The sequence below is a fragment of the Mytilus edulis genome, chromosome 11 (assembly GCF_963676685.1).
Source record: "Mytilus edulis chromosome 11, xbMytEdul2.2, whole genome shotgun sequence".
Classification (NCBI taxonomy): domain Eukaryota; kingdom Metazoa; phylum Mollusca; class Bivalvia; order Mytilida; family Mytilidae; genus Mytilus; species Mytilus edulis.
Genome location: NC_092354.1, coordinates 63,505,940 through 63,641,008, shown reverse-complemented (window position 1 = coordinate 63,641,008; position 135,069 = coordinate 63,505,940). Strand labels below are relative to the sequence as shown.

The window sequence follows — 135,069 nt, the reverse complement described above, 5'->3', positions numbered from 1 at the left end:
CACCATCCCAAGTACAAGGCCAATCTGCATTTAGGCAAGAAGCATGGCACCAGGGGCAAAGTCCCGGGCCCTTCAAAGGGCCCAGCCAGATGGACTCTGCCTTCCTTGAATATAGTCCATATCTCTGGGATGCTAATGCTAGACCTGAACCCACAGGGAATTGGGATGGGGCTACAGAGAACAGTTTATACAAAAAAAAGAGTGGGGTCACCATGATATTGGATACCCAAACCAAGATAGTCCACCTCACCACATGTACAGGGATAGTATTGAGAACAAGCCATATTGGCCAGGTAAAGACAGTGTGTGGGACAAACTTACCCCAAACTATTGGGGCACACCTTCACATCCCATGGGCCATGCATGCAACTATGCAGGTCAGGGGTCAGCACCCTGTACCAAACCAGCTTACACTGGTGGGGGACAGTATGAGATGGCCCGCAGTGAGTATGGCAAGAGACAAGATAATAGGGGTGCAGACACTAGGCAAACCCCATCTCATGACTATGGGGATAGGCAACCCAAGAACCAGTATAATCAAGGGTATACAGCGGTGCCCCCACAAGGGGTCACCGCAGGGGTGAGCTATCGACAACAGGCCTACCCAGTACCATATAATGAGGATAGGCCTATGGAAAACCCAAGGGGACCTAACAACAGAGATGGGGCACGAGGAATTTTAGGTGGCGTCTCTAAAGTTACCAATGCCCCAACAAATATTAAGTATGACGGGAAGGGCAACTGGCAGGCCTTTTTCACAAAATTTGCAAGGTACACAGAGGTTTGTGAATGGGGTCCCCAGGAATGCAAGGACCAACTTTGCTGGTGCCTTGAGGGAAAGGCCAGCGAATATTATGCCCTCGTAACATAAGGAGACAGGGAGGTGAGTTATAGGGAGCTTGTGGAGAAGCTTTACAAGCGCTTTGGTTTCAAGGCACTCCCTGAGACCGCCCGGGTCCAGTTTAACAATGCCCGGCAAGCCCCTGAGGAGTCTCTCGAGGACTGGGCTGATCGAGTGTTGTCCTTGGCCACCAGGGCATTTAGAACCCTCCCTGACGACTATATGTATGAGCAAGCCGTAATGCAGCTGTGCCAGGGTATTGAAAACAAGGAGTTGGGGGTGCAAGTCTCTAACCTTCAGCCCCAAAGTATTGAGGAGGCCATAGATAAAATACGGCTATTCCAACACAACACACAGGCAATATATGGTAAGCCAAATAGGCGTGAGGTTAGGCAAGTAACTAATGGGCAGTATGAAGCCCACCATGAGGCCTTCCGTGAGTATCATTGGCCCCATGAAAGGGATACAATGACCCTCGAGGGGGCCCCAGTCAGTACATGGAAAGTGGAGTTAGAAAAGTCTAATAAGAAGTTTGAAAACAAACTTGGTCAAGTCCATGAAAAATAAGACAACATGATGGACCAATTCAAGCAACTCCTCACAAGCCCCATTTCAGGAAGTTGCTCACCTGGCAGAAAGACAGGGATAGAAAGTTGCTGTGGGGAGAGGGGCCATTCCAAAATGGAATGCCCAAACTTAAGAGGTAAGTCCGTCTCAGGGAGTCTCTCCACTGATAGAGGGCCTCCATGGGAGGGAGTGTGCTACCACTGTTTAAAGCCTGGACATGTTAGGAAGGACTGTCTTGATTTACAGGGGAGGGATAAAACTGTTCCCTTCATAAATCTGTCAAGCAGAACTGCAACAGGGCCATTAAACTTAAACGGGAGTACTCAGGAGGCCGGAGTGAGTCCCCGCAAATGAAGTTAGGCCTCTCAGTAGTTGAGTCTGTACCCCAAGGCAGAGTAGCCGAGGTAGCTATAATTGGCCCAGGGGTATGTGCAAGGGACAGAGAGGGGAACAGAGAACCCAGTGTGTCGGTACAGGTTAAAGCAGAGATCGAGTCAGAGCAATGCTCTGATTCTGACAAACAGGCAACTCCTTCGGGCGGATTGGACTGCTACTTATTAAGATGTCTCACGAACATATTGAGGCATGGTACACTGGAGTTGGACCACAGCGTTCTCCCAGGTGGGTAAGCACATAACCCTGCTCGCAGCGTCAATGTTGTGATCCCGAGCATAACTAAAAACCGATATATACCTTAGATGGTCGTTCCTGCAGTCAGGAACGGCCGATTGCTCTTCTAGTGAATTCGTCTGCTGTATAGCCACTAATAGTTTTAACCTGAAGAAGATGCTTTCTAGGTAGTTCTTCGGACATCTCTTGATGGTCTGTCTGATGACCTAAAATTAACCCTTCGAATACTACAATATATATTCGATTCTGTATTTTTTGGTTGTTTGATTAATTGATGGATATATGTCATGTTTGTTATGTCAGGTGTCATGTTTCTTTGTTTTCAATTTTGTTTTTTGGGTTTTTGTTAACATTGCGAACAGACCAGTGTGGATAATATTTGATGCAATAGTGTTAATATGTATGACCGTGTATTGAGGCATTATGATACTCCTACTTGATGCTTTCTGAGCTTTGCAATGTCTTTCGAAAATGATATGGTGTTAACATTTGGCAACCATCTTGCATTTGAGATTATTAAAGTTGGGCAAAAGATACAAGAGGGACAGTTAAACTCATAGATCGAATATAAACTGACAAATCCATGGCTAAAAAGGAAAATCCAGGTCGAACAGACTCAATAAAAATGAACGAACGCGGGGTGAACGGACCCCGGGCAATCATGCGATTAGGGAGATTTATGACTTTCGAACGGCGGTATACTAGTGTTATCTTTATTTACTTCTTCATAAAGGACAAGCAAAGATTAACAGTTCTGTGTCATGAAAAAAGCAAGACATATTTGAATTTAATTCAATTAAACATGTTAAATGCAACGTTATTGTAATAATGTACACTCGTATGCTCTTTAAATTGAAAAAAATATGAATTGTCAATTAAATATGGATACATTACAATGTTTAGGAATAAAAATGCATGATTAGTCTCTTGAGTAGAACCCTATTGTTCAAAACATTCTTTCTATTCCTTTTATTTTCAAAGTTTTGTCTTACGTTGTCCAATTTGACAGTTTTGCACACATAAACAAGCAGACATATCAATGTTTTTGTTGTTATTTTGTATTATATTTTTAATACAAAAGCGAGTACAGAATGAACTGTAGACTTTTCATCCGACAGATTTAAATATATAGTTAACTTGTACTTATATATTTGTAGAGATGTCATGTCTATAAAATAGTTCATCAAATATGTGTTAGGACAAATGCACTGTGAAAAAAAGATTGTGATATATGCAAAGGGCGATATTTCAGGACCATAAGATGTAGGGAGGGGTCGATCAAATAATTAGGAAGCGCATTATATAAAAAAAAACAGTGCTTGTGTTTTGAGTAATGGTTTATGTTATAGTCAGAGATAGGAAGATGGTATTAACCTATTTGCTTTTTGACTATACTTTGATTTTTGCAATTTTTATTATTTAGCTGTCTGGTATTTTCTGTAGTAGAGATTTGATAAGAAGTAGAAACGTCGTAAACGATAATCAACGAACGACTTTAGTTCGAACATTTCATTAGTCACTCGTTTTGAGAGGATAACATATCGTAAGTTAAAAGTTAAAAGTTATGATACAAGTTATCTTAAGTTAACATGATGGTCAGTGGATTCTTGAAAAATAATCCACTGTTAGAACAATAGACGTGACAATATTATTACAACCATGCAACTAAGGCAACTATTTCTATGAGTAGAATTATATTTACTTACTTTTTCATTTATTTCATATCATCAAACAAAAGCATATTGTTAAGACAAAATTATGGACTCTCTTGATATCCTTCCTGATAAGTTTACCAAAATCACTTTCTTCTATATATATTATGTTCGTTTGTGTTTTTTAGGTATGGCATGAGATGAGTAACACCTAACCTACACTTGTTTAACTTTACACGATAAGTTGCTACTAGTGTCATGTTCCAGAGAAAAGATGTTATTTCTAACATACATATAATAGTCATAACACAATTTTTAACAAACAAAAACAAAACTACCAAAAAAACAAACAAAGAATTTCCTTTTCAAAATAACCTTTAATGTATCCATGGTGTAGGCTTTTTATCACAAGTATGTATAAAGTGTGCATGTGTTGATATTTCATCTGTTTACATGTATATAAGCCTTGCAAACTACTAGCCTAGAGGGTATACAATATGCTGTATTGAAAGTTAACCATTAGATAACATACGTCAATCAGTGATATACAGGATATAATTTACTGAATGTCATCAATTTGGATGTGAGCAAAACATAAGAAGTGGGGATAATACAAACACCTAAAAAAAAATTCCACCAACTCGATAGCAAAGATAAAGAAAAGATATAAAAAAATGCATCAAAAGAGCATCAAAGATATGGTATGTTTTTTTCATATATCGAGCTGTAAATCGTCCACGTCTTCCCTACCACGATTTGCGAAAATCTGTTTTCACTTATGATAAAATCGGACAACAAAAACACTGCTCATGATAAATTCATTTCAAGCAACATCAAGGTTCATAACATACGATTTTATGTATGACCCGATTAAATTATTCTTTGGTACTGAACTATTCATTTCCTATCCACTATATATATATATATATGTGCACAATAAGTGTTGTTCAGACGCACTTGAACTTGATTGATAAGATGTTTCATGAATACATACGTTCTGTCGTTCTACTACAATTATTATTTGATTTTGATACATTCATGAATTTATTTAGACATTAGTTCTGCATTTTCTGTTTTGCGTTTGACTTACTTATAATTTTGTGTTAATGACAATTGTGTACAGTTCGTTCTTCGTCCTTAATATGCTTGAAATATTTCCCACCATGAATTTTGTAAACAACAATCATAAATAATTGCAGACTATATCACACATTTCCTCCAAAAATGTTACCTGGTTGTTTGTACGTAGTTTGGTGAAAACATTATAAACATATAATACTTTTATCAAAATGTGTTTAGTTTATGTATACGAAATGAGATAAGATATCAAACTGATTAGAGAACGTATGTGTTAATGTGTATCATACACTACATACGCCCCTTCAACATTATGAAGACTTTTGTGTTTCTTTTTTGTTTTTTATTGTTTACCTTGAATGTGAACGCATTTCTACTCGAAGATAAAACTACATCACCAAATAGTGCTGTAGGAGGCCATCAATATATTGCACTAATGGAATTACTTACAGATGAAATGAAAGCTCGGAAACGTTTAGAAGAGGCAGTGACACAATTACACATAGAACTCGTTTCAAAGACTTTAAACATTACCGACCTTCGTGATCAAACCCAAACAATAGCTGAATTAAGAAATAGTCTGCAAAATAATGAAAATAAAACAAACAAGCTGGAACTGAGTGTTCAACAACTTAAAATGGAAAACCTTGATATCCATCAAAGTTATTCAAATCTTCTGCAGAATTATTCTACGTTACAGGTAGACCATATGGCAGTAAAAGTTAAACTAACAGCATATGAAAGGAAGTCAGCAGAAATAGCAACAGAAATTGCAGCTTTGAACCAATTAAAAGCCATTAATCAGCTGCAGGATATCAACACATTACAAACGGACACACAAACGTTAAAACGTCAGGTTCACACACTTACTACAAACCAAGCTGCACGAGGACAGGACTTTCTTGCCCTTTACAATCAGACTTTAGCATTCCGGTCCGACATGGCACGTGATCTTAAAAAATTATCCAGTCACCACAATGACTCAATTGACATGCTGTTTAGATACCTTCAAAACGGTAAGAAATTTATTCTCAAATTGACAAAACAAAACTCTTGATATCTAGATTACATGTGTATCGTATGAAAATGTTGTTCTAGTTCATCAAAATTAGGTCAATAGGTATAATAAATATTTGACAAATTCAAACAAATGACATGTACATTTGAATAGAAGTCACATAAAACATTATAACCATGAAATATCCAATAACCAATGAGTAGAATTCGGTTTAAAACTGGCCTGTTGAAGAAATATAAATTGTCTCATTAAGGATGTGAAATAATAAAAGGGGTCGAAGATTTATTTTTTGTTTTTGTTTGTATCAGGCAGAGTGATGTTATTGGCGATAAATACCACAAAAATCAAAATCATTTAGCTTAACGTCATCGCATTGTGAGACACCAAAGCTCGATTTGCTTTTAAACAGTAACCCAACAATACAAACAAGAGGCGCTCATGATCAAGAGCCTCAATCGATCACCTTGATATTTTGGCATTTATCTTTCGTTTAAGAGTTTAAGTGGTTTAATGTTTCAAAAATAAGTGATGGAAAATGCGTTTTTTTGGAATTAGTTCAGTAGTTTTAGAGGAAAAGATTTTCTAAAGTTAGAAATCAGGATAAACAGATGGTGTGGAATTGTCCTTAAATGCAATAACTCTTTCAGGGGTCAATTAATAATTTTGGTCATGTGAACTTTTTTTTAGATCATACTTTGTAGAACATATTGACTGTTTACAGGTTATCTTAATTATTAATACTATTCAAGATATCAACCAAAAACAGCAAAATTTCCTTAAAATTTACAAATTTAGTGGCAGCAACCCAAAAATGGTAATTAGATTCATCTGAAAATGTAAGGGCTGATAGAACATCACCTTATGAACATTTTAACCCCTTGTCATATTGGGCCTTACTGCTTTGGTTTTTATGGTATAAGCCAAAAACTGCATTGTACCCCTTTGTTCTATTTTTAGCCATGGCAGCCCATGTTTTTCTGACGAAATAGAAAATAAAACACAAACTTTAATCTAGATACACTAAGATCCAATCAGCTTAAGTTTAATTGGAATTGGTTCAGAGGAGAAGAAGGTTCCTTAGGAACCGTGAGATAAAAAAGAATATGTGCTTGTAAGAAACAAATGCACAGCTTGTAGTCTATTTATACATTCATTTCTGGAATTTTATAGGAAAAAGGAGTTGCAGGTCAGACAAATTAAAATCATTGTAAACTAAGCCAAATAGTATAACTTGGCGAAAAGTTATTCAATTAGATGTAATACAAGTCGTGATATTTGTAATACTTGTACTGGTTGAATTCTAAAACTTAACATTAATAGATATAATCTCTTACTTCCGCAAGATGTTATTTACTAAACCACTTGTTTTGTCTTGCAGAAAATCAAACTTCACACCAGTTGATTAGCAACCTTAATCAGACGATACACGTTTTTAATAAGCAATTATCAAACAACGGTGAGATATTGATGATAGTTGCATTAATTATTAATACGATATGTACAAAAACCAATACCAGAATGCTAGCTTAAATGTATACTTACAGTTCATATTATCTTGCACACGGACATGTTTAATTTCCGGACATCGTTTACGTTAACAGATGTTTCATAAGCCACCATCTTCAAAAATAGAATACATTGATCAATCAATGATTTCTCTAAATTTGCTATTATTTAACAGTTGATATAAAAAAAGGACTTGGTTTTATTTCGTTTGAAGTTCATGCTTTTACAACTAAGCAGTTTACCTCTTCTGAGTAACAGTTACAGTCGTATGAAACAAGGATGCAAATGTTTTAATACCTCAAACCTCATTGAAAACATGATTTTTTTTTGCGTCACTGAATATGTTTTGCTATCAAAATAAATGACTTGTATATCAACATTTGAACCTGACTCGTATGGCATAGAGCTGTCATTGTAAAACCTTAAGTTTCACATCGGGCCTCAATTGTTTGAAAATTCAATCCATGGTAATCTTTATTAGATTACACTTACATAATAACATGTTTAGTTATATTTTGACCTAAATTGTCTCCAAATTGAGTGAGAAAGAAACGTATTTATCAACCGAGTAATTTTTTGTTTAACTTAACAGTGAATCAAAGCAACATCCAGATAAAGAAGATGCTACATGACGAAATAAACGTGATCAGTCGACGAGTCGAAGATGAAAGTAACGGTTCGTATATATAAATATTGTAATATAAAAAGAAGATGTGGTATGATTGCCAATGAGACAACTATCCACAAAAGACCAAAATGACACAAACATTAACAACTATAGGTCATCGTACGGCCTTCAACAATGAGCCCAAACCGCATAGTCAGATATAATAGGCCCTGATAAGACAATGTTAAACCATTAGATCAAACATATTTATTTATAGTTGATTGGGAAACAAGTTATAACGATTTATATTACTCCCTTTTGCTTTGTTGGTGTGATTGAAGACCATACTTGCAAATGGTGCCAATTGAAAGCCGAAATTCAGTCCCTAAAATTTTCTTTCCAACACGCGGATCAAACCGTGTCAAAGACATTGAAGATAGATCTTCGTTATCAAACAAATAAGCTGGAACTGAGAGTTCATCAGCTGAACCTTTGTGTTTGTAGTCTGGTGCACCCTTACTCACTACACCATGGCTCTCCTCTGCTCTTTTACAAATGATGAAACATGTTAATACGAATAAAGAAAAGCCTCATAAGAACATTGTATGTTTGCCATTGCTCAGGAATCCATTTTAAGATTGGGGACTGTATTTTACAAAAAAATGATTAAATTCTCGGCCATCACGTCTTATTAATAACACACTTATTATATCGTGTATAAAATAATTAACTGTGACATGTGTGAAGCTCATATAAATTAAATAAATATAAATTATAGTCGTTTTAAAGAACAAAATATGCCTACCGTTCTTAAGTATTATTAACATGAGATCTGATATCACTTGTTTACTCGTTTATTATGTAATCTGATTCATAGACTTTAACATGTTAAATCAAGTCCCAAACACAATTGAAAAAAGTTATGAAGCAGGATAACACTATGTTAACTTTTGTCATAAAATAAAAGTGTGCATTCATACATTTAAGGAGTGTGTTTTATTATTTAGGTGCATGATTTCATAAAAATTGATCCAATATCCACCCATGTATGTGTGAATCACATCTCTGGCCTGACATTTATACTATGCTACGTACTCAATGTTTTGGGTTATTTCGGAAATGTTTTTATTCCAGGGAAACCTTCATCAGAGACCAAACCCTATTGTTTTTGTTTTGTTTTTTAATTTATTTGTTTTTAATTACTATTTTACTTTAATTTGTTTATTTTCTTTTCAATATTTTAAATAGTTTTAACGTATTGGTATAAGTCTAGGGATGTTATATTGAGGAGTCATTTATTTTCCCCAGTACACCCGAGGAATTTCAAATTTGGCCAGTATGAGTGAGGGGGGAAAATCTATTGTTATCATTGTTTCTAGCATACAATACATATTTCTAATGCATTCAGTGATTATTGTTTTTTTCAGCACGTGGAACTACATACGTACGATGGTCGCGAAAGCAGTGTCCAACCAAAAACGATACAGAGCTTGTATATTCAGGTAGTTATATATAATACATACATATTCATGAAATAAATTGTAAAATAAGTACCAAGTTTATAGTTTCAGTTCAATCGGTTTCGTCCATCCATTGAAACTCTTCGGGATAACTGATTTAGCGTCGTTAAGGGCGACGTCGTTAAGGAGGTTTGTGACGTTCCGGTATTGTTCAATTCATAATTAAAAGTTCAAGGGATTAAATCTTGATCTGAACGATGTTATGAAATAACGTCCCATCTCCTTTCGATAAGCTTTATCACGTATAGATTTAAAAGTAGGCATTATTTGAAAATGTTTTTTACCACAAGTGTCAAGATGGGTACTAATTGACGAGTTTCTGTATTGTGGGTGTTTTATTTGTTCTTTATGAACTTGCACCCGTTCACAGAGATTATTCCCGGTCTGTCCAATATAATTTTGGTGACAACCAGGACACGTGACGCAGTAGATGAGGTTTGTCGGGTTATTTGTAGCGTTTTTGTAGTATTGCTGTCATCATTTACATGTTCCAATACTTTTTTAAAGTCGGTATCCATAACGATGATGGCTCTTCCTTTATCAGCGTCTGTAATGATTATGAAGTCGTCATCTTTAAGACTGTTTTGCGCATCTTGTTCATTTCGGGTTAAATTCTGTTCACATTTACGTGTACGGACGGGACATTTTGTTATTGTTCCAAAGTAAATAATCATCTTTGCCCGGTCTTGGGATGTAAGTTTATTTGTTTCTAACGAAAGATCTATCGTCGTCATTTTTATTCCCAAATTATTCTTTTAAACGGAAACTTTTAGAAAAATTGTTGATATCAACTTTTAATTCCGGCACGTTTGAATATGGAATGGGAGCAAATTGATAACAAATAAATTTCATTTTGGTTCAATGTTCTTAATAAAAGGTTTACTATATAGGGGTATATTGCCTTTTCAAAAGTAAGTTTGTAGTTGGAATGGTCGGTAAGTTTTGGCTTCTCTTTAAAAAAAAAAAAAAAGAAAAGCTGTCGCGCACCTCTTACTCGACCTTTGCTGTCCCTACCTTGTTTGGTGATGCCCCCACCTCTACCCCCGCGATCAGAGTTATCTATAATTCTTCGATTACATAGTCAACGTCTTCCTCCGCGTCCGTCCTCTACCTCTATTTATACAACTTTCCATTCATCATTATTTTGTTGTAAATTTCCTTGAGCCGGATTGTGGCTTTGAGTGTTCGATATCTTTAACGATTTATTCCTAAATACGGTGTTGTCAATTTTTTTAAGAGTTGGTTTGGAAGCAACAGCGGTATATGTTCCAGTATTGGTATTCTGGAAAATATTTGGTTGATTAGGGTAGGTATGACCGTTACGGTTTCAGTTTCATTATGGACTCATCGCCATAATTCTTTTCGTAATTATCGAATTTCCTTGATGTTTCTTCAAAAGAGGGACGAAAGATATCAGAGGGAGAGTCAAACTCATAGATGGAAAATAAACTGACAACGCCATAGCTTAACATAAAAAGACAGACAGACAAATTATAGTACAGAAGATACAACATAGAAAACTAAGGACTAAGCAACACGAACCCAATAAAAACGTGGGTGATCTCAGGCGTGTTGCTTATGTTATTACAAATCCGGCAAATAGTCTAATTCGGTAGGCCATATTCGTGAAAAGTGAAAGGGTATTGTAGTTACGACATAAGGAACATATCCGATATCATCTGTGAAACGCTTATTCAATAACGGTCAATCAACTCGTGATAACGTCCGTAAAATTTACGAAGGGATGATTTCAACTTTACCATTTGGAACTCTTTGTTTAATAGCTTCCTTGTGAGTACCAATCCTTTATTAAGGAAATCATGATAGGAAATACAAGCCTTGGAATATCGTATTAATTTGGAGATATATACTACGTATGCAGGCGCTGCTGGAATGTTGCTACATAGAAATGGAAAGTTCACAATTAGGAAACTAAAATCACCTCTTCTGTCGTAAAGTTTGGTTTTCAACCAACCCTTATTGTCAATATATAGATGTAGTTCAAGATATGAGGCAGACTTAGCTGTATTTATAGTATCATTTATCTCCAATTCGTTGTGATAGTATCGTTCAACATAGTCACCAAATTTTGTATTATTTAGTGAGAGAAAATCATCTATATAGCGGAATGTAAAGTTAAAGGATATTGCTAACTTCTTACCTTTCTTCCTAATAAGTTCCTGTATGAAGTCAGCCTCATAATAATAAAGAAACAAGTCGACAAGAAGAGGGGCAGAATTGGTTCCCATCTGAATTCCGACAGTCCTCCAAACGTAACAAATATGTTGTCAATCAAGCAATCAAGCATCCTGCTTGATAATTTTGTTGTGAATCAGAGTGATTCTTTTTTTTTTAAACATGTTTAAGTAAATCATGTTTTATTGATAGTTTTTAACATTTTTCACAGAGTGATTCTTTACAAAGTAGGATTTATCTGTCTTTAAGACAAGATACTTGTATCTACGTTCGCCATTCATTTTAATGAAACAAAGTTATACCAACTCTTTCATTTTGTCTTTTAGTTTGGAATGTGTAAAGAGTAGAAAAGTCAAATGTCTGAATACTATTGTAAGATGAGAGAGTCTTAGATTGTATATACTCTAAAAGATCTTTGGAATTTAAGTATCCACATCTGATTCAACCCACCTCAAGAAAAGGCAATTTCACAATAACTTTGTGGCCCGGCTTTGATTGCTGATAAAATGGATGTTAATAATTTAGAAAGAGGATTCGTGGAGCACTTGGAAGACCCAGCAATATACCGTTGTTTGTAATGACACTTATATATATGTAGCTTAGGTATCCGATACAGTGATGGAAGATCTAGTTCTTCAACTTTGTTTGAAATTCCGAAGGAACATATAACAGACCTCTAATTACCCAGTATTTCCTCTTTCGTAAGTGTCGTGAGGGTGTATATTGAGTGTCCAATTGAATTGTCAATAACTAGATATAGGAAGATGTGGTGTAAGTGCCAATGAGACAACTCTCCATCCAAATAACAATTTAAAAAGTAACACGAGCATTTATCAAGCAGTTTACGTAATGATATTTACACACAAAACCGACATTGTTTGGGGCTTTATCTAAAGGGACAACAACATAATTGTCATGGAGGTAGGACAAGTGTTTTGTATCATTTGGGTCTTTAAAAATTGACGTAGCGTGGTTATAGATAGACCCGTTATGTTTCTTAATTCGTATTTTTATTAACGACCTCACAGCCTTAATCCATTCGGAAAGAGTATCGAAGTCTTCTTTCTCACGTTTAGCCTATTGCCTGGCATAATCCTCGACTGAATCCATCAGTATTTTGAAATTGTATTTCCAATTGATGGTATTGGCTCACTATATTTCGAACCTTTGGATAACAATTTCGTATTATTGACAATGTTGATGTCTCCGGTATTAACGTGCAACACAGCTTTGAATTTCTTTTCTTCACAATTGGTGTCCTGTGTTCCACATCTTGTGAAGTCTTGCTTCAATATTGCCTTTACATTTTTCGGATAACTCGGCTAATACTGTTGCGTCTATTGGCAGAATTTTTTTTTCAAATGGGCGTTTTCTGGTTTGAAGCAGCGATATCTCCGTGGCTAGACGTTGATCGCCTAGGTGTCCACGGATTTTCGTTTCTTCACAGTGTTCGCCTTAAATTTCTCGTATAATATTATTAAAATATTATTTGTACATGACCCACAACAATTTAAGCATTTTATACGTCTCATATTAAACAATTTGTCGAAAGTATAAGATAAACAGATTTCGGGCTTATAGGGGTCTTGGGATGATACTAGGATCGATATGGAACTACTATATCACCCTGTTTAGTCGCTCCGTATTTCTCGTATCACGGATTTGAGACGAGAGCAGGCATTATCGCTTATGTCATAATGTGTGAGGAAACGTTGTGTCTTGTGAACAAACAAATTTGAAAATTAAAAAAATATATTCGCATTTTCATGTGGTCTTGTCGTCGCCGATGTTAGTCAGGGCATTATCAACATTGGTCAGGGGATATTTTAACATTAAATGTGTCATTATTTTTCTTTTTTTTTTCTATCTCATATGTATACATGAAATGATGAAATATGATTATATTTCAAATTTGAGATAAATCACATGAGAAATAAAAAAGTTATAAGCATTTCCATTCATTCATGTCATTGTCGATGTTGGTCCTGTCATTGTCAGCTAGGTCACAATTTCGCCGCTTTAAAAAAAATCTAGATTATTTTTTATTTATGTATTAAATGATAAAAAGTAGAATCACAAAAATATTGAACTTTGAGAAAAAAACAATTCGGAAAGTCCATAATCACATGGCAAAATCAAATAACAAAACACATAAAAAACGAATGAACAAGAACTGTCATAGTCCTGACTTGGAACAGGCATTTTCAAATGTAGAAAATGGTGGATCAAACCTGGTTTTATAGCGCTAACCCTCTCACTTTGATGAGATTCTCATCAAATTCCGTTATATTTAAAATAAATTAAATGCGTTAACTAAACAGACACAATAAATAGAATAGTCAAAATATGGGTACAGCAGTCATTATCATGTAACAATTCCAAAAGGAACTATTGAACAGAACACAAAAACATCTATCCACACACACATTCATTGATTTGCGTGTCTGACGTCAGAAAATTTTATACGTCACATATATTTGTCGTTCAATGTACATACAAACAATTTTAAAAATTTCACATAGTCAATGTTAGCATACAGGGTTAAAAAATCAGAAGTATGTAAGAATAAATTTCAGAAATAGACCGAGATTCAAAATAGTCTAAACATTATATAGAATTTATAAGAATTCACAACTAGTTAATTCTACTACGCGATTGAATGATTTTGACGTTTGTGGTTCAACGTATTTTGTAATTCATAATAGAAATATATCATAATGACATACAATAGAACAGTATCATACTAACGGGATCTTTTAAAGTACAGAGTATAAATATATATATTATTTTATTTCAAATTTGAGATAACTCGTTTGAGAGATAGAAAAGTAAAAAGCATTTTGAAAGGGTTTCACGGAATAAAAAAAAACTATTCAAAACAAAGCCAATCAGAAAAGACCTAATACCAAGAAAAAAAATCAATAGGTCTTTCAACAGAAAAGTGGAAAGACCTCAATAAACATACGAATTCAAAAAAGGTCTTTCCATTAAGAAAGAGAAAGACTTAAATAATAAAAATGAACACACAAACACACTAAGGTCTTTTCATTTAGAAAAGTTAGACAGTAATGATTATAAATCTAAAAAATGCTGAACTCCGATAAAAATTCAAAAGGACAAGTCCTTAACAAATGGCAAAATCAAAAGCCCAAACACACAGAACAGTGAGGATTATAATGCAATATGAAATAACGTTATTTTCCTGCATTATTTAAGCAATTTAACTGTATTTTCTATTTTAATCTAATTGTAGGTTATACCGGTGGTGGATATCATAGTGATCCAGGGGCCTCTCCAGAACCAGTTTGTCTTCCATTAGATCCTGACTTTAACAAGACCAGTGGTAGTGACAACGCCCGTATGCATGGAGCTGAATTTGCTGGTAGCTTCTTTGCCTCAAATAGTGATTCTCAGGATGTACCATGTGCTGTCTGTATAGTGAAACAGGCATCCAGTGTTATAATGATACCAGGGAAGAACAGGTGCTATACAGGATGGAACGTGGAATATTATGGTTATCTGTCAACAAATGATTATAGGCATCAAGGTGCCAGCTCATATACCTGTATAGATATACAACCAGAATATGTCACTGGAGGATCCTCATGGATGGCCGATGGCAAATTATTTTACGAAGTGTTAGCTAAATGTGGATCACTTCACTGTCCACCATACCACAATAACTATCCAATGACATGTGTTGTTTGCTCAAAATGATTGAACAGAATGTTAATTTGAAATTATTTGTAGTGTGTCAGTTAATCGTATTTATCACTTTTGAATATAATCTATATATCAAAATTTTAGCAATTCATATAATTAAGGAATAACCTTTAAACGAAAAACTATTGATATTGGTATACATTGAAAGCAAACTATTTCATATGTATGACTAAATCTAGCATATGACTATCAATCATTTAAATGCCTCAATTATGATAGATAGACATTCAAAGTTATCTGATTTTTTTGTTCATACATCAGGCCGGTTTTTTTTATTATTTTTTTTACATTTTCAATGTCGTTGCCTTTTATAGCTGACTATGAATTATGGAATTTGTTCATTGTTGAAGGCCGTACAGTTATCCTTAGGTGTTCACTATATGTCATTTGATACAGTTTTTTCATTGTCATTCACGCCACATCTACTTATTTTTATAGTATAAAACAAAACACATTAAATAATGATAATAATTTTATGGACCGTTTAATGATAAATACTCAACTGCGATAGTGTGGAAGCCTTGTCTTATATAAGCAATTGTAAATGATAGAAGAAGCTCAACTATCAAGATCCTTAAAAAAGAGAAACAAAATGACATGTATCAAAGGATAAATAAAAATCGTCCAAAAACCATATCATTATGGTTCCAATTATTTACAGTAACAGTCAAAACTTTAAGTCGTTAATATGTATTCGATTCTAAAAACTTTGATTAATTGATCGATACATAATGTAAGGGTTCATGCTATTTTATTTTTGTTTTTGTTTTTTTAGGGGTTTGCGTAAGTGAATCAAATATGAACAACCTGTATGGATAGTAATGGATTTTATAGTGTTACTAGTAGTATGTATGACCATATATTTATGCATTATGGTACTCCTACGTGATGTTGTTTGAGCTTTCAAATGTATTTCAAATAGGATATTGAGTTGATCTGTGTTAATCGGTGACATCCATCTTGAACTTTAGATGTCATAGTTTTAAAAGTAATAAAGTGGCATGTGTCTATTCAATCTTCTGAATACTTGGTTTTTCAGTTTTGGAAATGAACTTAAAGCTTTTCGTGTGGATTTTTAAAATTGTTGTGTTTTTTATGAAGGGCGCCAGAAACTAAATGAATGATTAGTTTTAATATGTGAGTAAGGTTTTGAGAAGCTGTATTTATTGTATAAATGCATAGTTATGTCTTAACAAGATAGTCAAAAAAGGGAGCAAAAAAAAACCCGCAAATTTATCGAAGTTTCATCAATGATAGGTGTTGCTTAAATGTGCAAGACAGCTGCTTCAATTCCAAGCTGACTAGTTTATCAAAATATTCACAAACAATTAACATGATTAAATACAATTATTATAATTATTACAACAATCAGTGAGAATTATTATTATAAAGAATGAATGTTTCAAATACTTTCAATGTATTTTCATTAATGTCAAGAATTTAAACCGTATAAATATCTGAAAAAGTTTATTTAACTTGAATAACAGTAATATATTTTTTTTTGAAGTAGAACAACCTGGTCGAACAGACTCTATGGGCGAACGAGCTCAGGGTGACCGGCCCCAGGGCGAAAATGTAATCAGGGCGAACGAACTTGATATCCTTTGACAAAAGCTCACAGTAGAGCCCATTAAAAAAAGTTTTAACAATAGTTTACTTTAACTAAGTTTGATAAACAATAAATGACTATATAAGAGGGACGAAGGATACCAGAGGGACAATCAAACTCATCAATCGAAAATATACTGACAACGACATGGCAAAAAATTAAAAAGACAAACAGACAAATAATAGTACACACGACGCAAAATAGAAAACTAAAGAATAAGCAACACAAACCCCATCTAAAAACTAGGGGTAATCTAAGGTTCTCCGAAAGGGTAAGCAGATCTTGCTCCACATGTGGCACCCGTCGTGTTGCTTATGTAATAACAAATCTGGTAAATAGTCTAGTTCGGTAGGTCACATTCAAGAAGGGGAGGTATTGTAGTTACGACACAAGGAACATATCCGATATCATTTGTGAAACGGTTATTCCATAACGGTTAACCAAATCGTGATGGCGTCCGTAAAATTTACGAATTTTCCTCCAATTATTGCAGGATATGATAGAAGGCTATTTGATATCAAACGATACAACACATCAAACGAATGGACAACAACTGTCATAATCCTTGACTTGGTACTGGCATTTACAAATGTAGAAAATGGTGGATGAACCTGGTTTTGTAGCGCTAAACCTTTCACTTGTATGTTAGTCGGATCAAATTTCATAATTTTTACAACGATGTGCGAACAAAACAGACATAATAAACAAAATAGTCATGATATGGGTATATCCGCCATTATTGTGTCACAATCTCAAAACAAATAAATATTTAACAAGAAAACACAAAGAACATCTATCAACAATCTCGAAACTAACAAATAAAATAGAATTAAAGTCTTAACATTAGTTTGCTTGCTTTGACCTATATCTTATGTACTTAGAGCACTATCCCTTTCATGAATGTGACCTACCGAATTAGACTATTTACCGGATTTGCTATATCATGAGCTATAAACTATAAACTATAAAATCAAATGTTATGTCAAAATTTCAATTGTTCAAAGCTGAGTTCACGCCTTTAGTTTTTATGACTCGCTCTTTTATTCATTTTTTTTTCATAAATGTATTCGTGTTATCGTTCTCGCACGGAATGTCATAATCACGTTGCAAAGTTATTAATAGTGATCGAAAGCATTGTATGGAAATGTGTTTTGCTTTTGTAACGTCTGTGTATTATTTTTACCACGTGTTAGATTGTGGTTTGTCATTACGTCGTCTGATCTTTTTATTACCGAACGTGACTCATTCCGGAATGTGACTGTTTTGCTGAGTGTGAATTCGTATTGCTCTAAGACGTGGCACGGTACTTTTCCATCCCAAATTAATTTGTTGGGTTTTGATGTTGTGTTTGTTGTTTTCATCGGATTTTATCAAATGTCTTAACGTTTGTACTTGTAAATCGTATTTTTTTCTCTTGTATTCGTGTGTTGTGTTGGGGATAACTACTCATCCAGTTCATTTGGTAGATTTTATTTTGGATCAACGAAATTTACACGATATATTTGGTTTGTAGTTTGATCAGAAGAAACACCGACAAATCTAGATAATACAATTATATAATTACTCCAACAATTAGATATTAATTAGTATTATAAGTTTCACTGTTAATATAAGTTAGATAAGTCGTACAAATCTAATCTTGAATTTCATCCAAATTCTTTCTTAATGTTCGGAGCACGTTTTAGAAATTCAAATGTGACGTCACTTTGGGAACTGCAATGACTGGCTAACACGGCTGTGATTTTGTAATGTATTCGTTTTTATTCTAATGCTAGTCACCACTTCAGTTTATTCATTTATATCTATTATATAGTCATTTTATAAAATTTACTGTTTGCAAAACTATGTATTATTCTTGATAATAATGATGTTTTGTCCCAGGCGGATAACCCTGGCCTCACAACTTGTTGGAACTTTTGGTCCTAGTCGATCTTGAACTTTGTAATTGTTAAGGCTTTCAAACTTTTCTCATCTGAGCATAGTTTTGTGTGGACGTAGCGCGCGTCTGGCGCATCATTTTTTTTAAACCTGTTACCTTTTGATGGCTATTATTCGTTGTTTATATGTCCTATATTTTCTCCCATTTATTTATTGTAGCCCTGTTGTGTAATGTTGTCATTTTAATGATATAATTAACATAGCCATTATAGTGGGAGGTTTGGCATGCCACAAAACCAGGTTCAACCCACCATATTTTCATAAAATGTCATGTAACAAGTCAGGAAAATGGCCATTGTTACATTATAATTCGTTTCTATGTGTGTTACATTTCGGTGTTGTGTTTCTGTTTTTGTAATCCTCTTATATTTGATACGTTTCCCTCAGTTTTTGTTTGTCATTTGGATTTGTTTTTTCTCTATCGATTTATGAATTTCGAACAGCGGTATACTACTGTTGGCTTTAATAATATAATTTTGGAAGATACTTTGTGATAGTTTCATCCAAGAGTAATAATATTAAAATCCTTAGTAATAGTTGAAATATTCGATTATAATGCGTTCGTGTACTCAATGGATTCACACAAATGTACGGTGTGATATTTGGTATAATATACATAATATCATTATACGAAAATTGCTACTGTGAAAACTGCCACTTTTGAGGCGAAAACAACTTTGATACCAGAGGTTTACACATGATATTCATACCAAGACTTAATAGCTGTTATAAACATTTCTTGACTATGCCAGATGATATACATCTGGCAATAAATTATTGTCTTGTCTATTGACACGTATGGGACAAATATACATGGTATGTGTTAAAAACATCAACAAATAAGGAGTTATTCACAAAGTACGATTCTTTATAACAGAATTCATAAAAAAGCGATTTTCAACATCCAGATGTTTATAATATTGTAGTTTATGTACCAATTATGTTTAGAAATATATCAATGGTTTCTAATTGGCTCAGAGTAACGGAGTAGTTGTGGTTTTCAATGTTTTCTTAATTTTTTTGTAATAAAAAAACAACTATCATACGTTAAGCTTACCATACAGGTATATCGTTCTTCGTTCAATTCATTTTGTCACACCTTAGTTTGGCTTTGCACAGGATTTTGAATGCATGTTGATGATTTAAATCTAAAATATAGTTTCAACATTTGTATGAAACACTTGCTCACAAATATAAATGTCAATGCCCTTCTTAAATCTATTCTTATATTTTTTTATAGATTTTTTTATTTTGAACATATTTTTGTATTTTTTGTTTTGTTTCTGAAGTTCAATAGCTGTCTAATCAACAATTAACCCACTAAGTATGTAAACATTAATATTACTAAAGTTATTGGGATAACATAGTATTTAAAGCTGTAAATCGTCGATTCCTATCACGTGTTTCAATTATCAAAACACTTATTGAACTTGTAAAGCTTCCAAACCATATAATTGGTGTCATACTTTTCATTTATAAAACATAACATGGCTCAAATCGGAGGTTCGGCACAAAAATACTTAGAATCGAACTTAAATTTAATTTTTTTATGGAAGTGGGTTTTTTACCATTAAATTTGAATTAAGGAGATAAGTCGACTTTATAGTTTTATCGCGATGTTCCCTCTGTGTTGAAGACCTTTTGGTGGCTTTCTGTTGTTTTCTGCTTTGGTCGGGTTGTTGTCTCTTTGACACATTCACGATGTCCAGTCTCAATTTCATTACAGTAGACCTCAGTTTAAAAAGTTAGGACACTAGTCTACGTTTAGCTTGATGAACAATAATTAGCTGTAAATCAAGCTTCTTTCGTCAGATTTTTGCAAGATGTCAGAAAAAGAACACGTGATGTTACATCAGTTTGATAAATTATAACAACAAAATAGAATTAACGTCTAAATGCTAATCTGTCTGCTATGATCTATGTATTGTTATCCTGTGATCCGTGAGAATATATAAATACTTTTATGTAAATTCTTTGGATGAATTGCATACCTGTTTAATCATAGAAAATCAAGATTTAAAACATATTTGACCTTAAGATACTAGGTGTTGTTTGGTTGTTGGGTTTTTTTTAGTAGACAAATCGCAGAATGATGTGAACTTATTTATTATGTCTTTTGTTTTTTCATAAATCGTTGTCAAAAATGGAATTTGATGCTACTGTCATACACGTGAGAAGTTAAGCTAGATACAGATCTGTATAAGACCGGGTTCATTACACTATTTTCTACGTGAAAGAGTACATGTGCCAAGTCAGGATTGTGACAGGAATTGTCAATGCAATTGATGTGATTGAGCTTTTGATTAGAGACTTTTCGTTTTGAATTTTCCTCGAAGTTAAGTATTTTTGTGTTTTACTTTTGATAGACTCGAACTCCCATAACATATCTAGGACGATGATGTTGGTTACTCTTTATAGTTGATCTTGTTTTCTTTTTTTTTTTTCTTATCTTTATAGTATAATGGTGCTTCTAGCCAGGGGGCTACTTCGATATTTTTGGTAAGGCCATAGTTGTTTTTTTATTTGTTTTGCGTCCGCGTGCGGGTAGGTTTTCGGCCAATTTGTGTCAAAAACAAACACAAACTTTTTTTTGTTCGTCAGTAGAAAATCCGTATTTTCCGGGTTTTCCAGCCGTGTTTTTGTGTATTCTTATACTGAAATCTATTTTGCGCTTTAAATAACAAGTACGCTCCTTATTTAAAGCGTTTAAGCGATCTTGACTTCGATACATGTGACAGCAGAAATGGCCAGTATAAATGAGCCGGCGAGCGAGATCGTTTGTGTTTCACTTTTCAAAGATAAAAGGATCGTTCTGGCTCCATATGCCTTTCCGCTCGCCGGCACAGAAACTTTTTCTCAGATCCTAGAGAGCCTTTACGTAGCCAGCATAAGAGACACGTTAAATACACGATTCAATGAACCTATCACCATAGGGGATAAAACTCTGATAAAATGTTATGTTTCATCTAGCTCTAACGGGGAAAAAATTGAAATGAATACATCTCTCAAGGCTATAGATGCTGTTAAAATGTTTGGTGCATATGTAAGCTTTGAGCTGACTGACAAATTTTGTGAAAAAACTAATTCAAATCAACAAAAGAGTGCCTTTGATGTGCTTATGTCTTCAAAAACACCTATTAGATACCCGCTAAAATTTGGATCAAACCCCGAAGAATGCAAACGAGGCGACTTCAGGCTTCGGAATGACTTCATCGACAAAATTTTGAAGGACAACGATATAGGATTTCCAGATGGTTTGGAAAACACAGTGGGTAAAACAATTGTAGATAGAACTTGTAATTTGTTATATTATGTTTTACCACATTTACAGAAATGTGCGCCAGGTGTTCTGATTTTCCAGCACTTTTCACTCCTTTGTTAAAAAATGAAAACACTTTTGAACAGGACTATAATATCCCTGAAAAACATAAGAATATTGCCAGGATTGATAGCAAAACTTTGGATCTTAAGCTGCAGGCAATGTATAGCATAAAATTGAACTATTCAACAACATTGAACCACCCTCGAATGGAAAAATTTCACGCTGCAATGACTTCATTTATAAACATATGCCAAACTTATCTTGACAATCTACTAAAAACTAACGAACGACAAAAAATGATCCATCAAAGTCTGCAACCGGTACGGTCCGTCACTAACGGAAAGTCTTCCGAAGTTATGCCAATTAAGGGAGCTATTAGAAGTGTAGATGTTGTTGAACGATACAAACACATTGAAATAAAATTAACTGAAACATGTGAAAGCTATGAACCAATTTTCTTAAATGACTTTTTTACAAATATGGATAGAAAGCAACGGTACTATTTTATAAATGATATTCAGTTTCCGTTTGACATTGAAGTTTTCGCCTATCATCCTGGAAGTAGACAATGTAGTTTGTGGTTTTGCTGGAAATCTGATGGAACTGATCCACATAAGACAAATTGCGTCATTCATAAAATTGAGAATGATGATAATATTCCGGTTTATCACACAAGGGCAATGCGAAAAGAGTTTTTTGACAAGTTTTCATTAATTACAAAACTTAGCCCATCAGTTATGACTGCATTGTACCAGTTTTTGACAAATGACCAAAGTGAAATGCCAAACAAAATAAGTAAAGAAGTTCAAGCTAGGTTGAAGCTCTTAGTTCAAACTCAAGATCCAGATATTGTGTATGATTTGCGTGAGAACAATAAAGGTAGACCTGAAAAGTTTAATGAATTTTGGAATGAAGTTGACAGTTACCTCAACGAGCAAGAAGCAAAAGCTGTAGATGATAGAAGACATGGGACAATATGTCATTTAAGTGGTGCAATGTCAGTGCCTGACTTAAGGGAGATAATAAAGTCTCGACTTGCAGTTGATAATGCAATACCATCAGTAAAATGGTTATATTTACAGTTCATGCCAAGAAACCCATATTTAAAAACAGCATTTCATTATACTGGCAGGTTTAATCTGAAGTTAAAAGTACAAACAAGACAGTACAGCTTGTTTCATGTAGATGCACATTATGCTGCAGCTGTTTTCAGATATATGAAGGAGTTCTGCATCATGTTTCGAGAAAACACATGCTTAATGTGTGTTGATGATAAGGCCAACATTCCTGTTGGGGAGCCAGGCATCCCGCTCGCATCAGTTGCTAGAGGCAAAAGAACTGTGGTACAGGAAAACATTCCATTAATGGTTGCAGATCATGACACTAACACGAAATGTAAAATAACACCATCGACCATTCTAATCCCAGAAATTCCAGAGTCGATTGAAAAAGGTTCATTTTAGAGGGGAACAGTTTGTACAATTTTGAAAGACTGCATTTTTCAACCTTCAACACCACTGACACACTCTGCTGAAATGAGAAAAAATTGTAGCCACTACAGGTAATTTCACAAAACCAATCCGTGTCATCTACTCAGATGGTGGACCAGATCATCGGGTCACCTACCCATCTGTACAGTTAGCTCTCATTGCTCAATTTCTGATAGATGACCTTGATGTATTACTTGCCGGACGTTGCTGCCCATCGAAGTCTTATACAAATCCAGCTGAAAGATGGCACTCTGTAATGAATCTGGCTTTACAAAGTGTTGCACTAGAACGCAGTGAGATGAATCCAGAATTTGAGATAATTATGAGCCGATGCGATAGTATGAAAGCTATAAGAGAAAACGCTGAAAAGGTACTTGGTTTTTCAGATACTGTGATGGAAAGCATGAGTCAAGTAAAACAAACTTTGCAGGATTTATTTGGAAGGCTTTCTCGAAAAGGAAAGCAATGCATTGTCCAGGAAGCAGCTGATGGGGATCTTATTGATGAGATCTGGGATGCACTTTTGACTGTTGATGATTCTATAGCTAGAGAGAATACAACAGCTAAGTCACTAACAGGTAAATTTATAGTCGGATACCTCTAGTAACAGCACCCAAAATAGAAAAAAATATATATATTCAATATATTAAAGTATAAAAACATATTTTTTTTTTCATTCTTGTAGATATTGATATGAATTTTATTATTTTAGTACTTCAAATAGTGATATTTCATTTGCAAAATAAAAAAATGCCAAAACTAACATTTTAAAATAAAAAAAAATAATTTGAAAATAAAGATTTATATGTATTTTTTTGCTGGTATGATTATTCAGCTGATCCAAAATTGTTTTACTGCAATTTGATAAAAGGTTTGTAGTACCCTGCGGTTGTTATTCATATATTAATCACTCAGATATTGCATATATTAACTTAAATACATACATGTATGTATTGGTTAAAATGAAGCTTAGGTTTTATTTTTTAGAAAAAGCCAAGAGACCAAAGGGTAGGACTTGATAGCCTGAGTCTATTTATATTCCCTATTAAAAAGATGTGATCAAATTGTTTTTAAAAAAGAGCATAAGATATCCATCAGCTACATGTATATATAAACAATAATATTTTTAATTTTGTTCCATATTTTGTTAAAAAATACACTGAAATGTCAAGAAACTCTTAAGAAGTTATAGCTTTTAATATATCATGTATATATTTTCAAGATCCTCTATTTCAGGGAAAAACCAGTTACAAAGATTTTTGCAGCACTGCACAAGGAGACGCCATTACTTTTTCATGATCAAGAAATGTGGCAGGTTTGATTGCGACATTTACAGACCCATCCGACTACCTGCAGACATCTTTGAGGGCATCCATTTCTTACCAGGTATAAAATCAAAAGGCATATATATATATATGCTTATTTTGCTTGAATGGGCTTTTCCTAAATTTATTGCATATATTTAGAATCATTGTTATTAATAGACTGTGATAAAATGTCAACTGAGTGGTCAACCTAAGAGAAACAAAATTACTGTCTTTAATAGTTGGTCATTTTATTAGGTAAAAGCTGCCTTATTTCAGACAAACAGATTGTCACACTCAAAATATTCTTATTCAAATGTGAAAATAAGTCCCCTTTTTTATTCCCTAGGTTTTTAATATCATTATGATATTTATATTACTTTTGTCAACATTTTTTAAAGATGATTTTGATTGTATTTCAGATCCAGTACCTTCTGATGCTGATGCGGACCACTATAAGTCTTTTGCAGACTGCTATGGACAGGAGACTGATGAGAAATTTAGACCTAGTTTACAAACCAAGAAAGTGTCAATTGCGTCCACAGCTAAAGATCTTGGTATACGAATTTGTGGTGAAACAGTTCGGGCAGTCATACACTGTGAAGAATGTAACAAGCCAAGGTATTTGATAATTGTTGTGTCTTTACACACACAGTTCAGTACAAAATTAGATTGTAAAGGTATCAATTTCTTCTTTCCATGTCACAGTTTCAAAGAAAAAAAAGGAGATATGCCAAAAACAGCACAAACCCATATAAATTCAACTTTCGTGAGATACGTTTATATTCAAATTGCAAAAGAAGTACTTTAACACATGACAATATGCACTGCAGCACATTTATAGTCACTATTTTTTTGAAATTTTATAAATGTTGCATATATTAAATAGAGTACTTTGCAAGATATTATTTCATAAACACATGCCATTTTTGGAAATATGTTTTGAGGATTTGTTTTATATTTTAACATAAAACTCACTTCACAAGCTTAAGGAAGGGAGATAATTCAAATTACAGTATATCTGGATGGAGTGCGGTCTCTTTGACACTTACCCCATATCTTTTGATTTTCATACCTACAATGGTGAAGGATTTAGATCCTCAACTTCTTTAATACATGTCTAGTATATATCAATTTATTTGAAGGTGCATCTATTCGAATAAAAAGTTGACAGATGACCAACTGGAAAGCATAAAAATTATAGATGAGGAATGTGAATTTGTTTGTGGCGAGAAGTTCCCAGAGATGAATGATTTGGACAAGGTTAGTTGATGTTAAGTGTACCCCCTTGATAACAGTCTCATGAGAACATTATGATTGACAGATATTATAACTTTTTGCTGATGAGCATTTTGTTCTCGCTTAAATTGTATTCAACAATTTCTTAAATCAAATTTAAAGTACTTAATAAGTACTAAAGTTATGTTTGTTTCAATTAGAGGGGGGGAGATTAGGATCCCACTATTAAAGCTAGTTAATCCCACCATATCTCTCATGTGCGCCTGTCCCAAGTAGTAGTTGTGTACAAAGGTTTGCCTTTGTGTTAAATGTTATGTTACATGTACATGTTTGATAATATTCAGGCAGTAGCAGTATAGTTTTACGATATGTTCGTTTTATTTGGGGCGTATTAGAGCTTTTCACAATCAATGAGTGTAATTCAACCATTGTTGGAGGCCTTGTGGCAACCTCTAGATTTATAGTAAATTCCTTCTGTTTCCTCATGGATATGAGTGCAGTCTCTCTGACACTGTATACCTCATATCTTTTCAATTTTATATATTGAAATATTAGTTCAGTATCAAGACGTTGATACACAGAGAAATTAGTACCAATTCATGTTTGGTTTTGTTTCAAACAAACTGTACAGCTTAAAAGCATAAATTCTTTGGGTTTTTTTTCAGATGTGCTTTATCCTCCCAGACATAACATGTTCCACTGAAATCTCAGCTCATTATTACAGTTCCAGGGTTAAGTTTAGAACTATTTGCTATGTTTGAGGATCAGAAGAAGTTTGTCCGATAGACGAGGAAGATACAGCTAATTTCCAATCTGTGCATCCTATCTGTAATGTTTGTAAAACAGCTGGACATCAAGAGAGAAAGCGCGGAGAGGTCAAAAGGAGGGGAGAGAAGAGAAAGAAAAAGAGTTCATAGACAAAACAATTTTGATTTCATTTGACATTTTGATTGCATTTTTAGTCTACTTACAAATTAATGTGACACTGTGACAGATAATCTATTAAGTGTTGGCCGTTCCCCACATTTGCATATTGAAAAGCATATAAATGATATGGGAGATGGAGATATGCTTCTTTTTGCTTAAATCTGTGATTAGATATAATAAAACATGGAGCCTGGATGTAACAAGACTGTCACTTTCAACTATATATGTAAACAGTATGGTCTGATGCAAAGTTTATTAACTTTACTGTTTAAAACTTGAATGAAATTTCAGCCTCAAAAGGCCAATATTTTAACCACTAGCTATCCAACAGAAGAAAGTAAAGGTAATCTGTGAAACAGAAATGGTTAAGCAACCAGTTATAAGTGTTCAGTGCAATCTGTTTAGGAATACAACTTTTAAGTGCATAGAACTTCACATTTCACCTGCTGCGTATACTGACCGTTAGACTTAGACTATTAAAACAGCCCATTTTGCACTCTTTTTATGCTTTTATCTACTCTTTTTTTTCAGAGTTCACAAATAAGTTTAACAACTGACATAAATACCACAAACACAAATAGATATCAGAAAAAAACCTGTCAGAGAGAAATTAAGCATGCTGTTTTTGAAAAAATATTGAAAAAAGTGAAAAAGCTACATTTTTGGCATTTAACCTGAAAAGTGATTTTTTCACAAAATTTCTATCAAATGAAAGTGAAATCATTTCTTCTTATGTAGTTTGACAAATTAATACCAATAGATCATTCAGAGAAGATGACAAAGTAAAAATTCTAAATTTGCTGAAATGCACCTCTTAGGCCACAAACCACAATTAATTCCTCTATCAGTTCTTTATAACCTTTTGCATCATTAAAAAAATTGCACCATGCACTTTTGTCAAATTTGTTGTGTGTGTAATGTATAGTCCTAGTCCAAATATATATCCAAAATTCAGAAAGATTGAACCAATCACTTTTACAAATTTAGCCAATACACATCAATACCCCTATTGACAAGTCAAGAGATGTTCCGAAAACTGTAAATGTTACCTTTTTGCACTTGGCCTAATCACTCATTCCAAATCAAAATCAGTTAAAATACAACATCCAAAAATTTATTTCACCTCTCTTCTTTCATTTCCACCTAAAAAATCTAAGAAATGAGTGAGGAAGGGAAAGAACAAAAATTAAGGAAAAATACACTCTTATTAAGGACGAGCAGGACATTACGTCACGTGATGTTTTTACTTGTCACGTGATTGTCATGGTAAATATAGAGCCGGAACCGCGCCAGTCAAATTCTGGCGGTAACCAACCAACATGTCAGACGACAAGTATTCCCAACGTGTTCGTGGAAAGATGGCTAGTACAGGTAGAAGTAAAAAGGCGGACCGTATGTGACAAATGAATACAAAGGAAACATAACGAGGTGAAGACCATGATTACGGTGCTATTTTGGGGGAAGGACCTATAAGTGTAAATGCAACTGATTTGCAAGTTGGGGAAAATATAGAACTTGAACCCTCCAAACCTTGGTTCAAAGGAAGACGTGTTGTTGAGCTAGATGTGCTGGCCAGGTCCAAAAACTGTGAGAAATGCAGTTCATTGCTCCGATTATCTGATATTAAAGATGAGGTGATTTATGGGATGGCTAGTTTTTTTATATATCTCGTGTCCAAGCAGTGCTTGTCAACACATCAATCTGGTACCAACGGGGAAGAAGAGCAACGGCAAAGGCTTTGATATCAATTACAAAGTTTGTTTAGGTAATATACATAGAACAGGAATGCAAATGGTGATTGTTTCCAAGAGACAACTACATAACTATGAGCATGGAAAAATATAAAGATGATCAATATAAACACTTTTCATACAAATTTTTCAGGGGCCCACTTGCAACTATACAGCAACTCATGAACTACATTTATCAACACCATTTTTTGCTTTATTTGTACATGTTTCCAAGTTGAGCAATTAGTAACTGAAATATGGATACATGAATTTTTTTCTGTTCATTTTCAATTTTTGGGGTCCCCTCTGACTCTTAGATCTGTAGTTCATGTTTCAATTATCTTGATTTCTTTTAAATAATCAGAGGCAATCAGTTGGTAATAAACAAGTAATGCTGAACTCATATATGTATACCCAGTGTAAATTGCAAGACAAAAAATACATGTACATGTACATTGTCAGAAATATAAAATGTACTCACTGCGATTTATTATTTACTTAAAATGTAAAAGGTTTTATCAGTTGAATGAAGTGAAGGCATAAGTCTTAGGTGAGAGGATACACTGGACTGCACCGTATTTCTTATATTGTCCTTAAATTAAGGAAGGGTAAAAACTTACAATTTAAATAGTGGACATAGCCAAATATTGTAAATGTTTTTTTTGGAAACAAAATATTATTTAAATCTTTCATTTTTCAGCCATGATTAATGCAGGTATGGGACCCAGCCACGTGAACAACTTCCTTACAGGATGCAACATTCCTCCAGTAGATGCCGCTTCATTACGTAAAAAACAGAAGGAACTAGCCCCAGTTATTATTGAAGCAGCTGAAGCATCATGTGAAGAAGCACAGCGAGAGGAGCTATAATGTTCAGAGTCCAGTGAATTAGAGGGAAGCTTTGATGCTGGATGGCAGAAGAGAGGTTCTGGTTGGTCTTACAATAGTCACACAGGTAAATTATATTATCAGTTATTGTGATATGGAATGAAGATGGGCTTCTATTTTATTGATCTCGTATACATTATGATTTTAGCCTTTTGGGTACAGGATCCATGTGAACACGGATATTACTTTAAAATTATAATGAATAGTATTCATTAATTTGTTTTCTTTTTATATTCCCGTTAATACAGTTGTCTGTCTGTCCGTTCTTCGTCGCCATATCGGACAATAACTTAAAAACACTTGAACAAATTCGCATGAAAATTTTGTGAATTGTTTATATCTATTGACTTGACATGCTTGAGCTGCATTTCATTTTTATATTTTTTTTTAAATTGCGGTAACGTTGTATATTGGTATCACCTTAACCCTAGTTTTTGGTGTGGTTCTTGTTGCTTATTCTTTAGTTTTCTATGTTGTGTCATGTGTACTACTGTTTGTCTGTGTGTCTTTTTTATTTTTAGCCATGGCGTTGTCAGTTTATTTTCGATTTATGATGTTGACTGTCCCTTTGTTTATCTTTCGTTTATTTCATTTTTTATTCAGTTTCTTTTGTACATGTTTATTGATTTAAAATACCAACGTGACACTCTTTACTCTTTGTTCATGCCGCAAATGCCTCAGATATAACGTTTTTAAGATAAGTTTTCAATGAATGTGAAACTATCTATCAGTGAAAACCTAACTACACATAATCTGGCACTCATGATTTAGTCCCGCGATGAGTTACCACATAGTTGATTCATGTTTCAAAGAAAAAAATCGAAAATATATCACACTAGTCAGAAAAAAATAGACAAACAAAACAGTAACAAAAAAATGACTTCAAACAAAAGTATCCTTTATTGAAAATGTGTTTCATGTAACAATGTTGTAGATTTAACCTCTAATATTTGTATGTAATGTAGATATGTTATCTCTCTTTTCTTTAGAACACTTATAATAAGATAAATAACTTAGTACTACTATCATTGTAATGTCTTGAAATATCGAAGTCATTTAATGACAGATTAAATACAACAGTTTACCATCTTCGAAATAATAATACCACAAATGATATAAAGAGAATACAGGTAAAAAATTAAAATGTTTTCATATATTACGGAAATCGGCCACACAAATCTACCAATGATAAAATCAAAACGAGATAAGATTACTGTTCGAATTTTAGTAGTTACACTCCAACGAGTAAAATTTGTATGCAACAATTTATCAAAATCTGTGATAAAGCACCTTAACCATTACTTGACCTTAACCATACATTTCTAATTAGTTACACTCATGTGCAAAAACAATTTTTGTTCGGAAGCCATTGAGTAAGATCGGTCTATTGATAAGATGTTTAATGCATAATACATTGAAGATGTTATTTTTCTTTCTGCATAAATTCTGCCAATTATGATTTGATTTAACACATGAATTTGTCACGATCTTTATAATAACATGCTTTATGCATCAGAAAACAATGATAATTGCAGCTTTAACACCGCTTTACCACAAACAATTTTACCTGTGAGATAATTTAAAATTTGTTGAAAACAATCACAAATATTTCATACTTTTATCAAAATGTACCTAGTTAAAGTTAAAATGCGACTATCAATATAAAACTGATTACAGGACGTATGTATTTATAAGTATCACTTTCGACATACGACCCTTCAGTATCATGAAGAAGTTTATATTTTTTTTCTGTATAACATTGTTTGCTACAAATTTGAAAGCATTTTTACTTGATGATAAGACTACTTCAACAAATACTGGTATATCGGGCCACCAATATATTGGAATAATGGAATTACTTACAGAAGAAATCAAAGCTCGAAAACATCTAGAGGAGGCGGTGACCCTATTGCACACAGAAGTCGTTTCAAAGACTTTAAACATGACCGACCACCGTGGCCAAACGAATGTGATAATTGCCGAATTACAAATCAAGCTACGAAATATGGAAAATAAGACAAACAAGCTAGAACAGAGTGTTCAAAAACTAACAATGGAAAATGCAGTTCTCCATCAAAGGTATTCCGGCCTCCAGAATGAAAACTCAATCATTAGGCGCAATTTCTCAATTCTTCAACATCACTATTCCATGATACAGCTAAATTATTCCACGTTACAGGTAGACCATGATGACCTAAAAAATAAAGTTACAGTCAACGACAAGAAATCAACAGAAATGGCAACTGAAATTGCGGCTTTGAAGCAGTTAAAAGCTATTAATCAGCTGCAGGATATCAACACGTTACAAACGGACACACACACGTTAAAACATCAGGTTCATACACTTACTACAAACCAAGCTGCACGAGGACAAGACTTTCTCGCCCTTTACAATCAGACACTAGCATTCCGGTCCGACATGGCACGTGATCTTACAAAATTATCCAGTCATCACAATGACTCAATGAACAGGGTTTTTAGAAACCTTCAAAACGGTAAGATATTTATTCTCAAATTGACAAAATATAACTCTTGATATCTAGATTCTATGTGTATCGTATGCAAATTTTGTTCTAGTTTCTCAAAATTAAAAGTACAATAAATGGATTATTTCACAAATTCTAACAAATTACATGTACATTTGAATAGAAGCCACATAAAACATGCGAAACAAAAAATCAAAAAGTTATCTTATAATCACGAAATATTCAATAACAAATGAATAGATTTCGGTTTAAAACTGGTCTGTTAAAGAAACATGAACTGTTCTATTATGGATGAGAAATAATAAAAGGGGTCACAGATTTTTTTTTTTTTTTTTTTTTGTGTTTGTATTTATCAAGCAGAGTGATGTTATTAGTGATAAATACGACAAAACGTCAAATCTTTCAGGTAACGTCATCACACTGTAAGCCGTAAAACTTCGATTTACTATGATACAACTACTCAACAATACACAAAACTATATGTGTTTGTAAGACACGAATATACAGCTTGTAGCTTATTCATACATTTCTGAGTAATCATAAGTAAGATGAGTTGCATGTCAGACAAATAAAAACGGTTCATTTTTTATATAAATTAGGCCATTAGTTTCTCGTTTGAATTATTTTACATTGTCATTCAGAGGCCTTTTATAGCTGACTATACAGTATGGGCTTTGCTTATTGTTGAAGGTCGTACGGTAACCTATAGTTGTTTTAATTTCTGTGTCATGTTGGTCTCTTGTTGAAAATTTTCTCGTTGGCAATAATGCCACATCTTCTTTTTTTTATAAGTCAAATAGTCGTATTTTGTGAAAGGTTAGTCAATTAGGTTTACTAGTCGTGATCTTCCTGTTTGAAATTCTAAAACTGTACATGGATAGATACATTCTCTGACTTCCAAAATATGTTATACTTAAAAAACTTTTTTTGTTCTTACAGAAAATCAAACTTCCCACCAGTTGATTACCGACATGAATCAGACCATGCACGTTTTTAATCAGCAAATATCAAACAACAGTAAGATATTTATAACAAGTGCACTAATTATTCATCAGATATGTACCTAAGCCAATAGCAAAATGCTAGCCTTAATGTCTCCATACACTTCATACTGTCTAATGCTCGACAAATTCTAATCACCGGACATTATTTATGTTAACAGTTATTTCACAAGCCACCGTTGTCAAAAATAGAACACAATTATAAAACATTGATTTCTCTGCATTTGCTGTTATTTAACAGTTGATATCAAACAAGCGTTAGCCTTTCAAAAGGGGCTATTCGACTCTTAGCTGATGAAAATGGAAAGTGCTCTCGCTTTGTAGATTAATTCATTTACTAGAATAGCCACGTGCATCAATGAACAAATTTTACCACACACGCGAGAGCCTGTCTCCACTTATGAAAATTTCTGGATCTGCCACTCACTTTCCGATTATGACAATAAACATTAACAAGTAAAACTAACTAATAATCCTGACGATATGTATTACATGAAATGTTTGCCATTAGAAATGAAAATATAAATATTCAATGTCACAAAAGCTTGATAACACGTGCAACCAAGTATAAAGCACTATAAAAGGCTAATACTAATATGAAGCTCTCATTTTCAGGTCTCGGGGCAGATTCAGCCATTTTAAAAAAGGGGAGGTTCCAACCCAGGACAAAACGGGGAGGGCTTCCAACTATATGCCCCATTTCAAATTCATTGATCGGCCGAAAAAAGGGGAACTTCCAACCCGGACCCTTCCCCCTGAATCCGCCACTGGAACTTCAAAGAATAATTGTCAAGAGTCAGATTACAAATCACAAAGTGATATATTAAAACATATATGAAGGCAGGTGACAACATGTTGAAGAAAATTATTTGCAATAAATATTTCATTCCAATCCCATTGCCATAAAAACATCTTTTTCAAGTATTATTACATCTGAAAATTAGTAATAACAACACTTAACTTGTACAGTCAAAACTAATTGCATTTTCTAAGACAAAAGTCAGATAAGATATCAATCACTTCTATACATGAAGATATAAGATGTAACATTCTCAAATTTGAAAGACCTTCTGTAGAAGTCCATTTTGGCAAGTTGTAATCCTCAAAAGTACATGTATTTTATAATGCTTTTTTTTTTATCAAGTTGATTATAGACACAGTATGCATTTTATTATAACGTCATTCCCAATTCCCATTCTTAACTATTATTAAGTCTCCTTCCATTATAACTCTGGTCCACCAATAATACAACTAAAATCACAAATTAGTAGAAAAAAGCGCTATGCATTCATATTGCTTGGAGTGCAATATTCCAAAAAAAAATTTAACCTATAATACTTCTAAACCCTCAATATAATCAGCTAAAATACGGCAAGCTTTTTAGAAAAGCTATTACTTGTTGTTTACTCCAGAAGATTCGACTATTTATAGATAAAGGTTACCTGTGTAAAATCTAATTGCTAAAATAGAGAGGACAAATTCGATACTCTACGGGATTGAAGGACATTAACTTGGTTTTGATTGTCCTAACAAATCAATAAATTTTGATTATTCACGTCTCGTAATATCTTCCAATCAGGTAGCAAGAAAAATTCACGCCCTAACTGTCCATCGTTCAATTCTTAATCTCGACTCTGAGTCGAGAACTAGGAGTCGAGAATCACAAAGGACTTGGTCTTATTTCGTATGAAATTCATGCTCTCATGAAATAAGGATGTAATTGTTTTCATCTTTTTAATTCCTGAATTTATTTTGTAATTTTTTTTTTCTGTTATATATATATAAATAATTGACTTGCATATCAACAACATCTGAACCTGACTAGTATTGAGTAGAGCTGTCACGGCAAACCTAAGGTTTATATTGGGCCTCAATTTACGTCTGTTAAAATTACACTAGATTACACTTAATGATATCAAGAAAGATTTAGTTTCACTTATATCTAAACATAAATTCTTCTCAAATGGAGTGAAACATATGCATATATACCAAACGAGTAATGCAAGCTATTTTATTCATTTTTGCACACATTGATTTCGTTATTTAACTTATTAGAAACCATAGTTTTTAATTTCTGTGTCATTTGGTCTCTAATGGAGAGTTGTCTCATTGGGAATCATACCACATCTTCTTTTTTTATATTAACAGTGACTCAAAGCAACAGCCAGATAAGGAAGATGCTATATGACGAAATACATGTGATCAGACAACAAGTCGATGATGAAAGTAACGGTTCGTATATATATGGATATTATAACCTCAGACAATGAAACTTGTTTATAGGAAACTAAGCCTCGTAGAGGCAATTTAATATGTTCGCAATTTCTTAGCACTCCCTTTTAACAATGTTTAAGAAGGCACTGGCTACGGTTACATGGAAATGTAACAGTACTTAAAATATTATTGTTACATTGGAGACTAATTGCCGGAATGCAAAGTTGGGTAAGGAACCGATTAATTACGAATGTAACAATAATTATTGAGGCTACGGTTACATTGCGTTATTGTTACATGAAAAACAGCAATGTACGCTAGATTTATTAAACTTAAATCTTCTATATAGTTGTGTTGCTTAATTCATTCATGTCTACTAAATAATACGTGTTATAATAATAAATAATAAATAGTATTATTCAACAAATGGTGTTTAAATAGATTTAGGTATGAATGGTTTTGATGTTCTTAAAGATACAGTTTTTACTACTCCAAATTAGTAGTGCCAAAGGTGAAAAATATAGTTCAATGGTTTGTTGTTGTAAACTCGGACTGAGAAAACTGTTCACTTTTGAGTATTTAACTGCACACCTACTCGTATTACTGTCATTATACTTTGAACAATGGATGAAGAGATTCCTATTACCAATTTTGTTTGGGTGAAAAATTTAAAACTTGCATGGGATGCGTTTGAAACGAAACTAAAACAATATCAAGACACAAATTTCATAAAGCTATTCATAACGCACTTACCAAAAATTGATACATCAAAAGCAAAGTTTGCTAACTGTGAACTAACACTGTGAACTTCCGTCTGTATACATGTATAAAATTGAGTATGGAAATGGGGAATGTGTCAAAGCGACAACAACCCGAACATAGAGCAGACAACAGCCGAAGGTCACCAATGGGTCTTCAATGTAGCGAAAAACTCCCGCACCCGGAGGTGTCCTTCAGCTGGCCCCTAAACAAATATGTATACTAGTTCAGTGATAATGGACGTCATACTAAACTCCGAATAATACACAAGAAACTAACATTAAAAAATCATACAAGACTAACAAAGGCCATGCAAAGGCTCCTGACTTGAGACAGGCGCAAAATTGCGGCGGGGTTAGACATGTTCATGAGATCTCAACCCTCCCTTATACCTCTAGCCAATGTAGAAAAAACAAACGCACAACACTACGCATAGTAAAACTCAGTTTTAGAGATGTCCGAGTCCGATTTCAGGATCCACGTAGGACGTACTATAAAAAAATCAAAAAATTGTATCTGATACTTGTATTTATTGCAAATAAAAAATAATGTCTTCAACTTTTATTATTTAGTACATGTTACTAGTCCCATTGAACATTGCTGTTTTTCATGTAACAATAACGCAATGTAACCGTAGCCTCAATAATTATTGTTACATTCGTAATTAATCGGTTCCTTATCCAACCATGCATTCCGGCATTTAGTCCCCAATGTAACAATAATATTTTTTATTATTGTTACATTTCCATGTAACCGTAGCCAGTGCCTTTTAAGAATGGGACAGTATTTTACAAAAATGATTAACATTCTCTGTCGACAAGTCTTACTACAAACACAACTATTATATTGTGTTTAAACTGATAAACTCTGAAGCCTAGAAAAATTAAGTAAATATATAATATTATCGCTATTTTGTTCATTTTTTCTTTGATTTTTTTTTTGTGATATCTTTTCATATCATCCTACTCGCTTGAGATGGAAAATTATCGCTAGAAACTAAAGAGGCACGTTGCGTTGCTAATGAAATTGACATGAAATTGACAACGTCGTTATAGGTAAAATAGCGATAAACATATTATCATTGGTCATCTCAACTCGATTGCTTTTCTCGCTTTCACTGGGCCGGATCAAGCGAGAAAATAAATCTCATTGAGATGATCAACGATAATCTATAATTCTAAGATATCTCTAATTGCAACGAATAAAATATCCCTATATATATTAGTTTCTCATACAACAAGCACCATACGGACCACTAGCGCACCGAGTACCCAAACGAAGCACCGGCTTTAACGTATTTGTAATAATCTAGGAATGTTGTATTCAGGAGTCATTAAATAAGTCCGGTAAAATCCAAAAAAAATTCTATTTGAATTATGAGTAAAACAAAAACAATCCTTTGTTTCCAATATATCTAGGATACATATTTTTAATTTATTCAGTGATTTTCTATATTTCCAGCACGTGGAACTACATACGCAAGATGGTCAAGAAAACAGTGTCCAACCAAAAACGATACAGAGCTTGTATATTCAGGTAGTTAATATATATATTATTATACACCTAGCATTTATATATGTACTGAGCGGAAGAAAACTAGTCATAAATCCACACCCATGCTAACCCATAAAAGAGCCTCTAGTGCAATTAATTCGTTGTAGTAGCTCTTGCGTAAAATACTTACGATATTTCCAGTGGCATCTTTTTACAAAAAATATGTGACAAACATAGACATGTTAGAAGGTTATCGGTTTATTAATGTTGCAACTGTGCTGTTTGAACAGTAACACTACCTTGACCGTATATCAATATGTGAATAAACACATCATAGATACCAGGCTTAAAATTTTATATTTGCGCCAAACGCGCGTTTCGTCTACAAAGTTGAAGAGCATTGAGTACCAAAAATACTTAAAGTTTTGCCAAAGACAGCTTTATAGACACTGACCGTATTTCGCCTTATTTTAATGTTGAAAACTCGTTTCCTTAGGGCTATATTCATGACTTCAAAATAGAACACAGGCACGTGGAATTTTCCAGTCGTTTGCATCAATATAAAAAAAAACATAATGTTTTTTCGGCACTAAATATTTTACTGATACACTTGAAAGTGCTGCATTATATGGAGAAAATCCATATATTGTCTCGAAATGTAAATTATTTGTAGTCGAATGATTGATACATGCTATTGGCTTCATAAAAACTAAATACTTTGTGAAAATTCTACAAATTTGGTAATTGTTTTCAAATTTATTAAGTAATGTTTCACAACTGTCACAGGTAAGGGGAGGGTTGAGATCCCGCTAACATGATTAACCCCGCCATAGTATGTATGTACGTGCCTTTTCCATGCAAGTCAGAACTCTGTAATTCGGCAGTTGTCGTTTGTCGATGTGTTACATATTGTTTTTCGTTCATTTTTTGTACATAACCTAGGCCGTTAGTTTTCTGGTTTCAATTGTTTTACAATTTTCATATCGGGGCCTTTATAGCTACTTATTGGGTATGGGCTTTGCTTATTGCTAAAGGCCGTGCTGTGATCCATAGTTAATAATTCCTGTGTCATTTGGTCTCTTGTGGAGAATTGTCTCATTGGATATCATACCACATCTTTTTTTTATATATTGTACGATATTGTTAGTAATGTTCCAATATACATGATATATATGAGCTATATGTACTGTGCAATTATTCTTTACCATGTAATGCCTCCGTAAGAACAATCGTATGCTCTAGACTATTAATATTAATTTACTAATCTGTGATTGAACTTAATAGGATGAAAACAAAAATAGAACATGTAATATATACTATAATTTAAAGATAAATTCATTATGATAATTACGTTGTTTTTAGCCATAAAATGACATTTAACCCGGTAACCTTTGTCCACTTTTTTTTTTGTATATCAGGGTATACCGGTGGTGGACGGTATAGTGATGCCGGGGCTCCTCCGGAACCAGTTTGCCTTCCTTTAGATCCTGACTTTAACAAAACTAACGGTGGAGACTACGGGCGTATGTACGGAGCAGAATTTGCTACTAACTTCTTTGCTTCAAATAGTATGAATCAGGACATACCATGTGCTGTATGTAGAGTGAAACAGGCCTCGAGTGTTATAATGATACCCGGGAAAAGCAGGTGCTATATAGGATGGAACATGGAGTACAATGGATATCTGTCATCGAGTCATTATTCTCACAACGTTGCAACCTCATATACCTGTATAGATATAAAACCAGAATATGTCACTGGGGGATCCACAGGGATTGGAGATGGCAAATATTTTTACGAAGTGTTAGCTAAATGTGGATCACTACACTGTCCGCCTTACCACAATAACTATCCAATGACATGTGTTGTTTGTTCAAAATAATTGAAATGAATATTCATTAAAATATTTTTTTGAATCATTTAATTTAATTATTTACTTTGAGTATAATTGATAACTCCAAAATTGAATAATTTGTACAACTAATTATTAACGTTCAAATGTTTTCTCAGTATTGAGAAAATATTTCATGAATTGGTTAAATTTTGTTTTCAATATACATTATCATTTTTTTTTCTCCTTCAATAAAAAATTGAACCACTTGTATCTTATATTTGTGCAAACAGTATCTGCTATAGTTTCCTTTCCACGTGTCATGTTAAGAGTTAATCGTCATTTATAGAAACAGCATGGCTAAATTAATTGAAAATGAGTTTAAATAATGGCAATAATTTCTGTATCTTATTTACTATTAAATGATAAACACAAAATTATTGAGTGCTGATATGTAAATTAGAACTAATCGGCTTATTTTGAATGCATCGGTATACAGAAAATTATATATGTAACATGACATACGAACCTTCCCGTATCAAGATCATTCAAAGGAGAGAGAAAATACAAGCTTCAAGGTGAGGAGATACACAAACAGACAACACCATGCTTACAATTATTTGTAATCACTGCCACTTGGAATTTCATTTGAAATCGAACCAGTAATTTTTATGCTTTTAATGGGCGGCTATTTATACCAGTATGTCTTGGTTTTTCATACCATTATGTTTAAGTTCGGTAAGAACTATAATATCAAATTTTATTACCATACTCCAATTGGTTTTAAAGTTAGAAAGCGGAACTTATTTTTGTACGTATGCACAGGGTGGAACAGTTAGCATACTGTTTGACCGTGTTTTTTCAGTGGATTTATCATAAAGAATATTATGGAAATCAGCCACGTGTAATTTATATCTACAGCGTTGGACTTATATCTACAGCGCTGAGTCCAAATCTTAATTGCTAGTTTTCCATCTCCAGTGCTATATTTTTAATAGGTTTCAGCGCTGTAATTCATATTTTTATGTGAATATAACACAACAAACACAAATTACAATAATTTGTTTCATTTTTCTTGATTACAAAAATAATTTTAATGTTCTAATGACGCCGAACCCTAGGCTCCGTGTTTAAGACCGTACATCTTCTTATATCTATGTTTTCTCCTCCTGTTTCTCTACAGCAGGTGGTAGAAGATCAATATGCAACAGTAGCATTCCTACAAAAAGCATAGTATAAACCTGGTTTACTGTTGTCGACTTAGACTTCATTTTTTTAAAGGGTTGGAAAAAATCAGAACTAAAATGTATACCATAAAAGCGCACTTGTATGATATAAAATCATGTTTTTATTCTTTAATTATTGACAGGAAACCATATACATAGCTCATCTTTTAGTATGCTTTCAAATTTTTATATAATTTTATTTCGAATACTCTTTTAGAGTGGTTTAATATTAATAAAATGGAAGCAAATCAAGAACATTTAAGATGTTTGATTATGGTAAAATACAAAAAGCCATTGGAGTCAAGACCAACTAGTTTATATGTATTCAAAATTCATATCCTGGGTATATGTATTCAAAATTCATATCCTGGGTGTGGTACTGCTTTTTAATCCTCAAAAAATTACATCGACTATCTGCTGAGTTTTTGATTTGCATAGTACGATCTCAGACTGAAAGAAAGCATCACAGCAACTAAATATATTACACGTTTGGTATCTTATAGACCCAGTTAATCAATTGCTCTACATGATTAGTGTATACTACTGAATAATTTTTATTTTTACGTTTGTCATGGCATTTTTATACAGTGAATAATTTCATCAAAATTTGAAAATAGTGCAGGAAAGATCTCGAGCCCTTGGTTTTTTTTACGGTGATAAAATTCTTTCTTTGCGTATCACAAGAAAAATAGCTATGACACTAGATAGCAAATGGAATTCTAAGATTATTTTTTAAATTGCTCCTGTATGTATGTGTATATAACTTGATATATATATTTACCTCATGTATATCAGCATTAACAGCATACCAATTGTATTACACCAGATGGTCATTGCGAAAATTAATATCTCTTCAGTGATGCTCGTGGGTAAAAATATTAGAAATTTCAAACTTATTACAAATGTTGTTTAGCTGATAAAACAAATAAAACAGAAAAAAAACTAAACGTCAATCCCGAATAAGGATTGTAAGCTATAGTATGCACGAAAGAGATACATTCCTTAATTAATATGCACGAAAGAGATACATTCCTTAATTAATAAAATTATTTCGGAATTGTATAACACTACAACAATTTCAAATAGAGCAGTATCAACCTCAACTTCGAGCACGATCGTTTGATAGTCTGGGTAAGGGAAAGACAACGCATATGTTTGCGGATGGCATGCATATGCTATATAAAATATGAAATGATTGACAAGAAAACAACGCTAAGCCAGTGACGTAGAAGTTAGTACTGTACATGTTTATTTATTCCTGGGGAAAATTCAATTCATTTTTGTAAACAACAGTTTCTACTTTCTGCTTTAAATTTTACAAAATTTTTAAATTAAATAGGAAAAAAATCAAATTGACGCTCCTCACAGTAAAATGAAAATTTTCAAAAATGACGCCGCTACTGTAACATGTGTAACAGCTTTCTGAAGTGATTAAATCTCTACACAATTTAAGAGGGAGATAGTATAACTAGGTCTGATTTTAACATGCTTGATGTTTGAATGATGCTGTATACATGTAGGTATACTTTCATGCTTTGATTTTATACTGCTTTTCATTTTTCTTCTGCTAAATGTTAACTGCATTGTTATGTTTTTTTAATTATGTCCACTTTATTTTATTTATTTTTATATTATAAACACTTATTTTTTTTTTTTTTTTGTCCTACCTCAACTATATTTGTTTATGATAGATATAGGAAGATCTGGTATGAGTGTCAACTTCATCCAAGTAACACTTGATAAAGTAAACCATTTTAGGTCAAGGTTCGCTCTTCAACACGGAGCATTGGCTCACAACGAAAATCAAGCTATAAAGGCCCCCCAAATATACTAATGTAAAACTATTCAAACGGGAAAACCAACGGTTTATTTGTATTAAAAAAAAACGAGAAACGATAAACACGTATGGACCACAACAATAAAAGACAACCATTGAACATCAGATTCCTGACTTAGGACAGGTGCAAACAATTATAAAGATGTGGTATGATTTTCAATGAGACAGCTATCCACAATCGTTACAAAGAAATAGTAGCAATAATAGCTAGGCCACTGTACGGTATTCACTGAACAACGAAAACATGTGTCAAGATGGATATAAAAGACCGTCCCGAAAAATGTAAAACAACTCAAACGAGAAAACTGACTTTATCTATAACAAAACAAATTACAAAACACATTTAAGAAAGACACGAACCGGCTGGCAATGACAACCACTGTACATACTCCAGGCTCCTGACCGTTGGGAAAGGCACATATATACATAATGTGGCGGGATTATACATGTTTGTGGTCGCTTAACATGCCGGACAGTGGTTATATTGCACAACATACAGACAAATGGTAAAAATCAGTTGAAATTGGGTCCTGTGACATTAAAAGATCGGTACGACTTAAGGCAAAACGCGGTAGTCCAAAAGCGTCGAAATAAGAGTACTGATTAAGGTTAGTTGAAAGCAAATTACAAATCAGTAATTCATACATCATGTTCTCCCTTTAGTGACTTTGTTTTTTGTGTTTCGTTTTATTGGCCTGGAAGAATTGCAGTTACTTTGCTATAGATTAAATACAAAATTGTAATCAACTAAGCTGATTTTTATATATTTGGACATCATCCAAAAAGTTCTGATTATCATGTTCTCGAATCTTAAAACATGTGCAATAACATATAAATCAAAGCATGCAGCATGAATATAAATAGTAGTACGACCGCACCAATGTCATATACTCAGTTTACTCTAGCATATTAATTTATCATATATATCTCATCTTATCTTGGGGACCGGTCAATATTTATTAGGGGGTTGGGACCGGTGCAAAACGTAGTAGGACACACATTTATTTTTACTTAATTTTTGATTTTTTTAAAATAAAATTAGACATACACTGAAAGAAAATAAAAGCGAAAGTAAAATTGAAACGGAATCTTTTTTGCCTTCTTTAAGGAAGAGATCAGTTAAAATTTCTAGACAAATTCAAAGACTACAATATTTGATCTATGTTAATCTGATAAAAATGAAGTTAAAGTCTGTTTGATTTATTCATATATTAAATAGGAGGGTCTGGATGGGGGGGGGGGGGGGGGGGGGTCTGTTATTCTGTAAACATTTAATTTTCCCCCTTTTTTCTCTAATCTTGAAAACATTACCCCTTTTTTCTCTTATCTTCAAAAAAATAACCCCTTTTTTTCTCTAATCTTCATTTTTTTTGCCCGTTATTCTCTAATCTTCGTTTTTTTAGGGCATATTCTTTAATCATTTAACCCCATCCAAACCCTCAGATAGGACATATACTTATTTAGTAGATATTTCATATAGGACATAACGTTTTGGGGTATATTCAGAGGGTAGGATATACTTTTTTTAAGATAGAAATATGAATTGCACCGGTCCCAACCCCCCAATAAATATTGACCGATCCCTTAATTATCATGGCTAAAACTGTAATATGAAGCACAAACTGACAAAGAGATCAAAGACATACTATAAAATAAAATTGAGAATGGAAATGGGAAAATCATCATAAATAAGAATATTTATACATTTCAAATCATTATAAAGTGTTTTTTTTTTTTTTTTTATCTTATGAGATCATTATTGATTTTTAAATTATAACACCAATTTTACTGGATCGAGTACCGAGGCAGCGAGAAGAGTGGAAGTTGTTATTGCACTGAAAGAAAAATTTAATTTTTTTATTGTTCTGACACCAATCAATATTATCACGTTTGTAAACATTGTACAGCACATATATAGTCCATCCAAATTATTCCCTTTTTGTAGTATATTGCCCCTGTATTTTTATTATTTCTTGTGTACAAGTTTGTCTTGACATTTTTCATTTTTCAGATTACCCGCCATTTATTGTCACCCATTGTTGATTTTGTTGATCATTTAAAATAAATATATTTTCTTCTTTTAAACTATAAAGTATATAAAGAAAATTAAATAAATAAAGCTATCTAAATTAAAAGCTAGTATAATCCTGAACTTCCATTTATATGATTTATACTTAAAATAAAAAAGAGACTTAATTTAAAATAATACTTAACTCTCAAGGTAAGTGTGGGTTGTGCGCGCTATACCACTGAATAAAAACATAGCACTGATACAACAGTAAAGAATTTAAAAAAAATAAGCTCATAGATAGTATCTAAACCTTCCGTTTTTGCTTTTGTTTATGGTAATAAACTTCTAAGCAGCTTTTTTGTCATACAGTCTTTTTGGTCTTCTCTTTTGTCAGACTTTAGTGTTGGTTATATATTACTATTGTTTGATATAGTTCATATCTACATACCGTTTTCAGCATTAAAAAGTATTAAATCACAGACTGAAAATATTTATGTCGTTGGCTAAGTTGAAGAAGATTATTCAAAAACCATTTCATGCACCGACTACCCCGAAAATCTATACCCCAGCAATATTAGGAGACAGCATTATAGGTAGACTAAAACAACAATCAACTCTACCTATACATCAAGAAATATACTGGTGGTGTCAGGGAGGTAGGACAGCAACTAAAGCCTTGGATTGGGTTAAACAAAATCTTGACACAGAAGTACAGCTGATTCCAGAAAAAAGCTGGCTATATATTCTTATAGGAACCTGTGATTTTACATCCTTCAACAGAACAACAACAAAAAAAATCACTGAAATTTCAAAACAATGCCGAACTAGTTGAACATCTTATTAACAGGTACAAAGAAATTATCAAAACACTCAAGGATCTCTCACCAGACAGAAAAATTACAATATTAGAAATACCCTTTTTTTCAATACAAGCTTGGAATAAATCACACAGCCATAAAGACCCGGAAGTATTTATGATCAAGACATCCAACTAGAGCAACAAATAATCGAAATTAACAAAACCATAAGAACCTTGAACCATCAAAACTTTTCTCCAAATTTCAACATAGACTTGTATAGGACATCAACCAGGCAACAAAGAACATATCAAGCAGGTACTTCACACAGCTGTAGGCAAGGAAATACCAAGAGTAGGAGATTGTATAATTTCAGCCTCTTGGACGACGGAATTCACCCAAACATCCACCTATCCAAAGCTTGGTTGAGGAAACTTACAAACCAAATCTCGAGAGACTGTTGGACAAAAAACAAAGCACCAGAAGAAACTGATGTAAATAACAACATCTAGGGAGTAAAACATCAGATAAACATTTAGAGAATATAATAACAAAAAGATATCTATAATAAATAGGCTAAATTTAGAGGGTTAGTGTGGGTTGTCCGCGCTATACCAAAAACTATACACTCGGAAAGATAGGTCAGTGTGGGTTATCCGCGCTATACCAAACATCAATCTAGTGTATATTAATATTTTTATTCTATTTTTGAAATTAATAGGTTAGTGGGGGTTGTCCGCGCTATACCGAATACCATACACTCAGAAAGATAGGTCATTGTGGGTTGTCTGCGCTATACCAAACATCAATCTAGTGTATATTAAAAATTCTATTTTTGAAATTAATAGGTTAGTGTGGGTTGTCCGCGCTATACCAAATACCATACACTCAGAAAGATAGGTCAGCGTGGGTTGTCCGCGCTATACCAAACATCAATCTAGTGTTTATTAAAAATTATATTTAAACCTGAATCTAGTAGGTTAGTGTGGATTGTCTGAGCTATACATTTTAAATCTTAAGAAAAAGGAAGGGAAAAAAAAACAAAAAACCTCAATACTTAATATTTAGAGATTATAAATATTCCCTAGTTGTTTCCAAATAAAAGCATCAAAATGCAGGTGCAACGAATGAAGAAAAATTGTTCAACTGGAGACCTTCGAACCAGCACTATAACAACAAGATCATATACACTGGATAGAAATACTGCGCTAGAAAAAAAAATGGAGGCATGCAAGAAAGAACATATAAAATTTGAATTAAAGTCAGGAAAAAACTTTGTAATAGAATTAAGCACTGGAGCATACGAAACCATCAAAAGTGAAATACTTAACATCCTTCAAAGTGAGATAATGAAAGATCAATTTGTAACTCTACCTGTCCAAAATGGTGTAGAAAATTCAGGACTTACAGTAGACTCGTGTTACAAAGTATTTAACAAAAAACTTAATGGAGAAACAGGAAATATGCTAAAATTTACTATAAACATGTATCACACAACTTGCAAAATCAATGTGAATGGTAGCAGAGTGGACTTATTTATCAACAACATATTTGATAAGCTATGTGAAAAGCTAACCGAAGACCACGGAGAGATCAACATCCTCAACAAAAATATTCAAACATACTTATCTCAGTTGAGAAATTGTTCCTCAGAAACTATACAAAAATCAATAGCACAGGAAAAGAGTAAGAAAGAACAATTGAATAACCCAAATGAGGAGTTGTTATGTATTGAACAAACCGTCAATACAGAGGATGAAATAAGCAGTTTAGAAACATGCATGAGAGGAAGAAAGGAACATTCCCAAGATGAACAGGCAAATACAGACGGTAATACTAATATTGCAAGCCCAGACAACTGTATTTGTCCGTATTGCAATAAATATGTAGAAGAAGGGATTGGATGTGACAGATGTGATTACTGGTACCATTACCAATGTGAAAATTTGTCTAACAAAGTTGGAGAAAATGAGCTGAAACAGTTAGATTACATCTGCACATTATGTAATGATGACATAATGTATGAAAGAAGAAACATAACAGAGTGCGATCCATCTTCAGAAGATAACAACATAAACATAAATATAAACACAGGAAGCACACAAGATGAGCAAGATGAAACAGGACACAATGATCAGATTAGAACACGGATAGAACCTGATCCCATAACCATTAGTATAGACAAAGATTTACCATCCAGGTCTAATAATATACAAAACCAGATGAGAGAAAAGACAGATATGGAAGAAACTGACTTGAAATTGTTTTTTACACCTAACATCAATGAAAGGACAGAAGGATCGGCAAAATCAAAACAAAGACCAGTCATTGGTAATGAAACAGGACCAACAATAACCATTACAGAAAATGTGAAGGAGAAAAAACAAATTAGAGTCTGGTGAAAAAGAATCAAAAGGGCACCAAAAACAAAAACGACAAAGAGGAAACTATCATTGCCCCAAAAACAAGGATACTTAATATAGAGAATGAAATCAAACACATGAAGTCAGTCCTAGACACAGTTAATAGAAGAGAAGAAACACAACAAAATGCCCAAGCGCAACAATGTACAACTAACAACATACATGGAGGACCAAATAGTGATACACACAATTCATACATGTATCAACAGTTACAAAACCAAATGAAGGAAATGCATCTGGAGAATAGACTGAAAATAATGGAAAACCAAATGATACAGAACATGTGTATACAAACTGCGCTTACCACCCAAATGGCAATACAAAATAAACATAGCATACCACATCATTATGGCTTATACCAAGGACTACCAGGAAATGGTCACTATATACAACCAAATGTGATGCAAACCTATATGCATGCACCACCTTACGCATTCCATAATTCTCATATACCAACACAGCCAGTCCTAAATCCAATGGGTATGCCACAAATGTCAATGCATATACCACCAATTCCAATGCATATGCCACCAAATCCAATGCATATGCCACCGAATCTTATGCATATGGCAACAAATCTAATGCAAATGACGCCAAATCCAATGCATATACCGCCAAATCCAATGCATATACCGCCAAATCCAATGCAAATACCGCCAAATCCAATGCATATACCGTCAAATCCAAGGCATATACCGCCAAATCCAATGCACAACTTTATGCAAATACCAACGAATCGAATGAACAACTTCAGCCAGGCACCACCATACTCTATGCATAATATACAAAGGCCTCCAAATACAATACATAGTTACAGACAAATGCCTAGGCCTCCAACATATAAGAATGGAACTCAACTACAGCAAAATATGCCTACACATGATACTGAGAACAGAACAACATCACATCACATGCGATGCCCAACCGAAGCAGTGATGTCTAGAATTATAGATGAACAGCAGCCACCTATAGAAATACATACAGTTGATATAGAACCTCACTGTACAAACACGATCATCAAAGAGAATAATAATGAAACACTACCTCTGAACAACTGTGAAAAAAATGCTGAAAATGAAGTTATTCAAAATGTCGGTAAAGAAATCAACAGCAAATCCAATGCAAGGGTACAAGAGGAATATCAAACACTAGATGAATCCAATCTACTGGATCCAAAGCAATCTTCAAACAATGGTCACCATTTTCGGATCACAAGCCAAAAAGGACTACCACCAGAATTAACAAAAAGAAGAACAAACCATCAGGAAATTTAAGTAAGAGTATAAACATCATTACATGCAATATTAAAGGATTAAAAACCAATATTGCATATCTTCACTCTTTAGATCACTCAAATACAATACTATGTCAACAAGAGCATCTCTTATGGGACTTTCAAAAAAAAGAAATAAAAAAACTCCTTCCAACAATGGAAGACCACACAAGATGTTCTGATACAAATGACCCTCTGGATAGCTTCAAGTTACCGAAAGGAAAGGGAGGAGTATCCATACTCTGGCCATTAAAATGGTCCTGCAAAATTAAAAAACTAAAAGATGGAAATGAAAGGGTTATTGCAGTTAATATTACAGCAACCAATGACATATGCCTTATCAATGCTTATATGCCAACTCATACGACGAATTCACAACATAAATATATGGAGTGTCTGGACATTATTTCTGACATAATACAAAAGTATGAAAATACACACAAAATAGTGATAGCAGGAGACCTGAACGGTACATTACAAACTTCCAGAGCAAACAAGCATGATAAAATACTAAGACAATTTACTGGAGATGTAAACTTAACTACTGGTGTTGAAATAGAAAATACCCATACCTTTTTTCATCATGCTGGAAATTCATCCTCACAAATAGATTATATACTTGTACAAGACAAAAACTTAGTTGCAGAGTATACAATTGAGGACAAATCAAGTGCAAATACATCCGCACATACAATTGTAAAGATGGAAATAACCTGCCAGATGACAAATACCAGATATTCTAGTAAGAAAAAAAATAAAGCAAAATTCAAAATGCTTTGGGAGCAAATAGACAAAGAAAGCTATAACAACGCTATACAGCAGGATGTCAATTTAATTGAACAGGAAAAAGATGTCAATATTCAATTAAAAGTATTAATGGAAACACTAAATAAGGCAGGAAAAAGATCAGTTCCAACTAAGCTATTACAAACCAAGGGACCAAAATGGAAAGCCTCGCCAGAAGTACTTATAATTCTGAAATCATGTAGGGAAATATATAAGAAATGGCAAGACATAGGGAAACCAAAAGAACACCACTGATACGGTGCTTTTTGTCCGCAATTTGCTTTTTGTCCGCTTTTGCTTTTTGTCCGATAATTTTGCTTTTTGTCCGACACTTTTGCTTTTTGTCCGTTGCTTTTTGTCCGTTTCGCTTTTTGTCCGATATTTTCGCTTTTTGTCCGATACTTTTGCTTTTTGTCCGTTTCGCTTTTTGTCCGATAATTTTGCTTTTTGTCCGACACTTTTGCTTTTTGTCCGTTGTTTTTTGTCCGTTTTGCCTTTTTAGCTCACCTGGACCAGAGGGTTAAGTGAGCTTTTTTCATCACTTGGCATCCGTCGTCGTCGATAACTTTCAGAAAATCTAAAAATAATGGCAACATTAAAGCAAATATGGCCACAATCATCCTTAGGGTATGTAGTTTAAAAAAGGTATCCGATGACCCCGCCCAAAAAATCAAGATGGCCGCCATGTCTAAAAATAGAACATTGTGGTAAAATGTAGATTTTAGCTTATATCTCTACAACTAAAGCATTTAGTTCTGGGGTAAAAATATTCATCAAGTCATAATCTATATGCCCGAGATTTTTCAGTTACATTAGACAACGCGTTTTGTGGTTGCTGCCCCTGATATTTTAATTTTAAGGTAAATAAGCATTTTATAGTTTTAATTTGATCCAAGTTTTATTTTTAAGTCGTTAAAACGAGTAAGCTTACTTGTTATAAAGACTTAACTAACAACACAGCCAACTTGTTTTAACGACTTAACTAACTCGTTTAAACTACTTGACTAACTTGTTTACTTAAAAACTACTACACAATTTTTATGTGATGTTTGATAATAATGTAATGATTAAATGTGTTGCTATTAGATAATAAATAAAATTGAGAATGGAAATGGGGAATGAGTCAAAGCGACAACAACCCGACCATAGAGCAGACAACAGCCGAAGGCCACCAATGGGTCTTCAATGTAGCGAGAAACTCCGGCACCCGGAGGCGTCCTTCAGCTGGCCCCTAAACAAATATGCATACTAGTTCAGTGATAATGGACGTCATACTAAACTCTGAATTATACAAAAGAAACTAAAATTAAAAAGCATACCAGAATAACAAAGGCCAGGGGCTCCTGACTTGGGACAGGTGCAAAATTGCGGCGGGGTTAAACACGTTTTATTTAGATCTCAACCCTACCCCAATACCTCTAACCAATGTAGAAAACAAACGCACAACAATACGCACAGTAAAACTCAGTTTAAGATGTCCGAGTCCGATGTCAGAATATGAAAGAAAAGAATATAAACAAAATGACAATTATACATAAATAACAACAGACTACTAGCAGTTACTGACATGCCAGCTCCAGACCTCAATTAAACTGATTGAAAGATTATGTCTTCATCATATGAATATCAGGTACAATCCCTCCTGTTAGGGGTTTAGTATTATACCATCATGAAACATATGAGAAGAACATGCCAACAACTGGTTTTAGAATAAATGTGTTTAAATCCGATGCAAAGACCCTATAAGTGAATCAATATTAAAGCCAAAATATGCAATCTTTAATGACCTGACAACAGTATCGTAACTATATCCCTTCTTAATAAGTCTGTTTAAAGGTTTTATTAGCTTTTGAGGTTAATACTGACATTTTGGTGCTTTGTAAAGAATACTACCATAAAACATTGGATGTGAAATACCTGAACGTATAAGATATCTGCATGTTGAGTTATATTTACGAATTATTTCCTTGTACCGATAATAAATTTAGTAAATGTTTTGACTAGTTTGTGATATCGAAAACCCTGGTGTAATAATTTTTCAGTAATACATAAATTTCTCTCGCTAAAATCTAATACGTCGTTACATACACGAGCGAATCGTGCAAGTTGAGATATATAAACACCATAAGATGGTGACAAGGGAACGTAGCCATCTAAAAATGAATAATTAACGATAGGAAATGGAAATTCATCTCTTTTATCATAAATTTTTGTATTAAGCTTCCCGTTAATGATAAAGATACCACGATGGAGGAAAAGGAAATTGGTCATTGTTAGTATAAGCTATATTTAAAGTAAGTTCAACAAGATAAATTTCTTTAGTATACATACTGAAGTCGTCATTATTGAGAGCCAAGATATCATCCAAAAATCTAAAAGTATTGTAAAATTTTTGTATCAAATGTTGTTTCGATGGGTATTTGCTGATTTTAGTCATAGTTAGTAACTCGTAACAATACAAAAACAGGTCCGCAATAAGTAGTGCACAGTTAGTCCCCATTGGAATTCCAATAACTTGACGATATAGGGAATCTCCAAAGCGAACAAAAATGTTATCAAGTAAAAATTCAAGCGCAAATATAGTATCAAAGCATGTCCAATTGACATAGTTCATTTGCTTGTTGCTACTAAAATATGACCGAAAAGAGTTTGAACATATGTATTGGCATTCCGACGTTTTAAATGCCCAATTATTTAGGAATGTGATTTTTTTTCTTAATATGAATATGAGGCAAAGTGGTATATAGGGTAAAAAAATTATAACTTTGAACAGATTCAAAATCACCAATATATGCATGCAATTTATCAAGTAATTCCAACGAGTTTTTGACACTCCAAAAGTAATTAATTCCACTATTTTCAAAGGCCTTATTTGAACAATTTATTATCAGGTTTTTGATTATACCAAGCGTATCTGTAAGTAGAATAGACAATTTAGAAATGCAACAATGACTTGAAGATGAAATAAATCTATACTTGTAATGTGTTTTGTGTAGCTTTGGAAGCCAGTACATAGTTGGGACTTTCATTGTATTTGGTTGTTATGTAGCTAAAAGTTTGTGTTTGTTACAGATGTCGTTTTCTGAAAATGAAGTCAGTTGGAATGTTGGTGAATTCGTGATTTCCTTTTGCAGAACCTCATTGTAAAATTTACGTCAAATAATAATGATATTATTAGCGTCTATATCAGCCGGGACAAAAACAAATTCCTTGGCTAGTTTTTAGTTTAGCATGAATTTCTGGCGAAAACATTTATAACGGCCGAATTTAAAGTTTTGTCTTGGTTAATAGAAGAAATTTTCATGATAAAAACTGAAACGCATGCGGAAAAACACACAAACGCATAAAGATGTTTATTCAGGACACTAACATATATCCAAAAATAACAGCAGAAATATATATGAACTACCACCAATGAAGGTTATAAAATACTATAGGTAATACTTAATGCTTTACGTAATGTGCTGTTTATCTTTTTTTTGGTCGTTTATATAAAAAAGAAGATGTGGTATGATTGCCAAGACTTAAAATTGCACAAAAATAATGGATTTATACTTTAACGAAAACATCTCTTGAAAAGCTATTCGTTGATGGCTAAATGCTATTTATTTCTGAAATCTAAATTTTGTTTTTTCGCTCTTCTGAGTGTTGTAGATGTTACATGCAGCTAAGATTGGTGAAACAATTACAAAAAAATACTGGTCTGTATAAAATGTACGCAAAAGTAAACGAAAGAAAGCCGCTGGAATGCACTCCTGGTCTCAGATAAGTACATTTAAAAAATGACAGCTAACATGAAATAAGTTCCAATAAAAGAGTGAGTCCAACACTTGCTTTATCAAAAACAAAATCTATATTCAAAATAATAATCTATAAAAAAAAAAAGAAAAAAAAAATGAATATGAAAATTTACAATTCAAACAATAGATCGATATCAAACAAAAGTGTTTCAGTATCATTTTTCGGCTGCAATGGGTATATGAAACATCCAATGTCGAATTATCAACATTGAGTCCTAACAAAGAATGTTTCTGTCATGTTGTGCAACGAAATCTCTACAGCACATGGTACATGTAGTGACACCACTAGATGTTTAATAGGATCCCGCGAAAAGTCTGACTTTGGTCCACGAAGGTAGCAAATTGTCTGTGTGACCATCGCTGACGGCTTTTGGTACACATAAGATATTTTATTTTATTGGTTAACAAATATTTTTTTAATACGCCGGACAGCCATTAAAACATCACCAAGAAAAGGTTGTCATGCTCTTTGTTAATTTCCATGAAACTGATATAGCCCCAAAGGTTTTACATGAACACCAATGTATACTCGTGTCAATTTGAAAGCCACGCAGAATCAATGTCGGAGATGTTTAAGACAAATGCATCGATCCTGCTGGGCGTTTGTTGCTTTATATCTCCCTTGACATGGCCTATCATTAAAAGGTCCCTTTTGAGGATTTGTAGACTATTTGGTATACTGTAGAGGGTAAATAATTATACAGTCTACAAGCAATTGCATCCTTGGAAAAGCCTCCTTAAATTACACCCCTAATTGTTAGTCATTAGTTGTTAGAAAGACCTGGCATATAGTCTGCTGTTTATTGAAGTGTTTTTACATAAGGGCGTGACATTCATGACATAAGCTAAACTTAACATGTCGAAAGAAAAAGCAAGAAAAAAGTCATACGTGAGTTAGAAAACGTTCGAACTCGAGTTACGTCCGTTCAAATAACCCTTGTCCCTCACATATGTTCCAAAAATCTATCAAGCGAAAAGTATTCGACATTAGTCTTAACAGTCATTTTCGACCAACTATGCATAGTTCTAATAATAATAAACTAGAGGCTCTAAATAGCCTTTGTGATCTCCTGGGTCTATGTGCATATTTAACAAAGGACACTCTCCAACATTGTACACAAGAATATAATTCATGACAAAATCTGTTTTGTTGATCTTGTATTGCTGATCATGTGCTGTTTAGATTCCTTCTATCTTGTTTAGTTTTGCTCAAAACACAAAAGAGGATAAAAAAAATCCTCATTTAAGTGCAATTACTTCTATAAAGATGCACAGTCTACTTAACTTTGTCGACACCATTTGATTTGTTAGTAGATCTTAACTTGCTGATCATTTTTGTGATTTAAAGTGTATCTTAATCTATTATAATTTTCTATAATATATGACAAAACTTTAAAAAAAAGATAGATGAAAATCTTCTTTAAGGTGGTATGGAAGCTTAGATTTAAAATGTTAGAATTTGACAAAACGTAGTACAAAAATGTATATATGAACTGTGTAATGTTCAAAAATTTAATAAATATGATAGGTCACCGAGAATTTTTCGCAAGTTACAGGTTGTGACAAAATGACACAATTTGTATGACAGCGCTGAAGTACGTCCATTATTCATTTTCCATTATTCAAAACTCAATAAAGAATAATAAAATAGTTCATTAATCACTATACGTTAAGTGATGAATAATGAATAACGAACTAGTTTTTATTTCAGTATTCAAGTTGAAAAGTGAATAATGAAATAGAATAATATTTTTTGACTGTGACACTATATCCCGTATTACAGAAATCGTAATTTTGATCTTACAAATATTCAAATTAATATCAGACAAAAAAATCAAAACACCAATTAAATTTTTAACTTTGTTTATTTATCTAGTTTCGGAGGAATAACTAGAGGGATTCCCTAGCTATTTTAACAGAAGTTTCTTGGTTTAATGTATGGACGACCTGAATACCATAAATATAAAAAAAAACTCAAAAACTTCACGTTGTCTTTTATTATTTTCACTGGACCTTTGCTATTCCTCATCCCTTGATTATAGATATAACATGCTAATTGTACAGCAATGACCATTAGAGGGGTTACGGAGGACCAAAATGCCAAAATACGTGTGAAAATTAAGAATTAATAATGAATCGTATAATTTGAATAATAGAATGGTTGCTGCGGCCCTTCAACCCCTATTTACACTTATACCTTATACCTCATTCGAAAGCTTATTAATAGAGGAGCAAAAGGTATGTAGTCAGTGTGTTCCTCGTCGCCTTTTAGAGGAGAAACGAATGACCTAAATATCGAAATGCATGTGACTATTAAAAGACATAGCTTATTTTGAATAATGGAATGGACTGCTGCGACCTTTCAGCCTCTAATTCTAGAAACCTTAATACATCATTTGAAACCTTGATAGAGTAACAAAACTGTAAAACCTCTAATGGTCATTGCGGGACATACTGTTTATAACCATTTTATTCCTCTTTGTATAGCTATAGGCTATATACCTATTGTTTCTCTGTTGGAACGCTTTTGAATGACGTATAAGGTAGCAATGCACAGTCAGGAGTTTGGTTTCGTATTTTGGACCCGGTGGATATGAAAGTTATAGTGCAATAAAATTCATTTTAGACAGCTGAGTACTAATTTAGCCTTCAAATACGGTAAATAAGAACATGGAGATTATTTTTTACATGTTTTATGGCCTATATTTACTGTTTGACTCTCCGTATTTTCATAGCTAGACTGGCCATATAGGTCCGGAAATTAATGTGAATAAATGTTTACAAACGCTTTTTTTCCTCACGAAGTATTTTACGCGTATTTTGGCATTTACGTCCTCCGTAACCCCTCTAATTGTTAATGCGGAACATACTGTCGGTAACCATTTTATTCCTCTTTGTATAGCTATAGGCTGTATACATGTTTATCTCTTGTTTCTCTGTTGATTCGCTTTTGAATGACGTATAAGGTAGCAATACGTTAGCTTTCGAATGAGTCATAAGGTATAATCTGTTACTAGGGGATGAAGGGTCGCAGCAGTCCATTCCATTATTCAAAATATCCATTTCATTATTCAAAATTGGCTATTTCTTAATTTCACGCGTATTTTGGCATTTAAATCTCCGTAACCCCTCTAATGGTCATTGCAGCACAATCGACATGTTATAGCTATAATCAGAGGATTAAGAATAGCAAAGATCTTGTGAAAATAAAAAAAGACAATGTTTAGTATTTTAATTTTTATATATGTTTTGGTATTCAGGTCGTTCATACATTAAACCAAGGAATTTCTGTTAAAAATAGTTAGGAAAACCCACTAGTTTATCCCCCGAAACAAAATAAATAAATTAAAAAGATCCGGCATTATTTCACATAGTACTATGTTTTGATTTATTTCTTACAAAATTGTATATTAATTTGAAAATTAGTTAGATCATACGAAAATGACGAATTATGAAATACGGGATATATAGTGTCACAGTCAAATAATATAATTCTATTTCATTATTCACTTTTCAATTTGAATACTGAAATTTAAAATATCTCATTTTTCATTATTCATCATTTAACGTTGAATAGTGAATAATGAACTATTTCATTATTCATTATTGAATTTTGAATAATGAAAAATGAATAATGGACGCACTTAAGTTCAGCGCGGTATTTGTATGGATTATACGGAGAAAAATAGCATTAGGTGATCAGAAGCTAATCTAAGTTATAGAATTGAAAACAAAATGCGAGAAGATAGCTTTAAGAAAATGCTTTGAGATTATCAATAGATACAATAGGGTCACCGTGCGGTTTTCCTGCTAAAATTTAAGATGGCAAAAGTTCATGTAGATTCTTTCAAACATGCACTATGTCCCCTAAAAATGCCAATTTAAAAACATTAAAAATTAAACAAATAAAATCTACGTTTGTAAAAATATTAATATTTATCAGTTGAATTTTGTTACAATGATTATAATTAGACCTTAGGTTTTCTTGTTATTTACAATCCAAGATATAAGGTAAAAAAAGACCCCCCCCCCCTTCCAAAAAAAAAAGAAGGTCAAAATCATCATCAATGGACAATATCTGTATTAAGGAGTCGATTAACGACTTCACTCATGTTGTCTCATTTTGTAGAACTGATCTTGCTGATCACCATTAAGTTTTTCTGTATCTATTATAATTTTCAAGATAGTAGGCAAAACAAAATTAATTTGTCATTTTAGGGCAATTAATCCTATATTTAAATGGGAAATGAGTCCATGGAACACAGATAATGCCCCCGCTCGCATATTACTTTAGAAAGGGACATAACTTGATAACGACAAAAGTGACACTACCCACATTTGTACTTGATCTAACTTATGTTGTAATAAGTATTGTGTATTAGTTTCAAAAAATTTGCTTAAGGCCGTTAGTTTTCTCGTTTGAATTGTTTTACATTGTCATTTTGAGGCCTTTTATAGCTGACTATGCGGTATGGGCTTTGCTCATTGTTGAAGGCCGTACGGTGACCTATTGTTGTTAATTCCTGTGTCATTCAGTCTCATGTGGAGAGTTGTCTCATTGGCAATCATACCACATCTTCTTTTTTATATTAAGTTAAGAAACACAGACGATAAAGTCAGTATTTTCCCCATTTATATAGGGCATAAGAGGAAAAGTGAGGCCATACAAATTCATACTTGACCTGTGTTTTGTGGTATACTCATTGCGTATAAGCTTCATGTCATTTTTTTAAGACAAACTGCAGTTAAAGAACGGATATAAAAAGTTCAGCAGTTTTTCCATTTCCAAACTCTAGATCAGTAAAAGTGACGCCATCAAAATTCAAACTTGATCTGGAATGTGTGATAATAAGCATTGTGTTTAAGTTCCATAACATTGGTTTGGGGCGAACTATAGTTAAAGAATGGAAACCAATTTCGGACGTCATCTGACAGTTTTGCCAATTGGTAGAGCTCAACATCCTGCTGTTGTCAGATTTTCTCTCTTTTTAATGGTTTTCAAAATAATAGACAAAACTTTAATTTTACCCCGTATGTTCTATTTCAGTCATGTTGGCCATCTTGATTGGTAGGTGAGGTAATCAGACATATTTCGTTTTAAATAAGATACCCTAATGATGATTTTTCGAAGTTCAAAATAAAACCTGCAAAACTATACACGTTTTTATATCGGACATAAAGCAAAATCAGCGGACAAAAAGCAAAACGGACCAAAAGCAACGGACAAAAAGCAAAAGTGTCGGACAAAAAGCAAATTTATCGGACAAAAAGCAAAACGGACATAAAGCGACGGACAAAAAGCAAAAGTGTCGGACAAAAAGCAAAATTATCGGACAAAAAGCAAAACGGACAAAAAGCAACGGACAAAAAGCAAAAGTGTCGGACAAAAAGCAAAATAATCGGACAAAAAGAAAAAGCGGACAAAAAGCAATTTGCGGACAAAAAGCATCGTATCACACCACCTAGCAATTGAATTAAGAAATGAGAAAAAGAAATTAAGAAGTAAGCAAAGAGCAGAACACGTAATAGATAGACAAACATTTTACCAACAAATAATGGATAACCCTAATACTCAGCTTTTTTACAGACTGATAAATAGAGGCAGAAGCAACAGCCGAACTACAACCAATTGTCTGAAAATAGATGGAGAGTATATATTTTGTCATGAAGATCAAAGGAAAAGATTTGCACAATATTATGAAGACATCAGTGTCCCAAAAGAAGAAATATATGACAATTCCTACCTAAATCTATGCAAAATTCGACAAAACTATGTACAAGAGGCCTTAGAAGAGTACGAACACAATCCTGAACTCTTTACAGACACAGACATAGAGAAAGCAATAGATTATCTCAACACCAAAAAAAGTCCGGATGAATTTGGACTTACAGCTGAACATCTTAAATATGCCAAGAGCACAATAGCACCAGCGATGAAGACAATATTTAACAACATTTTGATACACAGAAAGGTACCATTATATTTCATATCCGGTATACTCACACCAGAAAAAGACCCAACAGAGACCAGTAACTATAGAGGCATAACAGTAACACCAATAACTGGGAAAACCTTTGAATACTCATTTCTAAACAAACTGATGATAGAGCCAAAAACAGACCTCCAATTTGGATTCACCAAAGGTCTATCGCCAATCATGGCAAGCTTAATTATCTCAGAAGCTAGATATGAGAAGAAAAAGGTGAATGACAATTTTTATATAAATATTCTGGATGTAAAATCAGCATTTGATGTAGTCCAACACACTATACTGATGGATAAAATGCTTAATCAAGAAATCCATCCAATATATTGGAAAATATTAACAGAACTATATATTCTGATCTAACTACAAAAGTTAAATGGCTTGATGGTATAAGTAAACCCTTCCAAATTAAACAAGGTGTAAGACAGGGAGGAAAATTATCAACCCATCTATACAAAATCTTTGTCCAAGATCTCCTAGTAGAATTAGAACAAAATTCAATAGGATACCAATTAGGAAATATATATGTAGGATCACCAACTTGCGCCGACGATATAGCCTTTATATCTAATGACAAGCATGAACTACAACTAATGCTAAATGTGCTCGGAAGATATGCAAATGAACACCACTACAGCATACATCCAACAAAAACCCAAATCATAGATTGCTCAAAAACAAAAAGTGATTACAAATGGACACTTGATGGAAATGATGTAACAATAGCTAAATCGGGTGTACACCTTGGATTAACAAGAGCTGAAAACAACGAAAGTCATATAAATGTACAAGAGAGAATAAAATTAGAAAGAAGAACTATATATTCTGATCTAACTACAAAAGTTAAATGGCTTGATGGTATAAGTAAACCCTTCCAAATTAAACAAGGTGTAAGACAGGGAGGAAAATTATCAACCCATCTATACAAAATCTTTGTCCAAGATCTCCTAGTAGAATTAGAACAAAATTCAATAGGATACCAATTAGGAAATATATATGTAGGATCACCAACTTGCGCCGACGATATAGCCTTTATATCTAATGACAAGCATGAACTACAACTAATGCTAAATGTGCTCGGAAGATATGCAAATGAACACCACTACAGCATACATCCAACAAAAACCCAAATCATAGATTGCTCAAAAACAAAAAGTGATTACAAATGGACACTTGATGGAAATGATGTAACAATAGCTAAATCGGGTGTACACCTTGGATTAACAAGAGCTGAAAACAACGAAAGTCATATAAATGTACAAGAGAGAATAAAATTAGCAAGAAGAACTAAATATGCTCTTATGGGATCAGGGTGTCACGGTACAAATGGTCTAGACCCCCAACCTCATTTCAAATCTGCAAAACTTATGTCATTCCAAGGTTAATTTATGGATTAGAAGTGTTACCTCTAACCAGATCTGATATTGAACAGTTGGAAAAATTTCATAGAAAAAATCTTCGCCAGTTACAATCTCTTCCAGAAAGAACTTCCAATTCTGCAGTATTACTACTGTTAGGAGCACTACCAATAGAAGCAGAAATTCATAAAAGAGTATTGTCTCTCCTACTTGCACTACTAACATGTGAAAATGAAAAAATACATCAGCTTATAGAAAGACAAATAACAACAAATTTTGATAACAAAAATAGCTTCTTTTCTAGAGTTACATGGATATCTTAGATCTGTATGAACTTCCAACCATTATACAACTTAAAAGCAATGTTCCAAAGAAAGAACAATGGAAAAGAACTATCAAACTGAAAGTAGACAAATTTTGGAAGGACAAGACCTTAATAGAATCTGAAAGAAAATCTAGCTTAAAATTCATGAATACGGAAAACTTCGAGATCAATAAACATCACCAAGTCTGGAAAATAAAGCATTTGCCTCGTTTTGAACTTAGAAAAGCAATAATCAAGACTAGAATTATAACTGCATGAACATACATACCTCAGGCAGATCAACATAAATTCACTCCATATACAGTAGATCCAACTTGCCAATTATGTAAAACTGCCAATGACAACATGTCCCATACTCAGTACTATGAGAGAAAAATATTTCCTTGATATAAGAAAAGAGATCACTGATAAAATCACTCCAGCAAAATGGAACTGCACCTTCATGAGCAAAACTGCAATAGTACAGTTGCTAATAGACTGTTTAAAATACAAGGAGTTGTTTGATAGCTGTGAAAAATTCATGGAAAACATTGAAAACAAAACTAGAAACATGCTATTTCAAATGCACATAGAGAGACTGGAAATTTTAGACAACTAATAGAAACACATAATGTGCATATATATATATAGTTATATAAAGATACATATATCATAAAGTGGAAGAACTGACAACCAAATGAGAACAATGATTATCATAAGTAACATATATATAGTACCAACACAGAGTCTGTCATTTAATTTAATAATAATTGTAAGAATCTTAAATATTTAAAGATCACTCCTATCCTCAACAGCCTTATACATTTATTATATGGTGCTTATCATTTATATAACCTTTTAAAATCTATTGATGGTGACAAAACAAGTTTTTATAACTTTTTAAAGATTTTAATATACAATTGATCATGAAGTACATATAACATTCCACTGAGAAAATCTGCCTTTTTAGATTTTATTAAATTCTTACATCTTAACCTATTATTATGTTAATACATAGATCTTATTAAATGAAACCTCCTTTTAATGTACATTTTATGCATATTAAAAAGCAAATTCAAATGAAACATAATTTTAAATATAAATAAAACTAAGTCACATACTTAAGTGAATATTGTGACGAAAAAGTGTTTAAGTATGAGGACTTAAACTAGAGTGTGTATTCTTGTGTGTGTGCTGTATTGTTTGGTGTCTACGTTTCACTCGTACACGGAACGACAAATGCCAAGTATTCTCTTTAACAGGGATAATACCCTAAAAATCTCTGGTAGCGTGATTAAGGGAATCCTGGTCACATAAATAAATAAATGGATCCTGGTATAGTCTGAACGAAGACTTGCAAGTTAACATAAACACAAAGTCGATTAAAAGTTCAATACTGTATTATTCAATAATCCAAACTACACGTAACAGTAATATAAGTTTACAACATCTAAACTGCAGGCTCAACAATACGGTGACATAATCCTAAATCTCCTTCATATGCACCTCTCGTACACAAAATCGTCTCTCCTCGTATATCGTATATCGTATCTACAACTATTTCTCTCTTTTATACTACTCTAATAACCTGATTAAAATATGGTTAAATGACTCTGAACAAAGAAATATTCTACAGGAGCTAAATTACAGGAGCCCGGAGCCCGGAGCTAAGGTCAATTGAAACGCCGAGTGAGGTCAACTGAGACACCTGCATCAACATCGTAACGGGGCACCTGCTGATTAACATGATTGATTTGACATTTAACAAGTACAATCTGATTGAAAGCGATAAAAATAGATTGTAATGAATTACTTGATAGCCTGGGATCCGGCCCAATCTAGCTGCACGTCGTAAGACTAGCCAGGACCCCAGGCTAATTACTTGATAACGTTTAATGAGAATAATTAATCTGATTACACCAAAATGATTAAACCCAGTGATGCATGTAATAAACGAAAAACGTTACACAATACTTGTATGGTAGAATAGTTTGTAATAAAAAGGTCCATGTAAATATGCCTTGCATGACATTTCTATTGTTTATTGTTTATTTATATGTGCTGTGCATATGTTGGAAATTTTGTTTTATCATTTTAAATAATTGTTAAGTTAAGGGAAAACTCCATATATATTTGGAGGTGCTCCTAATTAAAGGAGGCTTATACCAAGAAGAAGAAGGTACATGGCTGTTTAATATTTGCTACATCTATCTTGTGGTTTAATGCGATTCCTTTTTGTCCTGATCAGAAATGCGTTTCACATAACAAAAAAATTGATTGATTATAAAAAGATCCGGGATTACTGGAAAACATGGAAGACGAAAATTCGAAAGACGAGGAGCAGTTAGAAAGAGAGCACTTTTTACGCATAATAAATGCGTTCAAATACTATAGGTATTCCAGAAATCCTCCATACATATCTATTTCCCATCTAGTACAAAAAATATGCATTATTATGCATGGTTTCAAACGGTTTTCTTTCTACATTTATCTTGTCCGTGTTATTTTTTGGTATCAACTTCCGTTTGTGTTTTCAAAGGTCTGAGGGGAACGGATTTCCAAACTCTTAGCACCGAGTCAGATATCGGTTTTTATGTCAGGAAAATGTATGTTCCGCCTCCATAAATTCCTTCAGAAGATTTGGACAGAATAGAACAGAGGTAAACAGGTCGGGAATAACCACCAATTGGTCAATTGAGGTATAATCCACCAATTGACATATAGTGGTATGGTATCAGGTCCGTTCGCGCCCAATACACTTTCGCACCCTACACGTTCGCACCTCTCAAGTTCGCACCCAAGGTCCGTTCGCACTCTACACGTTCGCGCCCAATTTTAATTCACATTCCAGTTGAATAAATACACCTTATCCCTATTCCCGGCTGACCCATCCGCTTGAACTTTTGACGTCAACAACAATCACTTTTCCATTGTGGCGTCAGACATTTTGTTTTATGACGTCAAAATTTTACGGGAACCTGTGTGATTTCCAGCAATGGCGGACAAATAGCGATAAGGTGTATTGGAAATCATGATTGTTGTTTTAAATTGCTTTAGAGCAAATCTGACTTGCGTAAAATTGTTTCTCAGGTGAAGATCTACCTGCCCTGAAATTTTCAGATGAACCTGTTGCTGGGTTGCTGCCACTGAATTAGTAATTTTAAGGAAATTTTGCTGTTTTTGGTTATTATCTTGCATATTATTATAGATAGAGATAAACTGTAAACAGCAATAATGTTCAGCAAAGTAAGATTTACAAATAAGTCAACATGATGGAAATGGTCAGTTGACCCCTTTAGGAGTTATTGCCCTTTATACACTGGTTCTCCGTTAAAGCGCCCAACGTCAGAGTAAAAAATGATAAAATATAAATTGCATCAAAACTTTCAATAAAGAACATATAGATTATCCTCATAGTCATGATAGTGTATTCTACATACCCTATAAATTTCAGCATGTAATATTTTACCGTTAATTTGTAATGATCGAGACAGTTTAGATGAAAGAAAATAAAAATAAAAAATATTTAACTTCATTTTATTTCCTTTGACGTCGTGATTTTCAATACCAAAATGCTTAACAATTTGTTTTTATTAATTCACGTAAACTTTTATCTCTCGTTCCTCGTTTTTCTTGTTAGTTTAAATTAAGCATACTATTCAGTCATGTCTGCATTATAATATAAGTCTTTTTTTATCTCTTCAACACAAATTTATACATTTAGGTGATAAATCTGCCTTTTGGCTTTTTCCGTGTGAACAAGTATGCTAAACAATCCAGTCAGGATGTCCGATCTGTACAAACAGGATAAATATTGATATCATATTAACATGCTTTCAACCCGAATATGTATATAATTCGCCAATGAATCCTCCTCCTTTTCATCATTTATATCTTATTTACCAATCTGTGTTATCATGACTTATCACTGATGTGGTCATACTTATACCGTAAACAAATACATGTATATAACTTTTAATCTGTTTAAATTTCAGAATGCACAAGAATGGCGTATAACGCTTGAATCCCTTGCTTTGGTCTAGTACTGTTTTGAAAATTTCTTTCGAAGCCGAAACTCAACTCTTGTATCTTTGATGGGTTCAATGTGTTGGAAATTTAAAAAAAGAAATAAGGAGAGAGACGAGAAGTGTCTATTAGTTTTTTGTGCAGACCAATGGGAGTATGTCCTTAGAATTGAACACTCTAATATAACAATTAGAAGATGTATGATTTTAAATGAGACAACTCCAGTATACATTTAACAAATCAAAATAGTCGGTAGAGTAAATTCGTTACATAGTGTGATAGTGACCTTATACAATATATATACAGGGTCAGCAAATTCCATATGAGGTTTTATTTTGGCTCAAACTCCATTATGAAATTTACTGACCCCGTATATATCGTATTACATGTAGGTCACTAACACACTATGTAACTGACAATATCTGACCAAAGTTTAAACGAATCACTTATTTGATAATGTTTATAGTTTTTATAATACTACAATTTACAAATATAGGATATAAGATTTATTGATATATGTTTTCTGAACGCTCAGTGGACCGGGAGAAGAATATTTCAAAACAAAAATAAGATCTTGCATGCGTTTTTGGTGATAAATAATTTAAAAAGGTTCAATATAAATATATAAAAAAAAAACAACGATGAGAGAAACACGACAAAAAATAATCCAGCAAAATATGAAATATAAAATCATTTTAATAGATTATTTTTTCATCCTCTTTAATGATTTGCTGAAGTCTATTATTCTCACTGACTTTAATTTAAAGACAACAATAAACGACCAAATAAACAGCTTCTTCTACTAGATCCTCTTATGCTAGTAAAATTATGCATCCTATTCTGCTTGAATATCAGATAGTAATTTGAAATAATTCAAGATATATGAGATGCCAGGTTTACAAATTAAAATAAAAAGACAACATCCCCTCCCCACATCTCCATCCCTAAAAAAAAGAATAAAGAAAAAAGGCAATCAAGTTAAGAATAGAAATAACATTATTTGGTTGAAAGGTAAAAAAAAATTAAAATTAAAAAAAGGTAAAATAAAAATAACAGAAATAAATGATTTGAAGAATAATGAATCTTTGCGTCTTCTGCATATTAAATTTATTATTGACAATATTGTAGTAGATCATTCCGGATGAAATGTTTAACTTTCAAATTGGTAGTAAACGCAACTGTTCAATTGCAATTACGATGCATTTTTCATACATTCATAAGCATCGGTGTTTTTCGCTAAACTTCCGATCTTGCATAAGTTAACGTATCATTTCGTCTCCTATTGCAGGCAAATTTAACCTTACACCCTCCTCCTACATTGTGTTTATAATTTTACACACTTTGAAAAAATAGTTTGTGACAGATGTCAGACCATGATAAGCATAAGCAACAAAAAGATCTACAATAGTTGGTGAAAAACAAGATATAAATTTCATGCGTCCTAAGCGTTTTTTTTTAATTTATCTTCATCATTTACACCCAGCGACGAGTATTTGAAATATAAGGATGTCAAAGAAATGAATGAGTTGATGGGCTATATGACGAAAAGGACTGTGACAAAAATAGTCAAATCAGTCGATTGTAACATTGATTGATTGAGGTGAAACCTTATAAATGTATCTTTATAATTCTAAAACATAGTAATGGACAATTGATTTGAATTGAAAGGATTTGCAAAATCAAACATTGTTATAATTATTGCGTCCTCAGTTTCATACTAATGCTTGAGGACGGATGACATTGTCTTCGATTTTTTTCGGGGGTATACTATTTTATTTTGTACCAAAAAAATATTAGATAAATTTTAATATGCTCCCGAAACAATTGATTGATAAGCAATGTTTCTTTCTGTATTGTGTTGGACAGATAAGCAATTAAGGATAAAATCTATTTTTCATGATCAAATTGTTATTCTCTCCGATTTCAGGTATCTTTCATGTCGGTTAACTACAGCGGTACTGTCTCTGAACGTTCAGCTCTACATTACTAGTAGATCACAAGGAAAATATGATCAAATATATCTCATGTCATCTTTACTTTTGTAAATTATCTCAGCTTTCCAACATATTTCGAAAAAAATGAAATACTTGGTGTTTTTGTTCTTCAAGTTTGATTTTAATTCTAATTGATATATGGTACCATTTAAGCAGTACAGCGACAGAATAAAAAGGGGGTTATATGGAGTAGTGTCGTCATACGTGTGTTACTGATACAGGCAAGACAATATATCTTGTCAAAATTTTATAGTATTCAAAAGTTTTCAAATGCAGGAACTGAACATAAGAATTTTACAGAAAAGTGCATATATTTCTTACTGACTAGAGAAAAATGGCCAAAAGAATTACAGAGTTCAGAAATGTAGACTCCCTCATGATCACCTTAAACAGACCGTAATATATAAACAGTGTATCATTGTAACGGGTTGTTTTGTTTAATGTATTTTCGAAAAAAATGTTGTACAAGGTTTTGTTAATAATATATATAATGCCCTTTAGGCCGACGTCGTAATTTCATTTTATTAATGAAAGAAAGTACACTACAGCTCAGGTACATTTTGTTTTGTCCACCCGTTCACAGTGGGAGTGGGCACCGGGTGGGCAAAATTTCTAGCTTACCCACTCTGCCCAACCATAGGAGTGGTCATGCAATTTCTTTTGTTTAATTAAAAGACTGGCAAGTACAGTCAATTGAAAAAAGCAGATAATATAAAAAAGAAGATGTGGTATTATTGCCAATGAGACAACTGTCCACAAGAGACCAAAATGACACAGATATAACAACTATAGGTCACCGTACGGCCTTCAACAATGAGCACAGGCCATACAGCATAGTCAGCTATAAAAGGCCCCGATAAAATATTTGTAATCACTATTATTACAAAAAATGAGATTATAGCTAGGGTACATGTAGGCTGCCCGTGGTGGGCCGGTGGAACATGTGGAAAAAGCAAAATCCGAGCGGGCTGTTGTGTAATTTAAAGCTTCCCTCCTTGTGCAATACGAAAAACTCATAAGAAAGAGCAATTTGTATGGCTACTTGCAGTTGCATAATTGTTAAATCTTGTTGAATTAAATATCAAATTTATATTATTCATAGAAGTTTCATATCTTGAATATTGATAACGGGTTCAAATTATTTACTTGCTATAAAATGTCCGTTTTTTTTTTCTTCTGCTTCTAGATTTGAGAAATAAGCAACTCTGTTACACTCAAACAATTGATTAATAAAAATTGGTACATGGTGTCTTCGTATGTCTTCTGATAACAATATATTATTGATATTTAAGTAATATATCCACCAATCTTTATAAATATCAATATCTTTATTTGGCATGCCATACTCGATAAAAGTGCGGACGTGATAGAAAGCACCCTTTATCAAAACGTCAACGGAGATTACATTCCACGGAGGTTACATTTCGACGATTTTGTCATTTATGAACCATAATATGAGTATCTGAAGATAAAAGTTGTTCTAAAATTAAATGTTGACACCGTTATCAATCTGTTGGATTTGGAGTTTATTTACAAAATTGGTGTTTGTTAAGAATTGACCATTCCACGGAGATTACATGCTTAACAAATCTCTGCAGTTTTCAACTGTGTTTAGTTTTTCAGACTGATGCAATTTGGAATAAATGACCATTGTTATGAATAAAATTATTTATGGTAACCTTATGATCAAATTTTACTTATATCACACTCTGTGTTGTACTAAATATTTTGTCCTGCTTGGTCTTTTATCCACCTACGGAATTTTCAGGTTTACGAAGAAAACATTATGGACGGCCGGTACGCTGGTACGATCACTATCGTTGTGAAAACTATACTAAACTTTATATAAATTAAAAATATAGATAATAAAGAAATCTAAAATTCTCAGATATAAGTATAACAAGCTACGGGTATATTATTCAAAGTCGTTAGGTTTGCTTTCTAATGGTGGGACAAAATAACGTCATAAAATGGGCGCTTTAACGGAGAACCAGTGCATAGTCAATTTTTAACCATTTCTCGTAAATCTTAGTAATCTTTTCCAAAAATCTTCTCCTCTGAAACTGCTGGGCTAAATTAATCCAAACTTGGCCACAATCATCTTTGGGGTATGTTGTTTGAAAAATGTGTCCAGTGACCCAGCCATCCAACCAAGATGACCGCCATGGCTAAAAATAGAACATAGGGGTAAAATGCAGTTTTTGGCTTAAAACATAAAAACCAAAGCGTTTAGATCAAATCTGACATGGGGTAAAATTGTTTATCAGGTCAAGATCTATCTGCTCTGAAATTTCGGATGAATCGGACAACTCGTTGTTGGGTTGATGACTCTGAATTGTTAGTTTTAAGGAAATTTTGCTGTTTTTGGTTATATATTATTTTGAATATTATTATAGATAGAGATAAACTGTAAACAGCAATAATGTTCAGCAAAGTAAGATTTACAAATAAGTCAACATGACTGAAATGGTCAATTGACCCCCTAAGGAGTTATTGTCCTTTATAGTCAATTTTTAACAATTTTTGTAAATTTTTACTAACATTTTCCACTGGAACTACTGGGCCAAGTTCATTTATAGATAGAGACAATTTTAAGCAGCAAGAATGTTCAGTAAAGTAAGATGTACAAACACATCACCATCACCAAAACACAATTTTGTCATGAATCCATCCTCTTCCTTTGTTTAATATTCACAAAGACCAAGGTGAGCGACACAGGCTCTTTAGAGCCTTTAGTTTGTAAGTGTCTCATCCTGCCTTTTTTTTACTCAAAATTCCTATCTTGCCTATTTTTTTCAAATTTCATCCTACCCCTCCCCCCCCCCCCCATGAAAATCAAATGGTAGCTCCCTAATTATTTGCAATGTTCCTGAAAGTTGATAATATTTAAGCTCTACTGTGAAAGTCGAGTTTGGCATAAATATTTCATGTATTTATCCTGCTTCTATGCAAAAATCCTACTGTAGTCTACATAATTATGACGTCTTGCAATGTTATTTTTGTTTTCTGGGACGAATTGAGTTGAAATCTTTAACTAGATATAGAAATATGTGGTATGGGTGCTACATTGTAATTATGAGACAACTCTCCCTCCAAGTAACAATTTATATAGTAAACCATAATAGGTCAAGGCACGGCCTTCAACATGGAGCTTTCAAATTGCTTTACACTGAACAGCAAGCTATAAAGGGCCCCAAAATTATTAGTGTAAAACCTTTCAAACGGGAAAACCAACAGTCTAATCTATATAAAAGGGAAAAATGAGAAACACTTTAACTGAATCATGGATATATAAATAATCACTATTACATGTATTATAATGCATTTAAAAAAAAAAGGAAGCCTGGAAATATCCCAGTTGTATACATTCTTTACCAACGGCAGCGTATTGTTTTAAGTACTATCAAAATTTCTTCATTGACTTATTATTTTTCCTGTTTCTGCACATATATTTGCATCCACTGTTAGCCCGGTAAACGTTTCGCCTCCTTGGGAAATATAAAACAATTTTAAAATGACTTTCTGCTTGATAAGTCTTTAATTGATATAAAAAGTTAAAATTTTCTTACTTCTAACTAGACAAGACACCTGTAAGGCCGCACCAATTTAATTTCTTGTTCTTCTGATTTTTGGACTCCAAAATTTTGGGCGAGCGAGCGATTTGAAAATTTTAATAAAAAAATATTTAATTTGCAAAAAAGTAAAGGCGAGCGATTATAATTTTTTTTTGTAAACATAAAATAGTATGTTTTGACAATATTAAAACTTGATTTATCACTTGTACTTTGACATTTCTTAAATTTCTGAAGTATTTTTTCTCTGTTCACCAAGAAATAATTAAATCTGGTCTATGTATGTGTGACTGACAATGAGACAATTCACCATCCAAGTCATCCGATAATCAGTTTGGGGGCAACCCCTTAATGTTATAAATATCCCTTTTACATGTTTTATGAGGGATCAATATAAGTTATAATATATTTGTTTGTACAAAAAGGCTCATATTTTCTCAAAGAACTATATATCTATCTGGTATTAAATGATCAAAACATGTCCAAGAATTTTGTAATATTCCTGGACTTGAACCATGTTAAATTAACACATTTACTTTAACAGTTTAATATTATTCAAAATAAGTCATGTAAGTGGACCCTTCTTTTAGAAAAAGTTGTTTAAAATATGATGTAACTCTCCTCTTTTTGAGTACAAAATTCTAAGTTTGCAATGGTTTTGTATAGAAGAACTATACAAAATTCTTGGTATTTCTATTTTCTTTTCTACATCAGTAAAATGACCCCTTGTCTGAGGGAGGATTGTTCTCAACCTGTTAATAACAAACACAGGTCAAAGTACGGCCTTTTACACAGGGCTTTGATACAGACCAAACAGCAAGCTATAAAGGACACCAAAATTATTAGCGTACAGTACACAATTCGAACAGGAAAACCAACGATCTAATTTATATATCCAAACAGGAAAATACCAATGAACAATATCAACAAACGATAACTGCTGAACGACAGGCCCCTGAATCAATCAGGACAGGTGCATAAACATGCAGAGGCTATGGATAGTTTTTGTTTCGCCAGCATACAATATAATTGCAGTTGAAGACAAATCCTTCAGAAGTTCTTTGTACTTTATTCTAACAACGAACATTTTTTGATAGGGAATATAAGTAAAGGGGAAAGAAACCAATTTTTTATTCTTTACAGGTATTTCCGCTCTTATAAATTTATATCAGAGCACTCCCACTTTGGATAAATAGGTTTCATGCTGAAACAAATATTCTCACAGATATTTACAAAGTGTGGTGGGGTGCTTTTTTGTTTAAAATCGTTATACACTATACAGGTTAGACTGTGATTTTAAAAACAAATGTTGATATCTTTTTATAATATTTACAAAAAAAAAATGGTGTGGGAAATTGACATGATTACATTTCCGTATGCGGGAAGCGGGAATATAAAAAAAAAAAAAAAATCTGTTTTGAAAAAAATAGGTGCGGGCAGGTCCGTCGAACAAGGAATCAAATTGGTGTGTAGATGTAAAATTACACCTGAAAGATGTAAAATTTAAGTCATAAAAACATTAACTTGGCAGCAATTGATTTAACAGCCTTTAAGGCTTTGATTATATATATATGCTAGTTATCAATATTATCATGATTATCATGATTCTGGAAATGATCATGATGATATATAACTCACATATATTCCTTTAAAAAAATATGTTCATTTCACATGTTTCAGGATACATTCATCAAAAAGAGTAAAAAATGCAGTGGAGTCTTTCCAGAGTTTGTCTGATAGTCATAAAAAGATGTTACCTGGTTACCTTGACAACCTGACTTTAATCCAGAACTGTGTTGACCATAACTATGAAATCATTCAACTAGTGATCAAAGATGCTGAGTACATGTTTGAGAATAAAACTCATGAGGTATAAATAAATATAAAAGTACCGGTACATGTAGTTTTGAGAAATTTGTGATAATTTTCACAATAAATAATCGAAGCATACATGAAGATACCAGGATTAATAGTTTGTATACTGGAATTGCATATTGTTTACAAAAGAATCATCAATGATGCTCAAATCAAAAATGTTCAAAGAACCAATTAAAGTAAGAAGTTGAATAGCATTGATGACTCAAAGTTCTAATGTTAAATTTTTTTCTGTTTACATGTATTTCAAGCAGATTTTCAATTTATTGTTCACACTTTTTATGTCAATTATTCCATGTATTCACAGACAAAAATAATATGTCTTTTTAAATATTCATGATCAAATTCTTATATCCAAAAACAGTACGAGTTTACAAGAATAATGTCTGTTCTATGGTCGGGTTGTTGTCCCTTTGATAAATTCTCCATTTCCTTTCTCAATTTTATTGCTGATAGTATTCATTGCATATTTTTATTTTTGTATATTCATTCATTAATTTCAGATGTGAACAAATACAACAATCCAATTCATAGAATTTAATTTCATCATGTTCATGTTTTATTTCTCTTTGAAAATATTTTAATAGAAGTAACATTTGGCCTAAAAATAAAATATAATAAATTTAAAAAGAAGATGTGGTATGATTGCCAATTCAATGAGAAAAATCTCCACCAGACACCAAATGATACAGATATTAACAACTATAAGTCACTGAATGGCTTTCAAAAATTGTCTAAGTTCATTACTCAAAGTTGGCTTTAAAAGGTTCTGAAATAACAAATGTAGACAAATTTTAAATGAGAAAAATAACAGAATAATTTGTATATATATATAACAATGTTCAATTTGCCCATTCAAAATCTATGGGTAACATAATCTCATAATTGTTCGTACACCAAAATGTAAAAACATATTACTTCATTGGTTAAATTTCTATTGTTAAGTATCTTTTTTTAACCAACAACAGCATTTTGGTGTGAGCTTTTAAAAATATTACCCAGAATGCATTAGAATTTGAAATGGCGAATTGATTTGTTTGTATATTATTCAGCCAACTGAAGATGAAAAAGAGGTTCCACCTACACAGTTTGATATGGACAAAGTTAGAACAACAATAAAACAGTTTGTACGAGACTGGAGTGCAGACGGTCACAGTGAAAGAGAGGCTTGTTATCTTCCTATTGTCATGGAGATTTGTGAAAAGTTTCCAAAGTCAAAATAGTAGGGATATTTAAAAAAGGAAATATTTTTTATTAATATGGAGAGAGGATTTAATAGAAATAAAGGGCAGCTTTTTTCAAGTTTTCATAGAAATAATGACAATTTTAAAGAAATATAAAAGTTACTTTTTGTTGTAAGAAGTACAGATCTAACATAGTGATGTGTTAGTATGACATCTTTCAAGGGGAGGTAAGAAACTACCATGTGTAGATAAGTTTAAGTAGGCATCTCTTAAGAAGTTTCCTCCCCTTTTGTCAAGCCTTTAATATTTTGTCAAACAATCAAAGCAACACAAGAAAAAAAATGACAATGCAAATGTACAATTATATTCACTAATTAAGCAAGCTTCATTTTAATGCTATGCTTAAAAATCTCAGAGAAAATAAGGCGTTCAGATGTTTGTAGAATTGAAAAATATAATTTAAAATATAAATACTTAATAGTGTTGCCAAAACAAATATTGAAGATGTAATAAAAATTACAGTATTTAAGATAGATTTTGTTCTTTTTCTTTCATAGATCTTCTCTGGACTTAACTGCTCTAATGAAGTGTTTAATTGTAATGCATTAATAGTTATCTTTACTACCCTATGTATGTATGTTATCTTTAAAAAAGTGCTCCTTTACAAACCTCCATTAAACCTTGTTCAATAGGCCTCTCACATACAGTTACCTAGCTGATTACAATTGTACACAGTACAAATGTAGGTTTTACTGTTAAGTTCTTGAGATAAAAAGGTTGAACATTAAAGGAAGATAACATAAGCAAACAAGAACAGAGTTTCATGGGCTAGTTCCAAAAAATGAAAAATTTACTGGACATTTTAGTTAATTTTTGAAGGCAATTTAGGTAAGATTATAAAGGAGGCTCGCGGGTCTAAATCAACTTTTTTTTCTAATATAGGATTTTTCTATTTTTTTCTATGATTAAACTTTATCTTACATTTAATAGAAATATTAAATAAAAATATGGGGTAACCGTTCAGTTAAGCTCGCAATCTGTCACCCAATGAAGCATACATTTTTGTTAATGTCCTTTTTTTCTGTTGAACTAATAGGAGAAATATTGGTAATATCGAAATAAAAAAAGAACTAAATTACAGAAATCGCTTAAATTTTACAATTATTTAGTTTATGTAAAGCTTGTTTGAAAACAATAATAGAAAATATAGGTCACTGATGAGTTAAGAAAGATATTTCAATTTAAACGTAAAAAAATAACATTTTTGCACCAAAGGGAGATAATTTGAAGCTTTTGCAATGATATAAACATTTTTAAAGTCATTTCTGGTCAAACCAAATCGATTTGTCATGGTGATTTTTGTACCATATTTATATTTATAAATTAAGGAAGCTGGCTTGTCATGTTTTGGATTTTTTGTCAGGTTTTCGGAATCCTCTGGTTTTATCCATTTAAATGCCTTGAAAAAATTTGCCCGGTGACCCCCATTTTTCTTTTTGAAATTCTCTAACATGTATAATGATAAGCCATCTGTAAAAGTCTTATAAAATTTTAATTACTTTTTTACAGTTTTTGAGAACTTTAACTTTTCAATGATAAAGCTATGAAAAGTCAAGAGAGAATATTTTCCCGCCAAAAGTTCAATGGCTCATATCTCGAAAACCAGCACGGTGACCTATATATTTTTTTTGCTTTTTGGATTCCCTTATTAATTCCTTATCAATATAAACTAGTGTTTTGAAAAGTTAATTACTTTGAAACTGAGAAGCGAGCTCCCTTAATTAATAACTAATAGTGTAATAAATAAAATTTGCAATGAAAAACAAATGTTTATATTTTTGCTGATTTTTTTTATACCCACAAGCCTCCTTATTAACACCTTGAAAAGAAAATTTTAATCTTTCAAATTTACAGATACAAGTAAGTACTATACCTTCTAGTAAAAAAAAATATACATGTATAAGTATTTGCATTTGCTATATATTTCAGTGATCCATCTAAAATTTCTGTACTGGTTCCTGGTGCTGGTTTGGGAAGGCTGGCATATGAGATAGCTAAACAGGGATACAGTTGTCAGGGAAATGAATGGAGTCTGTTTATGTTGATGGCATCAAATTTTATACTGAACAAGTAAGGACTATGTGTCAAAACCTCTATACTGATTTTTTATGCCCAACCTTTGATAGTAGAGGGGCATTATGTTTTCTGATCTGTGCCTCAGTTCGTTTGTTTGTTTGTCCCGCTTCAAGTTAAAGTTTTTCGTTGTAAGTTTTTGCTCAAGGTAGTTTATGATGAAGTTGATGTCCAATCAACTTGGAATGTAGAACACATGTCCCCTTTGATATTATCTTTCCAATTTAAATCCAAATTTTGAGTTTTGACCCCATTTTCATGGTCCACTGAACATAAACAATGATTGTGTGAGTGGGGTATCCATGTACTATGGACACATTCTTGTTTTGTCTATGTATCTGTCTTTCCATTTTTTCTGCCTGATCTTCTGTCCATAAGTTTTAAATTTAAAGGTTAAAACTTAAAGTTTTAAGGTTAAAGTGTTTGGTTAAGATATATAGTAACATTTGAAATGGAAACACTAAACGAGAAACTTGATAGTTGGAAATGAGTTCATTTTTATAAAAAAGAAGATGTGGTATGATTGCCAATTATACAACTCTCCACAAGAGATCATATGACACAGAAATTAACAACTATAGGTCTCATATGGACTTCAACATAGGCAAAGCATATACCACATAGTCATCTATAAAAGGCCCTGAAATTACAAAAGTAAAATAATTCAAGCAAGAAAACTAATGGGGTTAAACATGTTATTGGGATCCCAACCCTCCCTATAACCTTGGACAGTGATGAAACAGTACAATATACTAACAAACTATAAAAATCACATGTTCATTATGAAGGAACATATGCATTTGAGACAGATTTCATTATTCACAGAACACAAATAGTGTTGGTAAGATATTCTTTGAACACCTTTCCTTACATGCCTTAGCTTGTTATATATCAATAACATGTTCTTGTACTGAATATTTGAACATTGCTTATGGTTTTACATTTGGCTTTAGTTTTTGTACCATTAGCATGATTAGAAAATCTATCAAGCTCTTAATCTACATAAAGACATAATTCTCTAAAATTAAGAATTTATCTTGTAGATGCAATGCTGTGAAATCGTTTACCCTGTACCCGTGGATACACCAATGGACTAACAATACTTACACCGAGGACCAGACAGCTAGTTGTAAATTCCCTGATGTCAATCCTGCAGAACTACCTCCTAACTCTAACTTCTCAATGGCTGCTGGAGACTTCCTGGAAATATACACTGATCCAGGTTTGTAAAACATGTGAATTCATGTATCTTAGTCTGAATTTGTCATTTGATTGCAATGCAAACTTGATGTTTTGTGCTGACATGACATTAGGCACCAATCAATTATCAGGGGTGGATCAGGCCATTTTTAAAAGGGGGGTCCCAATAGAGGATAAAAGGAGTAGGGTCCACATATGTACCCATTTAAATGCATTAATTGTCCAAAAAAGGGAGTTCAAACACCTGGATCTGCCACTGATTTTAATCAATCTCAACTGAAAATGAACTTTAAAAAGATGATTCTTGGTAGAAGTTAGATTTTTCAGATATTTATCTCATATAAGCTTTAACATTGTCTAGAAATTAAGCAAAATCTTTGGAAAATGCCTGTCAAATTCATGAATATGACAGTTGTTTTCCATTTGTTGAACTGGCATGTTAAAAAATGGCTAAGCATAGTACAAAGCAGGGTTCATACTCATATCACATTAAATGTGCTCGTCCTGAATATAAACTTTAAAAGTTCAAAGTTAAACAACCAAAAAAAAGTGTGAAAATATGTTGTTTTGTTCAATTTGAGGTCATGATCAGAAATGGGAACTTTAAATTTAAAGCAATAAAAGAAGAGAGCAAACCGATTTGATGTTATTATTGAATTGTGATCAGGGAAATATCTAATTTAAAGGAACCAAACATTGATTTAAAACTAATAAAAAAGTTTAAATAAAAATATTATAAGAATTTAAAAAAAAAGTGTTTCCGTCCAATATTTGTTTATCTTTGTAAGAGTGGATATACAGCTTCCCTATCTTCTTTCATTAAAATTCTGTTTCTGTTTCATATCAATTATTCAATAAGGGCAATGAATTTCATCAATGATGTTATATATAGTAGTCAACCTGGCTGCTCTTTAATAAGATTTTACCAACATCTTGCTGATCTTTTCAAAAATACAATCAGATGTTATATTGCTATACATTCTTTTCTCTGAATTTTATAGAAAGAGCACAAGTAAAGTAGACTGAAAGACCCTTGAGTTATGCAGTTTGTAAGTGGATGGCCCTTTAAATGCATCCATTAATTCAGAAAAAAAACTACGGTTAAATTTTGAATTTCTAACCGTTCATGATTGGCAAAGGTATGATATTAGCCATAATTTGGCCCTTGAATTTGAAATTGCAAAAAAAGTAAATGTTCAATCCTTAATAGTAAATATTTAAATGAATAGGGTGATATCAACAGGACACTTATTGCAAAGATATCATATTGAAATTGATGAAATTTATCTAAAAATAGCTGCTTTATTAATTTTTATACGACCGCAAAATTTGAAAAAATTTTCGTCGTATATTGCTATCACGTTGGCGTCGTCGTCGTCCGAATACTTTAAGTTTTCGCACTCTAACTTTAGTAAAAGTGAATAGAAATCTATGAAATTTTAACACAAGGTTTATGACCACAAAAGGAAGGTTGGTATTGATTTTGGGAGTTTTGGTCCCAACATTTTAGGAATTAGGGGCCAAAAAGGGGCCAAATAAGCATTTTCTTGGTTTTCGCACTATAACTTTAGTTTATGTTAATAGAAATCTATGAAATTTTGACACAAGGTTTATGACCACAAAAGAAAGGTTGGGATTGATTTTGGGAGTTTTGGTTTCAACAGTTTAGGAATTAAGGGCCAAAAAAGGGCCCAAATAAGCATTATTCTTGGTTTTCGCACAATAACTTTAGTTTAAGTAAAAAGAAATCAATGAAATTTAAACACAATGTTTATGACCACAAAAGGAAGGTTGGTATTGATTTTGGGAGTTTAGGTCCCAACAGTTTAGGAATTAGGGGCCAAAAAGGGACCCAAATAAGCATTTTTCTTGGTTTTCGCACCATAACGTTAGTATAAGTAAATAGAAATCTATGAAATTTAAACACAAGGTTTATGACCATAAAAGGAAGGTTGGTATTGATTTTGGGAGTTTTGGTCCCAACAGTTTAGGAATAAGGGGCCCAAAGGGTCCAAAATTAAACTTTGTTTGATTTCATCAAAATTGAATAATCGGGGTTCTTTGATATGCCGAATCTAACTGTGTATGTAGATTCTTAACTTTTGGTCCCGTTTTCTTATTGGTCTACATTAAGGTCCAAAGGGTCCAAAATTAAACTTAGTTTGATTTTGACAAAAAATGAATTGGTTGGGTTCTTTGATATGCTGAATTTAAAAATGTACTTAGATTCTTGATTATTGGCCCAGTTTTCAAGTTGGTCCAAATCAGGGTCCAAAATTAAACTTTGTTTGATTTCATCAAAAATTGAATAAATGGGGTTCTTTGATATGCCAAATCTAACTGTGTATGTAGATTCTTCATTTTTGGTCCTGTTTTCAAATTGGTCTACATTAAAGTCCAAAGGGTCCAAAATTAAACTTAGTTTGATTTTAACAAAAATTGAAATCTTGGGGTTCTTTGATATGCTGAATCCAAACATGTACTTAGATTTTTGATTATGGGCCCATTTTTCAAGTTGGTCCAAATCAGGATCTAAAATTATTATATTAAGTATTGTGCAATAGCAAGTCTTTTCAATTGCAAAGTATTGCACAATGGCAAGAAATATCTAATTGCACAATATTGTGAAATAGCAATATTTTTTTTTAATTAGAGTTATCTTTCTTTGTCCAGAATAGTAAGCAAGAAATATCTAATTGCAAAATATTGTGCAATAGCAAGATTTTTTTTAAATTGGAGTTATCTTTCTTTGTCCAGAATCAACTTAAATCTTTGTTATATACAATATACAATGTATGTTCACTTTTTACTACCAACTGATAAATTAAAATAATCTCTACCATTCAGTGATAACAAGCATTTTTTTTACGTCTTAATATTTTATGATGTATTCAAATGAGTAGTTATTGTTGCAAACTCCATTAGAAATTTTAATTGAGATTAGTTTTGGAATAAGGGAAAGGGGGATGTGATTAAAAAAATTGGGTTCAATTTTTCTCATTTGAAATTTCATAAATAAAAAGAAAATTTCTTCAAACATTTTTTAGAGGATTAATATTCAACAGCATAGTGAATTGCTCTAAGAGAAAACAAAAATTTTAAGTTCATTAGAACACATTCATTCTGTGTCAGAAACCTATGCTGTGTCAACTACTTAATCACAATCCAAATTTAGAGCTGAATCCAGCTTGAATGTTGTGTCCATACTTGCCCCAACCGTTCAGGGTTCAACCTCTGCGGTCGTATAAAGCTACGCCCTGCGGAGCATCTGGTTGATAATTATATGAGGCAAATCACTAAACTCCCATTGAAGGTATTTTACCCACATCCGTTGTTATCTTTGTATAAGACATCCTATATCTTGTATAGTAAAATAGAATTTTGAGAAGGCTTTGGCTCATATATATATCAATATTTTTATTACAAAAGCTCAAAATGAGGTTCTTTTAAATTTTACAGTTTTGCATTAAATTTAAGAGGTTTGAATTGGATGTGTTAGACAAAAATTCAAATATTTGAAAATACTGATTTCTGATAAACTTGTAAACATCTGAAGGACACTATTTTGTAACTATAGAATTTTTGTTTTGCGTGAAAATTCAAGGGGCCAGAAACGGCATTATCATACCTTTTGCTTTTGTTAATGTTGAAATCTGGGTTTGCAATGATGTTAGAGACACAACGCATTGCAAGTGTTATGAAAGAAAACTATTTGAGTTTTGCAAATGAATGAAATGATATAATATTGCTTCTGATAATTATGATAAAAATTAACACAATATTTCAATGCTGTGGATGCGTATTTACATGCCTTTTTGGATTCATGACAAGATGGCTACAGGTAATTTTTTTTATCATTTAAAAACTTACTTTTATAATGAAAAATATGAAACCCATAATGAAAATAGAAAACCAAGTTATCTAAACAGTCAAGATTTAATTGAGAACAATATAATTGAAAAAGAAAGGATATTTTATAACACTACATATAACTACATGCATTTTACAAAACCAGCTGTTTTATTGCTGTTCTTGGTCTGACCATCACAGTCAGGCCTTATTAAATTATCGTTGAATCTCATATGCATGCATCATTTCAGGTTAAAGATTGGCCTAAGCACTAGCTGCAGCTAAATTCTAAAACGATTTCCATACCTCTTCATTGAAGAATGCAGTTTGAAGAAAAAATCTAAATATTTGACGATTTTTTTTATACAAATATTGTCATAAACTGCCAAACATTCTAACCACAAATTATAGAAACACTTAAAACACATAGGTCTATAACTTCAGGACACATCACAATGTATGCTTGATACAATTGCAAAATATATTTCCTATATTTTTTTATTGCAGACACCTTCGATTGCGTTGCTACTGTATTCTTTATAGACACAGCCCACTGTATAATATCATATATAGAGACTATTTACAATATACTGAAACCTGGAGGGTACTGGATTAATTTAGGTAAGATAAAACAAGCATGCCCGACTGTATAATATCATATATATAGACTATTTACAATATACTGAAACCTGGAGGTTACTGGATTAATCTAGGTAAGTAAAAAACAAGCATGCCCCACTGTATAATATCATATATATATAGAGACTATTTACAATATACTGAAACCTGGAGGTTACTGGATTAATTTAGGTAAGATAAAACAAGCATGCCCCACTGTATAATATCATATATAGAGAAAATTTACAATATACTGAAACCGGGAGGTTACTGGATTAATCTAGGTAAGATAAAACAAGCATGCCCCACTGTATAATATCATAAAAAATAGACTATTTACAATATACTGAAACCTGGAGGTTACTGGATTAATCTAGGTAAGATAAAACAAGCATGCCCCACTGTATAATATCATATATAGAGAAAATTTACAATATACTGAAACCGGGAGGTTACTGGATTAATCTAGGTAAGATAAAACAAGCATGCCCACTGTATAATATCATATATATATAGAAACGATTTACAATATACTGAAACCTGGAGGTTACTGGATTAATCTAGGTAAGATAAAACAAGCATGCCCAACTGTATAATATCATATATAGAGACAATTTGCAATATACTGAAACCTGGAGGTTACTGGATTAATCTAGGTAAGATAAAACAAGCATGCCCCACTGTATAATATCATATATAGAGAAAATTTACAATATACTGAAACCGGGAGGTTACTGGATTAATCTAGGTAAGATAAAACAAGCATGCCCACTGTATAATATCATATATATATAGAAACGATTTACAATATACTGAAACCTGGAGGTTACTGGATTAATCTAGGTAAGATAAAACAAGCATGCCCCTCTGTATAATACCATATATAGAGACTATTTACAATAATCTGAAACCAGGAGGTTACTGGATTAATCTAGGTAAGATAAAACAAGCATTCCCCAATGTATTATATCATAACTATAAAGTGACTACTTACAATTCTAGAATGATGTTCTTTAAACACTTTGAGTACACACCCATGGTAAAGTATGAATATGGCTCAAGGTAAAATATTTAGCATAAAGTGCTATACCCGAGTAAAATCAGTATAAATTCAATTGACTTTCTTAAACTTGACGAATACTGGATTAATCTTGATATGACAAAACAAGCACTTACACACTGTTGTTATACATGTATCTAATATAGAGATTGTTTGCTGTACTGTGGATTCATAATTATTTGTTGGACACCAATTTTTGTCGAATTTGTGGATATTTGTGAATTCATGAAAATTTATACCCACAGAAATAAATGAATCACAGTATATTGAAATTTGTAAGATACTGGATTAATTTGGGTAGTTTTAAAATGCTGAATTACAACACTATTATAACAGACAATTTAATATCTGATACAAGGGTTACTAAGGGGAATTTCTGGATCCTAAAACATTGGATCCAGAAATACCCCCAGCTGCTATACTTTGATGCCATTTTTTGTATATGCTACAGAATAGAGAACATCTTTTTCAAATAAAAAAAAAACAGAAGAGAAACAATTGGGCAATTCAACGAAGAAAAGAGAGTAATGGGTGTTTAGATATACAGAGTAGTGAACATTTGTATTCAAAATAAAGAATATAGAAAATCAAATCAACTTTATGTCTGTACAAACAGATGCCTGGGTTCTTAAAGACATGAAAGATATGACTTCTTTCTAATCACTGTATGACATGGTATATTATAATCCTGATAATTTGATATGAAGCAAAACAGATGGTGGGTGATCTGTTGAATATGATTATTTAATTTTTTACCATTAAAAGAAAATTATACGGTAGAATGGATCCAACCTTTTGTACTGGTAAAACAGTATAATATTTAAATCGATATTTTATGTTTTCTATTGTTTTAGGTCCTTTATTATACCATTACTCAGACATTCCAAATGAAGTTTCTATAGAACTGTCGTATGAAGAATTAAAGAAAGTTATAAAACAAGTCGGATTTGTCATACAGGTACAGTACTATAAGGGCTTTTTTATTTAAATAAATGTTTGAATGAAAATTGTAGTTCTGATACAATTCATGCATATGAATAGACATGTGAAAATAAAAAAAAATACAAAAATACAAAAACAAATACTCATTTTGGTTGAGTTGAAATATTTTTCTCCTCTTAAGATGATTTCATTTTAATTTAGATTGTTTACAATCAAGCTTTAGTGTAAGTGTAGTTTTATAAGTAGCTATTTCAAAGACTCAAAACCAAAAATCCTCATTTCATACTTTTTGAGAAAAAGTTGCTGAAAAAAAATATTGGTTTTTGTTAATAACTTATTTTATTTCCTTTCTTCTGGATCTAAGAAGGCAAAATATTTAGAAATTATTTTGTGGCATATTTGGTTTATTATTCCCTAGTAGACTTTTATTAATTCAACTTTGCAAAAAATAATGTATGGATGGCCACTTTTAACAGTTCCCCATTCTAATGATATAAAAAAAAAATCATTTCCAGAAGATTGTTATTGGTAAATTGGTTATGTCTTCTTTTCTATTACTAGAGTTTGAAATCTTTAAAAAAAATTATTGAACGAAGATTTGGGATTTTTTTTTAAAAGTTTGATCGGTTTGTTTATGATCAGTTGACATACAAAGGGCTATATTACTACTGATCACTACTGATGAGTCTTTTGTAGACGAAATATTAGTCAGGTATAGACAATTGCAAGTATGCTATTTATGATGTGGATATATCCATTGTTCTAAATGTTGTCCTTTTGTTCAAAAATATGTTTTACGAAACTTAGAAGTCATGGTAGCATTTTCTGTATCAGATGGGGAAAAAAGTGTGATAGGAAATGATTATTTCTGACTGATACTATTCTTTCTGATACTGTGCATCTTTTATTTAATAATGTAATATGGTATACTTTTGTCTGTCCATCTGTCTGTCCCTCCATCCGATATTGAAAATTAGGACATTGACTTAATATGTGTTCAAAAGCAGGTAATGACAGCCAGATTCACAAATATATTACAGAACAAATGTCCTACATTGATCTGTTATTCAAAACTTTAAAAACATCTTGAAATACGATCTTAAGACTGACACTCAGAGTTAATAAAATTTGACAAAAAGGAAGTTACAGATCTAGAATAATACAGAAATAGATCATAAACTCTTAATGCTGTTATGATTTAATTTGTAACTTAAACATAAGGAAGAAAAATTACATACTTTGTAAATAGTTATATCTAAAGTTTTGGTTTTCTATTTTCAGAGAGAGGAAAAAGATGTAAGATCTACCTATACACAGAATCCTAAATCTATGCTGCGATATGAATACAGTAGTGTGTTCTTTACCGCTCAGAAACCAGTTTCATGAAAAACCTTGCTTTTAAATTTGTGTAAAAATTTGTACTTATTTCATTATGATATCTGACTTACACATCATGAATTGTACAGTGATATTGATGATTGGTTTTATCTTATTCTATTATCTATACTATTTTTGAAGAAAAACCTATGTATTCTACTTTCTTTGAATTTCTGTTCATTTCACTTGTAAATGTTCCGAACATTTTTTCATATTTCAATCTAGAAAATTTTAAAATGAGCATACCGATGTATTAAACTGATTGTGCTTTTGACAGACAAATGATTTCTATTGTAGAGTTTACGTATGTGACTGTCTAAATTACTGTAAATTCAAAAATTATTGCGAGGTTTTCATATTGTGAATTATTTGACTGGATACATATGGCAATAATAAAAACAAGCCACTGATATTTGATACATATATCTTAATTTAGACTTTCATGAAGTTTCTATAATTTATCATGTATTTTTGTAAATCTTCAAATATCGCAATAATAAGTGCACTTAATCATGTTAATAATATATGTGTTTACAGTATACTTCCCATGACCTCTGCTCTTTTATGTTTATGTTATACTGATCTGTTCATTTTTATCAGATTGGTAGAATGAAGTAAGTTTGCTATGAACAATGATGAACAAGCAGTCAAACATAGGGCTTTCTTTGAATGTGTAAATTTTTTTCTTATTTGTAGCATAATATTAGAATAATAAAACATTTTAAAATGATTGTTTTCTGTTTTCTATGGCCCATTGATAAACTGGATAAAACTGAATACAGAATGAAAAAAAGCTGCATACACTTGAGACTATACTATAGCAATATGTATCATGAATTCTCTCACATGAAAGGCAAACCTCTGGTATATCTTTTCTTGCCTCAGACATAAACGCTGTAAATATTTTATACATCAATCTCCCACTTTCAATTGGTTAATTAGAATTTGTATCGTGGTAGTAAATGTTTAACAAGTATGGAAAAGTCATTCGATTTAATTTTTAAATGATCCCATGGGCCAGGTGAGCTTTTCTCACCACTTGTTGTCTGTCATCCTCGTAATAGTAGTTGCCATTTTTATCTTTTTATAGTTTAACATAGTACCCTATGGGAATGTATAAAAATTACTACTTTTAGATAAACTGGGAATGGAATGAAACCAAACATAGCATGAATGTTTCTTATGAGGTGGTGAACAAGTGTTGTTATTTTGTCGACGATCCAACATCCAAGATGGCCGCAAGTAGGGGGTCTTAGTTTAACATAGGACCCTATGGGAAATACATACAAATGTCTTCTTTTAGAGAACCACTGAATGTAATGAAACCAAACATAGCATGAATGTTTCTTCTGACGTGCTGACCAAGTGTTGTTACTTTGTTGCCGATCCAACATCCAACATGGCTGCCAGTGGGGGGGGGGGAACTTAGTTTAACATAGGACCCTATGGGAAATGCAAACAAATGACTTCTTTAAGAGAACCACTGAATGGAATGAAACCATATATAGCATGAATGCTCCTTATAATGAGGTGCTGACCAAATGTTGTTACTTTTATAACCAATCCATCATCCAACATGGCTGCCAGCGGGAGACTTAGTTTAACATAGCACCCCATAAAAAATACATACAAATGTATTTTTTTTTAGAAAACCACAGAATGGAATGCAATATTGAACAAAATTTTATCTTTATATTATGATTTCAAAAGCCCAAGTAGAGTCAGGTGAGCGATACAGGCTCTTGAGATATTTTAGTTTAGGGATGTCAACTTGGTGAAGATTTACTTATCGAGTACTCGTTGGATAAACGGAGCAGTACTGGAGTATTTGCTTGGTAAAACAAAAAAAATCTATAGCCAATTTATGTTTTATGGGCCGTTACCTTATGAACTTAGATTTCTCAACATTATTATCTAGAACTATATAAGAGTCCGAAGAATTTTACACCATAATTGATAACTTATTTACTGCATTTACTAATTATCTAAACTGACAATAATCTAATCAAGTAATATCTTTTTTCAGAAAAAAAATAATTGCTCAAACAACGGTAATGGTAAACACAGGATGCAACGAATTTGTTCTCATTGAAAAAAAATATTAGCTTGTCAACCTTTTCTGGGACGAAACGATTTCTCAATTGTGTAGGGTAAATAGGTCCTCCTGATAGAAATATATGATCTTACGGTACAGAGGTGAGGTAATGACCTAAAAATGGAAGTCTTGGAAAAGTGCTCTTGTTCATATATATGTCCTACCTCTGTTTTTATGAATCTTATATGACAGTTAAACGCAAAATCATATTTTAATTGGTAGTAATTTTGTTTAGTATTTATTTTCCCTGGAAGCGCTCCCAATAAACAATCTTTTTGTTTAAGCTTAAGGAAAACAACACTATTTTAACATGAAACCGACTAGTCAAGTATCATTTTGTTAATTTATACTCGGTACTACTGTGCGATACTCGAGTACTCGTTGACATCCCAACATTTTTTTACATGATTTCCAAAACAAAAGTAGAATCAGGTGAGCGACACCAGCCGTTAGCTTCTAGTTTTATTTTGTAATATATACTCCATTATATACATTACTACACAATTATTTTTATTTACCTGTGGACGTTATTTTCTTTGGTGGTTTATAGTTCAAAGTTATGGCTGTCTATTTGATAGTGTTTTACATCAAATTCCTTGTTTTAATAATTTTGTATTCTAATTACATTAAAAATCATATTTGTTTGTTCAGTGTATGTTCAATTGGTTTGGTTAATATGTCTTGATTGACATTGTTTGAGCCATTTCAATAGATATTCTATGGCGTGTTTTTCTATTTTGCGATGTTTAACGATTTTTTTTAGGTTGAGTGAAGGTTATCCCCTCTTAAAACGTTTTAATCTGCTGCATTTGTTTGCACTTTTCCTATAAAGCCAGATGTTCAGTGATTGACGTCTGTTGATGTGGTTCATAAGTATTTCTTGATTTTAGCTCACCTGGTCTAAAGGACCAAATCAGCTTTTATCATTTCTTTGCGTCCGTCGTCGTCGTTAATTTTTCAAAAACAATCTACTCTGAAACTACGTACGCGACCAAATTTAACCAAACTTGGCCACAATTATCAGTTGGATATTTAGTTAAAAAAATGTGTCCGATAACACATCACGTCAACCAAGACGACATTGCTGAAAATATAACATAGGGGAAATATAGATTTTGGCTTGTAACTGTGAAAACAAAGCAAATTTTAACAATGAGTAAAATCTATCTACTCGTAAATTTAAAGACAAATCGGTATACATGTTGTAAGGTTGCTGCCCTTAAATTGTTAATTTTGAGACCAAAATGCAGTTATTTTTATCTTGAATATTATTAAAGATAGAGATAAACCGAAAACAGCAATAATGTACAGCAAAGTAAGATCTACAAAGAAGAGAACATGATCAAAATGGTACATTAACCCCTTAAGGAGTTATTGCCCTGTTTAGTCAGTTTTATGTAAATTTTTGTAATCTTTTAGAAAAATATTCCTTGAAACTACAGGACCTATAGTTGAAAAAATGTGTCCGATGGCCACTGCTTGCCAACAAATATGGCCAGCATGGTTTAAAATAGTACATAGGGATAAAATTCAGTGTTTGGTTTAAAACCTAAGAAACTGAACTATTGATAGTAAATATGCAAATGGTAAAAAATATTTAGCAGGTTAAGAATTGTCCGCCCTGCAATTTTCAGACGAATCAGACAACCCGTTGTTGGGTTGCTACCCCTGAATTGGTCACTTTTAGGAAGTATTGCAGTGTTTGGTTATTAACTTGAAAATCATTTTAGATAGAAATAAACTGTAGACCTCAATCATGTTCAGCAAAGTAGGATCTACAAATAAGTTAACATGACCAACTACAGGCCCTAAAGAGCCCGTGTCGCTCACCTGGGTGTATGTGCATAATAAATAAAGGACACGTTGAATTCATGACAAAATTGTGTTTTAGTGATGGTGATGTTTTGTAGATCTTACTTAACTGAACATTTTTGCTGCTTACAATTATCTCTATTAATAATGAACTTGGTTCAGTAGTTTAAGAGGAAAGTATTTTTCAAAAATTTACAAAAATTTACGAAAATTATTAATAAAAATTGACATTAAGGGCAATTACTCCTAAAGGGGTCAATTGAACATTTTAATCATTTACTTTTTTGTTGATCTTACTTTGGTGTACAGTATTGCTGTTTACAGTCTATCTCTATCTATAATAATATTTAAGATAATAACCAAAAACTGCAAAATTTTCTTAAAATTACAAATTCAGGGATAGCAATAGTTGCCTGATTTGTCAGAAATTTTCAGGGCAGGTAGATGTTGACCTAATGAACAGTTTAACCCTGTTAAATTTTCTTTAAAAGCTTTGGTTTTAGAGATATAAGCCGAAAACTGCATTTTAACCCTATGTACTTTTTTTAGCCATGTCAGCCATCTTAAATTTTTGTAGTTAGCGGTCGGGTCATCGGACTTTTATAAACTATAAAGTCTGGTTAAATTTGTCTTAGTAATTTCAGAGGAGAAGATTTTTGTAAAACATTACAAAAATTTACAGACATTGATAATAATTTACTGCAAAGGGTAATAACTATTTAAGGGATAATCTGATAATTTTAGTCAGGTTGACTTATTTATAGATCTTACTTTGCTGAACATTATTGCTGTTTACATTTTATCTCTATATATAATAATATTCAAGATAATAACCAAAATCTGCAATATTTCCTTTAAATTTCCAATTCAGGGGCAGCAAACCAGCAACGGGTTGTCGGATTCATCAGAGATATGAAGCAAAAACTGCATTTTATTCTTATGTTCGAATTTTAGCAATGTTGGCCTTCTTGGATAGCAGGAGGGATCATCGTCTAGTGGTGATTGTGGCCAAGTGGTAAAATTAGGCCTAGTAGTTTTAGAGTAGAAGACTTTTGTAAAAGTTAACGGACTCCGGACGCCGGACGATGACGGACGTAAAGTGAAGAGAAAAGTTCACTTGGACCTTTGTGGAATTTCATATGACAGTTGAAAATTTAAATTTCGATCCAGCCATGCTTTGTCTACGTGTTCATGCACCCACCGGATTTTAAGATGGTACACAATTCATTTTTGGAGACAAACTGAATTGCTGATGTGTTGAATGACTAGAAAAAAGAAGATGTGGTATCAGGGAGACAATTGTCCACCAAAATTAAAATTAAGTCTAAGAAATTATAGGCATCCGTGCGGCTTTCAACAATGAAAAACATATATAAATCAATTAAAGTAGGCTTTCTTCAAGTCAGAAAAACACCAAACAAAAACACAAATCGGACGTGGTAGGATATATATATTCACCCAGCAAGACTTACAATAAAAAAGGCACTAAGTACAATTCCGAGAGTACTAACAGTTACAGACAGCTAGTTCAAAGACAATAACAACTTATAGAAATAAACCGTTAAAACAATTATATGTCTTGCCTATCAGCATAAAACTTGAAAAAGACAACCAGATGGACATCAATATTTATCTTTGAACAAGGAAACTTATGAAACTTGACAAGGGAGCAGTACCAAAAGGCCAATGTATCCCCCTGTCTTGCTTTCTACAACTTTTGTCACATTCGAGACAAAAATATGTTATTAAGACTTAAAATATAAACCAGTCGACATCCAACATCAAATGGATTTAGTAAGTGTAAAGCGTACGAGAAGAGCACGACATTATACAATGCCAAACTATAGGTATAGACAGATTTAAGTAGCGTGAAACCACATATGTGTATTACATAAATATACACTTAGTATGGTTTTAATTTACTGATTGCAAAGCACTATTTGATGAAAGGACCAATACTCAAGGATAGACAACTTTCGAGTGCAATGCATTTCCGTCAAAAACTTTCGTTTTAGTAAAGACCATAGGTGCGTTGAGGGGCACTTCCGTTCCCGTGTTGAGCTAGTGGTTGGAAAACTATGATGATATATTGCACTTATTATTCGGCAAATTGAATTCTCATAATTGACAATCAGCACTGCTGTCAGAAGGGAAATGTTATTAAGTACCTACAGAACATACATTATTTCTGGTTTATCCTGTACAATGACGATCACTAAGACGCTTGATGAACGTTAATAATGCAGGGATACAGGCGACCCACTCTTTCTGGTAAATGAAGTCATAAAGGCGCGCATAATTGACGAGTTTTTCCCGGTGAAAGACACACTCGCAAGTGGTCTATTGAGTACATATTTGAATTTTTATAAACTTGCAGAACTACTTTATTAAAAGGATTGCTAAGTTTAGCCGGATATTATCTGAATTCCCGGGCTCGGTTAACAACATCACCTTTAACATGTTTAAGTTAATGATTTTCTCTTCCGTTTAAAATAAGTTATTAACATGTATATTCATATTTGCAAACCACATCTTTTAAATCTATGGAATAATTGAGCAAAGGTCTTTTTGTGGTAACGAAGTAACAAGTTCTTGTTTATGTAACTATGCAATATTATTCAGACAACAGTCAATTACCTATAGCTAATTAAGACCGAAGTGTACCATTACAGCATAAATAGACCCAAGAACCTATCCAGTAAGAATATTAAGAGTATGAAACTTTGGCATTAGAGAATAATGCTTTATATGAGTTGCAGCAAGTACATTAACAACCAAATTTATCAAACAATCAATTGGAAAGCCAAAACTGTCAACCGAATCAAAACTACCGTAACCATCAAAACATGTTACTGATTTAATTGACCTTTTGACAATACGAGATAATAAAGGATCTTTTTTTAGAAGAAAAATGTTTCAAGTGCAATGTCGAGTATAATATATTTGTAGGCAAACAAGTGGAACGAACACAAATGAAGTTTAGAAGCAGGTGCGCGATGCCATAGTTCAATATTATTTCAGTGTTGTGGACTTAACGATGTTATTTTAGTTATTGGCAGTATGATCTTAGTAGGAGGAAAAAACATTGTACTTTCTGATGTAATCTTGAACAATCAGAAACTTTCAATAGTATATAATCAATGAATACGCTTTACAGTGGAATCCACAAACGAGTATTTGAAGAATATATATATGTTGTGTTTTATAACAAGAAATCAAGCAGTATAAATATACACACCAGACGTACATTTCATGAGTAAAAAAATCATCATGATCTGTCCACCAGGAGTAAAATCACCAAAATACTGAACTCCGAGGAATATTTAAAACGGAAAGTCCCTACTCAAAAGACAAAATCAAAAGCTCAGACACATCAAACGAATGTAGTATCGTAAAGAAAGCATGTTTATACGTTTATTTTCATACTACAAAATTGAACATTTTGTTTTGATTGACTTCAAAATATCTCCCTCGGTAAGAATTTCTTCACGAATTTCTTCTCTTAACTGTGTTCTCAATTTACCGATATCTTCATCAAAAGAGTCCCCTTCGGTTGAGACCTCTTGAAGTAGCTGATCAATTTTTTCCTTAATAACTTGTTCAGCCTCTTGTATCATTTGGGTACTGTAACATCTTTTGTTGTTTTTCAATTCTATTTTATCAATTATGTTGAACAGTTCGTCCGTCTGTTCTTTAATTTCTTCTGGTGATTTTTCGTGATTGTTGAAAGCTATACAACGACCATTACATTTTTTTAATACCTTCTTTAAAAAATCTGGCATCTCATTAAGAAAACGTTTAAATTTTATTTTATGCGTAATCAGTTCATCTTTTCCAGTGAACAACAAGATTAAGTAATCATATAAATTCTCGCCAAATATCGAGCACATTTCTAAGAATGTATCTATTTCGTCCGAAGTCCAACGATGTGTTATGCTAAAAACATAAATGATTGCATGGGGACCGGGTGTAGAAACAGCTATGCATTTCGCGATTTCTTTTCGAGTTTCAGTTGTAATAGTTTTGGTATCAAACAAGCCTGGTGTATCTACAACGATGACTTTTTTCCCATTTCGTTCGGTTTCTCCACTTTTGACCTTTTGAGTAACTGATCCTGGAGAGAGTTGAGATGCAAAATAATCTTTTTTCTTTATTATACTATTCCCAGTTGCACTTTTACCATTTCCAGTTCTTCCTATCAGGACTATTCTTATTTCATTTTCACACTAAAACATATAGTAATCATATTTGTATTTTGAGTACTATGTACAGACACAGCATTACACAAATTCTATAGATAGATTCATGTAGTCTATTTCTAGTTTACTATTTGTTATAAAGATAACATTTTCCATATGGTTTGCAATATTTACGTATCCAAATACTCACGATGTACAATTCATCAAATAAGCCAGAAAATGTAGTCGAATGCTGCTTTTTATCATATTAAGTTTTGTGTTTTATTGAAAAAAAATCAATCAAATGTGATTATGTATTGGCAATTTTTGAGTTGTTAAGGTTGTATTCAAACCTTGTCGTAAATGAATTTGACTCGTTTAATAGTCATAATATTGTGACAAAATATTTACTTTGACCTTTTGTAAAAGATATAAAAATTCCAAAAACTTAAACCAATCATTTGTTTCGGAAAACTTCGTTGGATAAATAGCAGTTTGACAAACACTAATAGGATCATTGATAAGCTTGACATATCCTTAACAATAATACGTTATTAAAACGTTTAGTTGATTTTACATAGTTCATTCCCTGTAGTGTTAGATACCATTTTAAACAAATAACTAAACAGGGTTATAATTTAATGCTTACTCTACGGTAAGTGCATGCTTATCGTTCATTGTTGAGCTTTATATTGTTCCCAGCTTGTTTATTTGTAATTTTTTTTAACGTGGATAATATATTTTATTGCACTCTGTTGCTGTTAACAATTTACTTAGTGTACAGCATTGCACTAAGTATCCCTGATATATTAGTTATTAGGTATCCAGGGAGAATATCTAATAAAAGTAAATTGATGTTACATTACAATATTTTAAATGATTTCATGTTTACCGGAGAATTTCACTTCAGTCCGATAGTGGTTTTTAATATTAGATAAATGTGCATTATATTTGCCATCATCATCTTTGTGATTTGAATAAATTTAATTCATAATACTTAGACAATTTGTCTAATTTAAAAGGTAAGTTGATCATAATTTTCGTGATGTTTTGAATCATAATCGAAGTTTTAACTTATTTGAAAACTGTGGTATTTTAGACTAAGATCATATATCTAAACTACCCAGGTAAACATGATTATACACAACATCAGAGTGTACAACACAAAGTTGTCAAAATTAAAAAAAATAAAATAAAAAGTAAAAGAAGAAAACAACAAAAAAGTGTGTATTAAACAATATTGAATAATATATTTTCATTTTTTTATCATGTGTTAGATGTTAAAGTACATTATTGTCACCTGACATGCTCAAGTCATGTGACTTAATACTTGGGTCATGTGACCCCAGGGATATTTATTATTATTTATGATCATTTATGTAGTTAATGGTTTTTATGATCAATTTACTGTTTTTTCTTTTAATTACATTATTGACTTCAACTATATATTTTATTTCTGCCTTGAATATTTTAAAGATATCTATTTTTGTTCTCTTTGAGTCAGAGATGTAATATGATTTGTAGATAGAAAAAAAATATCACAGTCAAGAGGAAGTTAATTTCACAGTAAGCTTCAACATTTATTTTATATCCTTCTATAAGATTTTCCATATTAAAAATGTTTTCATTGAAACCTATAAATTTTAGAAGGTTCAATATTTTTGATATAAAATCACTGTTGTAACTGCAAGAAAAATAAAAATGTTCATAATCTGTTTTTATACTGCAATGATTACATTTATTATCTGTGAGTATTTTCCATTTTACTAATAAATCATTGCATGGAAGTATATAGTGAATTAATTTCCATCTAAACATTTTCAGTTTATTGTCAGGTAAGTAGTTAAAAATGAAGATGAAACAATTTTCTAGTTTGAAGTAAAGGTTTTTGGCAAACAATTGTTCCCACATTATAACTCCTATAAGTTTGTCTGGTTTGTTTTCATTTATAATAATGTTATAAATTTAATTGTTTTGTACTCATTTTTGAATTAATTTCTTTATTAAGCATGATTTTTAGGCTATTTATAGTTTTATGAATATTAATTTTAGTTTTAGTTGAATTATCTTGATTTATTATGGTAAAGCTTGTTTATTACTTAAGAAGAATTCCTTACTTTCACATGTAAAGGAAGTCTATATGCAATTATGGGTTACCTACATGTAGTAAAGCTAAAACTATGAAAAACTTGTTGTATTATTTGAAATATAAATGTTGATGTCTCGTCAGAATTGGCCCTTTTGCAACAGTGGCGAGCAAAATACAGACACATGAGTTATTCAAAATTAGAAAACAAAAAGATAGTTTCCAATTATGAGTTATTGTTAAGATCTTAATTTTATAGGAATCTATAGCTACTGTGTCATTAAACTTTTATAACAAAAATAGTGCATCAAAATTACTTAGTAAACTTTTATATAATAAGCATCATTTAATAAATAAATTGGAAACAAATGTTTATAATAGAGATGATTTTATCAAGGTTTATACAAGACAGTACACATGCAGAAAAGAAGACGCATATACCCTTTCCTAATGAACATAGTAGAATAGGTCTACACATACACATGATGTATCAATCCTTAATGACCAAATTACTAAGCACTTATCGTATCTCAATCACACATGGTGATGTCCACGAATATAAATCCAAAAACACTGGGTTTGTGTGTGAATCACATCATGTCTCCATATTTATGAACACATAATAAAGGAATTACATATTAAAATCTTATTTAAAAACTCAACATATATCACAGGACACATACTATGGAGAAATCCGTAACAACTAACGGTTTGCAGGATTTCGCTTCCTCTCAAATTTTAAGCAAACACGATAAATGAGATCTTCCTTTACCATGTTTACTGTATCGTTACTTGAATTGCTTTTATTTTAGTTTCGTTACAAACAATGTTTTGTGCTCGGTGTTACACGAAACATATAGAACAATTTTAATTACAATTTTACCCGGGCATTCAGGTTATTATTAAACTGCAAAATCTTACAACAACATGTACTAATTCATTGCAACTAATGTGATGATTACTCTTAATGAAATATGGAGATATTAGGACGAACCAATACAGATTACAAAGAAAAACGTGGTCATCAAATTTGTTTTGTTTTAAATTCGATTGCCAGACAAACAAAACATTATACTCACTTCTTCTGGTGTTAAAGTCGATCGGTCGAAATTTACATCACCGTCTGAAAAGAGTAAAAAAAAATATGTTCAAAATATTCCAAAGGTTACATTTATCTTTATAAAAAACTCATCATAGATACCAGGACTAAATTTTAACAAATGTACATTGACTTACTTGTAAGTATGACCCTGTGGAATAAGGCTTAGATGAATTGAATGCCGAACATTCAAATGCTTTATTATTTGATAAAAAGAAGGCAATTACATATCTGAAACATACAGATAACGAGAAAAAAATATAACTTTTCAATCAAATGCATATGAATATATCATTTTGTAGCAAAACACTTGTATCATGTTTAATTACCTAATTGCAAATAATTAATTATGCAAAACACAGTTGAATGACGACTATGAATGTAAACAATTTGGTAAGCAATACACTACAAACCATTAAAGTCTGAAATGACCTATATCTGTACTCGACTGTACTGATTTTTACTCGACCAGTCTGAATTGGTCTGACTTTTACTTGACATTACTCGACCCCAGTCTGAACCATACTTGACTGTACTGAATCGTACTTGACCCTTATCTTTGCCGTTGAAAATAGTCTGAACTATTACTCGACCAGTCTGAAACAGTCTTAACCCATTCTCGACATGTACTCGACCTATTTTTTCCAGTCTAAACCATACTTAACCAAAGGTCTGAACAATAATCGACCAGTCTGAACCATACTAGACCAAAGACCTCTACTTTTTTAACTGTTAAAATGACTTTCTTTTTTAACTGACATATATAACAACAGCCAACAAAATTTATAAAAAATTTTAACCTTATAAAAGAAATATATCTTTGATTATATTTAGGATAAAAAAAAATATACATATTATTTATAACTTATATCAAAAAGGAAAACAATTAAATAAATAAAATAAAATTGTTTTTCTGATTAGTGTTGAAATATAAAGTATAACCTCTGCTTGGGGGCAAACTCAGAAATAAGATCACACCTGGTCAGAGGTATTAAATTCTAAATAACATTGATTCAAAATTGCAACATCCTGTTTAAATTAAATAACAAGGCCTTTCGAATATACATTCATGTATGTACTAGATAAGTAATATACGTATTTAAGAAAATAGGGCTTACTTTTTTCCTGTAAAACAGACATGTACTGAGGTAATTAGAACATATTAAAGTGTTTTATGTACACCATGTTAATTTGACAAAAAAATACTTAAATTTATTGAAAATTTTTTTTACTGTTACTTTGGAATACATTTCCTTTTTTGAAAAGGTTATCAAGGATTGCTATGGAAATTCTATTATAATGATTATATAAAATTCCTGGTTTAATATAACAAAACAATTAAGCTCTCATTTTTTTTTTAATTTATGAAGTTGTTTTATATACTATTTTATATATATCTTAATAAAAAAATATTCGCTGCATTATTACCTGAAGTCAACTGACACCATAAATCTATACTAGGCTTAAGTTTATGGTGAAAATAGTCCACTTACCATAAAATACTTCCGAAATATTCATAAAATTTTGAATAATATTGAAAATATTAGTCACACTTAATTTTTTTTAGATTATTTGATCAGCTTGTTTTATTAATATTTTAAAAGTTGATATTATTATGTAAGTGTTGATTAATATTGAGTTGAAGTTATATTATTATTGATTATTGTGAAATTTTAATTTCAATACTGTATTGAATACATTTTTAATTTCAAGTTGTTGTTCAAATTTCATTTTTATTAAAAAAAAATCCTAAATTGATAAAATTCAGTTGATAGATACAAAGAGTAGGTCTAGTTTGGTTAAGACTTGGTCGAGTTTGGTTCAGACTAGGTCGAGTATGGTTCAGACTAGGTCGAGTACGGTTCAGACTAGGTCGAGTACAGTTCAGACTAGGTCTAGTACGGTTCAGACTCGTATAAAACAGTTAAATACTGGTCAAGTACACATTCAGACTGTTAAGTATGATTCAGACTACAGTCGAGTATTAACAAGTAAATCTCAGACGAATTCAGACTGGTCGAGTAAAAATCAGTACAGTCGAGTACAGATATAGGCCATTTCAGACTTTTAATGGTTTGTAATGATACTAATGACAACTAGTGTCTTATTTGTTTGTTAAACGATTGAAAGGTCTTTGCTGTAAAAGTGCTGTTTTCGTATTGTACTTTCTACAACCTTTCGATTGATATACGACAAACATAACTTTCGTCAACACAATGTTTTACAAAGTTTTTGCACTAAAGGATCCAATCCAAATAAATTTTGGAGGACGGGAGTTTGAAATTTTAAACAACAACCTCATCTTAAAAGACAATTTATTTTTTGCACGCAATGACCTCATCCAACCCCTTTTTTTAGGGGATACAACTTGATACTTGTAATGTACGCTTTATGGACTTGATATGCGACAACCTAACCACCAGAGAAGTTGATTTTTTGCACAAAATGACCCCACCTTTCCTACTGGGATAAAAAGGGGTTTGAACTTTTTTTTAGTAGAGCTCATTTACACATTCAATTTGATACTGGTATGCATAATAGCGCATTAAGCAACGTTCAAAAATTATCTGCAGTTGAAGGACAACATTGTAGAAAAAATTGACGATTGACGATGTAAATAAAAGCACATGGTAATTAATCTAAATATATAGGCATTTGGGAGGGGCTAATATGTCAATCATCTGTTGATACCAGTGTTCAGCTGTTAATCCCTGACCACAAGATAAATATTGTAGTCTTATCTCATTGTTTACAAAAATTATTTATATAACATGGAAGTGAACAGAGAAAAAGAAAAAAATCTAAGGAGAAAAAATATACCAAAAAAGAAAAACAAATACTATGGAAAAGTGTATGAAAGTATTTTTGAAAGCCTCTGCATGACTGCCTGTATAAATTTCTTCTCTTCGATCTTCTTCATTTAAATACAGTTTTATGCATTTTAATTAATTTTCAGTTGATATGTAATTTTTCAGTTCCATTAAATTAAAAAATCATGTGGGAAAGTATATTTTCAAGAATAGGGTGGTCTTCATCTTTTTATGAACATGTTTTTTATGCTTAGTTTTGATGTTCTAGCTAATTTCAGACATAGTTTATTTCTTTTTTTAAAATTCAAATGAAAATTATTCTTTATATAAAGAGAATAATGATATTAAACATTGATTATATGCAGCTGGTCAATCATGTTATTCTCTTATCTTAGACTGTCTGGAAAGAGGCGGAGCTTTGTCTATATTTAATTACTACATCACTCCCGCCAAATGCCAAGTTAGTGTTGGACAGTTCAAATATAATGCAAAATTTACAGTATAAGAGCATCAAAGACACAAAGTGTGTGGTTCTATTGATGTAGTAATGGTATCAGAACACTCCTGGGGTGTTCCCAGTGGAATGTTTGTATTTATATTGACTTTATAGGGGTTCTAAGGGGGAAATTCAGTTTTTAGGTCATTTCTCAGAACAATTTTTCATGAGAATTGTAAGGAAAAAATTAAAATAGAAACTTAATGGGTACCCCCTTTGGGTTGACATTGATATATATGATTAAAGGGTGTATTTTCTACAATACCGTGTCCCAGTTTTTGGATAATTTGTTTCTAAATGAATTTATAGGTCTCCAAAGATGAAAGGTGAAATGAGGTTTGGCACCCAGCAGTTAAATCAATATATCTTCTTACTGGAGGCATATATCAAAAATCTAAGACACGGTTTTGGAGATTGTATATGGTTGATTAAAGGGATGAAAACAAATTTTCACTACCATTTGACATGAATGTGCCATTTTCATCAATGTTGGAAGACCACTTTTTTGGCAATTAATGACCTATATTTTGAGATTAATCAAACCAAAAATAAATTTATATATAGATTAAAAAAGAGTTATATTTAAGCTTTAAAATGAGTTAAAGATTTTAAAAATCCATTGAGTAGTTTTGGAGAAATTAATCTTTAAAGACTGTTGATTGGAGTCAGAAAATTCTGACTGTAGTGCTACCATAAGTACGTCTGAGTCAGTGACAACTCTACAACAGATGTATGCATCGGATCGCCATCAATGATGGTGATACATGGCTGTGTACATAATGTATATACAACTCGTCTAAACATCAACCCAACAATGTTAGATCTGTAAATTTGCTTTCGCAAATTTTTGGTTCTTCCCTCGCCGGGATTCGAACCCATGCTACTGTGAAATCGTGACACCAAATCGCCTGCACTGCAGCCGTCCCGCTAGACCACACGACCACCTGGGCTCTCTAAAAAAGAGCTTTCGCTGGCCGTGTGTTACCTTTCCTCGTCAGTTTTAATCTAGCGGCGTACTACAGTACATGATACTATAATGATTATATAATACAATATGTGTTTAACAACAAATAACAATCATGTCATAACTCAATGCTTCTATACATTATAAATGAACATTCTCTTTTAAATATTTCCCTCATGGATAGTCGAGTTCATCCAGGAAAACCCAAATTTTGTGAAGTGGAAACATGTATCCGACAACAATGCACAAGCCTATCTCAGGAAAAAGGTAGTCAGACCTCACCTTATATAACAAGAGAGAGATGACCAATAAACACATATTTTCGAAAAAAATACTTCAAAAGTATGTATACGTATACATATATATGACTTAAGATTAATCATGCAAGTACGAATGGCGGCTAGTAAGTGACAAAAAAAATAAAACATACATACATGCCCGGATCTAAATCAACCCCTCTGATTGGACCATACGCATATTACCAAAAACGCCATTGCAATATTTTCCCGCTTTACTTCGAACCGCGAGACACTATTATTATATTTTGAATTTTAGACATAAGCGTCAACGTAAACCACTAGGATATTTTAATAAAAAAGGATACATAAGAGTACAATTGATTGTTGTAAATTTCAGGATGGTCTGTATATTTGAGCATATAAAACCTTAACATAAGGTTACACGTGGACGAGCAGATACTGCAGTTCGTTCCACAGGCGGGGGTGGTTTCAACTTCAAAATTTACATATTCTGGGAAAATAGGACCAGCGACAGCCCTTATCATCCGTTGTCCTTTTACAAAAGAAATGGGAAGAATATAGGATTTACCGGAATTTCAGCATAATTTATTTGTACTTTTTTTGTCTGATTTTTCGCAAAGCAATGTGAATGTAAGTTCTGCAAATTTTCTTTACCATAGTTTGTTCCTTAATAATGCGGGATTAACAACATGCTTTTGACATTGCCTGCACTGTGTCTTGAGCCCTATATTATCTTAAAAAGTAACTTTCGTTAGTCGAGTTTTTCTGGCGTGGTAACATAGTACATGAGCTTATTGACAAGTAAGGCAAAGCTTGTGTGATGACATGGTAAGTAACATTATCATTATTTTTCAGACACAGGTGATATGCCTGGTGTAGAAATAAGTATCGTTTATGATGTTTGTCCTAAAAAAAGCACCAATTAGATTTAGTAAACGTATGATTTCCATTGTTTTATTTCATTGGGATTATTCCAGGTACATATGAAAATATATATAAGCCATGCACTGTTCGATGTTAAGGAAAGGGTTTGGCGTCAACAACATGTTAACCTGGATCGAATTTGGTATGTGCCAATGACAATAGTTATATTGTATACAGCAATAATCGACAACCTCAAAAATTTGAAAAAAAACTGTTGACTTACGACAACAATATACATATAGGGCATGGTTAAACTATTTTCAGGACGATAATCCTCACTTAATCTGGGATAGTTGTGTATCAGAACAACACAGGTACAAACTTTGCAATCCAGATAAAAAAAAATTGTGTTAGGATATCTATACGTACCAACAACACAAAATCCACCATATATATATTATGCCTTAATCATCAGATCGCAACAGAGCATTATATTTCTAAAGAAAGCAAAGATTGGGTGTCCGAATTAAAAGACAGGATAACAAAGGAGGCTTATAAAAAAAATGACATGACAGTATGTACCTATTTAACAGGTTTAACATAACAATCACCTAGACAAATGAATAGAAATGAATCTAAACACACATTAAATAGGTGGATTCTTATTGGTCATGCGACAGCTCTTCACTTTAGACTTAATGAATGTACAAAGTCAGAAATAGGACTGTTTGAATCCATTGGTTTAATGTAAATAAGCTGCTAATTTTTCCATTTGATTATGGACTTTCCGTTTTGAATATTCGTCGGAGTCCATTAAAAAAAAGAAAAAAAACTTATTCATATTAAAATAATCATACGCCTATCTTTACACTGGGTCGATGCCTCTGCTGGTGGACTATTAGTCCCCGAGGGTATCACCAGCCCAGTAGCCAGTACTTCGGTACTGGCATGAACATACGGATTTTTTGTGTTATTAAAATTTGCTGTAACAAAATATTAGAAATTGTTATAAATAAAGGAATGTATCTCCCTCATGCAAAGCTCTGATTCCTTTCACGGATTTAGCTATACTTTTTGGACCTTTTGGATTATAGATCTTCATCTTTTATATAAGCTTTGGATTTCATATATTTTGGCCACGACCATCACTGAAGAGACATGTATTGTCGAAATGCGCATCTGGTGCAAGAAAATTGGTACCGTTAATTTTATTACAGCTTTAACAATATTAAAATACATAATGCAAAGCAAACTATAAAAGGTCCAAAATGAAAAGTAGATCAAAGCAAAAAGTAAACAATGCAGCAAACACACGAAATACAGCAACACACGGTAGTCACTGTATTGTAAACACCTGGCGTTGGACAGGCACATACATTAACGTTTCATTATAAAACATAAATATGTTGGTTAAAATTGAAGAAATGATCTTTTTTTTGTTAAATCATGTCTAGAGGTGGCATATAAGTAGCTGATAGTAGACCGTACAAACAAATGTTCTAAACAGTGGATACAAATGTAGGTAAATGGACATTCGTTTCGGCAAATGGATTTTTTTTATGTTAGTCTTTTGCTTTAAGCTAATCATCTCAAAAGAAAAACAATCTTTTCACACATACAATTCTCTACAAGAAGCATTATACAAATCTGTTTATATAGATTTATAGCGTTTGATAGGACATTGGTTCATAAATAATGTATTCAAGATATAGATGCAAAGTGACATATTTTGGTTAATAAGTAAACTAAACCCTGTGTATGGCGACATATGGATACAATATCTAATTTCTAAACTGACATCAGTAGCGTAAGCGTAATATTAAACAAAACAATTACTTTGTCCATTATGTGGTTCATAAGTCCAAGCATGTCCCAGAAGCTTACTTTTTCTTTGATTCATACTTTGAAACTAGAATAAAAGATTGAGACAATAGTTCTCGAATGGATTTTTTTTTCACTTTAGTATACGCATATGGTCCGTAACATATATACATTTTTATCTTTTTTTTTTAATTTAAGACGTGGAGGAATAAGTATCATGTTTCCAATATCACAGTTTTTTTAAATATATATTGAAACAGATTATTTTACAAATGCATACCTCCATCTTCATCTTCAGCTATACAATCATTGCTGCATTTAGTAGCCATCATATGTTTCAAACTCAAACTGCTTTGTCTATAGCCACGTAAAACATTGACACACATATCAAAAGTTCATTGAACATGTGATTGCAATTGATAATATGACTTTTAGGTAACACGTATATCAATATGAACGTTATATTAGTTAGATTATGGAGATATATACACGACAATGAGGACAAATATGATAACCTCTTTTACTTATTAAAAGATATGATTATTAAATAGTTGATATCACACACTGTAACTTTTAATTTTTCACAAATATTTGGGCAAAAATGTTAAGCCTGGTACTTTTAATAACTAATTATATCGAGGGGGAAAGTCAACGATTGAAAGTTATTTTTCTTAATATGTTCATAAAAGAAACACAATTACAGGGTTTTAAATTAGTTTTTATTTTAATAACGAAGAAAATCAAGTATTTATAACTTTTTTGGTTGACCCACGTGAGTAGGTTGTGGCGTTTAATCCGATTTGTTGAATCCTGGGAAACAACAAAATCTGTTAAAGTCTAAATTGCTCATCGAAATTTTACGTAATTAAACCGGTGGTCGTAGTTAATAACCACAATATAAGAATAAAAGAAAATGAAAATGCGTGTACCTTTTTGTTTTGATTGAATAACACTTCCTATTGGAAATTAACAAAATAGAAATATTTTCGAACTAATGTCATAGATTATTGTTGAGATTTTTCCTAAAATATATATTGAACATTTGTACTGATATTGAACTGAAAATATTTAACGTTTTATTTACCGTTATAACTTTGATAACCATTTCAATGCAAAATATGTGTATATTAGTTTGTAAAAGTGTATATTATTTTGTATAGTCATTGTTTTTTTTTTCCTTCTAGATTTGAGGATAATTCGTTTGAACTTTACCTTGCATCAATTTAGCCTCGGTCGTACACAGGTGTGAATGTTTTCATTTTGAATGAATTAACAAAAAGAATAAAGCGTCTTCAATATTTAAAGATGAAATACCCAATGACAATAGAGAAACAAGCATCACAGTGTAGATACTATTCTGTACGCTATCCGGAAGTCGCGATTTTCGAAGCGAGAACTTTTTGGATCACATTTTAAATTTGATGGGTATACTGAATTAAACGGTAAGTTGATCATCTGTACATTGCTTAATGATTAATTCAGCCGACATCGATATTCTCAAATGGTTTAGAATTAAATTCCGCACATTCAATATTCGTGTCTTTGCCTTAATCAAGAGATTTTCAAGTGCATCACTAAGAAAAATCAGTCGGCGAACCTAAAAACAATCATTTTGCCCTCTTAGTGTACAAATTAACGTAAAAACCAGATTTAATTAACTCAATGAAGTATATTTCAAGTGGTGGTAAAAGTTTCAACCAGATCTTTGAAGCCAGAAATAAGAAAATTACACTTGTTTGAATTTCTCACTGTAGGATCAGTCTCGCTTGTTTATTTTAAAACTGTATCATCAGTCTTTATGTCACTGTATTCTAGTGGTGATTTCAAAGTTATTTACGATACATTAGAAGGTGGCATTTTTCTAAATAACACAAATATATTTCAGTATATTCACATCCTGAAAACTTATGAAACATGTTTTAGCTTGATAGGGTGTACTCGACTTACTACATTAAGTATAAGGATGTTTAAATGTTGCTAAAATGAGAGGAAGGTTTGATGTATACTAGTATATAAGTTTCAGAAATGTCCTCCGTTATACTTAAAATTGTACAAACACACATATTTAGTTGTTATATAAAAATGCATGTATTTACACACATTCGAGGCCGTACTGTAGCCTATAATTGATCACAGTTCCTTCACTTTGTTTAAGATGTAGAGCTATATAAAAAAAGATGTGGTATGATTGCCAATGAGACAACTATCCACAAACGACTAAAAATGCATGTTTTACACACATTCGAGGCCGTACTGTAGCCTATAATTGATCACAGTTCCTTCACTTTGTTTAAGATGAAGAGCTATATAAAAAAAGATGTGGTATGATGGCCAATGAGACAACTATCCACAAAAGACCAAAATGACACAGACATTAACAACTATAGGTCACCGTTCGGCCTTCAACAATGAGCAAAGCCCATACCGCATAGTGAGCTATAAAAGGCCCCGATAAGACAATGTAAAACAATTCATACGAGAAAACTGTCTTTTTGACACTCAATTGTACACCACTTTGTCAAGCGGGGGGTTATAGTGATAAAGAAGTCCGTCTTTCCGTTCGTCCGTTGGACCGGTACAATATGTTTCGCCGGTTTTGTAAGCGCATCTCCTCATAAACCACTTAATATACATTGGGGGTTCCGGCCATTTTTAAATGGAGAGGGGTCCAATTCAGGTAAAAAGGGGATTCCAAATATATGTTCCCATACAAATGAATTGATGGTTAAAAAAGGGTTTCAAACTGCCGGATCCCCTTTTTTTGAATCCGTCACTGATATAACTATTAATTAATCTTATTCGGATTCCTTATCATAAATGATAATGACTGTATTGTGTACTGTCTATTTCGAATTTTAGTAAAAATCTTTTATGGGGTTTCTTTATATAAGATACGGACTTGAACATTACATTATATGTGGGGCACCCATCAGGTATTTCCAACACCTCCTAAACCAATCATTAAAGTTTTCTGAAATTGCTCCATTTTTACTCGATTAATGCATTATGGAACTTCTATTTCTGTTAACTTACCAAAATTATATCACATGAATTATCCCCCTACGCAAAGCTGTCTTTATCCATTTTTTGTTATTTTAAAAGACAAGCTTGATTTATGTTATCATCAATTGGTCAACGGCGGACGGGGTAAATAATCTTTAAAAATGTAATAGCTTAACAAATAACTGTAACGATACACTATTACAAAGTCCACAAGCGAATCATGTATTACTTTTTAGTCATTTGATTTTAAATAAGACTGATGGAACAAAAATACAATTATTTTGCCGTCTAAAAAATTCATCCGAAATATATTTGTATTATCTGATGAAAGTAATTACACGTTATAGTTCCCTGGATAGTTCATAATATCACATATACACGTATATACCTTCAATTTGCTGTTGTTTTTTCTTCAAAATCACGACTGGTCATACAGTCAAAAAATATGAAATCGCTTCTAGAATACAGTCAGTTCTAGACTGATCGTACAGTAATTTATTTTGGGATCCTCAAGGAAAACATATTTTTTTTATGGGAAATACGAATATTCTACTTAAATACGAAATGAATATTGAAACAGTATATATTTACCTGTAAACTGATGCAAATATTTGCAATAAAAGATTATTTGTTTTGTACTACGAGAGCAAAATTGTCCATCGATTTCACTTTTTCTACCAAGTTGATGTGATGCACACGTATATTTTATATTCTAATGCATGTTTTTGTTACAGTTACTCATATTTATGATGCTATATATACCTTGGAGAGTGTTCAAAGCACTTTGTAGATATAGGAGTAAACAAATGATGAGAAAAGTTGCCGTAGGCAAAACCGTCCTGTTAGCCAGTTGGAAATCATCGCTTCGAAAATCGCGACTTCCGGATAGCGTACAGAATAGTATCTACACTGTGAGCATTAAATGGTAAAAATGTAATTAAAAATAAACATTCAATTTTTCAGTTCCGGAAGTGTGTTTAATATTAAAATGGAGAAAATTTTGATTTCGTTCTATGTAATTAGCATAACATTCAGATCTTAAGTAAAAAGAAAGAGTACTTGAAATCTTACACATTAAATGTTGCATGTCCCAATTCATAAAAATTGCACATCTGTTTAATTTACTTTACCGGAATTCTTTTTATTCAAATGCTAACAATCGTAAATCAATTGCAATTTTAAAGTTTTTAATCGAACTAAATACAACAGTACAACATGTATGATTGTTTTTTAAATGTATGGAATACTAGTATTTATGTGTGTACCGATTGAACGACTCGATACTAGGGTCGGTTATCAAGATAGATAGAATACACTTTCTATAAAATTAAGTTTGTTCTTAGCTCTACAAGATGTTTCCACACTGGGACTATATATGGACGAATACTGCAATAATTATGTGACAGTTTTGTAATCTGAGAAAGTTTCACATTTTGACTTATTCTGACGTTATCTCATACAAATACTGATGTAATCTCTTAAATTTCGTTATTAAAAATTGGATTCCAATGTCTGCAAGTTTTAGATAGTTCTGAGAAACTCCCATTTTCCTACTACTTTTTCTTGAGCAGCTTAGCACCAAAAACCATGTAAATGGAGATACAAGCAGTAAACTTTATATCACTATGTCTTTATGTGTATGAAATCCTATAAAGGGGTAGCCATGAAAAAAATCCTTCCGATCATGGAGACCATCTTTGATTTTAAAATTAAAAAACATCAAATACATGTTCCCTATTGCATACAACATGTATATATTGCTTGCATTTTAATAAAATATTAGTATATTATGTGAACGCAGGTTTAAATGTATTCTTGTAGTACAAAAACCCATCAATTCCGGTCGAAAATCGATGATAACTCACGTCCAGTTTCATTAAAAATATTTTTCTTTTGAACCATACTACCACACACCAATGTTTAAATCGTAGTAGAATGACGGTTATTAATTTAAATCAGTATCTAGGGTTGGTCTTTGGACCTTATCGGTTTAATTATGTATCTTTAGTCCGTAGTTTACGTTCATTGTAGTGTCGCTTGTCTTTGTTAAATGTCATTACCAGTAATGACTTAATGTGTCCTAGTCTTTCAAATATTGACATAATGGGCATACAGCTATAAATCAGGACACACAGCTATAAATCTATAACTGGGAAAAAGTAAAACACAAAAATACTGAACTCCGAGGAAAATTCAAAAAAGGAAAGTCCCAAATCAAATGGCAAAATCAATAGTTCAAACACATCAAACGAATGGATAACAACTGTCATATTCCGGACTTGGTACAGGCATTTTTTTATGTAGAAAATGATGGATTGAACCTGGATTTAAAGATAGCTAAACCTCTCACTTGTATGACAGTCGCATATAGGTCCATAATATTGACAACTATGTGTTAACAAAACAAACAAAAACAGTAGGTAAAAATGTCACAAATAGGGGTAAATAGTCTAATCGGTAGGTCACATTCGTGAAATGGGAACGGGATTGTAGAAACGACATAAGGAACATATCCGATATCATTTGTGAAACGGATATTCCATAACGGTCAACAAACTCGTGATGGCGTCCATAAAATTGATCTGGGACACACAGCTTTAAATCACTGCCGATAATCTTGGCATGGAGTGCAGTATCAGCTTTATCAGATAATATTGTTCCCAAATGTTCCATCATTGCCCAAACTGTTGAGTCAAGGAGTCGTTTCTAAATCAAAAAGATGTGCTAACGCGGGAAACCCGAGCCACGGAAGTGAGATTTATTCCTTTGGAATTTGTACGGATCGCACGGAAAGTGCGGAGAAGACTTTGCGGAGTTATATATAAGAATAACTGAAGCGTTTCTTTTCGCAAAATCTGATTGAACAGAGTTATAAACTGGTTAAACTGAATTCGAGACTTTGCTATATCAATTCCCTCATGAAAGGTTTTCGGGGTATTTGGTATTTCGATACTAGTTTCGTCGTTTTATCAGCAACCTATTAATTTATTCCACAACTCGATTGATGGAGCAAAAATTTCAACTGCAGGTGGTGATTTCATAACAAGAAACGCTAAACTAGTTAATACTTCTATTTTCTCGATTTATACTTAGTCCGTGTCTGTGTGTGTTAGATTTTAATGTTGTGTCGTTGTTCTCCTCTTATGCGTTTCCGTCAGTTTTAGTTTGTTAACCCGATTTTGTTTTTTGTCCATAGATTTACGAGTTTTGAACAGCGGTATACTACTGTTGCCTTTATTTATGAATTCCTTGTTTTTTTATGTTTTAATTGCTTGTCTGTTTGTGCGATTTTGAAACGAGAATAACAATTTGCCTTCATTTTATCTTAATTAGACTTAATACGCTACACACAATGATGTATGCTAAATGGACGTTATGGTATTAATTATCGAACGGGGGTCGAATATCAGTTCATTCCCACATATCTGAATCGTCCATTTGATATTCTGACATTGCTTAATTTAATTTTTACTATGTTTGTATATCGAAAGGCATCATTTCACAAAGTGTTGTATCACATTTGTATATACTGATCATGAGTCCCAAGTGTGAATACGTACACAAACACACGAGGATTGGTTAAAAAATGGCCTTAAAAGATATCTATGTCTGAAAGTTGCAAATCCGAGAAATTAATTATGTCCGTCAAAATGATTCAAATTTCTCAATAATACTATGCAGTAAGATAAAGAAAATATGTAGTAATCTAAGAGAAAACACAAAAGGTGCAACACAAGTCTGAAGGATGAAATTTGAAACAAATGTACCTAATGGTCACATATGATGTATTTGCAACTGAAGATTGGTGTGTTATAGAAATCAAAGTCCTCTTGAAACCGTTCATATCGGTTTAAAAAACATCAAATTCTGGTTATTTTTAATCAAAATTGATCGTGAAAGATCACGCATCGCATTATCGTGATCGTAACAGACAAGTTGTGACCCGACGGACCCAGGGCATGTGTGCTTTTTACCTGTGAATAATATTTAAGTGAGGCATAAATACGTATCTAGATAAGAAGATGTTCAAGATGTAAAAAACTTCAGGAGCGTTAACTTTCGAAAAATAAAAGTGTATAGATATTCTAAAGTGTTTGATACATACGCCCTTGAAATAAATGCATGTGTACGCATTTGTTGGTGTGTAAGGTTTGTAGTTTAGTTATATAGATGTTGCTCGTGTGTACATCGTTTGACAATGTCCATGATATCGGCTAATTTATTGTTTATTTCGTGACTCCGCTGACATGAACTAAAATGCAACAATATAACGTTAATTTTACCTGATTGTTTGATCAGTCTGTTTGTACGTCATTGTACCATCTCAGTGGGAATAGTATCAATCAATTGTACGTTTAAATTGATGTATTCACGATCGATTGTGCATGGTGCATAGTTTAAACTGTAATCTAGGCAATTAGGTTCTGTTCTCAATCTTAAACTGATTAAAGAAATCAAACCTTTAGAAGGACGGACAAATAGAACAATATAGCAATGCTATAAAGTACCTAGTAGGTTGTGTTATAAGCTAATCAGATCCATTAGATTTGAACGGTTATAGTCCTATTCACAAACAAAAGAAAACCAGCATGAGTCATGCAAATCCAGAATTTCCGTATTAACCAATTTAAATATACTGTGGATACATTATTATTCGTTGGATACCAATTTTCGTGGGATTTGTTAGTATATGTTAACATTGAATTCAACTGTTCAAAGAATTACACATTTTCTATTAACAGTGATTACAGAGATTAAAAACACCACGAAATAAAAACAAACACGAAACTGCCTGTTTTGCCCAATCAACGTTTATTGATACCCACGAAAATTATTGAATCCACAGTAAATCATTCTATAATAGGATAATGATTTTAATGTTTTCGTGGCAGCAGATTTCTCACTTTAGAAAATATTTGAAGCATTAAAATGAAATGGAATTGCATAAAAACTGTTGGTTATTTTTACGAAATATGAAATTTAAAAAAAATCTTGTTTGTTTACATATTCATTGTCATTAAAATTTCGAGGAGCAATCTACCTGTTGTAATGTTGTAAAAACGGGTTACTTGTAAAACTTCTATTATTTCTTAGAATCTGATCATAAGGTAGAAATATTGTGACGGACAGTTTTATTTTTATTTAAACTTGTCATTATAATTAATTAAATTAGATTGGGGATTGACCTTGCGTATGTCTTCTCGATAACTTGACATTGTCTAGTTCTTTCCTCTCAGTTTATGCCTTATGACTTTAGACAATTGGACATCACTTGATTCAGAAGCATGCTTATCCTTTATAACGAATATCTTTTTTTTTCATTTTTCTCATGTACAGTGTCCATCAAAGACAGAAGGTTAACTCTTTGTTCCTGAAATTCACTATCTTTTGCCTTATTATTAAAGGCCATATACTTCGTGTATTTATTGCACTTTTTTGCACCTATTTGCAGTCTGAATTTCTCTGGAAGCCTTTGTACATAATTGTCGATGCTATCCCCCATTAAATAGTCTTTCCCTGTAAAAACCAGAGCTGTATGCTTCAACACACCATCTCCAAACATATGACAAAATCTTTTAAAAGCAATGATCTCTTCTTCTGAATATCTCCCACTTTTAATAGTGTACAGAAATACATGAGGACCTGGTGTTGTCATTTCCATACATTTAAAGAATTCCTTTTCGAGATGAGCTGTTGACATGCTGGTGTGAAAAAATCCTGGTGTATCAGCAATTGTAATTTTAGTTTCATTTTTTAGTATCCTAGATTTCGTTTCTGTTTTTGCTGTAACTGAGACGGATGTTAAATCGCTTTCAAATATGTTTGTATCATTAAAAATCGAGTTTCCAAGTGAACTCTTCCCTGAACCCGTTCTACCAATAATTTCAATTCTTATTTCTTTTTTATACACCTGCAATTAGCAATATGACAGGTTACTATTATAAAAAAAATAGACTTATATAGGTATATATACATATAAACATTGACTAGAGGTATAGGGGAGGGTTGAGCTTTCATAAACACGTTTAACCCCGCCGCATTTTTGCGCCTGTCCAAAGTCAGGAGCCTCTGGCCTTTGTTAGTCTTGTATTATTTCTAATTTTAGTTTCATGTGTACAATGTGGAGTTGAGTATGGCGTTCATTATCACTGACCTAGTATACATATTTGTTTAGGAGCCAATTGAAGGACGCCTCCGAGTGCGGCAATTTCTCGTTGCTTTTAAGACCTGTCGGTGACCTTCTGCTGTTATCTGTTCTATGGTCGGGTTGTTGTCTCTTTGACACATTCCCCATTTTCATACTTTCTTAAACAAATTGATGAAATCTATGTTCAGAGCATACCAAAAAAATGATCTTTGACGTTGAGAAAACGACAGATGCTTTCCATTAATTTGCAATTTTATAAAGGACTTTCCGTTTTAAAGTTCCTTTGGGGTTCGATATTTTTTTGTGTTTTTTTTTCTTTCCCTTTTAACATGTTATGTGGGTACTAATTCAAATATTCTGCCGACGCTTGTATTTTAGATAAAGTAAATAAAAAAAAAGCAATTTCCACCGCAGTGACGCCTCATGGGATGTATATATTATCTATAAGTGTTGCTGAATAATATCGTTAAAATTTATCACAGGTATTACTAGATTTATTTCACTTGACTGGGCGGAGTTTAATAAGTTCGTTCATTTAAGACCAGTCCATCTATAGATAGGAGTTTTGGGATAAGCTCATCAATGAAGTGTCCAGTTATTCGTCCCATATCATACACTCAGTTCATTTGTATATGCGTTTGGTGACACTGATTAGTGATTATAATTCAATTAGTATTATAGCGGCAATCTTCCTTGTCACACACATCTTTAAATAGACTGTCCTTATGCAAATTAAAACATAAGCTCCGCCCGATCAGTTGAAATAACATTGGTAATACCAGGATTATAATTTAATACGCCAGACGCGCTTGTCGTCTACATAAGGATCATCAGTGAAGCTCAGATTATAAAAGATTTACAAATTTTAACTACTTACAACAGTAAAGTACCAATAATTAAACCCGATTATTTCGCTTCGAAAATATATTTTTCAAATAGATATGTTAAAATCAATCGGGTTCAGGACCAATCCAGTATATCTTATCATAATCCTTCGTTTTTAAATCAATTTCCTATGTGCATACATTTAGAGTAATTAAGAGCTGGTAAACTCAGTGTATGATAAATATTTCCGGTTATGGAATATATTCTTCTGCATTTATTTCCATATTTTTCTAGAAATTCACACAATTGCATGTTTGTAGTTTAATTATTGTGTGTATATTAAAAAAAGGTGTTTCGGTTACGGTCATGTTGACCTAGGCTTATCCTCCTCAGGTATCCCTAGCCTATATGTTTCCTTCTTTGTAATATGTAGAATAGTTCCAATTTGATATCTCTTATGGGGATACGACACCTGTTTATACATTCGTTTTTTTATCTTTTATCTTTTTTTTAATTTTTTTTGGTATTCCTTCCTCTTTTTTATCAACAAGCTCTGCAGTTAGTTTATTGTTCTTTATATGTTTTTCTTTGTTGATTTCGTGTTTATATATTTTTCCGTCTTTGAATAAGTTAAATACTCTTTTAGATTATTATGTCTCTTTGTATGTAAAACGTTTTCTCATTGCTTTTAATACTTTATTTGAGATATTAAATATCTTTTTTTGTTATTCTATTTGAGAACAATTTAGTTATTGAAGCAGCGTCTATTTGAGAGATTACTTTGTATTTGCTATTCTATTAATAGCAGTCTCTATTTGAGAGATTATTATATGTTCTTTTTGAGAATAACTTGTATTATCAATCCTCAGAGTATCAAACTCTATTTGAGAGATGATTACTACTGTTTTATTAATCCCTGATTTTTACCTTTTTATCAATCCCTATTTGAGAGATGATTATTATTGTTTTTTTCACAAAAACAAAAGCAGTCTCTATTTGAGAGATTACTTTATTTTTGCTATTCTATTAATATCTCATTTTGAGATAAAAACAAAACAAATCTAAAGAGAAGCAAAGTATTCCGTTAGTTTTAATATCTAAATATAATTCATATATACGTAAAATAAAGAAACGTATAATGAAACACTGGCATTTATTACAGTTCGACGAAGACGGTGTACAAATATTCAATACAGCACCTATAGTTGCGTATAGCAAACATAAAAGTATTGGAGATATGCTTAGTAGATCAAAGTTAAAGACTTTAACATTAAATTGACAATGGACCCCTGATGATGGTAGATCTGTGATAATAACTAGATATATTGAAGAAGAATTAAAATATAAATATATCAATATAAACATGAATAATTTTCATATTTGATTATATTCAAATAATGCATCTTAAAATGACCATCCCAAGCTTAACTACCGAAACACGAAATTGATATTTGTGTCGGGTCCTATCAGAAATATGGGATGCGTGGTTGCATGGGTGTTTTATTATAACAAAATATTTATCACAGGTACCAGGATTATAATTTAATACGCCAGACGCGCTTGTCGTCTACATAAGGATCATCAGTGAAGCTCAGATTATAAAAGATTTACAAATTTTAACTACTTACAACGTAAAGTACCAATAATTAAACCCGATTATTTCGCTTCGAAAATATATTTTTCAAATATATATGTGTATGAACTATAATGCTGTATGTATGCCCAGACATGTGAGTTCACACTCAGTAAATGTTACCATCGGGAATATGAATAATGTTTTTAAATTTACAGATCAGATATATTTACTGGTATTAAGAGTTCTTTAACTGCGAAACATTCCTTTGTGTGCTGAGACACAACACACATATATCGGTCAACATATGGGTAACACACAATATCAACGGATGCTATTGAACTTTTCAAAAATACGAACAAAGACGACAGAGGATCTGGTAGCCAACCACTTCATTCATCATAATCATTCGATAAACAATTTTAAAGTAACCGCTATAGAAAGAGTATTTGGAACAGAAATTTACAGAAAAAATGAAGAAGCCTTTTGGATAAAAAAATTAAAAAAACTTTAGAGCTTGATGGACTCAACACCATGCATGAACGATAAGGAAATATTTATTTAAAAAAATGAACGTCGTAGTAGTTATTATAAATTAGTGTATCCAAGCGATGTTATTGTTGTTTCAATGTTGTAACTTATTCCAATGCAGAAGGCCGTTATGGCCGAAACGTAAGGGTATTTATGGTATAGTTTAATTTTTATAAACAAATATATAACCTATTCGTACAGTTGAAGTAATGCAACTGGAAATTTATTAAACTACATTGTTTAAACACGCGTTTAGTTAAATGATTTACATTCCTAAGTCTTAAGAAATATACGTTGACGCCCACAAAAAATCCAACATATATATACTCAAGATTTTTGGCAACCTATATGTTCGTACATAGACAACAGAATGTAAAATATGTTACGTTATTAAGGATATTATAGAAGTAGCACCACACATATTTGCTCATGGATTACATAAGTTATTGGACATTCAAATATTACATAGATTTACCACCGTGAGTAATGTTTGATGATAAGACAAGACTGATAAATATCACTAGAACACATGTGTCAAAATTTGCTTTGATATTTGAAATATTTAGATATAACATTTGTCATCTTAATATATATGCTTTCATTAGCCACAAATTACCCGCCAAAACAAAACTAATGGACTGCACATCTTGCAATTCGATTCAGGAGATATTTATGGTTTCAAAATTTATCTATGTGTTGGATAATGATAAGCAAAGATACGGTATTTTATCATAGCAATAACATTATATTCCTATAATCTTCGTATTCAACTTTCATATCAAATTTGTAGCTTTTATTCATTGTAAGCTTCTATTTGACTTGCGTTACCATTCTACTGATATTGTGTGACACCTTCTTAATTTCTTATATAAGGATCAGTATTTTCTAACTTTGTGTTGTATAAAAACAAAAAATACAATTCCTTGGTTTATACAAATTATCTGGCACCTCAGCCTTAATTGGTTGGATTAGGTCATTCATTTGAATACACTAGGGTTATAGCTACATTTTAAACAACGTATCAGTTTTTATATTCTGCGTCTTAAAATATTCTATTTTGATGAACCTAAATGTCTGCTAAAATCAAAATACTATATTCATTTTAATTTTAAGAACTGGGTCTATATCGATACTGGTGAACGATTGGTTCCCAAAGGTATTAATTGCAAACAGTCGGTACTCACATGTTTTATAATGAACCTTGCACGCAAAGCAAAAAAACAAAAATGCGTTGGATGCACAGAATGTATACATGTTTTCATAGTTTTGTCGGAGGGAGATGAAATCTTCGTTTCATAATAATTTTCTACTCATCAAAGCAAATAATATGAGAGGTAAGTTGTAAATTAATGTTCGTACCAAATACTGATAAGTAAATTGATAATACTATAGATCTCTGTGGTATGGCATAACAGCTAGTAATCAAATATTATAAAACGTCACAATGAAAGCTCAAATTCCGGCAAAACTAAAAAACCTCGTAAAACCAATTATGATTATACGTGTTGAAACACTAATATTGATAATTACGCTTAAAATACTAATACCATATAGAATGAAAAACAGTGATAATATTTCAATAAAAAACGTAAACAATTAATGAAACACCGACAATATGTTCAAATGAAACCAGCAATCATAAAACAAACAGTTCAGATATAATAAACAGTCGTCTCCAAATTTACCAAAACTGGTATTTGTTACGGATTTTGTCCCTTAAGTCAATATAGTATATGAAATAAACAAAACCAAGCATGGTTAAAGCTTGAAATACTAACATACCTCATTTTTAGAGTTTGATTTTGTATCTGAAAATATATATTATAATAAATTATCATTGAGTAATAATTATCTGTTCATTTTGTTATTTTAGTTTACATACATACATCAGTTACTCAATTTAAATTTGAACCGGTCATTCCTATCTCACCAGCGTGCATTGTTTTCCTTGTAAGAGAACAGTTGTGGTCAACTACTCTTTACATAACAGTTCAATTACAGAAATAATTGTTGTTCGTGTTACGGTCATGTCGATCATTTGTGTCGATTGGGTTAAATTAAAAAGCACCAAAATTTGGCCGAGTGAAAAAATAAAAATTTATTTATTCTTGCAACAGATTTATACAATTTACAATATGCAAATCAACATGATCATTGCGATCAATATTCTGTTCTTCCTTAGCTACCACACCTACAAACCCTATTAAAAACAATAAAACATAAGGGCAATTCAAAACGATAAGTCCCTTATCAAAGGCCAAATTCAAAAGCTCAAACACACCAAATACGACTTGAATACATCTGTCATATTTCAGACTTGGTTTAGGCATGTCCTTGTGGAGAACAGTATTTGATTTGAGTCAATTAAACGTGACATGGTCGGTTTTTATTCATTTATAACATTGGATACAAATTATAAATTACATCACCACTTTGGACAACACATCTTCACATGCCAATGTAAATTTTGGTCGTATTTTGAAATGATGTCCTCACGAAAAAGACAACTAAAGGTTTGATATGATTTGTTTTCTTCTGTATCTGAATTGAATTAATGAATTTCATTTTTTTTCACATTAATCGTGATTTGATTAATTGATTTCTGATAACATGATTGATACAATGGACAGTTGGATCTGCTAATTCTCTATTTCTTCGTACTACCATATATGTAATGATAACAAATGCATATATTATTGATAAATACAAGACGGTGTGGTTTTAGTGCATATGAGACAACTCTACGACTAAGCACAATTTGTTAAATCAGACCATTATAGATCAAAATACGGACTCCAACATGAATCTCAAGCCCAAATGGAACAGCAAGCTATACAGGTCCTACAAATCATTAGTGTAAAACCTTTTAAACAAGAACAGCGTCCTAGTATAAAAACGAGGAACAAGATACACTTATGAACCACACCAACAAACGGCAACCATTAAACAGCAAGTTCCTGTTGTCAGTTTCATAGAAATAATGACAATTTTAAAGAAATATTAAAGTTCCTTTTTGTTGTAAGAAGTACAGATCTAACATAGTGATGTATTAGTATGACGTCTATCAAGGGGAGGTAAGAAACTACCATGGGGAGATAATTATAAGTAGGCATCTCTTAAGAAGTTTCCTACCCTTTTGTCAAGCCTAGAATATTTTGTCAAACAATCAAATTAATTTTTCGTCGTATATTGCTATCACGTTGGCGTCGTCGTCCTGCGTCGTCTTGCGTCTTGCGTCGTCGTCGTCGTCCGAATACTTTTAGTTTTCGCACTCTAACTTTAGTAAAAGTTAATAGAAATCTATGAAATTTTAACACAAGGTTTATGACCACAAAAGGAAGGTTGGGATTGATTTTTGGAGTTTTGGTCCCAACATTTTAGGAATTAGGGGCCAAAAAGGGCCCAAATGAGCATTTTCTTGGTTTTCGCACTATAACTTTAGTTTAAGTAAATTGAAATCTATGAAATTTTGACACAAGGTTTATGACCACAAAAGAAAGGTTGGGATTGATTTTGGGAGTTTTGGTTCCAACAGTTTAGGAGTTAGGGGCCAAAAAAGGGCCCAAATAAGCATTATTCTTGGTTTTCGTACAATAACTTTAGTATAAGTAAATAGAAATCAATGAAATTTAAACACAAGGTTTATGAACACAAAAGGAAGGTTGGGATTGATTTTGGGAGTTTTGGTCCCAACAGTTTAGGAATTAGGGGCCAAAAAGGGGCCCAAATAAGCATTATTCTTGGTTTTCGCAGCATAACTTTAGTATAAGTAAATAGAAATCTATGAAATTTAAACACAAGGTTAATGACCATAAAAGGAAGGTTGGGTTTGATTTTGGGAGGTTTGGTCATAACAGTTTAGGAATAAGGGGCCCAAAGGGTCCAAAATTGAACTTTGTTTGATTTCATCAAAAATTGAATAATTGGGGTTCTTTGATATGCCGAATCTAACTGTGTATGTAGATTCTTAATTTTTGGTCCCGTTTTCAAATTCGTCTACATTAAGGTCCATAGGGTCCAAAATTAAACTTAGTTTGATTTTTACAAGAATTGAATCCTTGGGGTTCTTTGATATGCTGAATCTAAAAATGTACTTAGATTTTTTATTATTGGCCCAGTTTTCAAGTTGGTCCAAATCGGGTCCAAAATTAAACTTTGTTTGATTTCATCAAAAATTGAATAATTGGGGTTCTTTGATATGCCAAATCTAACTGTGTATGTAGATTCTTAATTTTTGGTCCCGTTTTCAGATTGGTCTACATTAAAGTCCAAAGGGTCCAAAATTAAACTAAGTTTGATTTTAACAAAAATTGAATTCTTGGGCTTTTTTGATATGCTGAATCTAAACATATACTTAGATTTTTGATTATGGGCCCAGTTTTCAAGTTGGTTCAAATCAGGATCTAAAATTATTATATTAAGTATTCAGCAATAGCAAGAAATCTTCAAGTGCAATAGCAAGCAATTTTCAATTGCACAGTATTGCGCAATAGCAAGAAATCTTCAATTGCACAATATTGTGCAATAGCAAATAATTCAGTTGCACAGTATTGCGCAATAGCAAGAAATGTCTAATTGCACAATATTGTGCCATAACAAGAAATTTTCAATTGGAGTTATCTTTCTTTGTCCAGAATAGTAGTTGAATCAACTTAAATCATTGTTTTATACAATATACAATGTATATTCACTTTTAATACCAACTGATAAATTAAAACAATCTTTACCATTCAGTAATAACAAGCACTTTATTTTACATTTTAATATTTTATGATGTATTTAAATGAGTAGTTATTGTTGCAAACTCTATTAGGAATGTGAATTGAGATCAGTTTTAGAAAAATGGAAAGGGGGATGTGAAAAAAAATGGGGGGGGGGGTGTTAAATTTTTCTCATTTCAGATTTCATAAATAAAAAGAAAATTTCTTCAAACATTTTTTTGAGAGGATTAATATTCAACAGCATAGTGAATTGCTCAAAGACAAAAAAAATATTTTAAGTTCATTAGACCACATTCATTCTGTGTCAGAAACCTATGCTGTGTCAACTATTTAATCACAATCCAAATTTAGAGCTGAATGCAGCTTAAATGTTGTGTTCATACTTGCCCCTACTGTTCAGGGTTCAACCTCTGCGGTCGTATTTAGCTGCGCCCTGCGGAGCATCTGGTTTTCTGTTGAACTAATAGGAGAAATATTGGTAATATCGAAATAGAAAAAGAACTAAATTACAGAAATCGCTTGAATTTTACAATTATTTAGTTTATGTACAGCTTGTTTGAAAACAATAATAGAAAATATAGGTCATCGATGAGTTAAAAAAGATATTTCAATTTAGATGTCAAAAAATAACATTTTTGCACCAAAGGGAGATAATTTGGAGCTTTTGCAATGATATAAACATTTTTAAAGTCATTTCTGGGCAAACCAAATCGATTTGTCATGGTGATTTTTTGTACCATATTATAAATTATTAACTAATAGTGTAAGAAAGAAAATTTGCGATGAAAAAACAAATGTTTATATTTTTGCTGATTTTTATACCCGCGAGCCTCCTTAACACCTTGAAAAGAAAATTTTAATCTTTCAAATTAACAGATACTAGTAAGTACTACACCTTCTAGTAAAAAACTTGTACATGTAAAAGTATTTGCATTTGCTATATATTTCAGTGATCCTTCTAAAATTTCTGTACTGGTTCCTGGTGCTGGTTTGGGAAGGCTAGCATATGAGATAGCTAAACAGGGATACAGTTGTCAGGGAAATGAATGGAGTCTGTTTATGTTGATGGCATCAAATTTTATACTGAACAAGTTAGGACTATTTGTCAAAACCTCTACTGATTGTTTATGCCCCACCTTCGATAGTAGAGGGGCATTATGTTTTCTGATCTGTGCCTCCGTTCGTCTGTCTGTCTGTCCCGCTTCAACTTTCAAGTTAAAATTTTTGGTTAAAGTTTTTGCTCAAGGTAGTTTTTGATAAAGTTGATTTACCAATCAACTTGGAATGTAGAACACATGTTCCCTTTGATATGATCTTTCCAATTTAAATCCTAATTTAGAGTTTTGACCCCATTTTCATGGTCCACTGAACATATACAATGATTGTGTGAGTGGGGTATCCATGTACTATGAACACATTCTTGTTTGGTCTATGTGTCTGTCTTTCCATTTATCTGCCTGAACTTCTGTCCATAAGTTTTAAATTTAAACATGTTAAAGGTTAAAACTTTAAGTTTTCAGGTTAAAGTGTTTGGTTAAGATATATATAATAACATTTGAAATGGATACACTAAACGAGAAACTTGATAGTTGGAAATGAGTTCATTTTTATAAAAAAGAAGATGTGTTAAGATTGCCAATGATACAACTCTCCACAAGAGATCATATGACACAGAAATTAACAACTATAGGTCACATATGGCCTTCAACATAGGCAAAGCCTATACCACATGGCCAGCTATAAAAGGCCCTGAAATGACAAAAGTAAAATAATTCAAGCAAGAAAACTAATGGCCTAAATGGGGTTAAACATGTTAGTGGGATCCCAACCCTCCCCATAACCTGGGACAGTGATATAACAGTACAATACAATAACAAACTATAAAAATCACATGTTCATTATGAAGGAACATAATATATGCAGTTGAGACACAAATAGTGTTATTCTTTGAACACCTTTCCTTTGCTTGTTATATGTCATTAACATGTTCTTGTACTGAATATTTGAACATTGCCTATGGTTTTACATTTGGATTTAGTTTTTGTACCATTAGCATGATTAGAAAATCTATCAAGCTCTTAATCTACATAATTCTCTAAAATTTATAATTTATCTTGTAGATGCAATGCTGTGAAATCATTTACCCTGTACCCGTGGATACACCAATGGACTAACAATACTTACACCGAGGACCAGACAGCTAGTTGTAAATTCCCTGACGTCAATCCTGCATAGCTACCTCCTAACTCTAACTTCTCAATGGCTGCTGGAGACTTCCTGGAAATATACACTGATCCAGGTTTGTAAAACATGTGAATTCATGTATCTTAGTCTGAATTTGTCATTTGATTGCAATGCAAACTTGATGTTTTGTGCTGACGCGACATTAGGCACCAATCAATTATCAGGGGCGGATCCAGCCATTTTTAAAAGGGGGTCCCAACAGAGAATAAAAGGAGTAGGGTCCACATATGTACCCATTTAAATGCATTAATCGTCCAAAAAAGGGAGTTCAAACACCTGGATCTGCCACTGATTTTAATCAATCTCAACTGAAAATGAACTTTAAAAAGATGATTCTTGGTAGAAATAAGACTTTTTCAGATATTTATCTCATATGAGCTTTAGCATTGTCTAGAAATTAAGCAAAATCTTTGGAAAATGCCTGTCAAATTCATGAATATGACAGTTGTTTTCCATTTGTTGAACTGGTATGTTAAAAAATGGCTAAGCATAGTACAAAGCAGGGTTCATACTCATATCACATTAAATGTGCTCGTCCTGAATATAAACTTTAAAAGTTCAAAGTTAAACACCCAAAAAAAAAAGTGTGAAAATATGTTGTTTTGTTCAATTTGAGGTCATGATCAGAAATGGGAACTTTAAATTTAAAGCAATAAAAGAAGAGAGCAAACCGATTTGATGTTATTATTGAATTGTGATCAGGGAAATATCTAATTTAAAGGAACCAAACATTGATTTAAAACTAATAAAAAAGTTTAAATAAAAATATTATAAGAATTAAAAAAAAAGTGTTTTCGTCCAATATTTGTTTATCTTTGTAAGAGTGGATACAGCTTCCCTATCTTCTTTCATTAAAATTCTGTTTCTGTTTCATATCAATTATTCAATAAGGGCAATGAATTTCATCAATGATGGTATATATAGTAGTCAACCTGGCTGCTCTTTAATAAGATTTTACCAACATCTTGCTGATCTTTTCAAAATTACAATCAGATGTTATATTGCTATACATTCTTTTCTCTGACTTTTATAGAAAGAGCACAAGTAAAGTAGACTGAAAGACCCTTGAGTTATGCAGTTTGTAAGTGGATGGCCCTTTAAATGCATCCATTAATTCAGAGAAAAAACTATGGTTAAATTTGAATTTCTAATCGTTCATGAATGGCAAAGGTATGATATTAGCCATAATTTGGCCCTTGAAATTGTAAAATGTAAAATGTTTAATCCTTGATAGTAAATGAGTAGGGTGATATCAACAGGACACTTATTGCAAAGATATCATATTGAAATTGATGAAATTTATTTAAAATTAGCTGCTTTATTAATTTTTGATAATTATATGAGGCAAATCACTAAACTCCCATTGAAGGTATTTTATCCTGTATAAGACATCTTATAGCTTGTATAGTAAAATAAAATTTTGAAAGGCTCATATAAATCAATATTTTTGTTACAAAACCTCAAAATGAGGCTCTGTTTTATATTTTTACAGTTTTGCATTGATTATGTTAAAATTTAGAGGTTTAAACCATATGTGTAAGACAAAAATTCAAAAATTTGAAAATACTGATTTCTGATAGACTTGTAAACATCTGACATGTCTGAAGGATACTATTTTGTAACTTTGTAATTTTTGTTTTGCTTGAAAATTCAAGGGACCGAAAACGGCATTATCATACCTTTTGCCTTTGTCAATGTTGAATTCAGGGTTTGCAATGATTTTAAAGACAAAATACATTGCAAGTGTTATGAAGGAAAACTATTTGAGTTTTGCAAATGAATGAAATGATATAATATTGCTTCTGATTTCTATGATGAAAATTAACACAATATTTCAAAGCTTTGGATGCATATATGCTTTTTTTTTATGACAAGATGTCTATAGGTAATGTTTTTATTATTAATCTTGCTAGTATGATCAAAAGTATCAAACACTTAAAGAAAACAGAAAACAAAATTATCTAAACAATCAAATTTTTATTGAGAACAATATAAAAGAACGGATATTTTATAACACTACATTCCTACACGCATTTTACAAACCTAGCTCTTGTGTATTGCTGTTCTTGGTCTCGACATCACAGGCAGGCTTTAAATTATCGTTGAAGCTCATGCATCATTTCTGGTTCTAGATTGGCATAAGCACCAGCTGCAGCTAAATTCTAAATACTAGATAACAATTTCTCTACCTCTTCATTGAAGAAGAAAAATCAACATATTTGACTAAATTCTATTACACAAATATTGTCATAAACTGCCAAACATTCTAACCACTAATTATAGAAACACTTAAAACACATAGGTCTATAACTTTAGGACACATTACAATATGTATGCTTAATATAATTGCAAATTATATTTTCTATATTTTTTTTTATTGCAGACACTTTCGATTGTGTTGCTACTGTATTCTTTATAGACACAGCCCACTGTATGATATCATATATAGAGACTATTTACAATATACTCAAACCTGGAGGGTACTGGATTAATCTAGGTAAGATAAAACAAGCATGCCCTCTATATAATATCATATATAGAGACTATTTACAATATACTAAAACCTGGAGGGTACTGGATTAATTTAGGTAAGATAAAACAAGCATGCCCCTCTGTATAATATCATATATATAGAGACTATTTACAATATACTGAAACCTGGAGGTTACTGGATTAATCTAGGTAAGATAAAACAAGCATGCCCCTCTGTATAATATCATATATATAGAGACTATTTACAATATACTGAAACCTGGAGGTTACTGGATTAATCTAGGTAAGATAAAACAAGCATGCCCCTCTGTATAATATCATATATAGAGACTATCTACAATATACTGAAACCTAGAGGTTACTGGATTAATCTAGGTAAGATAAAACCAGCATGCCCCAATGTATTATATCATAACTATATAGTGACTACTTACAATTTTAGTGTGATGTTCTTTAAACGCTTTGAGTACACGCCTGTTGTAAAATATATATATGAATATATTGTTTGGGCTGTTCCAATCATAGTCCAATGTCATACTGTGGATACATAAATATTCGTTGGATACCAAATTGTGTTGGTACAAATGAACCATGAATTGAAATCTTTAACAAATAGCATAATTTCAATGGGCTTTGTATACAGATATCAACAAAATGACAAAATCAAATATCCACGAAAATGCAAGTTTTTATCAATGCACTAAAATTGATACCAAAGAAAACAAATGAATCCACAGTTTATGTTTTTTATGAATGAGCCTCCTAAAGTCATTGAATGGCTACTTAAGAATATAAGAATTTTACAGGAAAATCATCACAACAAGGAAATGTTAAAACACAATGCTAAAATGTGTTATAAACAATTTTTTGTACATAAAAGTAGAATATTGATTTTTATCATCCTTCCCTACGGCTATATCTGTTTCCTCAACGTATCCGTAAAACTCGTATCACGATAGCGCGTGCTCTGAGGAAACATTATCAACTTGAGGTGGAAATATCAACAAATTCTCCCAACATTTATTCCATCATTGTAATGATAGCATGTAACTTACAAAGATGATTTGCACAAATAAATTACCCTTGCATAACATTTTTTGCATTGTGCAATTTTCATGTTGCCAAATTTACCTTTTATTATTGAATAAGCAATAGTAAAAACCTGTCCCACCGGATTCTAAATAACGTCGGCCGGGACTACTTTTTTTTAAATTGAACTCTGTGTACTTACATGAACTCTTGGTATGACCTACATTGAGATCAGTCTACCGAAACCAATGTCAACAATGCGGGGGTGGAAAATTTAACAATTAAAACTATATTTACAGTATAAACCAATTATTCACAGTAAAACCAATAACAAATTTAACTTTAATTGTTGAAATGCACTTGTGTTTAATCACAGCAAAGATCAAACATTTTACATTAAATTATGCAAAGTTCTATCAGAGCTCAAACCCCCTTTTCCTGACAAGTCTAAAGCACTTATTCCGTCTGCTGAAACAAAACAAAACAAAACAAACACACAAAATGGCCACTGATACAGAGAGTGATAGTGAATCATGGGAATCGGGAGACAATTCAGACACGAATACATTATTAACAGCCCTTCATGCAGATACTGGAACTTTTCAAAACCAAGTTCAAGCACTAGATATAAATACCTCCCTGTAAATGTTGACAAATTTCAAAAACAAAGTGCCACAAATAAAAAACAAAAGGAAAATGCAAAAGTAGACAAGAACACTAAAACTGACAGTGATCAAACTGCATCTTTTGGCATAACATCTTCAGCAAAAACTTCAGAGAGTGACCGTTTAATTCTAAATCAAAATGCCACAAATGAAAAACAAAAGGAAAATGCAAAAGAAGACAAGAACACTAAAACTGACAGTGATCAAACTGGCACAACATCCTTAGCAAAAGCATCAGAGAGTGACCGTTTCAGAGATGTAACAGATGCTGATATAAACTCCTTCCTTCAAGAGCAACTTAATACAAATACTTCAAAGAAAACAAAGTCTGATTTGAAAATTTTCCAATTGTTCTTAAAGTCAAAACATGATGAAAAAAGAAACATTGAACAAATACCACCACAAGAGTTGGACAGATATCTTAGTTTTTTTTTTCTTAGCGCCACAAAGGAAAAACAAACAAATGGTACTTTTGAATATGAACCATCATCTCTTAAGTCAATACAGCAGAGCATTAGCCGACATTTAAAGGATAATGAGTATGGATGTAATATTATAACTGATGATGAGTTCCACAAAAGTCGTCATACTCTGAGCGCAAAATTTAAAAACTTAAAATCACTTGGTTTTGGTAATAAACCCAATGCTGCAGACCCTTTGACAGATGACGATCTCAACAAATTTTACATGAAAAATGTTATGGGGTCCAATAGCCCCCGCTCACTTACAAACGCAGTATACATTAATAACAATTACCATTTTGGTTTGAGAGGAGTAACTGAACATTATAATTTATGTTGGGGTGATATATCATTAAAAGTTGACACAAATGGAGACGAATACCTCCAGTATTGTCTGGAAAGGCAGACAAAACAAGACAGGGTGAAAATATAACAAATCTAAGAAAATCAGGACCAATCGCAGTAGAAAACAAAATTGACCGCACCAGATGTCCTGTGTTTCAATATAAACTATTTCGACAAAAAAGACCAGATACCATGAAAAAAGAGGATTCCCATTTTTATATTCAGGCTTCAACGTTTCAGGATAGTAACTATGAATCAAAAATTCTTTGGTACAAAAATCTCAGACTAGGAACTAAATCAATTTCTAAAATAATAAAAGATATGGCCACGGAAGCACTACCCAATAATGATAAAAGACTAACTGGCCACAGCGCAAGGAAGGGTTCAATCCAAAAACAAAAAGACAATGGAGTGAAAGACACAGAAATTGTGCAAAGAACAGGACACAAAAATGTTAACAGTTTGCTGTCATATTCCAAAACAAGCTTGGAACAACAACAAAAAAACATCTCTAATGTTATCTTCAACAAGAGAATCAGATAATAAAGAAAATGCCTCACCAGTATTAGAGGCTATAACATCAACACAGACTCAATCGACTGTAAGTAACAACAGTAAACAGTCAATTTACAAAGGAAATTTTAATTTTTCGAATTTACACCCGGCAATGATAGGTCTATTCACCAACGCAACATTCCATGGAGGAAATTTCAATTTTACAATTAACAATGGGCCATCATCGTCATCAGATCAACAACCCTCAGATGTCAACAAACAGAACAAAAGAAAGCGTCTATGCGTAATTGACAGTGACAGTGATAGTGATTTCTAAAATATTATAATGATTCAATTCATTTATTAGTTCGGAATTATCCAATATTTTCATTACTTAATTTGCTTAAAAACAACTTTTTAAAACTAAACACAATAAATATCTGACCAACAAATGTATTTTATGTATCAAATCAATTTCTTTAATATTATAATGTGAATTTCTCCAGATGCTCTACAAATTATAAGACTCACTCAGTCACTGTATCAGTATCATATTACAAGTGTTAAAAATTTAAAAAAAGTCTTATACTGAAAATTTTGCTTTAAGCAATGTTAATAATGATTTAATGTATTTACAAAGAGAGCAAATTAACAAAAAAAAATCATCTTGCATATATATCAACCTTTTATAACTAGCGTCAATTAATTTAATGTAACCTGAAACCAGTCTGCAAATAACAAAAAAACATAAGAAGATGCAATATTAAAGCACCAATAAAAAAGATTATGAACTCACGATGAAAGCAAATTTACATATATACATGTATATATCGGTAAGGTATATGGCCTTTAACAATGACCAAAATACATACTGTGTAACAAGCTTTACACAAAAGCACCCCAAAAAAAGCTTTTGAACAACATATAAATTGTTTTCTACATATACTGTTGATATAAAATATCAGTTGCAAGTTACAATGTGAAAACTGGTGTAAATCATAATTATATTGGCTATATCAAGGAAAAATCCTTGTCTATAATGTACATTGATCATTCACATGAGATAGACTCAAGTAGGCAAAATATTAAATGATTAATACATATTAAACATGTTAAGATTCCAATCCTAGTATTTACTGCTTCAGTGTAACTAAGTTAGGATTTGAACCTAAGACCTTCTCTTAGAGAGTTGCTCTGACCCCTGAGCTACCTAGTTGAATACACTGAAAGCATATACATACATTTCTCCTAGAATCATAAACATGATGTATTATATCATTTAACTCAAAGTTACCAAAAGAATGATACAAAAAAAGTCATGTATATCAACAGTATGCATCGAAGCAAATATTGAAAAACATTCCAAAATTTCAGGTGATCTGATTGTTTTTGTTCCTCAGTGAACAAAATACCCCCGGAAAATATGTTTTTCTCAATGATAACATTAGGCAAAGCACTTATAGGAAAAAGTAATACTCAATAACTTGAACCAAATACCGTCCCAATGCAATTTGGTGAGGAAGTCGGTATGAAAATAACACCTACTTCCAATGTCTTCTCTTCTCACGTACAAATGGCGGTTGCAAGGTGCGAGATGTCGAGGTATTGCATACAAAAAGGTCAATTTACAAATATCCGTCTTTCTCAAATTAACTTCTCCTTAACGAATTACGACTATTAGATATTTAAGTACTCTCAGACTTCATACAAACAACATTTTGATGCGATATTTCGGGAATTGTTTTTGTGAAGCGTATGCTTAAAAGTTGTTTCGGCAGTCAGCGAGTAGATTTTTTCTTCTTGTGGTGATATGAAATACTATTGTTTTTTAATCTTTCATAAAGCCTTTTTTCTTCTTTTTTTTTGTATTATCTTCAAATAGTATACACCCATATATGAATTATCACGTGCAAAAAACATTTTTCTTCATGTAGTTAATGGGAATATTTTACCCTGCGTATTTTGGCCGCAAGGTGTTCCGCGGTTTAATATGTCGATGACGGGTGTTGCATAGTAACAATAGAGACACTCCGGTAATAACTATTCCCGCAAAATTATTAAAAAAGGAAATTTTGATTAAAAACATTGCTTTGAAAGATGATAAAAATGTTATCTAAATGTGGATTGTATAGATATTGAAAAATATCAGCCCACTCGACAGAATATGAAGCTAAATGGCTCGTTCGCTACGCTCATTCGACATTTAACTTCATATTCTGGCTCGTGGGCTGATATTTTTCTATATCTATATATCCACACCCAGATAACATGTATATATTCATGCAAACCTATCCAAATACTTTAAATATTGGAAAAAGCATGTCACTTACTCAGGTTACTCAGGTCTTTTTGTGTTATTTCGTGAAAGAATAATTTACATTGCTGATGTTAGTAGAGTCTTCGTAAGCTGATCTATTTACTGAAATCACATGTAGTACTGCTGAAAAACTTGTTGTTTCTCGTGAGTTGATGCATATTTCTTTATAATATATATACATATAACCTTATTTATGTTGATTCATGTAACCTATTATTTTTATATTTGTATAAATATATATCCTTAATTGTAAAATTGTTTTACTAATCTCATGAGCAACAGATTCCCATGGTTTGCTTCAGTTTCTTTTTTTTTTTGGAAATATATCACTTTTGAATTCTTCAATAGTTAAGTTTACAGCAATAAACCTCTTAATCTGTAATTATCAGTGTTATTAATTTTTTATTTTTTTTCTGATCCTTTTTAGTTTAAGTTTTAATGATCCTCTTTTTTTTTTAGTCTTGATAATAACCAAATCTCAAATTATTTAAGGCATATAAAGTATGTTGCCAAATTTATAATGCTTAATTGTTTATTGTGTGCATTGGATATCCGTTTGCCTGTATTCATTTCTTTTAATTTTTTTTAAATTTTTTTTTCGCTATGTGTACCCTGTTTGTATTTTTTTGTCAACTTGTATTATATTGTTTGTTTATGTATACGTTTTGCTCAGTGATCCATAATCCCTCAACATTCCACTTGCTTACCTAAGATCGAGGTTGATCAGTATAGAGCGTGTATCGGACGATTTCATAATACTATTGTATCAAAGCAATTACGAATAAACAGTTCTCACTTTTTGAATAGCACCTTGTCACACTCTCGTTACGTGTACGTCTTTTGTTCAGTTATTACTGTTCTTTCATTTTCTGTTTCACTACACAAGCTAGCAATGATGATATTTTTATTACTAGTCACATCGGGAACTATTCATCCTAATCCGGGTCCGTCCGGGGATCTATCTGTATGTCACTTTTAATAAAAATTGAGTATACAATTGAAGGACCACTGCAGTTCTGATGCAATTCATGTATATATGTTTTGTTAAAGTTCCTTTCTAAGATTACCCATTCTAATGATATGAAAAATATAGTTTCCAGAGGATTTAAGTTGGTAAATTGTTTAAGTCTTCTATAAATCTTTAGGCTGACACAACAAAACAATAACAATAACATTTTAAAAAACCAAATCACAGGATAATATGGAAATAAATTAGAAACATTTAATGTTGTTATGATATTATTTGTTACTTATTAATAACTATACAAGGAAAGGAAAATGACATTTTTTGTAATTAGTACTTAAGATCTAAAGTTTACTTTTCTACTTTTCAGAGAGAGGAAAAAGATGTGAGATCTACCTATACACAGAATCCTAAATCTATGCTGCGATATGAATACAGTAGTGTGTTCTTTACCGCTCAGAAACCAGTTTCATGAAAAACCTTGCGTTTAAACTTGTGTAAAAATTTGTACTTATTTCATTATGACATCTGACTTACACATCATGAATTGTACAGTGATATCGATGATTGGTTTTGTCTTATTCTATTATCTATTCTATTTTTGAAGAAAAACCTATGCATTTCACTTTCTTTGAATTTCTGTTCATTTCATCCATAAATGGTCAGAACATTAGTTTATATTTCCATAATCTAGGAAAGCTCAAACTAGGAAAATTAGCTTACAGATATATATTATTGATGTGAAACCAGTGTTATTTGTCTTTGACAGACAAATGATTTCTATTGTTTAGTTTAAGTATGTCTAAATTACTGTAAATTCAAAAATTATTGCGAGGTTTTCATATTGTGAATTATTTGACTGGATACATATTGCAATAATAAAAACAAGCATCTGATATTTGATACATATAGCTTAATGTACGTAGACTTTCATGAACATGATGAAGTTTCTATAATTTATCATGTATTTTTGTCAATCTTAAAAATCGCAATAATAAGTGCACTTAATCATGTTAATAATATATGAGTTTACAGTATACTTCCCATGACCTTTGCTCTTTTATGATTATGTTATACTGATCTGTCCATTTTTGTCAGATTGGTAGAATGAAGTTAGTTTGCTATGAACAAGCAGCCAAACATAGTGCTTTCTGTGAATGTGTAAATTTTATTTTTTATTTGTAGCATAATATTAAAATGATATAACATTTTAAAATGATTGTTTAATGTTTTCTATGGCCCATTGAATACAGAATGAAAAAAAGCTGCATACACTTGAGACTGACTATAGCAATACGTATCAGGACTTCTCTCACATGAAAGGCAAACCTCTTGTATATCTTTACTTGCCTCAGACATAGACGCTGTAAATATTTTATACATCAATCTCCCACTTTCAATTGGTTAATTAGAATTTGTATGGTGGTAGTAAATGTTTAACAAGTATGGAAAAGTCATTCGATTTAATTTTTAGCTGGTCCCATGGGCCAGGTGAGCTTTTCTCACCACTTGTTGTCTGTCATCCTCGTAATAGTAGTTGCTATTTTTATCTTTTTACACTTTGAACTTCTTATAGAAAGAATGTATGGAAAGAAACAAAACATGGCATGAATGTTCCTTATGAGGTGTTTAACCAAGTGTTGTTAATTTAAGCCAATCCATCATCCAAGAATGGCAACAAGGAGCGGGCACTTTGTTTAACATAGGACCATATGGACTATACTCACAAATGCCTTCTTTTAAACACTATGGAATGAAACCAAACATTAACATGCATGTTCTTTATGGGGTGCTGACCAAGCGTTGTTACTATGAAGCGGATCAATCATCAAATATAGCTATAGCCACTAGAGAGGGACTAAGTTTAAACGAAGGACCCAATGGGAATTATATACAAATTTCTTCTAGAAAACTGCTGAATGGATTGAAGCCAAACATTGTATGAATGTTTATTTAGAGGTGTTGACCAAGTGTTGTTAATTTGTAGCTGATTAGTCATCCAAGGTGGCTGCCAGCAGGGGAAGTCAGTTTAACATATGACCCTATTTGAAATAATTACAAATGTTTTCTTCTAGAGATCCATTGACTAGAATCAAACCAAACATGGTATAAATGTTCCTAATGAGGTGCTGACCAATTGATGTTACTTTGTAGCTGAACCATCATCCAAGATGGCCACCAGCAGATGTTTTATTTTCAAATAGACCTTGTAGGAAATACATACAAATGCTTCATATGGAAGTGCACCGAATGGAATGACACCAACATGGCATAAATGTTCTGTTTTAGGTGCTGATGAACTGTAATTACTTAGTTGCAGATTAAGTGTTCAAGATGGCCCCCAGGATAATTTATTAAATTAAAGTGCAAATATCAAACCAAATTTGGTGTAAATCATTATTTGAGTATCTGTTAGAAGTTTTATTGTAATTGTATACAAATGATTTCTTTAAGAGAACCAGTGAATGGAATGAAACCAAACATAGCACGAATGCTCCTTATGAAGTGTTGACCAAATTATGTTACTTTGTTGCCGATCCATCATCCAACATGGCCGCCAGTGGAGGGACTTAGTTTAAGATAGGACCCTATCGGAAATGCATACCAGTGACTTCTTTTAGAGAATAAGTGAATGGAATGAAACCAAACATAACATGGATGTTCCTTATGAGGTGCTGACCAAGTATTGTTACTTTGTAGCCGATACATCATCCAATATGGCCACCAGCGAGGGACTTAGTTTAACATATACATGTCCTACCTCTGTTTTTAGGAATTTTAAATTACAGTTAAACGCAAACAATCATATTGTAATTGTTAATAATTTTGTTTAATATTTATTTCCCCTGAAAGCGCTCCAAATAAACAATCTTTTTTGTTTAAGCTTAAGGAAAGCAACATTATTCTAACAGGAAACCGACTAGTCAAGTATCATTTTAGTAATGGAAACTTGGTACTACTGAGCGATACATGAGTATTCGAGAACTCGTTGACATCCCAACATTTTTTACATGATTTTAAAAACAAAAGTAGAATCAGGTGAGCGATACAAGCCGTTAGCTTCTAGTTTTATGTTTGTAATGTATACTCCATTATATACCTTACTACACAGTTATTTTTATTTACCTGTGTACGTTATTTTAGTTGATGGTGTATAGTCCAAAGTTATGGCTGTCTTTTTGATAGTGTTTTACATCAAATCCCTTGTTTCACTAATTTTGTATTTTAATTGCATCATAGATCAGACTTGGGGTCAATTACATTGGAATGTAATTAATTAAATTACACATTACATTGCAAAACTGATCAATTACACTAATTACACATTACACAGTTTTGAAAATGTAATTAATTAAATTACAATTACTTTACTAAAGTAATTAATTAAATTACACATTACATTTCATCATGATTTTGTTTTAACAATATTATACATGTATATATAACGCATGTGTAAAATATTCATGTAAGCATAGTTTAAGCGTTGCATTTGATAATCATTAGTTATTTTAATATTATGTCAATATTAGTCTGAATCTCTCTGGTCTGTACACTTTGACAGCAATTCT

The 135,069-nt window shown here is 32.3% G+C and overlaps 3 protein-coding genes across 4 annotated transcripts; all 3 read left to right on the top strand.

Moving 5' to 3' along the window:
• Positions 1 to 23,952: 23,952 nt before the first annotated feature.
• Positions 23,953 to 26,598, top strand: LOC139495334 (uncharacterized). Its single transcript, XM_071283638.1, has 5 exons — positions 23,953 to 24,274; positions 24,933 to 25,082; positions 25,423 to 25,621; positions 26,146 to 26,263; positions 26,584 to 26,598. Exons 1-5 carry the CDS (start codon positions 23,953 to 23,955, stop codon positions 26,596 to 26,598), a joined length of 804 nt encoding a protein of 267 aa, XP_071139739.1.
• A 12,509-nt stretch (positions 26,599 to 39,107) lies between these two features.
• On the top strand, positions 39,108 to 39,620 carry LOC139494474 (uncharacterized). Its single transcript, XM_071282633.1, has one exon. The coding sequence runs from the start codon at positions 39,108 to 39,110 to the stop codon at positions 39,618 to 39,620; it is 513 nt and encodes a 170-aa protein (XP_071138734.1).
• Positions 39,621 to 63,618: 23,998 nt separating this feature from the next.
• On the top strand, positions 63,619 to 131,979 carry LOC139496044 (carnosine N-methyltransferase-like). Of its 2 annotated transcripts, none has more exons than XM_071284473.1 (8): positions 63,619 to 63,765; positions 72,644 to 72,833; positions 73,891 to 74,060; positions 76,012 to 76,152; positions 77,199 to 77,377; positions 81,712 to 81,825; positions 83,737 to 83,840; positions 85,106 to 85,214. In XM_071284473.1, exons 1-8 carry the CDS (start codon positions 63,683 to 63,685, stop codon positions 85,208 to 85,210), a joined length of 1,086 nt encoding a protein of 361 aa, XP_071140574.1. In that variant the 5' UTR covers positions 63,619 to 63,682; the 3' UTR covers positions 85,211 to 85,214. The 2 variants fall into 2 exon arrangements, with proteins under 2 accessions (XP_071140574.1, XP_071140575.1); XM_071284474.1 differs by lacking the exon at positions 85,106 to 85,214 and adding an exon at positions 131,871 to 131,979 and having other exon boundaries at positions 63,620 to 63,765.
• The last annotated feature ends 3,090 nt before the right edge of the window (positions 131,980 to 135,069 follow it).

Coding starts and splice junctions, on each gene's coding strand:
- LOC139495334 (XM_071283638.1), top strand. CDS start 23,953: ATGAATCTGGCTTTACAAAGTGTTGCACTAGAACGCAGTGAGATGAAT. Junction 24,275..24,932: donor AACAGCTAAGTCACTAACAG/GTAAATTTATAG, acceptor CCTCTATTTCAG/GGAAAAACCAGTTACAAAGA. Junction 25,083..25,422: donor GGGCATCCATTTCTTACCAG/GTATAAAATCAA, acceptor ATTGTATTTCAG/ATCCAGTACCTTCTGATGCT.
- LOC139494474 (XM_071282633.1), top strand. CDS start 39,108: ATGACATTTAACCCGGTAACCTTTGTCCACTTTTTTTTTTGTATATCA.
- LOC139496044 (XM_071284474.1), top strand. CDS start 63,683: ATGGAAGACGAAAATTCGAAAGACGAGGAGCAGTTAGAAAGAGAGCAC. Junction 81,826..83,736: donor AGGGTACTGGATTAATTTAG/GTAAGATAAAAC, acceptor CTATTGTTTTAG/GTCCTTTATTATACCATTAC. Junction 83,841..131,870: donor AAGTCGGATTTGTCATACAG/GTACAGTACTAT, acceptor TCTACTTTTCAG/AGAGAGGAAAAAGATGTGAG.